Raw genomic sequence first — 144,179 nt, 5'->3', positions numbered from 1 at the left:
ATTATCCCTTTCTGTGCATGTATTGCAAAGATTGATCTAGTTTATTAAATAAGTAAATGAAACTTATTTTTTGCAAAGTTCTTTTTAAAGTTATTTGACCAAAATCATTCCATTTCTTTATCCCTTAGGGCGGGTCACCCTTATAGGAAAATCTCATGGTTATTTTTTACTTGGCTGCTAGTTACTGCCAAATGTTTTATATACAGTTATATTTCTGTGTTTACAATGCAACCCAAATAATCATTGCATACAAATCATAATTAGGTATCTTAAATGTATTTGCACTGAGCTGATTGTTCCATTAATCTTTCACCCCTTCCAAAGATTTAATAAACATCCTTCTGCTTGCAGTCTAAATATAGAATTAGAGGTTTTCCTACCAGTAATTCCTCTTAATACCTCTTTTGTACAAGCGGTTCCTTATCAAGAAGCCTGCCTCTCTTTTACAAACCCAAAATGCTGTTTAGCAAACAACACCCAGTAGATAAACAGTGCATTCCTCCTACTCAGCTTGTAGGAAATGATGCTAGTGAAGGTTTTCGGCTTCATTTCATTACTGGCACTCTTCCCTTGGGTTTTGTTTGATTCACAGGCAGCCCATCTCTCTCCAAGTCACACTTCCAGCCCTGTGAAGTGCCACCTGATCAGCTCAGGTCCATGCAGAATGCCCATGCAAGCTCTTGGCACAACGCACCAGAGACTACTGTCACTTTCTCTGACTTACAGGCTTGGAAAGAAAGCGGGTGATAGCACAGGTGATTTTTGTGCCTGGAGCAGGAACCCATGAGATCTCTGTACAGCTCACCAGGACTGCTACTTTTCAACATTAAACTATTGAGCTTCTGTCATGGAAAATAATATTCAAGCTTTGGGATGAAAGAGATGAACTGTCATGCTGTGGACCCTTCCGATCACGATCAAAGGGAGGGCCCCCTTAACATGAAAGCAACCAGCCAAATTGGCTCCGTTGTGTTTCACAGGTTCCACTTCTCTGCCAAAAAGAAAGTGTTGACTTGAAAATAGATTCCTTAGGAAGGAGCACAGAGAAGCATATTGGAACTTTTTATAAATCATCACATTAAACAGAGTGGCTTAACTTCTTCAAGCAAGTCTTAAGAGCTGCCTCTGTTTCTTAAACATTTTTCAACATGATATTCTTCAGCTGTGATCAATTACAATTCCCATCCTCTCCAGCCAATGTGGACCATGCTGGTTGGAAATATTTGGGGTTGAGGTCTGATATATTTGGAAACTACCAAGTCAAGCAAGATTGATCTAAAGGTCTATTTATCCTTAATCAGCTGAAAGAGATTCTGTTTCCTTTTGAATACCTGGTTCTTCCAAACCATCCTTCACCTGTTGCTTCTTTTTATTTATTTATTTTTATTTATTTTAATTCCATTTATATCCCACCCTTCTCCGAAGACTCAGGGTGGCTTACAAGCTTAGCAGTAGCCTTCATTCTATGTATATGCCTGCTTATTAGGGCTTTCACACACACACACCCCAAGCGGCATTATTACAAAGTCAGCTTAATTGCCCCCAATAATCTGGGTCCTCATTTTACCTACCTCGGAAGGATGGAAGGCTGAGTCAACCTTGAGCCTGGTGGGATACGAACCTGCACTAATTGCAGGCAGCTGGTGTTACTTAAGGAGGCATTAGCCCACTGCTCCACCAAGGCTCTATCAATTTCTCATCAGTTATGTGTGTTTTGTGATTCAGTTGTACAAAAGCCTAATGAGGTTTACAATTTCATCTTTTTGCTTAATGAAAGCACAGGGCTGAAATAAAGTTAAGTGGAAGGGTGACAATCTTCAAATGAATACCGTGGTAAAACATAGGTTTCTTTTAAGCTTTAGACGGGAGGTGGAATGAAATTTAGTACCAAACAATTGAGCAAGTTCCATATACATCTCAAGGCCCCTGCTTCCTAAACTTTTTGTTTGCTAAGCCATGTTTTTCAAACTTGGGAACTTTAAGATGTGCAGACTTCAACTCCCAGAATTCTCCTGGTTGGAGAATTCTTTTCATACTTCTGTTTTCTTTTTAAATTTATTTATTTATTTATTTATTTGATTTGTATACCGCCCTTCTCCCTAAGGACTCAGGGCAGTGAACAGTGACATAAATATCAAATGCACAAATACAGATATTGAAAACATTAATGTAGAAGATAAGTTACCTTAAAACAATAATTACAACAGAACCCGTCAGACCAGACCGGATTGCTCAAACAGATAGGTTTTTAGGTCGCGTCGGAAGGAGCGAAGGTCGGGAGCCATCCGGAGCTCAACCGGTAAACGGTTCCATAGGTCAGGCGCGCCCACAGAGAACGCCCTCCCTCTGGGAGCCACCAGACGGCATTCTCCGAACGGCGGGACCCTTAGGAGGCCCTCTCTGTGGGAGCGCACTGGACGGAGGGAAGTTGACGCTGGCCTAAATAAAGCCTAACTTGCCTAAAACATTTTTCTTATAGCCATTCAATGAATACACCTTAATGCATATTATTTGGAGTCATTGTTCTGAATTGTGGATGAGAGTTGGAAGGCTTGGCATCATTTTCAAATGATAATCTGACAATTGGCAGTATTGGTTCCAATCTACTGTATATTCACCAGACGTGTTTTCCCCTTGCAGTCAAAATTGCCATGCTCTGCTTGTTATTGTTGCTTGTTAGAGGAAACAAACCCAATGCTTTCTCTTTTTTTTGTTTATCACATTTCTATAGCCACCCAACTCACATGGTGTACCTAATAAAACAATCAAAATACATTAAGAACAACCAATTTAAATTAATAAAATGACAAGATTAAAAAACCAAATGCTGGAAAAGCATACAAAGGAATGTATTCAATTAATTATCATATAGCCATATAGCAGGATTCACTTTAACATGGGATCATCAACTTTGTTGACAAACCATCTTTTAAGGGATTTCCAGATGGCCAACAGGGTTGGGGCCAGTTCACCCTGGGATGAATGATGTTTCATAGGCCAGGACCAGGGCAGAAAAGGCTTTCCTCATTGGTCTTGCCCAACAAAATTTGCTGGCCAATTGGGACTTGCAACATGCCTTTCCTTCCAGGCCTGAGATGTAACATAGATGTAACTGAGGAGAGGCAAGCCCTCAAATAACCTTTGCTTGAGGGTTATGCAAATCAATCAAAATCCAGATCTGTCCTTCTGTGGTAATTTTCTGTATATCATTCTGTTTTCTCAAAGTTTGTGTGATTTAAGACAAAGCCCTGAAAATCCACATTCATGATTTTTCACAATGTTTCCACATATTTCTTGGACACTATATATTTTATTAAGATATAGAGTTTGTATACAGATGTCCCTGATGTATACATTTTTAATACAACAATCCCTAAGGGAACTAAGCTGAGTGAGTGAGTGAGTGAGTGAGTGAGTGAGTGAGTGAGTGAGTGGCTTACATACAGGGGCTTATATATGCTACTCTAGTCCAACAAGACTCTGAGAAGTTTCCATTCCATTCTTATAGTTGAAGGGTTAAAATACCAAAATGAAAAACAACCCATCATACCACAGTACAAAATAATAACAACAAAAGTTACCCAGAAAAATGCTAAGATTGCTCAGAACAAAAACATCCAAGGATAGCCCAGAATGGGCTTCCCATTGATATGCAATTCCCTCCTAAGGCTGTTTATAAAAGCCAGGTTTTCATTGTGGTCTTAAAATGCAAAATGGTGGGATTAGACTGATCTTGGGGAGCAGGTTATTGCAAAAACAGGGGGGCTACAACAGATGACAGTCCCTAAGAGATGAGGTCAAGAATGAGCTTACCTTGGTCAATTTCACTTGACAGTGAGAACAGACCCAGATATCCAGCTGGTGGTGGGATTCAAACATGTGAACAACTGGTTCTCTGTGTGGTGGATGCCGCTTCTGGAAGTCCATTCTGGGTCTGGGCAACAAAAAATTAGCTAACAGTTCTGCCAAAGTGGTGCCAAAGTGGTGTGAACCGGCTGAATCCCACCACTGTATCCAGCCCCGGTGCCTTTTGCAATAAATGAAAGGATTTTCAATCATGTCTCCTATTGTGTAAGCAAAAGTCTTCTCATATGTATCCTACCATGTTCCCGGGCTATAGTCCTATTCCTTGAAAAGTTTTTCTTTAGAATGGGAGAGTTCTGATGGGAAATCAAAAGATAGAGAGATCAAACCGTAGAAATATGGGGAATTTCTTCATGCTCTCCACACTTCTGATTAATACCATTGGACACAGCCTAATGATCTTAATTCTTTTATAAGGTTGATTAAGCTTCAAGCCTTGAAGTATCTGTGGTGTTGCTGTTGGTTTGCAATCATATTCTGTACTGATGAAAACCAAGGGCATAATTTATTCTTTTGTGCAGCTGATCGACAATTCCTATAAAATTCAATAAAGCCCTTTAAATTTTGCTCCTGCCATGTGGCCTTTGGCTACATAAAAGTAGTAAGAAACATATTTTATGGTGCCTTGAAAACAACCCATTTGTTTTCTGCATGCAAGCTATTTAAATTGCTTGCTCTGATTTTCAATAAGTCTTAAGGAACAGTAACCTATACTGGTAAAGGGCACTTTTATCCTTTATGCATGGTTAAGGTTTTTTTTTTAGTGTTTTCACATAAGCTTCATTTGTTAGAATATGAATTGCAGTGTGGTGTTTCAGAAACTCTCCTTCTAAATGTATGGTGAAATTAATGTCCTAATGCTAATAGCATCAAGAGTTCATTTTATTCTTCTGGAATAAGGAACATGCACATGAAGTCCTGGGAGTCATATTTACCCCATAGAATACACATATTTAAATGTTTAGTTACTTGTAGTGATTCATAGACGTTTAGACCGGAATCTATTCTTAACATCAATTAGAAAAGAACAAAAATGGTGAAAAATAATTATTCTCATGTAAATCCTAATTAACAAATTCTTGTGTTCCTTAATACATTGTCCCTAACAACAACTGCCCCATTCAGGCATTATCTAAAACAAAACACTACTTAGCACATGATTTATCTTTTTTTTTATTAAAGAGTTTTACAAAAACAAAATTTTACAATATATCCCCAAATCCCTCCCGCCCCAAACCCACCCACTTCCCCCCCCCCACTTCCCAGAGCTAAATACAGGATTATAGTTACAATAATCATATTCTAAATAAAAATTATGCATAATATACAATTAACCAAATTCATAATGTGCTTTAACTCCCCTTTAACATAACTACAAACAAAGTACCAATAACAATATCCCACTAAAATCTACTCATAAGCTAAATGGAACTTTTTAGTCCCATATTTGTTCTGAATATAATCTATCCATCTCCTCCAAACTGAAATATATCTTTCCTGTGAATGATCTTTCAAATAAGCAGAAATCTTAGACATTTCTGCAAGATTCGAAACTTTATACACCCATTCTTCTATAGTGGGCAAACTATCCTTCTTCCAATATTGTCCCACCAGTAACCGTGCTGCTGTTATCATGTTCAACATCAAGTTGTAGTTTCTTTAACATCACAATCTACAACAATACCCAATAAAAACAATTGCGGAGAAAACTTTATCTTCCTCTTAAAAATCTTTTGAATGTTCCACCAAATTTTGATCCAAAAAGCTTTTATATTTCTACAAGTCCACCACATGTGAAAATAGGTAGCTTCTAAACTACCACATCTCCAACATTTAGATTTATCTGATTAAGCAACGGCTACCCCTTGCATTACTCTTTGCCACTCCTCGATAAGCAGAGTCTGTCGATGTCACTGTGTAACTTGAAGGCATAATTCATTGCCATTATTTTTCTGGTGTTTCCTGGGCTTTTGGTTCTGCTTAAGTCCAGTCCATGATTCCAGCAGTGTGGCTAATGACTGGAATTTGCCCAAGTGTTAATTGCCTAGATGGTATTTCTTCCACTGAATTTGGACTTTGGGATCTTCATCATTCTGGTGATGTATTACGCTTCTAACCTTCTTTATTATTATTATTATTATTATTATTATTATTATTATTATTATTATTATTATTATTTCTGGTTCTGAACTCATATTCTGACTAATCCATGTGCTGTATAATATATGCAGAGGTTTCTTCTGACCATAGATTGTTGATGCATGAACACTATGAACAACAGAGTTGGAAGGGACCTTGGAGGTCTTCTAGTCCAACCCCCTGCTCCAGCAGGAAAGTCTATACCATTGTAGTCAAATGGTTGTCCAACCTCTTCTAAATAACCTCCAGTGTAGGAGCACCCAAAACCTCTGGAGGATAGACTGTTCTAACCGTCAAGGAATTTTTCCTTAGTTTTAGGTTAGTTGTCTCCTTGATTAGTTTCCATCCATTGCTTCTTGTCCTGATTTCAGGTGCTTTGGTTGACCCCCTCTTCTTTGTGGCAGTCCCTTAGATATTGGAACACTGTTATCATGTCACCCCTAGTCCTTTTCATTAAACTACAAATACCCAATTCCTGCAACCATGTTATAGCCTACAGTTCCCTGAAGTATTTGCTTATTCACCATGAATGTCTGAAGCAGGAAATGTTCTCACTTATTTGCGTTGTCCGAGTCCTGCACCAGGGGCATCATAATGGAAGGCATGGCCAGATGATGAAGCCCCACCCCCTTTTTATGTGTGTCTCATGCATCACATGTATATATATAAAAGGAGTGGAACTTTGATTGTAGTTGTAACATTGTCTGCTGCTTGGATAAAGTTTCACATATACAAATCCAAGAGAATCTGTATATGAACTTTGGATCACCTGATCCTTTTCCTCCAAAGATTAGCTTGAAAAAATATAAGACTTGGGATTTGGAAAAAACAGAGTGGTTGATATTGAGGAGTAATTTTAAACCTATCCATAAATTAACAGTTGTAAGTTAAGGGCCACCTTTATTTGATTGATTGTCCTTTCCATCACTTGGAGGATAAGCAAGTTATGGTATTAGTATTAACGTTTCTTGGAATTAAGTCAATTTCTCATGCATTGATATAGGAAAGAATACCTGATCACTTAAAAGGAGGTGGGGTTTTACTACAATAATTAAAAGCACTTGCAAATGATTTTGTAGCATTTTGCTACAAAATAAATTTAAAAAAAACATTCAAGCCTCAGTATTTACGTACTTCTACATTAGCAATATATTTAACCTTTATCTTCCATAAAATATTTTCAAATAAGCAATCCTGAGACTTTGTGACATTTGAAACAAGGAATAAAACTATAGAAGGTATAGAGAAAAATGATACAAATCACTGTGGCTGATTTCCCTGACATCAGTGAGAAAGTATCTATTAGAGACCTTGTAGTTAAGACAGCTGGAATATAAGTCAGGCATAAGAGTTAGTGCTGAGAAGCATGAGCTAATTAAGAAAATTGGTTGCATAGCAATCAAATATGCTTCTAAACATTTGGGGCAGGAAGAGAGCATGTAACCAAAATTCATTTTCAGCACTAATCACAGTCTAAGCTGTAATTAACTTAATAGAAAACTAGCTGCTGAGATCTGTCAGTTTGACCATAAAGTGCTGCCTGGTGTGCTGTATGGTAATATTTTCTGTAATATTTCTGTAATGTAACTGTAAGAAATGTAAGCTGAATCTATCCTTTTCCAGGGCATACAAGCAGTGTTCCTCAAGCAGCACATGGCTAATAATCATATTGTCAGGAAATCATACCTAGTGTGATTCAGTTCCACAGAGAGGGCCTCCTCAGGGTGCCGCCGATCAAAGAATGCCGATTGGTGACCCCCAGGGGGAGAGCATTCTCTGTGGGCGCGCCAGACCTCTGGAACCGCTTACCGGTTGAGCTCCGGACGGCCCCCGACCTTCGCTCCTTCCGGTGCGATCTTAAAACATTCTTTTTCGAACAAGCTGGCCTGGTCTGACGGGATGGGGTTGGGTTTTTAAAATTAGTTTTTAACTTAATATGTATTGATTTTATGGGCATGATGTTTAATGGTTTTTTAATGGTTTTTTAATTTTTGTATTTGATTTTTATTGTGTATTGCCCTGTTCACCGCCCTGAGTCCTTCGGGAGAAGGGCGGTATAGAAATCAAATTATTAAATTATTAAATTAAATCTTTAGAACATATGCAATGTTTGGTTTTCTGGGAATCATAGTTTTAAATGTGTATGTTTCTGTATTGGAACAAGATTACATGGCTGCATTTAGTCAACTGCAGCAAATCCATAAAGAAAATTATTTTCCTTGTGGATGCTGTTGTTATTAAGCTCCAAAATTAAGGGGTGGGTGTGTTAGGGTTATTTGCCAGATGAGCTGTCTACTTTTACTTGCATCTTTCTATAAGATGCTCATAGCAGTGCAGCTTTCTCTCCATCTGGAGATTTTATTTGGATAACTCCATGCCCATGCAGCAATATGCTTTGAAAATGTGAATCTACATTTTAAGTCCTTTGGGCAGGAGAGAAGACCATTTCTTGCTTTTCAAGTAAGGCAGGGATGTCAAACTGTCGGCCCGCTGGCCGGATGCATCATACCAAAACCACACCCACCCCATTGCCGGCAATGGAAAAAAAGTCATGATATGTCACGACAAGTCATGTCACGTTGTGAGTTTTGACACCCCTGATGTAAGGGCACAAATCCAGCTAGATTCACACTTTCAATGCATCTTCCTTTCTTTGCATGGATGGGGAGAAGGGCACACAAAAATCAGCAATGAGTGGTAACCAGTTTACCTAATCTTACAATTTAAAAAGTTTATCTAAGCTTAAAATTAAAATATTCAAGCTATAGACTAGATTTCACACTGCCTGGTATATAATGTCTGATACATGCTATGTGAGAGAATAAAATGATCATCCATTTAAAAATCTAATTCCAGGCTATTTTGTATTGACAGAAGGGTGTTTTTTTCCATATACAGTATGTTAGCTACCAGCACACAAGATGCAAAAGTAATGATTTACGGGAATAAGCATAAATGATTTTAAAATTAGATTGTGAAGGAAAGGGGAAAAAATAGATATTGGTGCCATATCCTAGAGTTTGGTCCATCCCAGTTGGCTACTTGGAAGTGGAGAAGGAGTCACCAAACAGCAAAGTGCATCATATACTGTACATGCAGATGATCACAAATGTAGTTCCTGATATCCTAATTAGAAGGACTAAGAAGCGGGTACTTTCATTGGCCCAAGACTCTGAAAGCCACCACCTCACAGACTAGAGAATCTCAACTCAACCTGATTATCTCCAAATGTGTTAAAGAATCAGAATTCGTCATTGACTGAAAAATTGGGGAACTGAAATTTCAATACATTTAGAGAGACTCTAGTTGGGGTATAGCAGTACAGATGAAGCTGGATTCAAACCTGATGTGGAATAAAGCAATTATATCTGCACTTTGCTAAATACAGTTATATTCTTTGCTGCAGGGAGAAGCTAGTAAAATAATGCAATCTAGTGATCATTCTCTTATTCCTATGGTACTGATTAAACTCAGTTGAAATAGTAACACAATTTCAGAACATTTATTGGTTTACAAAAGCATCACACATTTATTCCGTATTAATCAGGATAAATCTTGCTTCACTGACATCTACTTTTCTATGAGAACGAAATGGATGATTTCAGGCACATGATTTCCCAGCAGATTCTAAAATGGAGTTCTGAAATAGGTCAACATTCCTATTTGTGTGAAATAGGTCTCTGTGTTGACTGTAAGTGTGTTATTTTATGGGTTTTGTTGTCTGGGGAAATATGGAGTAATTATGAAACTAAAGAAAGCAACATAAAATTATTGAAAATTCCCTCTTCTATAAAGCTTATTTGATCAAGCCTGTCATAACACTAAGTATGCAGATTTATGATTGATTACAATGTGAAAGAAGGTTTAAAATTAAACTGAAGCTTGGTATACACAGACACATAAGCAAAATCAGAATTTGAAATTCTTCATTGACCCTAAAATGACCCAAATAAAAAACAAAACCTCCTCAAATAAAATTAGGAAATGATATGGAAGTAAATTCATTTGCCCTATCTCCAATAAAATAAGTAGGTAATTGTAATACCTTTAAGGATTTTTGTGATTCCTTGCCAGCTAGTGGATACAGCAGCTGAGTCTGAGGAATCAGATGAGGAGGAGGGGCTGGAGTGACATTAGAGTCAAAGGAAGGCTCTGAGGAGCTCCAAGACTTACAGTTGGATGAGGAGCCTGGCCCCTCTACTCATGCTCAGGCTGACACACAGCTGTGCTGGGAGCCTGAGTTGGACAGTGATGAAGAATAGTTGGGACAAATCCAGGATGTACAAAAGTGCAGGCAAGAGAAGCAAGTAGGACAGAGGAATGCAATGGGGCGGCTCCAAAGGCAAAGGCACTAGGAAGCCACGCCTTGGCTGAATTATAAAAGGGAAGGTGTGGGAGGTGCTGGTTGCCAAAGGCAACCGTTCGTGTTGAGGATCGAGTTTCTGTGGACTGTGTTTGTTTGCCTTGGACATTGACTCAGGTCTGTGAGAATAAAAGGGGTTGGTGTTTTTTTCCTTCTGGTTCCTGCCTGTTTCTTGGAAGAGGGGTTTCTCTTTGCAAGCATAACAAAGACTCACGTAGGCTGGGACAAAACAAGGATTTTAATGTTTGCTGGGACAAATACCCCAATATTAAAGATTAAATTTCTATCAGAATAAACCATTGGATTAGAGCTAAAGGAGGTAAGCAACTCACTGGGCACCCAAAGCAAGGAACTTCTACCCACCTGGCATTGTCACTGCATCTTGATGCAACTCTGTACAGTACAATTAGAGGTATGTTTGCCTTGATTTTCCTGCATAGATAATCAGAGTAAATCAAAGTCTTGCAGAAGCCTCCCTCCCAGCCTCTGGGCTCCAGGAAGCCATTTCTTTCCTCACACCTACAGACAGAAATAGAAATACTACACCAGGTCCTATAACCAAGAACCAGTTTGGTCTAGAACAGGGGTAGGCAACCTTGGCTCTTTTATGACTCGTGGACTTAAATTCCCAGAATTCCTGAGCCAGCATGGTTAGCTCAGGAATTCTGGGAGTTGAAGTCCACAAATCATAAAGAGCCAAAGTTGCCTACCCCTGGTCTAGAAGTTAAGGCACGAGGCCAGTGGTGGGATTCAAATATGTGAACAAGCGATTCTCTGTGTGGATGCTGCTTCCAGAAGTCCATTCTGGGCCTGGGCAACAAAAAATTAGCTACCGGTTCTACCGAACTGGTGCGAACTGGCTGAATCCCCCCACTACACCAGGCTAATGAAGAATATGTATTCTAGTCCCACCTTAGGCATGAACCCAGCTGGATAATTTTGGGCTAGTCCCTCTGTCTCAGCCCTGAGAAGCAAACAACAGCAAACCACTTCTGAAATCTTGCCAAGAAAACTGCAGGGACTGGTCCAAGTAGTGGCCAAGTATTAAAAACTGATTTGAAAAGCATACCAAAAAAGTCCATAAATTGGGTTACAGTTGTTGTGGGAAATGCCTAGCTACAAAAACCACAGTGTTGTGTCATCATCACAATTTTCAGTGGGAATTTATATGCAAAAGGGATGATGATTTGGTGAGCACTCACCTTGTCACTTCGTATCAGGAGCTTTTGTAACTCAGAGGGCTGGACTGACCAAATGTTAATTTTTGCCCTCTCCTATTGATCAACTGATTTTCCTAATTGTTCTTAGAGGTCTAAGTTCCACCAGTAGGTCTAAAGGTCATCACTCAGCCAGTTTCAAAAAGCCTGTGTGAATTGCCAAAAAAAAAAATCTAAACTCATCATTGCAAAAAGCTGATAGAGAAAGCCATACATGGTTCTAGGATCAAGCAAAGGATGTCCACATCTAGTAGAAACCAAAATTTGTCTCATTCAAATTTCAGGCCAAACTATAATTGGAATCACAAAGTGCATTAAATCAGGGTTTGGTTGGGAGTGATGGTTGATGCCTTTGAGTCTGTGTTGGCTTTTTGGAAGTAGTTGGAAATTGCCCTCTTCTTAGGGTTGAAAGGGAATGACTGGCCCAAGATTACCCAGCTAGCTTTCTGTCTAAGGAGGGACTAGAACTTTGAGCCTAAGGAAAAACTAGAACTCCCAGTTTTTAGCTCAGTGTCTTAACCACTGTACCAAATGTGCTCCTCCTAGCCATACATTTAGCCATGGCTTATTGAATAAACCATAATTTGCTGGATTCATCCAGTGTACTGAGCCCCAGGTGTCACAGATCTTTTCAAATGGGGGGGGAATCTCAAATTATTTACTGTTGCAGATATAATATAAACTCAAAGATTAGCTAAGATTTAATTTAAATTACTTTTTCTTTTACAATGTGGTCAGAAGATATCACCTCAGGTAATCTGACACATCCTATTTTCCTTCCTTGTGCTAATCCATAACTCATAGTTTGCAACAACTATGATTTAGTGTAATGTAAATCAAAACAGAGGAGAAACCCAAATAGAGGAGAGAGGTGGTTTATACAATCACTGAGACTTGCACACAGCTGAACAGAGAGCATCAGCAAAATCAAAACATAGCAATCCATGTGGTATCTTAATAGTTATTTAATGAACGTAATGGTCACCTCAATCACCAAGGCATGGCTAGCAAGCACATGAAAAAGTGAAGACTGAAAAAACAGAAATACAATATGACAAAGCAGAAACATGTTAGGACACTTCAGGGAACCACAATATTTAAAACAGCATCCAGTGGATAACAATGAGATCATTCTGTTCCAAGGGTGTTGAAAAAGCCAAGACCATCACAGTCACCTGAGTTGGAGTTATACAGATTTCAGCAGAATGCTCTTCGATAGTGCAGGCATGGCCACAGAGAAGGCAGAGGATGTAAGGTATGAATCTGATCTATGTGTTGTGCCTAAATTAAACACAGGTACTGTTATGTATTGGGCTCAGTTGTAACACCACGTGGTAAGCTGGAGCAGCTAACGGCTCACCAGCAACCCAGACTCCAGGTCTCCAGTGCTGCTATTGGCTGTCCCTAGGTGGCAATGGGCTGCTTTAAACCTATTGGCTGCAGCTTAGGGGCCAGGCTATAAATTGTTGCAAGCTGCAAGCCCAATTCTCAGTTCAGATCCTGCAAGCAATAAACCATGAGTTTTGCTGAACTCACTTGCCTCGTCTCCTTTCCTGCCTGAAGAACTCACTACACAACAGAGACAATAAATCATAGTGTGTGAGAAGAAGCAGAGGATACAGAAGCACAGGTTTGTTTGCATAATTTCTCATAATAGCTTGATACTAGACTTGTATTCTTGCTGTTTCTCTATTTTAATTTGTCGTCTGCAGTGTTTTTTCCAACTTAATATAATTCCCTATTTTATCTGTCTAATCATTTCCTTAGCATCTTGCCCAGCCTTAAAACTAATTATTCCTAGAATCTTTTGTATATATGCATATCTCCCCAAACACTTAATTTGCAAGCTATTCCAAGAATACAGGGTAAACACAAGAAAAATCTACAAATCAATAAAAATGGGTAAACTCACTAAATTATTCATTTCAAATTGGACATGCTCAGTTCTATTAAAACATTACTCAATTGTATTATTGCTGATTCAGAATCCATTTCATTTCCTTAGTACAAAGAGTTTATTTGTACTATTAATAAAAAATTGCCACCGGGATTTTTGCTGCAGTAATAACTCTATATATTTTCTTTCCCAACTTATTCAGAAAAACCCACTTGGAGTGAGCCATTCTTCCAAGGAGAAATATTTTAGTTGTCTATAACCTGAAGTAGCATATGAGCATCTTTTTAAAAAAAATCATTTGTTTAAAAATTGCAACATGTATTTGTCTAAAGATAAGGTGATATTTGAAAACTATAAAGAAAGAAATGACAATATGTTAAGTCCTTGATAAATGACTAGTTGCTTAATGACCATTTCATATTACAATGGACCCCTCTCCCAAGTTAGTTATGATGTGCCCTTTACGTTATGACACTGCGCACGCGCACACACACACACACACACACACACACACACACACGTCATGTAATTGCATTTCAGGTGTTTAGCAACTGGTTCACATTTACAACCAGTTGCAAATCCCACAGTCACATGATCCCATTCTGTGAATTTTTGTCCATTTGGGAGAATGGATTCAGTTAACGGCCATATGGTTCTCTTAAACCATATTATTCGCTTAACAACTTCAGTGACTCGCTTAACAACTGTTGTAAAACAATCATAAAATCGAATCAGATTTTATGGTAACTCACTGACGGTAATGACTTATGATGGAGATTGTGGTCCTTAACTATTGTTTTATTTTTCTAATAGAGGGAATGGTGGCCATCAAGGCTGCAGACGGCAAATCTTAAAATATGGAACTTCAATTAAAAACTTGACTTCAGAAGAAAACCATGTAGGTAAAATTCCTAATTTCATGTAAAAATTCTTCCCTTCCCTTCTCTTCCCTTCCCCTCCCCTTCCCTCTCCTCTCCTCTCCTTCCCCCCCCTCTCTCTCTCTCTCCCCCCATCCCCATGTGTGTATTTACATACCTTATAGATATTTGGAACTGGTGACTGGGTAATTAATGATCCATAACATATATAAACCTTTAGCACAAATCTCAAGTTACAACATCAGATATTTCCTCTCTTTTTCCCTTAATATGTACTATCTCATATTGAATTAATATAATTCTTATTGTTATCAACTAAGTAAAACCTTCTTTGTTACATTTATCAATAATTTTGAACTTATACATATCTTAATTGTGTTTACATTCAATCTTATATACATCAATATCCTGTTGTAGCTTTTCCCCCAGCTTTGATTTCCCCTCAATACTCAACTTAACATTTGGTATATTAGAATTTCTAAACTTTAGGTGACTAGAGTTTCCCTTATCTCAACTTCTACATTTTCCCCTTTTTATAACAAAATCTAATATTCTAAATGTACATCTTATCTATTTGCATATAATCTTATTCTATTTTCTAAAGCAAAATTTTCCTCACCACATTAAACCAAAAATCTATTAATCTTACTACACATCTTACCTATTCAGTTATAATATTACTTTATTTTTTTAAAAAAAATATTGATATTTGACCATCTTCAACCCTCTAATCAATAGTATAAAATCCCCCCTAATAAATCAAAACACTAGTTTCTTTCAGCCTTACTCTGGCTTTTTTCCTTTGCCAACCAACCATCCATGTCAGTACTTTTAATTCGTCAAACAGTTCTCCCTCTATTATTGTGTGTATTATTTGAGTTAAGGAAAACCATTTACCGGTAATTACATTTTTTTGGAAGAACTACCCCCATTATATTTCTTTGATCGCCTCCCCATTATTCCAGCTTCCCACAGTAGTCCTGACAAGTTTATCTTTCATTCAGTCTATTCTTCCTTTTCCTGAAGTTTCTTCTGATTTATGAAAAAAAATCTTTTCTATTCTCTTTTAATTTCCCCATTGGCTGGATCTGTTGGTCAATTGGGTCCTCTGTCTTAATATTTAGTTGCTCCATTTCTCCTGTTCCTTTCTGCATTGTTGGGTCTTTGGTTGTAGTCAAAATCAGGGTTTGTATGTCTAAGGTGGCATCTTGTTCCTTTGTGTTGTCTCTTATTTTGTTACATGCTGAAAGAATGGTTTCATGCATTGATTTCAACATAGAAAGGATTTTTTCCTGATCTTCATCCATATTCTCTTGATAATATATTAAGTTAAGGGCTTTAAAATCAAATGTTAAAAATAGTTTTTCTAGCTAGATGTGTGACATCTATTTCACATGTTGCAGATAGTCTTATAGTGGAAATTGTTTGGCAGGTAAGAATTTATAGTCCAAAGTATTCCATCATCTTGTGTAATAACAAAGACTTCTCATGTAAAGAAGAAAGAAAACAATTTCCCACATATAACTCTGAAAGTCAATAAAGGTTTATCTTCATAGTTCAAACAGGCCAGATAAACCACCTTGCAGTTCCTTCTTTACAGCTGTTTCTCACAGGGGTATCTGTCAAGGTCAAGAGAGTTTTTTCTAAGTTATGTGCTTCAAGCCAAGTCTCTTTTAGTCAATAACAAGTTGTAGTACCATGCTTTGCCACAAGATGTCACCGATGCCATTTAAAACTTTTTAAGCCCCAAGTTTCGATAATAGTTTTTCAAGGTTTATTTCTTTTCTTTTTAAATATAAGTCAATATCTCCAGTAAGAATAGGAAAACTTTTAGTTCCCAAATTTCAAAGGTACATGCATCCAATTAAATTAGAATTGTTCTTATAATTGCTCTTTTCCCCTGGGTAGTCAGTCGCCACTCTTCTTCCCTCTGTCCTCACAGGGGGAGAAATACTTTGGGCAGCTTTTGCAGGAAAAATATTTAAAGTCTTAAAGAGAAGATCATATCTCACCCAGTTTCATCCGTGTTGCTTTAAAGGTGCTTGGTTGTAGTTTTGACTTTGGCTTTCAGCAGCTTAATGATGAGCCATATTGCTATGGCTGGTCTTTTCCCTGCCAGTTTGGAGAGTTGCCCTGGATCAAGCGGCAGGGCTGCCACCCTTCCACAATTGAGTGGGGGTCCTCTCCTTGCTCGTCACCCCTACAGGGCGACTTTTGACCTTTCCAGGGTCCTCCAGCGGGATAAAACCAGATTCTGAAGACAGAGCTCACCTCCATGTGCCTGCCAGTGCTGCAATGGCAAACAGGAAGCCTATGTACTATTTTCTGAGTATGATTTACACTGCATGTAGAAGAAACAAAGAGGAGAGCAAAGAGAATATGAAGGATGATCATCTGCAAGTCTTCTCCAGGTACAATTTAGAAGTCTAGAAAAATCAAATTTCTAAGGCCCTCTTCACTTACTCAAAGCAATATATGCAGTAACAAAGAATTACTTACCACTTCATTGCTTACAACTGTTATAATGAGAGAGAGAGAGAGAGAGAGAAGGAACATAAATCACTCATGCAACAATCAATAGACATATGGTATAATCAAATGTCAATCAATACTTTCCCACTGGTTAAAAATAAATACATTTGAATCCTTTCCTATTTGCATAAGGGGTACAAAAATTGGAAATTAAAAGGTTTCTAAAATATCAATGGTTAGATTTAACCCTATACACACACTAAACTGAGAATATGACTGTTTAAATTAATTGTAGCTCATGTATAACTAACATTTACTGTTAGTTATATGTGAGTTACAATTAATTTAAATAGTCATATTCTCAGTTCAGTGTGCGTAGGATTGTGGCCTTTATATTATACTCATTTAAGGTTTAAATGAATCTACTCTGATTCCAGACCTAATACAAACCTACTTAGAACACTGAGTTTATTGGAAGTGTTGAAAGAAAAATCATCAGGTCCAGTCCAAGCTGGGAATAAAATCATGGAGACTGCTTAGGAAAGAAGGTTCTGTTTACTGAAGATCAGAACCAACAGCATGTGGTTCTGGGACAGCTGACAAAATGGAGTTGGGGTAGGTGGGCTTTTATACCTTCTTTGGGCTTTGTATTTGAGGTACTTCCTCTTCCTGTGGCTTTGTATTTGGGGTTCTTCCTGCTCCTGTGCAATGTACTTTGACCTGAACTTGAATGTGCCCTTTTGGCATTATAATGGTGGTAGATTAATCCTATTATGTCCTAAAAGTCATATTCCTGTCCTGGAATCTTTGTTTTTGTAATCCCATCAGCTCAAACCTTTTCTGGGGCTGTGGCTGAAGACATTTTGCTTATGAATAGGTGGCTCCAAATCTGTATTTCTAAAACCTGGCCTCTGCCTGTGGGAAGGAGACGGGGGGCTGGTTTTTGCCTAAGATTTTTCTGTTATTTCCTTTGGGGAAATATAATATTCTGCCTTTTTTAATATTCCCTAAATATTTCCTTCTTTAGGAGGGTGAATGCTGACTTTCTACAGAAGAGATCCCTAAATAAAGCATAAAAAGAAAAAAAGAAAACAGGCGTTTGAATCAAAGCAAATTCAAATTTGTTTGAATCAAATTTACTTTTTTGTCAAGTCGAGTTATCACACCTTTAACAGTATCTGTATGTAGGCAAGCTGTACTTCCTCTGGTGTACCAAGATCAGAAAAAGCAAAAATTGACAACCAAATGGGCCAGGGTTTTTTAAATATATGTTTTAGAAATTTTCTTAGCAAATTGAAGGCTGGAATGAAAGCAGGTGCCCCCAGGGAGACAATTTGCTTCCTTTTCACAGTTAAAATGCACATTGTGTGTTTAGCTGCTTTGGGAGGAGTGGTTTAAAATTTTTCTGGGAATAGAAGAGGTTTGCTTCACAAAGGCAATTTTTTCCTTTCTAGTTTCAAAATCTCTTCTAAAAGACGGAAAAATAGCTCCAACTTTTGTTGTGACGCTAAGCTGAATGTTTAAGGGGCTGGCCTATGGGCCTTCAGCTCTTAAATACCGTCTATCCCAGAAGTAGACAGAGAACTGCCTATGTGAAGAAGCTTATCCAGTCTAAAATAAATATTTTGCAGTGTCTATATAACAAGGGTAAAGTCTGAAGAGATGTCTCACAACGCACTAAGTTGGATTTGTTTTAAAATTGATATTTTTTTCTTAGCTTAGTCTTTTATGCAAACCCAAATTCTCTAGTTAGTTTCCTTTTAAAGAAAGAATTAACAAAGAAGATTAGTTCAGTAGCTAACTAGGTTAAGCATTCTGGGTGAATTGCAGCCCTTCTAGTAATAATTCTATGACTTATTTTCTTATTTCTACAGCTAGTCCTTGGCTAATGACTGTAAAGGAGCCTGGCCATTATAGTCGAAGGTTGTGCTGGTCATAAAACAGATCATCATATGACTGGATCTGATTATTTTACAACCTTACAACCTTTTTTGTGGTGGCTGTTAAGCAAACCCATTTTTCACTATGGGGCGGTTTTGAAAACCAGAAGCAAATGCTGGTTTTCGACAAAAACGTCATGTGACTGCAGAATGCTGCAAACAACTGTAAACGTGGGCTGATTGCCAAGCCCCCAAAATGTGGTCACATGACTGGGGTGGCCAATGGCAACTTTGAAACCAGGTTGTAAATACCTTTTGGGTGGTCTGTCATAACTGAATGGTTGCTGAGCGACTGTTTGTAACTTGAGAATTACCTGTACCTGTATTATTTTTAGGATGCATGCAAATATATCCAATTTGAGTTCAAGAAGTACGGTGATACAAAGGATACCCAGACTTTTTAAGATTAAATTTTGTAAAATGGGAAGTGAGAAGAAACTCTATGTGTAGCTGTACATTATTCTATACATTGAAATTATCTATGTAGCTTACATAATAAGCAGGCATATACATAGAATGAAGGCTACTGCTAAGCTTGTAAGCCGCCCTGAGTCTTCGGAGAAGGGCGGGATATAAATGGAATTAAAATTAAAATAATAATATATTGTTTTAATGTAGTCAAATTCCTCCTTAGAATAAAGCAGTTTAGAAAATGGACTATTTTTTCTCCTAAAGTCAGATTCAACTCTCCTGTAAAAAAAATGAAATGGTGAAATAAACCAATTGAAAATAAACCTCTTGGTAACTCGAATATAATAAAGTTACAATCATATTGCAATATATTACCAATATATTAAAATATATTGCAATCTACTTGATCCTATCATGTCAAGCATTTGAATTATTGCAACCGAAATATCAGGTTTCATGGACTCCACTCCCCTTATGCCACTAGCATTTCCAGCTACATATGAAATACCATACACACTTAGAAAACTAAACTAGGTAACCTCCATAACAAGATCATGTATCCACCATGGATGTTGAGGCATCATATACCAACATTCCTTACAAGCACGAACTTCAGGCCATTAAGAACTTCAAACAGCATTCCTTACCACTAGACGGGGGGGAACCTTGGCTCTTTTATGACTTGTGGACTTCAACTCCCAGAATTCCTGAGCCAGGCTGGCTCAGGAATTCTGGAAGTTGAAGTCCACAAGCCATAAAAGAGCCAAGGGTGCCCACCCCTGCACTAAACAATTCCTCATTTCACCTGTGAGAATAATATGTACCTGCAAATCAGTGACACAGCCATGGACATAACCACGGCTCCTCAATGTGCCAAACATGCTCCTTTATTTCAAATTTATTGATACTTTTCTTCAACTGGACCCATAAAATTCCATCATGAATTCAATTTTCATCTACCATCAACTCAGCCTAGGCTTTTGTATAGAACAAAACTTTTAGATTTGCAAGATTGAGGTTATCCCTTTAAGATTTAGTCTGAAAATATTGCCTCCCTCCTCTCTTTTTATTCTCTAGAAAACTAAGGAGCATTGCTTCAGAAACACTTCCCATGACCTTTCTCCTTCTATGGACTGAGATATCATTTATGTAACAATTGTCCAGTCTGTAACTCTTCCTCCTCTCTGATGGTCATTCCCACAGAGGCTTACACAAGCTACAGTCCATAATGGACAATGACACTGCAGTTTCTTAGGCACTGGATAGCAAGGCCATGTTTAGAAACAGACAACTACTCAATCTGAAATAGACTTTCACAAGCAACATGAAGCAACCAGGTAATGACACCAACTTGGGAATCGGACCCAAGTGTCAAGGAATTTATGATTTTTCTCAACAGGTAGCCTGAATCTGCATAACTAACCCATCTTCCCCTCCCTTTCCCCCTCATCTTTTCCTCCCATAGGACCAGGGCCTCTGACTGAGTAAAATCTTAATTCTGTGGAGAATTTCTCTCAACTTTCCTCAAACGGCACCTGTATTGAATATTCAAAAATAGAAATACTCAGGTTTGGACATCACCCAGGTGAGGGAAAATAGTTAAAGATGTTTTCGGGTGAATACAGTAACATTTTCATTGCAAGTCTTTCCCAGTAGCACCAGAATGGAAAGTAGGATAGGAATGGAAAGGATGAGGATAGAGCATATATTCCCATTTGGCCACCCTGATTCAAACATGGCAGATGATACACAGCTAAATAAGAATCTTCATTGCACACTAGTGTAAACCTACTCTAAGTAGTCGATGTGCTTTGGGAGTGCTGTTTACTCTGATACACATTAAGCAATATTTCCTATGACTTAATGGACCCCACCTTGCATTTCCCCCACTTGGTGCTATGTAGAAACGAATACATTTGTCAGAAACTCTGCTGGTCTTGCACACCCTGCCCTTTACTGAAGGGTTGGAGTGGACCAAGAATTGTTATGATAAGAAATGTGTTATTGGTTGAGGCTGCTATGATAAAGAATGGGGTCCTTATCATTCAGCACACATCGGCACTGAAGAAAAAGCAGTTGCGGGCAAAGTAGCAACAGTCTACTTATTAGCAATTTATTTTGACTCATCGTTCAGCACAAATACCTTTTTTATTTTGCCGGCATTAGGCTCACTCTCTCCTTTTCTTCCTCAGCCTGATAACTTTTGTTCTGTTTTTATGGAGCTATTTTCTCTCTCACACTCTTTTGCCATTTTTCTCTTATTCATTAAAAGAGGTGTGTGTGTGTGTGTGTGTGTGTGTGTGTCTGTGGGTTCGTGTTCGCGCATGCGCATGTATGCACGCACGTCCACGCACACACACATACACGTGTGTCAGCATAAATTTTAGTTGTATGCAAGTATCATGCTGAATTAATTATAGTGTTTGTAGCTGGAAGCTCTTTCATTGGGACAGCTCTGAGTGGGGTTGCGGGCAGGAAAGGGCCTTGACAAAGGAATGGAATAGCTAAAGATACTGCTTCATTTCAGATCTATAATATTGGCTATTCTGCCCTCCCCCACAGTTCTTGCTTTTCCCTCCTTTTTCCTCTCCCCTCCATTTTGGGTTTTTTTTTTGTTTCTTTATTTAGATTTTCAATACAACATTATAATTAAGTACGAACCAGACAGGCTAACCAATGAAACACAGTAGGGCTGACTTTAAATTAGATCAGAACCATTGAAGTGATGAATAACTTTCTGGCCTGTTCTTTTTGTCTTTAAATCTCAGGGAAAAACTGATGATTTCTACTATTACTTTATCCTCCCCAAAGCCCTATAAATAGATTAGTATAAGAGATAGATCTGGACAGAAGGCAAAGATTCCAATGGAAATCAATTTTATTCAAGAGAGAAAAGTTCTATTAATTTGTATCCTACCTTTATTATTTTTACAAATAACGCAAGGTGGTGAACATATCCAATCCACTTTCTCCTCCTATTTTCCCCATAACCCTATAAGGTGGTGTTATGTGCTCCTGGCCACTTTCCTTCGCAACCAGAGTAAAACTTGCCTGCCCAATAATCAGCCAAGACATAGTGAAGGCCTTCTTTAATTTATTGCAATAAGCAAGACAAATCCATCAAGGCTTGGTTCTCTCCAAAGTTCATCATTTGAAATCTGCATCTTTAGACATCCCCTACACTGGTGGCCCATTCCTCCTTGTTCCCCATTGGCTGAGGTACTATGAGGTTACATTCTCTCTGACCACGTGCACTATAATTAGCAGATATATGCAAGGTGTGCCACTTAATGTTTAATATCTTATTAAGCATGCTCAGTTGCCTTACTGTACATGCAAGTTCTTGTGGCTATGCTATAGGTTCTTGGAACTGCAGGTATTTTCCTATTATTCTAACTGTTTACTTCTGCAGTTAAGCTAGCTATTTCCTCTTACAGTTTGGTACTTTCTGAAGACCCTTCACCCACATTCTCTATCAGTGGGTTGGGCTGAGAGTGAATGACTGGCCCAAAGTCAACCAGCTGGTTTTTGTGGCTATGGTGGAACTTGAACTCACAGTCTCCCATTTTCTAGCCTAGTGCCATATATTACCAAACTGACTCTTATGTTTATTCCATGTGAATTCACTCCTCTACCACAAGCCATGCCTAATCATCTACCTGTTTTATTGATTGCACAGCTTCTCAATGGATTTGGTCCAATCAGGTTCATGTCTTCTGTAGTGTAGTTGTATACACATAGAACCCTTTCATGTGGAAGCTGGATGTGTATGTAACAAGGGTAGTGACCTTCACAGGTGCCAGCAACAAGGAAGGAGCTAATACATATGACCTCATTAGGATTTTATTTCACATGTTTTTTCCAGGGTTCTATTGTTATATTATGCAGATATCAACCCAGCATTGGACTTCAATTCTCTGGGGCTTGGTTGTTTTCTTGCAGAGTTTTCATTACCCAACTAGGTAACATCATCAGGGCTAGAAGGGACTGGGATGTGCTCTCTGTTTATGTTGAGTGGCTTGCCCTGACAGTGTTAGTGGGAGTATTGTTCTGAAATGAAAATTCCAGCCCCTTCTTTTTATTTAGGTCACTGTACCACCACCATAATTCCCACAAAATGAGGGCGCAAATGAGGGCAGGGTTTTTTTAACGGAGAGGGGAACACTGTGCTCTTATTACAATGTGAAAACACTGAGAGACATTATGTTATATACTGGGTTCTGTGCTTGATTGAAGAGACGAGGCGAGTGAGTTCAGCAAGAATCATTCTTTATTTGCTTACAGGAACTGAACTGAGAAACAGGGCTGCGTATGCAGCTATTTATACCCTGGCTTCTAGGTGGTGGCCAATAGGTTTAAAGCAACCTATTGCCGCCCTAGAAGTAGCCAATGGCGGTGCTGGAGATGGGTTGTCTGAGGAGTTGGGAGCTGTTAGCCAGCTTCCCTGCTTAAACAACCTTCCAGCAATTAACCCCAGCTGATACTCTTTAGTAATGCAAAACCCAATGCATTACACATTATGATGTGGTAGTAAAGGGGTTGGACTAGGATCAGGATGATCCAGATCTGTCCTCAAATACAGAGGTTCATTGTGGGTCAATCACCCTCTCAAACCATAGGATTTTTGTTGTGGAGAAAATAGGAAGGAGGAGCCTTATGCTCCCGTATGGAGCATCTAATCAACCAATAAACTCACTCCCCAAAATGGGTCTAAATCAGCCCTGCGTCTTCCACCAGCTTTCCAAGCATATTATGCGCAGGATTCTGCCCTTTTGTGCTTGTGTCCAAACATTAGATGCAAGCACCTAAGTCATGAAATCACAATGCACATTTTGTAAGTTGCCTGCTTTTCATTCCCCATATCAACACCAGTGGATGTACCTGGATAGAGGTAGTCTGGCAGCAATAATTCACGCTACATAACGGTGAAGGGATAGTTAAGATTTTTCTATTTTCTATTGTAATTCTGTGTTATTGTGCATTGCTAAACAGACACAAAATACACTCAGAAGTACTAGTTCTAACTTGGGGTTACATTAACAGAATCTTGAAAATCTGAAAATACATCTCTAACCCCCCACCCCCACTTAGCTTTAGAATCCATATCTCTCTCTCCCCCACCTGTTTAACTTCACAAATATCTGAGATATTTGCCATAACCCCATAGCTACTGTGAGATAAGTTGCCTCTTACTGACTTGTGTAGTTTGCAGCTGTTTCTCCTATCTCCCAAGGCCATTCCCACACACCATTACATTCAAAACTAAGTCCATCAGTGCTCTTAAACTAAATTAATAACATAATAAGGGCAAACAAACACTGTACATCTGCAATCCTATACACCAGAGATATACAGCTCATAACCAACAGACTCACCGCAGGGTTATTTTTTGCAAAGCCCAGAACCTAGAATATTGCTGATTAAATTTTTAGCGTTACAATTTTTCCTGGTGAGGGGAGGTGAAAATAGGCTACAATTACTACATCAATTTATTTATTCCACCTTCATTAGTTTTAGAAATAACTCAATGCGGTGAACTTACTTAATACTCCTTCCGCTTCCTATTTTTCTCACAATAATAACCCTCTTGTGAGATGAATTGGGGCCCAAAGTCCCCCAGCTAGTTTCCATGCCTTAGAACAGGACTAAAAAACTCCCAATACTTTTGTTAATGGTTTGATTCATCCTCATTCCTCCCCCTCACCCTTCAACACACATTGACCACAAAGCCAAGGAGAAAGAAAAGAAACCCCTAATATTTGAGAGCAAGATCCTTTTCATCAATGGAACTTACTCCTAAGCAAAAATAACTAGAATTCATAGTAATGGTCTAGTTACTCTCCTGTATATTACCTCTAAGTCATACCTGCATGGAAACATTTTTTTCCCTACTTCGTATCCATTTTACAAGAAATGCATAGTGTAGTACGTTACTGGAATACCTAACAGTGATAAGCCAAAAGAGGTTTTTCTTCCTCGTCTAAAGATTCTCAAGTGTATTATACTGAAAGATTAAATCTCATCCCGGAAGAATAGGATGGCTAGAATTTTTATTGCCAGCACGGCTAATCAAAATCCCCACTCGCAATCAGCATTTATGGTACTCCATTTAATCACAAACTTGCTGGTCTAGTTATTTTTAGTCCAGAGGTGAAAGCTTTTTATACCTTGTCCATAAGAAAAGAGGACAGCATTTTTTTTTTGCCCAAGCAGAAACATACCCATTTTAATGGTTTTGGAATATTTTTATAAATTAGGAATAGTAAATGAAATTTGAGCTTATTAAATTGCGTTCTGTCAACGTACACCTGTGTGTTAAAAATACTGAATGTGGAATATGGATACCTTTTTTTTCCTTTTGTCACATGAATGTATAGACATGTGCATATAGGGACTTAAACACAAATAAATAAAAAGGAATTAAACCACTGCAGTTGCTACGATCAATAGTAGCTATTTGAAATACCTGCAAACCTTGAATAGTAGCCTCTATTCATTTTTGCTGAGGTTTTGCATTTTTACCTTATTTTATCATCTGCAACCTACACTTTCATAAAGCAAAAACAAGAGGGGACTTTCACAGAGCTCATTCACGTCTACCATCCTTATAGATATAAAAGCTGCACAGGAGCGGTAATTGAATATTGAGCTTTATTTTCAGTTATTATAATAAAAAAACACATTGTGTCTATATTTTAATTTCAAGTTCCACGAGGGAAGTAGCAAAAGACATTTCAGTTAAAGAGCAAGATTCACAGCAATGTGATAAAAGCCTGGATTAAATTGTGATCAAGGAAAAAAAGCTTTGCATAATTAAAAACGGAGAAGTATTTTTTTCTGGTTGCCTGTCACAGAGCTCTCCTGACCTTTGGGGACATAAGCATGGAAAAGCAGGTTTTTTCATAAGTACTATCAAGTACACGGGTTATCATAGCAACAATTAGTTCCCTGGGCATAATTTTCCAACCTTTTTTTTTAAAAGAAAAGAATAGCCCTTTTCAAAAAGTTTCACCCATGTCATGTGGAACATTTCTATTCAGAAGTGCAGCAACATAGGATAAGTACATTAACAGAGTGGCGTTGTTTCACTTTGCTTTCTTATTTAAAATATGTTAACATTACTGGACTTTTAAACAATAGTTTATCACCATGGCTCACTCAAGCTTTTGATAGTCTTTTGTATTTATTTATTTATTATTTATTTATTAATTTAATTTGTATACCGCCCTTCTCCCGAAGGACTCAGGGCGGTGAACAGGGCAATACATAATAAAAAACAAGATACAAAAATTAAAAAGTAATTAAACAACAATGCCCGTAATAAATTAATACAATTAAAAAGTTAAGATCAATTTATAAAACCTGACCCCATCCCATCAGGCCAGGCCAGCTTGTTCAAAGAGGTAGGTTTTAAGATCGCGCTGGAAGGAGCGGAGATTAGGCGCCATCCGGAGCTCGACCGGAAGATGGTTCCATAAATCCGGCGCGCCCACAGAGAACGCCCTCCCCCTGGGGGCCACCAGTCGGCATTCTTTGACCGGTGGCACCCTGAGGAGGCCCTCTCTGTGGGAGTGTACTGGGCGGAGGGAAGTTGAAAAGAATGTGAAGCAAATGGTTGGTATCCGCTTTGGGTAATGGTAGATCCTATTTTTTTTGCATGCTTTGTTATGTAAAAAATACCCTACATGAGACAATTATATGAACAAGATCAGGTTGGGCTGTAGTTTTTCACTCTGTTGGACTACTATTGTAGCTGTTGCCTGGAATTCTTTGACTTAGGGAAGTATTCAGGAATTACTTGGTTTCCTGTAAGGTCCTACCTCAACTTGTCCCTCAGGAAAGTACAACTTTGGAAACAGGCATTGTTTCAAAGATCTTTTACTGAGAGAAAGTGACTGCAGAAAAAAAAGGCAGAATCTGAAGTTCCCTGTGAAAGTGTTAAGCTAAAAGCACCGTTTCTTCAGCCTCTCCCCCAATGCCCCAGTCCAACAGGAGCCAATCCATTGGTGTGAAGATGGTGAAAGAACTTCGAGCCGAAAAGGTGATAACTGGCTGTTTCTCTGGTGCCTCGTTCTTGCCAACTGGCAGGACTTAAAACAGATGGCCCTGAAGGTTTTCGCCCCTCCCTAATTGCCATGTAGATACATCAAAGAGAAACAATGCAGGAGCATCCTCAATCCACAATAGCGCATGCCCCCCTCCTTTTGCTAATGGCAGTGTCCTGATAGAGACCTTACAGTTCCTTTGGGAGTAAAGTGTCACAGCCTACACTTTTGTCCAGTATTTTAACACCTCATTCTGCAATCTATGCTAGTGTATAGAACCAATGTGTTCATATATGACATGAGGGGAATGACACTTCCATTTTGGCTTTTTTAAATGGCATCCCTGGGACAATTTGTCGCAACCTGATGTCTTCCACCCTAGCTGGAGATCCTGAGTCACACTTCCAACATATCTGAAGAATGCATGGCTCCAGATGTGTCAAGACTAAAGCTCTTAGAAATCCAAATGTAAAATTCCAAATCCCAAATCATAAAATATCAGTTATTTTAAAAATCTAGAAAAATAAATGGTTGTTCTACAACCAGCCAAGGATATAAAGGCAGCCTTGCCCCAAACCACACTCCCTTCTAGCACTGATGATATTAATGTCAACGCTGCTAACATCGAATGTTATTGCTTGACAGGAGATGAAGAAGTAGCCATTTCATATGTTAAACTTGTGTATTGCTTTAAGAGATTCAGTTTAAAGTTGGGAGGGGGGAAGAGGAAGATTGTACCTTCAAGGCCATCTCTCTAACTAAAGAAGATAAGACCTTGGTGGGTTTTCTAACGGAAGGGAAACTGATTCTTTAAATTAATTGGAGAATATGATTAATGACAAAATTAGAAAGGTGGAGAATTGTGTTTTAATCTATTGTGCAAGGGGTGGAGATTTCAGATTCCAGCTTCCTTCGAGCAAGCATTTGCCGGTGTATTAGGCTAATAAAGGACTTTTAAGGTAAACAATGCCTCAGAGTCACTTGAAAAGCCCATAGTCGGAAACTTGACAGTTACTTAGTTTGGTAATGAAACACCTGCAAGAGAACAGCCAAGTTGAGAGAGCAACAAGGACCCCACAGTTTAACCCTGTTCTCGTTTAGTTATGTCTGGTCTACTCTAAGGGAGCAGCAAGTTGTCAAGGATTGCTTTTAGAAGACTGGAAGCTGAGTTGCTAGGAAGAATAAAACAGGAAAGCGCTGTCACAACCACGGGTTTACAAGAGCTCGCCACAGGAAAACTCGCTGCAGGACAGGAGTTACACTAATATCAAAGAAATAGTGGAATAGAATCATTAAAGGAAGGATGCCGAAGAAGGGACAAAATGAAATGCAAATGACAAAAATTAAAATAATGTTTTAAATTATTTTAAATAATTAAATTGAATTGTTGAATAGTCCCGCAGTGAGTTGTCCCATGGCAAGTTGCCCATGGCAAGTTGTCCCGTGGCGAGTTGATTGTCACGAGTTGTCCCATTCTGCACAGCCACAACCTCAGCAACTTAAAAAAAGAGAGAGAGAAAGAGAATCTGAAAATAAATTAACTATGATCTCCAATAATCTGATGTCATGGAAATATAGAGATCCATAGGGCTTTCAAACTGGTATAAAATCTTTTGTGGAAGTTGCCCCAGTATGGTAATGACTATATAGTATCCGTATATTCTCTACTGTAATTACATTAAAAATATAATTAAAATGATGAGCTCCCTATAATTGAAACTTCAACTAAAGAAAGCAGGATGAAAAATATAGAAGAAACTCTCCAGAGATCTGTAGGCAGCTTGGGTGTTGTTGTTTTTTAACCAAGATTCCTGGAGTCATACGAGTTTCATGATTATATGGATAAATTCAGATTTAAGTTTGATATTTAATATAAGAATGTGCAAATTCTTGAATCAAGAATAACAACCTGGATATAATGCATTGGTACACATGGACAGTTTGAATACCTAATCTAATCTGGCCCTTAGGATAAACCCCAAACAGCTGCAAAAATGCCAGTTTAAATTCAATTAATATGAAATATACTCTAGCTGGTGGCAGGAGATGGAAAAGAGAAAGCTTTGCCTGTAGAAAGACACTGATTCAGAGCAAAACTGTACAGTATTTTAAATATATCCCTTGCAGCTGTGCTCCTGCTTTTGGTTTACAGGCGTGTGCACACAAGGGGGCCAGCTCCTGACTGAGACAATCATACATGAGTAGGAGGTCTTAAACCAATTCCAAGAACTTGCTTTGAAAAATTCTTTCACTTCAGCACATTCTTAGTTTAATCCAAAGTGCCAAAGGAGAGTTGTTGCTTTTGAAAAAGAAAAAAAAAAGAATCGCATGGGAGGGGATTGTTAAAAAAAAAACCTTGGTAAGGAGTTTATCCATTGGTCTCAATTTGGATCCAACATCCCACTTATGCATGAACCACAGAAGAGCAATTGCATGCCATGCATTTACTTTCCTATGAAGTTCAGCCCAGAAGAGTTGTTATTTGTAATAACAATGAATAAAAATAGGCAGTTGCTTTATGCAGTCAAAGTAGATAACCTTGGGCTACATGCACATTTTCCTAAGAGTTCCTGATAGGGAATTTATAATATTCACCCTTCTAGTATACAGTATATGATAGCTTTTTTTTAAAGGCTGTTTTATAATGTTGCATGGGTGACTTTGATCTATAGTAGGGGGGAAACGACATAAGAAAAAAAATAACAATGTCTTGAACTGTTTAGAGAAGGAATAGATGAGATGGGGGAGATGGGGTAATACAATACAATTTAAAATATCTGAGCTGACATTAATATTTACAGTATTCCCTATGCAACTTATGTTGGCATGTTATCTGACATTGGATGATGGGAGATGTATTTCAACATCCTTATAAGTATCCATTTGGGAGACACTGTGCTTCCTCATTACTCTCTCCTCTCCTAATGGTTGATTATTTGCTTTTATCTGTCTTACACAGATTTCAACAGACGCTTGCTCACGTGTAGGGCAAAAATGAAGTGTGCTGTGCTACTGCCTTCCCTCTGGGACTGTCGACTTGAGATGTGTTAAAAATGGAGTGGATGGTGAGTTGCTATTAAATCACACAAGCACCTGTAAACTCAGTGCCCTCGTATTTCTACAAGAGGGGTGACCATTGTCATTCCTTAATGAGGTGGAACTCCAGAAACAAACCCATAAATAATACAAAAATCAAGGGCACTGAATTTGCAAAAGGCTTTACAAATTTAGTCACCCTAAGAGTAATGGTGAGAAGAGGAACTTTGCTGATAAAGTCAGGAGGAGAAGGATGAGGCTTAGGGTAAGGTCCGCAGGTATAAAAGAAGCCAACTCTGTAAAAGAAGTTCAAACCAAGAAGAAAGGCATTTCTAAATAAAGCTAAAAAAAAACTGCCTGGATTGGGTCAACATTTAGACAAAATGTCAGATTTTAAGAATCTTTCTAGTGTCTTGGAGAGAAGGCTGACCTTTCATGAGCAGATCTGGAGACAGTGACATGGACACACCAAAAGGCAAGTCTGATCACTTACAGTGTATTTCCGAAAGAGCAGTTCTTCATCTTACATTGGAATTGAAAGGTGGAATTTCAGAAACATGAGATGAGGAATATTTGAAATTGTCAAAGCGGAAATGAAGCACACAGTCGGGTCCAAAACCAAGAATGACATGTAACAATTCTTCCAAGCTGAGTTTTTTATTGTTTCACAGTTGTAGACAAAATCATGCCAGATTGCGCACTCTACTATTTGCATCTACAATATACTCTGGGAACTATTAGGGAGGAGGGTGTTTTCATCCTCTTTCTCTCACACACAATATCTGGACTAATATCTCTCACTCCTCTGGAATGCACTCCTGGGAACGCATCTCCTCTACTTTTCATCTCACACACACAACTATAATCCAGATATTTTAGAAATAATTGAGGTTAGGTAGATTGAAAGGGAACATTTTAAATCAGATTATTGTGAGAATATTATCTAAAGTATGAAGCCATATGTAGAAATGGAATAATAATTTTATTCAAAAAGGACACTGTATGATAAGATCATAACCATGGTATCTTGCTGCGGCGTCTCAGGGGATTGGGAGTGGGAGGCACGGTTCTTCGGTGGTTCTCCTCCTATCTCCTGGGACGTTCGCAGTCGGTGTTGGCAGGGGGGCAGAGATCGACCCCGAGGTCTCTCGCTTGTGGAGTTCCTCAGGGGTCGGTTCTCTCGCCTCTCCTGTTCAACATCTACATGAAACCGCTGGGTGAGATCATTCGTGGTTTTGGAGTTGGGTATCATCAATATGCCGATGATACCCAACTTTTCTTTTCGACCCCAAACCACCCCAGTGATGCCCTCGCTGTGATGTCCCGTTGCCTGGAGGCGGTTCGGGTCTGGATGGGGAGGAACAGACTTCAGCTCAACCCTGACAAGACTGAGTGGCTGTGCATTCCAGCATCCCGGGACATTCAAAATGTTCCACCTCTTTCTATGGGGGGTGAGCTCTTACCCCCCGTGGATAGGGCTCGCAACTTGGGAGTCCTCCTAGATTCACGGCTTACCCTAGAAGATCATGTAGTGGCCGTGACTAGGGGGGCTTTTGCCCAGGTTCGCCTGGTGCGCCAGTTGCGGCCCTATCTGGACCGGGATGCCCTGTGCACGGTCACTCATGCGCTCGTGACCTCTCGCCTTGACTACTGTAATGCTCTCTACATGGGGCTTCCCTTGAAGACCACTCGGAGGCTCCAACTGGTACAGAATGCGGCCGCGAGAGTTGTCTTGGGAGTTTCCCGGTACTCCCATGTTACACCTTTGCTCCGCGAGCTGCATTGGTTACCAGTTGTCTTCCGGGTGAGGTTCAAGGTCTTAGTTATGATCTTTAAGTCCCTACATGGCATGGGTCCGGGGTACCTCGGGGACCACCTGCTGCCGGCTTCAACTCCCCTCCGCCCTGTGCGTTCCCACAGAGAGGGCCTCCTCAGGGTGCCTCCGGTCAGGGAATGCCGACTGGCGGCCCCCAGGGGGAGAGCCTTCTCTGTGGGTGCCCCGGCTTTGTGGAACCAACTGCCGGTGGAGCTCCGGACGGCATCGGACCTCCGAACTTTCCGTCGTGGTCTGAAGACCCATTTGTTTGAATTGGCCGGTCTGGCCTGATGGGGGAGTTGGGTTTTAAATTGTCTTTTTAGATTGTATTATTGTTTTTAATTGGGCACTGATTTAATCTTTGTTTTAACTTTTGTATAGTATTGTATTTTTATTTATATGCCCTGTGAACCGCCCTGAGTCCCCAGGGAGAAGGGCGGTATATAAATTAAATAAAACATAAACATAAACATAAACATAACCTGTTAGAACTAGTAAATATCTAGTGGAAATCACTATTGCGTGTGTGTGTTTGTGTGTGTGCTTTCAATTCTATTATAGCATGGTATCGCTGCATCAATTATCCACACTTTCTTCTTTTCAACCACAGTTATGTCTGGTGTTGTGTATGTAAATAGTTACTAACAAGGGAATTAGCAGATTGCAGTATAGCAGGGTTTTGAGCTGGAGATTCAGCTGCAATCATTGGTTGCAATAACCTAGGAGCGGGAAAATAGGCTCCATTGATTGGTTACAGTTCAAACACTACCCCTATAAAAGGTTGCAACATTTGACAGTTGACAGTTGACTTTGTGTATTCAATAAACTCGTTCATTGTTAAACCACTCTGAGTCCTCGTCTATCAGAACTAAACAATTGGCGACGAGGGTGGGATAGACAGAAGACCAGAGAATTGGCGGAATCGTCGCGCAAAGGCGGCAAAGTCAGAACGAGTCACAGTCAACCGAGCGGCCGCGGCAGAATAAGAAAAAATTCTCTGAATGGCGCAAATTGGGTCATTGAAGGAATTCGACCCAAACTTTCCCGAGGATTGGGAAGAATACATAGGACAAGTCGAAGGGTTCCTGTTAGTGAACGGAATCACAGACGACCGTAAAAAAGCGGCAGCATTAATGACGATTTGCGGCACACCGGTCTACCGAATCGCTGTCGGACTGTGTCAACCGCAACCGGTCTCAAGCGTGCCTTACGCCGACCACCTAGCCAAACTAAAGGTCCACTTTACACCTAGGAGGTCCGAACTCTTCTGGCGGCGCATCTTTGAGAAGAGGAACCAGAGACCGGGAGAATCCATACAAAAATTTGTCGCTGCCGTCAGAGAAGCCGCAGTACGATGTAAATACGATAATTTAGAAATAAGAATTCGGGACCGAGTAGTACTGGGCTTGCGTGACGAGCAGCGTCAAAACAGAATAATCGCCAAACCCACCGGCGATCTGCAGGAAGTGATCGACGAACTTCTAACGTACGAGTCCACCGGGTATCGCGACCCCCCCCCGCAGCAGCATGGCAGCGGCGTCCGAGATCAACCAAGAGGGCTATGTGGACTGCGGGGAGGCGGACCAGCAGTGGGAAGAAGATATTGCTGAAATCTCCAGGCGATTCGGAAAATCGGCGCCAAGACAACCCAGAAGTGAAGGGCCTGAACCTGCCCGCCGTCAACAACCCACAACTCCGCAAAGACAAGCGACGGGGACACAACGACCATGGCGGGACACCGCAACCAGACCGCGCGACACGGACAACCAGAACCGGTGCGGCAGCTGCGGAGGCAACCATCCCCGCGCCTCTTGCCGATTCCGGACCGCAAAGTGCAGGGCGTGCGGCAAGACCGGCCACATCCAGGCTATCTGTAGGAGCCGTGCTCGCGACAACCGCCTTCACGAAGTCGATGTGTGGCCCGAGGGTAAGGTAACCCCTTATTTCAGTGGCAAGGAGACCCCTAAAACCTGGGTTAAAATTCCAAATCTAGGGGAGGTGGCGCGTGTCAACCGGAGGAGACAGGGAAAAGGTTACAATTTTCCAGGAGGAAAATTAAAAATCACAGTCCATCTGCAAGGGGTCCCTTGCAGAATGGAAATAGACTCAGGGGCTTCAGTGTCAATAATTTCCACTGAAACCCTTGAGAGGATTGAACAAATAAGTGGAAGGAGAATTCCACTTAGTTCAACAAATATTCAATTAACTGACTTCCAAAAAAGCCCCATAAAAATAAAAGGAAAGACCAGCCTTAGCGTTAAATTTAAGGGATTTAAGGGGGTCTTAGAATTAATAGTTACGGAGGGACATAGGACTAGCTTAATCGGGCTTAACTGGTTCCCTGCCCTGGGCATTTGGATTGGGGGGATAAATTCAGTAATTAAAAATAAGACCCTCGAATCAGTCTGCAATGAATTTGCAGACGTATTCGATGGTTCTCTGGGTAAGTACAAAGGGCCCCCAATTAAATTTAACCTAGACCCCTCTGTAAAACCAATCAGGCTTAAGGCCCGAAGGGTACCTTTCGCCCTAAAGGAAAAAATCGAGGCCGAGCTCGACAGGCTTGTAGGCCAAGGTGTATTAGAACCTGTTGAGGGTGGTTTGTGGGAAACGCCGATTGTCACACCCCTCAAACCCAACGGGGATGTGAGAATCTGCGCTGACTACAAAGCCACCCTGAACATTGGAATGAAAAAGCATGCTTACCCGGTCCCGACGGTGAAGCAGGTCCTCGCCACGATCCAGCACGGCGCCATGTTTGCCAAGCTAGACTTGGCGCATGCGTACTTACAGTTGACTGTTTCTAAAGAGGCTGCAGAGGCACAGACAATTGTTACCCACAAGGGGGCGTTCCGAGTCCACAGACTGCAATTTGGTATTGCAGCAGCTCCAGGCATCTTCCAAGAAGTGATGGAGAGGACCTTAAAGGGCATACCTGGAGTATGCCCTTACTTTGATGATGTCCTGATAGCTGGAAAAGATGAGGAAATGTTAGTAGAGCGGCTGGAACAGGTACTGGGTAGATTTAGGAGGGCTGGATTGAAACTAAAAAAGGAAAAATGTAGCATAGGGGTTAAATCCACTGATTTTTTGGGGTTTAGGATTGACAAAAACGGAATCCACCCTACCCCTGACAAAATTAAAGCAATTAAATGGGCCCCAGAACCAAGGAACAAGGCGGAACTACAGGCCTTCCTTGGCCTGGTAAACTTTTACCACACGTTTGTGCCCCACAAGGCTGCCATTGCAGAACCCCTCCACAGACTCTTAGATAAGAAGACTCCTTGGCAATGGCTGAACAAACACAGAGTAAGTTTCCAAACTTTAAAGGACATTCTTTCCAGTAAATCAACTGTAACCCACTTTATAGAAAACAAACCGATTTACCTGGCGTGCGATGCTTCGCCCTATGGTGTAGGGGCTGTAATCAGCCACTTAGACAACCATGGAATACAAAGACCAATTGCATATTATTCCCGTACACTAACCAAGGCAGAGCGGAATTATGCTCAGATAGACAGGGAGGCATTAGCAATAGTGGCAGGAGTAAAAAAGTTCCACGACTACCTTTATGGTAGGAACTTTACCATACTGACTGACCACAAGCCCCTGTTGGGACTGTTTACCACGGATAAACAGACTCCCCAAATAATGTCGCCTAGAATGCTGAGGTGGTCCATTTTCCTCTCAGCATACTCATTCTCCCTCCAATACAGACCGGGCAAGGACATGGGACACGTTGACGCCCTTAGCAGATTGCCCCTAAACATAACAGAGGAAGACCCTGCACCTGTGGGACAAATAATGTCCCTACAGGATATTCCTGATTGGCCCCTAACTGCTAAAGACATAGCTGAGGCAACAAATAAGGACCACACTTTAAAGAGAGTAATGGCCTGGGTCCTGAGTGGGTGGCCAAACGCCAACCCAGACGAAAAATACATTCCCTATTTTAGAAGGAAAGATGAACTGTCAGTTCATTTGGGATGCTTACTCTGGGGAAATCGTGTGGTTATTCCAGGAATCCACAAATCAGCTATTTTACTAGAATTACATGAAGGACACCCTGGAATAGTACGGATGAAGGCGTTGGCTAGGAGTCACTTGTGGTGGCCAGGACTGGACAATGACATTGAGGAATGTGTTGCCAATTGCCATCTGTGCCAACGCTCTAGGCCTGAACAACAACACATCCGTACGCATAAGTGGGAGTTAGCTAGGAATCCGTGGTCCAGGATTCATATTGACTACGCTGGACCTTTCCAAGGGTTAACATTTCTGGTAGTGGTTGACAGCTTCTCTAGATGGCTAGAGGTAGTGCCAGTCAGTTCAGCAACTTCTGGTAGAACCATACAGGCATTAAGGGGCCTCTTTGCCACTCATGGGTTGCCGGATCTAATCGTGTCTGACAATGGGCCACAATTCACATCTGTTGAATTTCAGGATTTCCTCAAGGCCAACTCGATTAAGCACAAGACTTCAGCACCCTTCCACCCATCCACCAACGGCTTGGCTGAACGGAATGTGAGGACCACGAAGGACGCCTTAAAAAGAATCATTCGGGGCGACTGGCATCAGAGACTGGCCGAGTTCTTGTTGGCCCAACATACGACCCCATGTTCTGCTACAGGAAAAAGTCCAGCTGAAATGAGGTGGGGAAGGAGACTAACCACCAAATTGGACAGATTACACCCTGACAGACTTCTACCAAGCGCTGAACTGGACATTCCTAACAGAACATTTAAAGTGGGGGATTTGATCTGGGCCAGAAACTACGCCCAAGGGGACAAATGGATTCCAGGGGTGGTGACTGAAATTTTAGGTCCCCTGTCGTACACTATTGAGGGGGAGGGGAATAGGATCTGTAAAAGACACACAGATCAGCTGAGGAAGAGATCCAGTGGATGTTTGCCAGTAGAGGGGGACCAAAGCATATTTGGGGGAAACAGTACATCCAGGTTCATTGATAACAACATGCCAGAGAGTGCGGTAGAGGAATGGCAAAACATCTCATCCCCTGGTACCCAACAACAACAACAACAATTTAGTCAAATCGACTGGGAGGTACCCCTGCGAAGTAGGCCAGTGACCACTGATTATCAAACACAAAATAATGCACAAAACAGCAACAGGGAAACATCAGAGTCCAGTAACCCAGAGCCTAGGTCCAACAGAGACAAGCAGTCAATCAGGAAAAGGGGTCCCTAGCAGCCAGAGTAATAGATACCCTTCTAGAATACATAGGCCACCAAAATATTTAAAGGATTTTGTAAAGAAATAACAACAACTGGGGGGTAAGGGGTGTTGTGTATGTAAATAGTTACTAACAAGGGAATTAGCAGATTGCAGTATAGCAGGGTTTTGAGCGGGAGATTCAGCTGCAATCATTGGTTGCAATAACCTAGGAGCGGGAAAATAGGCTCCATTGATTGGTTACAGTTCAAACACTACCCCTATGAAAGGTTGCAACAGTTGACAGTTGACTTTGTGTATTCAATAAACTCGTTCATTGTTAAACCACTCTGAGTCCTCGTCTATCAGAACTAAACATCTGGTGTGTTAGGATCCAAGCAGATCGCACAAATTTCTCATACAAGCAAAGATTAGCTTCAACTCTTTCAAAAAAACCCCCCACCAATGGAACCATAAATGGAAAAAAGAAATGACACAGGTTTCAAGAGAGGAACAGGAAATCCGGTAAGTAGCATAAGATAGTTAATGTGCAATCCAGAAAAATACAAAAAGTTTTATTTACGGTTGCTTACTGACAGAGCTGATTGTGTAGATCAGGGGTCTTCAAACTTGGCCCTTTTATGACTTGTGGACTTCAACTCCCAAAGCTGGCTGAGGAATTCTGGGAGTTGAAGTCCACAAGTCATAAAATGGCCAAGTTTGAAGACCCCTGGTGTAGATCATGTCAGAGTGTGAAATATATTAAGGCTCATGATTACACCAGAACACCTGATTACACTTCGAAAGAATCTTACAGTGAACAGTGTAAGAAATGAAACTGGAGAAGCAGAGCAGTTGAGAGTAGGAATGTGAATGAATGTCATGGTGTCTTATATTTTTATAGTAGATACACTGAAAGTGTGGCAGGGCTGGAAGAGATATAGCTGAAGTCAAACAGGAGGACCGACTACTCATGATATGAGATAAGCAGAGGATGACTTCATTCTTTTAGCTGAAAGAAAAGCGAAAAAGCTTCTTATAAAAATAAACATTTGCAACCAAGTCTGAATATGGTCAGTCTGCGTAAGCAGGGATAGAAAATACAGAAATTAATTAAGCAGAGGAAGAAGGTTGCAGTAAAGGGCTAGAGTCCTTGTGAGAAGAAATAAGAGTGAACAGATCTGAGGACAGAGAAAGTGGAGCCGATAAGAAGGAACGCTTGTCCTTTTTGAGTCTTTATTCGCTCCAGGCTTCACTTTAGAGTAGGTGCATGGATGGTGTGGTGGTTAATTCCTTGCCTTAGTCAGATCATCCTCTGACTCAAACCTCTGCAGAGTGGGAGGACTTATTAAGCCTAATGAATCCAAATGGATTTCAGTAGGTGCTTGGAGATTTCTCTAGCAATCTGGAAGACAATTCTCCCAAGTGCCTTGTTCTGTGATGGAACACAAAAGCGGAGAACTAGTTGAGTTCACCAACTCTGGTCTCCTGGCGATTTAGGCTGTTCACTCTGAAGGATGAGGCAAAAGTCTTTTCTGTTCAATTGATTGATTTACTGTTTTAAGAAGCATAATTTACAATCAAGAGATATTTTAGAAGAAAAAAAAATTGTTTCCAGAGAGTTGAAACTTTCCTTTTTAAGTTCTAGGGAATTTGTCCAACTTTGCCCTAGCAACTGTTTCTAATTAGCCAATAAGAGTCCATCCACCTCCCAAAGTCCATAAGAAATGACAAGATAAGCTACTCCTTTTTTATGACAAGATTTTCCCTTCCCTACCCTCCTTTTGTTCTCAACTGGAGATCGTGATGTTTGAAGATTTATTCCTCTCTTCTGGAATTCCTTGTCAGTGATCTTTGCAATCACCCTACCCTTGTCCCTTATCCCTTGTCCCCAACTCTTTCAGGTCCCTTCCCTTAGCAATTATTTAGTAATAAGCCCAGTGGGATTCGCCTGGGGCTTTTTCCCCCCTCCCCTCATATTTTTTATCAACATACTCCTAGCTACTGGTAGCTCTGGCTGATTTTTGTTTTTGTTTTAGTGAGGTGGTGGTTATGACAGTTACTTTTTAAGATGGACGCTAGACTGGCATTTGTTGTTGACTTTCCCCATTGTGTTCAGCTTCTCAGTCATGGCTGGCTCAGGAATTCTGGGAGTTGAAGTCCACGAGTCATAAAAGAGGCAAGGTTGCCTACCCCTGAATCTCTCTGGAACTTAGTCTTTAGTAAGCCTTATTTTAAAGCCTTTTTCCTTCAGTATTCTTCCAGAATACTGTGCCAGAAGTCATCGGTTGTACAGCCCTATGTTGCTATTGTACTTTCAGCAGCCTTCCAATTAGCAGATTTTAGTGAGGCATTTTTGAGCCGAGACACAAAAATATTCCCCCAGGCTCTAAAACATGAAGGTTAGCACGAAGGGAAGAGGAGGGAAGAATAATGGCTGCTTCTGAATGCTGTACGCTGTTGGCAGACTGGGTATTGTCATGTCATAAAACAAACGGGTTATGATTATTTACTTGATGAAGAGATTATCTTCCGTTTCTGCATCTTTATCCTAGTGAGCCACTGCTTTTGTAAGAAATCACGCAGAAAGAGAGTGTGTCCCACAGAAATTTCATTCTCTCTTCTCATGAAGAAGAAGACCATGCTGATAATACATTTTCTGGAGCTGTAGGCAAGTTGGATGCCTGGCATCTTTCCCAGGACAGACTCAACCATACATCTCCTGTTGCATTACTCTTCTGTGCATCTTGAAGGTGATCCGTATCTATAATTTATGACTGGGGCTTTTTTATTCCTTCCTTGTCATTCCCTGCTTTCACTCAGTCTCATCTCTTCGAGGTAGTCCAAATTTGAAAACAAAACCCAGAGTTCTAATGTGACTTTTGTTGTAAGGTTACAACCAGGGCTTTTTTTCTCATACAATGCTCAGAACAGAGTCCGGCACCTTTTTTGAATGGAATCTTGTAGTGTAGGCAAGGCGGGTTGTATGACATGTGTGAGTTCCAGCACCTTTTTCTTTTACAAAAAAAGCACTGGTTACAACAACAGAATCTTGCAAATCTGAAAGCCCTTCTTCCCCTCCCTTGCCTTTACTTTCTAGAGAACTAGGAAGAGTTCCATTCCTTCCCTCGGCTAAGATACCTTTATCTGATCATTATCTAAACACTGATGATTGTTTGGTTCTGATAGACGAGGACTCAGAGTGGTTTAACAATGAACGAGTTTATTGAATACACAAAAGTCAACTGGCAACTGCCAAATGTTGCAACCTTTTATAGAGGTAGCGTTTGAACTGTAACCAATCAATGGAGTCTATTTTCCCGCTGCTAGTGATTGCATCCAATGATTGCACCTGAATCTCCCGCTCAAAACCCTGCTGTATTGCAATCTGTTAATTCTCTTGTTAGTAACTATTTACATACACAACACCCCTTACCCCCCAGTTGTTGTTATTTCTGTACAAAATCCTTTAAATATTTTGGTGGCCTATGTATTCTAGAAGGGTATCTATTACTCTGGCTGCTAGGGACCCCTCTTCCTGATTGACTGCTTGGCTGATTGTCTCTGTTGGACCTGGGCTCTTGGTTACCAGACTCTGATGTTTCCCTGTTGCTGTTTTGTGTATTGGTTTGTGTTTGAAAATCAGCGGTCACTGGCCTACTTCGCAGGGGTACTTCCCAGTCAATTTGACTAAATGGTTGTTGTTGGGTACCAGGGGATGAGTTTTGTTGCCTTTCCTCTACCTCACTCTCTGGCGTGTTGTTATCACTGACCCTGGATGTACTGTTTCCCACAAACATACTGTTGTGACTCAGGGCCAGCCTGTGGGTCCGACAGCCGGGTCCGATGTATCGGAGGACTCAGATGAGGGGGAGGAGGGAGACGAACCGGCTGATGATGGTTTGGAGGCTTTGCAGAGTCCTCAGCCGGGGACCTCTTCTCAGCTGCGTGAGCCCGAGAGTGCGGAGGATGATGACCCACAGCTGGCCCTGTTCAAGGACGCCCGACGCAGGAGGCAGTCGAGCAGGAACAAACAAAGAAAGGCTATGGGACTCCTCGGGAGGAGGCACAGGGAGACCACGCCCTGAGCTCTCTATAAAAGGAGTGTTTGGGGAGGGGCTGGTTGCTGAAAGCAACTTTTCCGCTTGAGAAGACAAGCTCTAGTGTTTTTGTTAACTGCGTAATTAAATCTTGGCAGATGCCTTTTAGCCTTGGACGCTCTCCAGTCTCTTCTTTTGAATAGGGGTTTGCTAGAAGAGGGCTGGTTCAGAACACATACTTTGGTCCCCATCTTTTGGCAAGCATCCACTAGATCTCTTCCTCAGCTGATCTATGTGTCTTTTAAGTATCCTATTCCCTTCCCCCTCAATAGTGTACGACAGGGGACCTAAAATTTCAGTAACCACCCCTGGAATCCATTTGTCCCCTTGGGCATAGTTCCTGGCCCAGATTAAATCCCCCACTTTAAATGTTCTATTTGGAATGTCCAATTCAGCACTTGGTAGAAGTCTGTCAGGGTGTAATCTGTCCAATTTGGTGGTTAGTCTCCTTCCCCACCTCATTTCAGCTGGACTTTTGCCTGTAGCAGAACATGGGGTCGTATGTTGGGCCAGCAGGAATTCGGCCAGTCTTTGATGCCAGTCGCCCCGAATGATTCTTTTTAAGGCGTCTTTCGTGGTCCTCACATTTCGTTCAGCCAAGCCGTTGGTGGATGGGTGGAAGGGTGCTGATGTCTTGTGTTTAATCGAGTTGGCCTTGAGGAAATCCTGAAATTCAATAGATGTGAATTGTGGCCCATTATCAGACACGATTACATCCGGTAACCCATGAGTGGCAAAGAGGCCCCTTAATACCTGTATTGTTCTTCCTGAAGTTACTGAACTGACTGGTACTACCTCTAGCCATCTAGAGAAGCTGTCAACCACTACCAGAAATGTTAACCCTTGGAAAGGTCCAGCAAAGTCAATATGAATCCTGGACCAAGGATTTCTAGCTAACTCCCACTTATGCGTACGGATGTGTTGTTGTTCTGGCCTAGAACGTTGGCACAAATGGCAATTGGCAACACATTCCTCAATGTCGTTGTCCAGTCCTGGCCACCACAAGTGACTCCTAGCCAACGCCTTCATCCGTACTATTCCTGGGTGTCCTTCATGTAATTCTACTAAAATAGCTGATCTGTGGATTCCAGGAATAACCACACGATTTCCCCACAGTAAGCATCCCAAATGAACTGACAGTTCATCTTTTCTTCTAAAATAGGGAATGTATTTTTCATCCGGGTTGGCGTTTGGCCACCCGCTCAGGACCCAGGCCATTATTCTCTTTAAAGTGTGGTCATTATTTGTTGCCACAGCTATGTCTTTAGCCGTTAGAGGCCAATCCGGAATTTCCTGTAGGGACATTATTTGTCCCACAGGGGCAGGGTCTTCCTCCGTGATGTTTAAGGGCAGTCTGCTAAGGGCGTCAGCATGTCCCATGTCCTTGCCCGGTCTGTATTGGAGGGAAAATGAGTATGCTGAGAGGAAGATGGACCACCTCAGCATTCTGGGCGACATGATTTGGGGAGTCTGTTTATCCGTGGTAAACAGTCCCAACAGGGGTTTGTGGTCAGTCAGTATGGTAAAGTTCCTACCATAAAGGTAGTCATGGAACTTTTTTACTCCTGCCACAATTGCTAATGCCTCCCTGTCTATCTGAGCATAATTCCGCTCTGCCCTGGTTAGTGTCCGGGAATAATATGCAATTGGATTTTGTATTCCTTGGTTGTCTAAGTGGCTGATCACAGCCCCTACACCATAGGGCGAAGCATCGCACGCTAGGTAAATCGGTTTATTTTCTATGAAGTGGGTTACAGTTGATTGGCTGGAAAGAATGTCCTTTAAAGTTTGGAAACTAACTCTATGTTTGTTCAGCCACTGCCAAGGAGTCTTCTTATCTAAGAGTCTGTGGAGGGGTTCTGCAATGGCAGCCTTGTGTGGCACAAACGTGTGGTAGAAGTTTACCAAGCCAAGGAAGGCCTGTAGTTCAGCCTTGTTCCTTGGTTCAGGGGCCCATTTAATTGCTTTAATTTTGTCAGGGGTAGGGTGGATTCCATTTTTGTCAATCCTGAACCCCAAAAAAATCAGTGGACTTAACCCCAATGCTACATTTTTCCTTTTTTAGTTTCAATCCAGCCCTCCTAAATCTGCCCAATACCTGTTCCAGCCGCTCTACTAACATTTCCTCATTTTTCCCAGCTATCAAGACATCATCAAAGTAAGGGCATACTCCAGGTATGCCCTTTAAGGTCCTCTCCATCACTTCTTAAAAGATGCCTGGAGCTGCTGCAATACCGAATTGCAGTCTGTGGACTCGGAACACCCCCTTGTGGGTAACAATCATCTGTGCTTCTGCAGCCTCTTCAGAAACAGTCAATTGTAAGTACGCATGCGCCAAGTCTAGCTTGGCAAACATGGCGCCGTCCTGGATCGTGGCGAGGACCTGCTTCACCGTCGGGACCGGGTAAGCGTGTTTTTTCATTCCAATGTTCAGGGTGGCCTTGTAGTCCGCGCAGATTCTCACATCCCCATTGGGTTTGAGGGGTGTGACAATCGGCGTTTCCCACAAACCACCCTCAACAGGTTCTAATACCCCTTGGCCTACAAGCCTGTCGAGCTCGGCCTCGATTTTTTCCTTTAGGGCGAAAGGTACCCTTCGGGCCTTAAGCCTGATCGGTTTTACTGAGGGGTCTAAATTAAATTTAATTGGGGGCCCTTTGTATCTACCCAGAGATCCATCGAATACATCTGCAAATTCATTGCAGACTGATTCGAGGGTCTTATTTTTAATTACTGAATTTATCCCCCCAATCCAAATGCCCAGGGCAGGGAACCAGTTAAGGCCAATTAGACTAGTTCTATGTCCCTCAGTAACTATTAATTCTAAGACCCCCTTAAATCCCTTAAATTTAACGCTAAGGCTAATCTTCCCTTTTATTTTTATGGGACTTTTTTGGAAGTCAGTTAATTGAATGCTTGTTGAACTAAGTGGAATTTTTCTTCCACTTATTTGTTCAATCCTCTCAAGGGTTTCACTGGAAATTATTGACACGGAAGCACCTGAGTCTATCTCCATTCTGCAAGGAACCCCTTGCAGATGGACTATAATTTTTAATTTTCCTTCTGGAAAATTGCAACCTTTCCCAATTCTCCTGCGGTTGACACGCGCCACCTCCCCTAGATTTGGAATTTTAACCCGGGGTTTAGGGGTCTCCTTGCCACTGAAATAAGGGGTTACCTTACCCTCGGGCCACACATCGACTTCGTGAAGGCGGTTGTCGCGAGCACGGCTCCTACAGATGGCCTGGATGTGGCCGGTCTTTCCGCATGCCCTGCACTTTGCGGTACGGAATCGGCACGAGGCGCGAGGATGGTTGCCTCCGCAGCTGCCGCACCGGTTCTGGTTGTCGTTGTCGCGCGGTCTGGTTGCGGTGTCCCGCCATGGTCGTTGTGTCCCCGTCGCTTGTCCTTGCGGAGTTGCGGGTTGTTGGCGGCGGTTAGGTTCAGGCCCTTCACTTCTGGGTGGTCTTGGCGCCGATTTTCCGAATCGCCTAAAGACTTCGGCAATATCTTCTACCCACTGCTGGTCCGCCTCCCCGCAGTCCACATAGCCCTCTTGGTTGATCTCGGACGACGCTGCCATGCTGTTGCGGGGGGGGGTCGCGATACCCGGTGGATTCGTACGTTAAAAGTTCATCGATCACTTCCTGCAGATCGCCAGTGGGTTTGGCGATTATTCTGTTTTGTAGCTGCTCGTCGCGCAAGCCCAGTACTACTCGGTCCCGAATTCTTATTTCTAAATTGTCGTATTTACATCGTACTGCGGCTTCCCTGACGACAGCGACAAATTTTTGTATGGCTTCTCCCGGTCTCTGGTTTCTCTTCTCAAAGATGCGCCGCCAGAAGAGTTCGGATCTCCTAGGTGTAAAGTGAACCTTTAGTTTGGCTAGGAGGTCAGCATACGGCACGCTTGAGACCGGTTGCGGTTGACACAGTCCGACAGCGATCCGATAGACCAGTGTGCCGCAAATCGTCAATAGAGCCGCCGCCTTTTTCCGGTCGTCTGTGATTCCGTTCACTAACAGGAACCCTTCGACTTGTCCGATGTATTCTTCCCAATCCTCGGGGAAGTTTGGGTCGAATTCCTTCAGTGACCCAATTTGCGCCATTCGGAGAATTTTTCTTATTCTGCCGCGGCCGCTCGGTTGACTGTGACACGTTCTGAATTTGCCGCCTTTGCGCGACAATTCTGCCAATTCTCTGGTCTTCTGTCTATCCCACCTTCGTCGCCAATTGTTTGGTTCTGATAGACGAGGACTCAGAGTGGTTTAACAATGAACGAGTTTATTGAATACACAAATGTCAACTGGCAACTGCCAAATGTTGCAACCTTTTATAGAGGTAGCGTTTGAACTGTAACCAATCAATGTTGTCTATTTTCCCGCTGCTAGTGATTGCATCCAATGATTGCACCTGAATCTCCCGCTCAAAACCCTGCTGTATTGCAATCTGTTAATTCTCTTGTTAGTAACTATTTACATACACAACAATGATAGTCCCTCCTTCTCCCTCCCAAGTCTCACCATACCTTTTTCATGATTCATTATACCTTTCAACTAACCCCTTGCTTTGCTCTTCAACATGCTTCCCATCCATTTCCCCCTCTCTGCGCTTTCCTTTCTTCTCTCTCCTCCAATAGTTCAATATTTCAATATTCAGTCTCAATATTTACATTCTCCATCATGCTTCCCTTTGATCCCTCCCCCTACTAATCTTCTCCAAGTGGTAGCACCCAGTTATACTGCGCTTGATCTTTAAGCCAAGCAGATTTGGGAATACTTCATTGTTGGATGATAAATTTACTAAAGATAGGGATTCTACTGGGAAAAAATGTTTTAAGTAGCAGTGCTAGGGCAAGGTAAAAGCAATCTGCTTCCATGTTGATGCTAAGAAAAATACATGGATGGTCTATGACAGGGGTGTCAAACTCAATTTCATTGAGGGCCGCATCAGCATTGCGGTTGCCCTCAAGGGGCCGGGTAGGTATGGCCAGGGTGGGCGTGGCCTACTGGGTGGGCGTGGCTAGAGTGCATATGGCCTACTGGGTGGGCGTGGCCAGCTCTACATCGTTCGCATCAAGGGTGCCTATGAGGGCCTGGGCAGGAGTGGGACAGATCTGAGGGTCTCTGGCAGAAGGAGGGTCTCTGGGCCAGGGCCAAGGCAGTGGGGGCCGTTCCCTCACTGTTTCCAGGATGGCTTCGCGGGCCACATGAAACCACTTCGTGGGCCGGATCCGGCCCCCGGGCCTTGTGTTTGACATGTCTGGTCTATGAAGTCACCAGGACAGGGGTAGGCAACCTTGGCTCTTTTATGACTCGTGGACTTCAACTCCCAGAATTCCTGTGACAGCTATGCTGGCTCAGGAATTCTGGGGGTTGAAGTCCACGAGTCATAAAAGAGCCAAAGTTGCCTACCCCTGCACCAGGAGGTGAGCTAGACTCGAAGGAGATGCCTTCTATGCTTTCCAATATCCTTTACTTTCTTTTATGTACTGCCTCTGCTCTCTCCCATTTTAACTGCCCCTTTATCTCACTGTCCACCCAGTTGTGCCTTTCCTGGATTCTTTCTTCACCCTACTCCCACAGTATGTGTATTTGAATCTTCCTGCATAACTTATTTGCTGTTTGATTGTCCATCTATACGAGGAAATCTTTCTTTGTGTTATAGTGTTTTAATGTATATGTATATCTCTCATAATAAAGTGAGGTTTTCACAAGTTATAACAGATGGTGACTTTCATACCTTAACAAGGAATTAACATCTGTAGGTTTCCTGTATTCGTATCTCATATTCCGGTTATTAGGCTGACCTCAATATCTAAGTAATCACTGAGTTGGTATTATAAAGCATTGCTGATTGAGCTTTCCTGTAGAGCATTAATAAAATCTCCAAACTAGATAAATAAATCCAAATTGCCCTGCCAAATGATAAAGATACCATCTAAATAGCATTTGGGTAATGTAATTCTTCTGCTTTCAAGATTCATTTTTGTTCTCAATGACCCATGTAACAAATCGGCCAGCTCCAGAACAAATTTGCAGCATACAGCTACCCCTGATACTTCTAATAAAGTAGATTTTGAAATAATGATATCAACATCTTTTAAATGCTACTTTTAAGTAAGAACAAATCCGTTCGGTGGGGGATGCTGACTGCCAATCGCAGTCATAATGTCTAAAGCTTCTGTCTCAGAAATGCCGCTATTAGAGACCTGTTTGGACCTATCTTGAATCCATTAAATTTTTAAAGATTTTGTAAAAAAAAAAAGGAAATCTTTCACATAAGATGATATATTTGAAACGAAACGTTTAAGAAAGAATTAGCATTTTCAGTTAGTTTGGAAATAGATTCGTAACCAGAAACAAAAAAGTGTTATTAGGGTCAGGAAGGCCTAGCTATTTGAGAGACCATTTTTTGTCCATAATGTCCACCCATCCTAAGTACCCTGATGGAGTTGACTTGGTGTGGGTCCCATTTATTAAGCAATGCCATCTAGCAGGAGCCAGGAAGTTGTTGTATTTGTACATTAGAACCACACCCACTCCTCTAGAAATCCAGGTGACTTCACCTTGCCCATGCAGCTTTTCCCTCATGCCTCAGGTTAAGGGGATCTAGGACAGGGGTCTTCAAACTTGGCCTTCTTATGACTTGTGGACTTCAACTCCCAGAATTCCTCAGCCAGGCACATGGTAAAAGGGCCAAGTGTAAAGACCCCTGATCAAGGGCAACTCGCCATGGCAACTTGCCATGGCCAATTTACCATGGCCAACTTGCCGGGGGACAATTGTTTCATTCAGTTACTTTTATTACTGGTGAACATGTTTATGTCCAAATTATTATAACTCTTGTATTTCTGGATTGATTTCCTTTATTTTATTATTATTGGCCATGGTTCTGTTGAAATTAATTCAACTTTTGTATTTGATGAATTGTCCTGTGGTGAGTTGTCCTGTGGCAAGTTGGCTGCAGCAAGTGGTCCATTCCAAGGTTAAGATGGATGGACAGGGTCCTTTATGTTTAAGGGGAAGGGCGAATATGGAAGGATGACTTTGTTCCCTTGCACAGTTGCTGTCTGATAGATGTTTGTTGTTTTTAGTGGCATTTTTGTTTTATCTTCGCAAAACCACTCACAGTAATTGGACTTGGATGGCCAGAAATTAAGATACATACATAAATAAATATTTCTGTGACATTTAGGTAGTAACGGCAGATATAGTGCTTTGCACTTTAATCCAGGTAAATATTACAGGTACATAAAATCCCATGTGCAGACTTCATTTAAAAGAGTGCACACATCTCTTATCACGACATTTCTGCAAGGATAAAAACTGGGGTGATAGTATTCTTCCGCCATTCCCTCTCTCCCAGTGTACACAATAGCTTAGGGCCTTCCCTGCTCCCATTATCAGCTTCACAGCAGACAGGTGATTGTCTAAGCTAAACTACCTGTGTTGTTATTAAAATTGTGCAGGTAGAAATCCAGCAGGCCCACAATCAGTTCCTGCAGATAAAGCTGCTAGATTTCTGGCTGGATGCCTCACAAGTGGGTGAAATCCTTTACCAGGATCATAGCAAACCAGCTGTGAGGCAGATTGTTTCAGATTTGGTTAAGATACGAGAATTGATCAATTGTGAGCACTGGTGCCCATCTCTCCATTGCAAGTATATTCATGAGATGTGTTTCTGTCATGTCCTAAGTCGTATATCTTTCTGGGCAGTTTCTGAAGGGTAATATGTTGTGCATGTCTTTTATATTCCATTTCATTCAGTCATTCACGTTCAGAATTCCCATCCATCTTCCCAACCATAGCATGAGCTGTTGAAATGCTACATTACAATTCCTTTTGTTTAAAAATGTGTTAAACGTGTTAAAACGTCTAAAGGCATTTTTCAATGGAAACAGCTCCCATGTCTCCATCAGAGCCAAGTAGAAGTGGCCAGTTCAAGCAGAGAACAAGGATTGACATCCAAATAAAACTCTTTTGAACTGAAGAATTGATTTTGCACATGCCTATATATTCCACATGCTACATTTTTGTGCATTCTGTCTCCATATACTCTTGCATTTCCTCAAGCTATTTCACAAAGGAGGAACAGCTAAAGGCAGTTTAGTGAAATGGCGGGCAAAAACAAGAACAGAACTGTGCAGGTTTCCGCCTCAGCAAATGGAATAAACTGGGAATGTGTTCCAGCCTTTCCTCAGATTTAAATAACGTGGTACAAATTAGTCAAATTACGTATCTTAATTACCTCACCCATGAAAGAATGGCAGGGTCACGTCCCTCAATGGTTTTTGTAAATGGTGACTGCATATAAACAGACTTTTTAGTGTTTAGTCATTTACATTCACTGTAACCTGAATTACTGTATATTGGTATGCATCAAGCAAAAATCCATTAGGTGTAAGCTGGAAGAAGTGATTATGAAATATGAATGGGCTGGGGAACTGCTGAATTTCTCTGAGCATGGTAGTTATGGTAAGTGGAATTTGAGGAACCATTATGTAAATGCATTAAGCAAAATTTCCTAAGAAGCATCTCAAGTGATTGGAGAACTTTTCCTCTCCATGCCCTTGTCTAATGCAAAGTGTGGGTGCAAATCCATCGAAGCATAAGATTCAGCAAACATTTTCTACTTTCATTGCACAGTATTCTTGATCTTGATTTTCCAGTTACTTGGATTTTTGAAGCGGGGATGGAAACAATGTAATAATAATGAAAAAAATCACAAAATATAAAAGCCCTGCAAATAGAATGACCGGGCAAAATAAAACAAAGGTAGTCACCCTGGGTACAATTCCAAAACATCTGGAGCACCACTTGAATACCATTGGCATTGACAAATTCACCATCAGTCAATTGCAAAAGGTAGCTTTATTTGGAATTGTTTATATCCTGCAGCGATACCTTTAACACTATCGGAACATTTCCCTATCCCAGGTCCTTGGGACAACTTGATGGGTGGATAAAAATGCCAAATATAGTTTAAACATCTGGATGACTGCACGACCAGCCATAATAATAATGTTTGCCCTGTGAGTAATATTGTTGTCATTGTTATATCATGCAAAATTCATTGCTGGTACAAACTGAAAACTAACAGGAAAGTGGCCTTGAAGGATTCTTTTCAAACATGTTCTTTGCAAAAATATGAATCATCATTGGATTTGCAGTTGATAGTTTCATTGTGTCTCTATCCTTTAATATAATTTGTTAGAACAGTTTTTTGAGGCAGGCTTAGATGGTGATTCAACATGCTGTATGGAATCCATAATTATAAATCTGCCAGAGAATATGTATGAGGATATTAATATGGATATGCACCCGATTGGTATTCCCTTATGTCATGTCATTATTTCCTATTTCAAAGACAGATATTGGAGGGAAGCATCAAAGCTGACTTTTGAATACTTTATGTAGCAATAGATTTCTTAAATTCTCACTGGATTTCTCAAAAGCATCAAAATTCTTTAATGAGACCAGCAATAATGGAGAACATTTCCTAAAATATGGGTCTATATTATTACTTATCCCCTTTAATTTTATGTACAGGTCACCCTTCAGAAGAGAATCATGGTGGTATATCTCAAAAGAAACAAACCACCATAGTGCATACAATCACATATGAAGCAACAAGAAAGCAGACAAAGTCGAATATTTATATGCTATTAAAACCCTCATATCTAAATCTTCAGTACTAAACCCTCATTATTTGTAACCTTCAGTTGGGCAAAATAGCACATCACAGGGCACCAGATTTTGAATCAACATACTCCAATGGGCTAATTTACAGAATACATCCAAAATCCAGAACGCATGACTCCCACAGGATTAAAGTTTGGCAAAGTTGTTGTTGCTTCAGTGCTGCCATGCTGCCACTTTGCTGTGATCACATGACTGACATTTCCAATGTTCCCGGTCAGCTTTTTAAAAGAAAATTAATAGGAAAGCCAATAGGAATTCAGAAATTGATCCCACCCCCGCTGATTCCTTGCTCACTTGTGATCATTCTGTCCCTCTGCTTAGGTAAAGAAATGTCTCTGAAACAATGACCTAATGGGCCATGTTATTTTTGTCTGGTTCAAAATAAAAATGAAAATTCAGCAAAATAAATGAAAGCGGTGTATTGTGAATTTATGTTACATAATAGAAATCTGAAGTAGAAATGGACTCAAGCTGATTTCTGGTTTGAGCTAATGTAGAGGACACTCCTCTATAAGTAGGATTCTGTAATAGAAACGTGAGGTTTCATAATAAAATTATTTAATTCATGTGATAAAAAGATCTGAAGGAAAACATGTTACAGCAAGTGAAGCATTAAGGCAGTTGTGTTGTAGAAAAAAGTCCCTAGATTCTCTTCTGTTTGACAGCTCTTGTGAAGTAATTTCTACAATGTGTTTCTACTGGAGATATGGAAAGTATTCTAAATCATAATCTATCTGCATGGTTTAAAACAGCATCAACATCCAACAGATATTCAGGGTATGTGGTGGCATTCCATGTCTTCTGCAATAGGCAGCTATAGAAAAAGATGAAGGGCAAATGTTGGCAAACATTTATGAGTTGGTAGTCTGTTATTCACACTTCATATTCAGCATCTAGTAGTGTCTAAAGTAGCATGGATATTATTGTAGTTATGGTCCATAAATCCTGCTTAATTCACTGGTTAATTCATGAGCTAAACCTAGACTTTCCTAAAGAAGCCTCCAGATGTATGAGAGATGCAGGTTCCAGACCTCAGGCTAAGACTTATTATGGATAAATAATAAATTAACTTCCCATTTATTACTATTTTTCATTATACTGATGTTTTGAACTGCATTCACCATCCAGAGTCATTCGAGTAAAATGAATTAAATAAATAATCACCATTGACAGTTGTAGGCTTGATAAATTTACAAGACATGAACTTAGGGAACTCTTAACTAGACTTGTTCAGCAGCCAAATATAAGATAACATTGTACGAATAGTGGGTAGGAAACAACTTGGTGAACCATGATCAGGTATTAGAAATAAATGTATCTTTCATAAACAAGAATGATCAGAAATTGTTGCTGAAAAAGTAAATAGAAGGGGCATAATAAATTAGGCAATTCCCACTGAAATGTTGTGGTTGATAAATGGAAGATGACCAAAGCAATTCTACTGAAGTGGGGAGAAATGGCACTCTCTTGGTTTGCTTTGGTCCAAATAAGAAAAAAAATTTCCCCTACTTCCTTGGCATAAATGTGAAATAAAATTCCAGAGTTGGCACAGTTCTTCTACCTTGGTAGTCTTACATTTCAGAACCCAGGTGTCTGCCTTCATCTCTATTTAGGCAACACATAGTTAGTGATAAATCCACAGGACAGTGATGGAGTATTCTATCAGATGCTCTGAAATATGAGTCTCCCTCCCTCCATTTCTACTAAAATTTATCAGCCATCAGAGACCAGACAGCAGCCTTCAAGCTTCAACCTAAACTTAATGGGGCATCAGAGACTGAAAAGCTTTAGTTTATTACTGAAATGTAAGAAGAGCATCCACCAACTAAAACAAGCACCTTGTTTTATTATTTGAACATTTAAAACCTACTTGTCCCCTTAAGCTTTTAAGTGTCATAACAATGTTTATCATTTCATTGCTGGTCTCTTGAATTTGACTGGCATTCAGTTTAGTTTCTACCTCTGATCTGAAGGTTCTCTTGGTATAGCTTCATCATTTTCTCTTCTGCTGCCTATATTGCTTGTATTTATTTGTTTTGAAATTTTTAAGCAAGCTTGTAAAGATTTATTAAGAAAGAAAAACTGCAATATTTATCGTCATGGGTATCTGTTGCAGAGGTTGTGTTGAATAACACTGATGCAGTACCATGGTAACCCTACCTTCAGATATTTGTGTCCTGACATCTGAATAACTCCATTTTTTGTGTCACGATGCATGTTAGCATTTGCTTTCTCCACTACCCTCTTATGGGTGTCCATGTTAGTCACAATAGGTAAAGAAAAGGATTCTAAAACTAAAGCTTTTCAAAAGGCGCTTGATGATGATTCAACAAGTTCATCTCCACTATTGAGAAGCAATTTAAGAATTCTGCCATGTAATCTACTAAAAAACCTAGGGGGAGATTCCATAATGTGGACTGTAACAATTCAGGGAGCAATCAGTCATGTAAAAACAAAATAGTGAGAAAGCAAAGTGGAAAATGCACAAAACAAAGGACCTTCCAAACCAGTCCAGGCACCTTGTAACCCAAACTAACCGCATCCTGTATCTCATCTATGGTAGCCCACTAGATAGCCAACAAGAATTTATCAAATTGCAGCATCTTATATTGATTACACGGTTTTTACAATTCATTGAATCTCTTGACAGTCTGTTCTGCAGAAAGAAATGACAAGGTAGCTTGAAAAAAACCTATTTTATTTTCTTTAAAAATACAGTACACAGCAGTGTGTTTCTTTCCCACCCTGTTACTGCTGGTTCACAAAGGTAACATGATAAATTTAACCCCAATACTAGGCTGTTATAAATCCTGAGAGTGACTCAGTTACATGCTGATTTACATAAGACAATATGCTGAAAAAGAATAATCTTTCTTTTAACATAAAAGAGTCTCTTCCTGAACTTATGAATCAGATATAAAATTTGCAGAATTACTGTGCTGCAATGACCAGCCAAGGATTTCCCCGAAATCCTCATGGCGAATAATTTTAATTAAAGTGGATTCTAAATTGCTATACTATACCAAGAAGTGGAAACATACTAAGTGTAATGAGCACATACGATATGGTGTGATTTACCAAACATATTTGATACTTTGTGTTTTTCAAACTCGGTAACTTTTAACATGTGGACTTCACCTCCCAGAATTCCCCAGCCAACATGTTGGCTAGGGAATTCTGGAAGTTGCAGTTCGTATATCATAAAGTTGGCGTGTTTGAGAAACACTGCTTTAATAGGTGGTGATGGTAGTAATACTCCTGCACTTTTATAGTTAAAGGACTTGATTCTTTCATTTGTATAAGCACTTTGTAAATGTGTTTGTTTTATTTAAATTATCCAGTTTTACAGAATCTCTGGGAAACATCCATATATCAGCTGCATATGCTTATAATAGTACTTGGTATCACACATCTAGAAGTGTGGCATTTTTAATATCCCTAAAAAACAAGAATTTAAGCCACCTCAGTTGTGCATTTGCATTTCCTGATGGCAGTATGTGGCAAAGGTGTATTTTGAGCCAAATGACATGGTCAGCAAAATCATGGATCTAAACATCTAGCAGAACCAGGCTTCCTTCATTTCAGATTGCAGGCAGGAAATCACTTTAATGAGTAAGAAATAAAGGAATTGTAGCTATGTTAGTTGACTAGGTGGAAAAAAATCAGTCTTAATGCAGTTATTACCAAATTTATAGAAAGACAAACTTTAAAGTCAAGGGTCCTATGCCTATCAGAAATATTGTAGCAACTGCTTTTTGTGACTTTTGTTTCTTATATTCAGAGAGATTTTAATTTGCAAAAAAAATTGCAGACAATATTTGTACCAATCTGTATTCTGTGGTATCAGTACCAGGAAAATGCTGCACCATACAATTCTCCTAACACTGTAGACTGTTTTTTTTAAATTGCTCATGGTATTGTTTAACTGATTGTGTTCTATTGAAAAAAAAAGAAATTGGAATAGTAAATTATCACAGATTGCTATACGGGTATTCATCTATTTTTAAATTGGCAATTGTACTACATAGAATTCATCTTTTTGTCTAGGGTAACGCACTCTATGGGTAAAACATGGGTAGCTTTGCATCAAACACTCTGCAACCTTTTGTTACTTTTGACTATCTACATTTGTACTTTCACGGTATAGTTAGCATTTCAATGATCATCAAAAAGCAGGTTTGTCTCTCTGTTGGGTTTGGTTGTATGCAGATTCAAAATAATTAATAGAAAGAAATCAGCCTGATCCAACTAAAGCACAGCATTTTAAGTAGTATTGTTTTAAGTGAAAGAAAATCAGGTTAGTGTCTAACTTTTTAGTAAAATAGGTATTTTAAAATATTTCATTTATGCTGGAACTCATCCAAAAGTAAGTATTTTGAAAATGTATAGGTGATGCTGTGCATCTCCCCCCCAATCTTAGATTGCTAAGGTGAGTTAGGTATTAATATTTGCTTTTTAATAAGACTGGTGACACACTGTAAAAGTGTGTTGAATTTTATAATCACTTGAGTCTTAAAAAAACATGGAAGAACATATATACAGTTATGCATTAGACTTATTTCTCTCTCTCTCTCTCTCTCTTAATTCTCTTGTCTGATGCTTTCCTGGCTTATTCAAAAAGATTACCTGAGATACAGAATAAATATTTGGAAGGATGGTAATACTTTGGTTCAACTTGATACTATTTTGAAGACCGTTTTTTTAAAAAAAAAACAACCTTTAAAAGAGTCTCATTACCTACAGAACCCAAACTGAAGAAATTATAAAACATTAAATTTCCTGCCTTTCAAGATGTAAAACAGCCCAGCTTTATTTTTCCTACTGTTTAAAAGATCATGTGGAAATCACTTTATATGGGAGCCCATATCTCATTTTCAAGAAAGGCATAAGCAATTTTTGGCCATTATATACAATGAAGCTAGATTTGGCTAGAGAATTTTCCATGTATTAGTAGAAGAGGTGAGTTTGGGATAGGACAGGGGTCAGCAACCTGAAACAGTGAAAGAGCCACTCGGAACCGGTTCCCTCACAAAAGGAAAAACTGGGAGCCGCAAAAAATGTGTGTACATGTGCGCATGCGCAGAACAGGGTTTGACTGAATAGTGGAGCCAAGGCGAGATATGCACCTACCCTGCATATTTGAATTGATTGGTTGAACTTTTTTAGTCCCACTTTTTTTTTTGGACTGCACATGGCAGAGGACTGGGAGCCGCAAGAGATGGCTGAAAGAGCCGCATGCAGCTCCGGGGCCGCGGGTTGCAGACCTGTGGGATAGGATCTCACCATGATAAAATTCAATTTTGATTCATGTCAATCAAGGAGGAAACTAATGTTTTAGGACACCTTTTTACAACTATTATACTAAAAGTGATAACTGCACCATGACTAGATTTAAGGTGGATCACAGCAATGGAAGTTTTTTGAGTGGGGGTGGGGGATAGGAAGTGGAAGAAATGAAATGGAAGCTGACGTATAAAGAGACAGCGTTGAAATGCTGAGAATTTAGACTATTAAAATGTGAACTGCTCCTCAAAAATCACACATTGTAACTTATTCTTGTCCCTAAATGTACCTAATAGAGAGTAGAGACTATAGAAATATCCTGGGTAACAAAGAAATATTGCAGAGTTCTACTTCATCTACTTGTCAAAGAGGAAGCCTTGGTTACAAGATAGCAATGTCTGTCATTTGTTTTACCAGACATCCTTCTCTGTGAATCTTTATTCTCTGAGGTTTAAAAAAACAATGGGAGTGTGGGGAATGATTGCTGCTTCAGCACTAAGCAGGAGTGGAAAGTGGCATCAATTTGAAATAAAAGCATGTAAGGTCCTCTGCCCCCACTGGGAACAAAGAATATTCTAATTATTGCTCCCAATATGTAAAGGACAGAATTAAAGGCTTTGAAACTACTTTTATGCGTGTGTTTTCTAAGTCCCTTTAACCTTTAGCTATTATCCATGAATAGCAGTGGTATGTTATGAATGAATAGGTATATGAATATGCTGGCAACAGGTTTGGAGTTATAAACTTTCAGTTAGTGTTTGACAATAAAAGAATAATCTACCCCAATGTCTACATGTTCTCATTTCTAATCCTAACAACAGGGTACATTGAAGACATTGAAAAACTACAAAATCAACTATTCAACCACATGAAGTCAGGAAAATATCGAAATAAATAATTTGTTTTAAAATAACTATAGAATACTTGTTAAGAGTATAAATGGTATTTTTTTCTTCAAAAACAGAAGCACCAGTCTTAAGAAATGTGGTATGAGAAATATATAATAGGAAGTGCCAGTGGCATCTGAGTTCTGGATAAGATTCTTTTAGAAAAGTGTACACTGAAATCAGTTTAAATGGGAGTGTCATGCTGAATTTTAAAAGACCAGATCTCCTCGGTATACAGTCTAATACTTACATGACTGTGTTAGGAAATAAATATGCCAGAACAAGGGGAATGGTATGTTTTTATGACATGCTGAGGTTCACTTTTCCCCACCCAGTCCCTACATGGTACAATGGTTTTGATTGGAGTTGTAAAATATTCTTAACCCAGGCATATTCTTCATAGGTTGCTGTAAATGTTAATGCTGTAAGATCAGATTCTAAGACCAAATCAGTTTTTCTTTAATATTGAAATTGTTTCAGTCATTACGAGTGAACTGTGAAAAGAGATGACGTCCAATGCAGGGAGTAGGCATCCCTTTCTCCATCATGTGACTTCTGCAAAGGCTGTGATGTGGTTCTACAAGGGTGAAAAGAACAAAGCATGGACGTCATTCAACTATAAAGATGAGAGGTGCATTTTCCCACCCTACCACAGAAGATCCCACAGTTTAGACTTCAGTAGCACTTCAGAGATTCACCTCTACATATCTCAAGAAAATCTAAAATGCTTCACAAAATATTCCACATACATTAATTAAATCACCAGTCTTAAGTGACTAAGTGCTTCATACACTTAAAACTGAAGCCAAATTTTACAATTATTTTATAAGTAACTACAATATAAATTTTAAGAACAAACATGGCAAAATCTGGTGAATCAGATTAATACTATTTTAATTCTGCATTTGTTTTTTTTTTAAAAAAAGTTTCATAACTCTTGAAAGTGGTGTAACATGAAACAGGAGAAACTTAAAGGAAAATTGTATTTACTATTCAGCAGAATGCAGACATGCCCTCTTTCATTAATTAAAATTTCTTCTTTATTCAGTCTATACTCTCCACTGTTTCATTCAGCAGGATGCATCTATATATTTCTTGTGTAAACATGTTCGTATGAAAATACATGCATGTATACAAAGCATTTTAAAGAGGTAGTAGGTCATTCTTTGTTAAAAAAAAATAAAAAATGGTGCCTGCAACTTCATAATTTTTACACGTGTTGCATGTTTTAAAAGAGTGGGGCTTCAATTTTGGCTGTTTAAATTTTTGGGGAGGTCAGACACCTCTAACCCTCAGCCATATGCCTTCAACCACTCTTCCGTGCTTGAAACCCTAAGTCTCAGTCTAAAAAGAACTGTTTTGTAGAGACTCCTGTCGGGAATATTGAGGACAACTATTGATCTAGGCTTGAAAACGCATCTAACAATGTCTGTGTCCTTAGGATTCCATTCATATCTAGTAATCTTAACTGCATAATCCTAAAGTTCCTTAAAGGTGTCTGCTGAAGGTTCCTGAACCTGTAAGACAATAAAAATCAGCATATTGAGATGTTGATTTCTCTTGTTTTAATTAGAGTTGATCGTGACCATACTACCCAAATGATTGATCAGGCAGTATAAACATTTTTGTGGTCGTACACTTGACTTTTTGACATATTAAGCAGTGCAAACAGACATGAGCCTAAAGTAATGAAGCCACTGGAGTGGATGGATGGGATTTTCAGCCTTCAGAAGCCCAGAGATTGGGTTGACACCCTTATTTTTAAACACATGTTTTACATCTGTGGCCAGCTTGTCCCGATTTCTTTTTTAACGAGTGAAAAACTGCGCCTGCATCTTTACTTCTTGGTAGTAAATTCCGTGGTGCGTTTTTGTGTGGTGACCACAGAATTACATCTGCTGAAAAACACAAGGCCCCACTTTTGCCTCAAATACGCGCCTTTAAAAAATGGCGGAAGAAAGTGCTACACAAAGCACTCAAAGGGGACATTGCAGCAAATATGTTAAGCGGAGCAAGCTCTTTCTCCTTAGAGACTCAGTGCAGCTCCTTCAAGAGCTTTCCCATATATTTACTGTATACATGCGTGCGCAGAGGTATTCTGCTTCAGAAGGAAGTTCTGGGTGCAGACAACCTGGGAAAATCCCAGAAAGAGCTTTTCTTCTGCAGAATGTTAAGTGTCTCCACTTTGAAACAAAAGTGCTTTTTTTGTAACGGTGTGTTTCATTGAAGCACCCTTTCAAATGCTTTGCATTGATCTACTGGGAGATACAAGGAATCTGTTTTTAAGTCAGCCATTCCTCATTCCAGAACTGCAAAAAGATGTGTCTGTATAGGGCACAGGGTAAAGCTTTTTGGAGTTCTCTTGAGTATGAAACCTTCAACAACACCTTTTGATCTAGCAGTCAGAGCAGACACACTGAAACCCATGCCAAAAAAAAAAAACCTAGGTTATATTATCAAATTCCTCAGTGAATGTTTGTTGGCACAAGCGTTCACTATTAATTCACCACAATCTTGTGTTTAGTTTTGTGAACTGCAATGCACAAGTTTATATTTTTGGAACAGCAGAGGTTGTTACTAGCAAGAAAAACATGCACAGCATGGCAATAGTTATTTCCAACCAATATATCACTGGAGATGATCCTGTGATCCACTGGTATAAAGAGCAAACTGCAAGAGCAAAAACTATAAAATATTACCATTAAAATAACAAAATATATTAAAACTGAACCTTAAGTGCTGGTTTCCATTTTAAAAAATAGAAACCATACTTAGCAATATGCCAAATAATGATTCTTGCTATTGGAAATAGCATTCCACTCACGTCAAGTACATTTTGACAACATTAGTAATTTATAATATAAATCTTCAGTAATGCACAACTTACTAATCATTTTGAGTATGAACAAGCATACAGAACACAGCATACAATTTACCTGGTACTCCTAATCATGTTCCAGTCTGTGCATTTCATTAAATGCAGGATTAAACTGCATTTGATCATACGTGTCATCTCAGTTTTTAAAATATTTTTCTCCCGACTCTGCAGGAGATACAGAGTAGCATAGAATAAAAATGCCGTTTCACAAACTTCTGTTTCTCAGACAGACCCTTGCCTGCACTGAAGGTTCAGATATGTCCCTTGTAAGACGGCGTTTAAACACAACCAGTGCGCTTGTTTGCACACGTAACTTTATTGCCTTATATGAAGATGTTCAAACTGGTCCATTCCTGTTATCCAGGAGAAGAGCCTAAAGAGCTTGGCTTTAAAAGAGTGTTCTTGCAAAGGTTCTTCTTGACCACGATTTGCACCTGGGTTCTGTAACATGTACAATAATTGCATCACTTGAATCATGTTTGGACAGCTTTCGTTTTTCTTCATCTTTCCAGCAGGCAACATAGAACGAGGAGGGCTTTGTTTTTAGTTTTAACTTAAATAAAAAGGTGTATATATAGGCTACTCTCTGAGGGTCAGTACTGAAGGAGGACAGACGTATTCGAAAAGAGGAGCAGTTCAAGAGCTATGTACAATCAATACAGTTATCCTCTACTTAGCGTGTAAATATTTAGATTTTTTTTTTTGCTTGTAGGAAATAACAATGCAAACTGAATTTCACCTTTAAAAAGTGTTGGTAGAATTATTTTTCACTCATGCATATGCACCAAGATTAATGTATTTGAGAATTACATGTTTCACCGGTATAACGCATTTTAATTTGCAAACAGATCTGATATGACCGATAGCACTCAAGGGTTCAAAAAGTCCATATGGACTTTTCCTTTCGCCATGCTGCCAGCCCCACATTATCTTTTCCATATATGCATATAAATCATCATCATCATCATTCCATTCAATGAATCCATTCACTGCAGGATGAAAGCTTTTTCACTGAAGGTTATATAGACTATAATCTTTATTTCTCAGCATATCTCTGGATTACAAAAAAATCCCAAACCACTGGTATGCTTTAGTTAAGGCTGAAAGCCAGCTCGGTGTACTGGTTAAGGCATTAGGGTAGAAGAAACTGGGAGACTCTGAGTTCTAGTCCTCCCTTAGGCACAAAGGCCCTAGACCTTAGGATAGTTACACTCCCCCAGCTCTAGGAAGGAGGCAATAGCAAGCTACTTCTGAAAAATTTTGCCAAGTAAACTGCAAGGACTTATCAAGGCATTCTTAAGGAAGCATTCTGTGACTAGACGGCACAAAAAAGGGGGGGGAGGGGGCATGGAGACTGAAAAATCGTGATTGGTCCAAATATACCCAGCTGACTTTGTGCCTAAGGAAGGACTAAAACTCTCCATCTCCTGTTTTCTAGCCCGGTGCCTTTAACCATTAAACCAAAGTGGCTCTCATTTAATCACCCACAAAATTTAAAAGGTTTGTGAGTATAGTCCACAAAGTCAGGAAAAAAATGCTAATGTTAAAGAGAGTGTCTGTGGAGAGATGAACCAATAGATTTCTGACAAAATTAGCCTTACTACACTGTGCTATAAAAAAGATTGGTGCCCCTATGTTACACTTCATGTCAATGAGCTGTTCTATGATTTGATTTCTGAAAAGCGAGATTAATAAACTTAATTCCGTCAGTTCATACATGCGTATAATAAACACTTTAGGGAAGGTTTTGCTAGCTGAGTCATTATTTTTATCTGTTTAAAGTTGCTATTTCGACACCACTGTCTTATTGTCCTTAAGTCAACTAAGGCAGAATATAAATGGGTATTAAAAAAACAATAAAAAGGTAACCAAGTTAATACACTGGTTTTACATCGGTTATAAATCAAGCAATGTACAATTAAGTACAGGTGGTTCTTTTACTGACCACTCCTTCAGTGACTGTTCAAGCTGATGATAGCAGTGAACAAGTGGTCGTTACAACAGGTCCTCAAAGTTCCAGCCATCCGTATCCTGAGGTCACATGTTCATGATTCGTGACCTTCCCTTCCCACTGAAGTCAGAAATCACAATCCTGTAAGGTGCTCAATCATTCATTCAATTTCTATAGCTGCCCGTCTCAAGTCAATGGCTCCGGGCAGCTTACAATTTAAAAAAAAACCCACACACGCATATTACAATTAAAAATACTAAAAACATTTTAAAATAATAACAGCAGGGGGGAAAAAATCAAAAACATCCAGGGGGAGGGCCTTCTCTGTTGGGGCACCTGCTCGGTGGAATCCACTTCCCCGGGTGCTCCGGATGGCCCCAGACCTTCGGTCCTTTCGCCGTGACCTTAAGACATATCTTTTCCAACAGGCCGACCTGGACTGATGACAATGGGGTTTTTAATTATGATTTTAAATGTTTTTATTGGTTTTAGTGGGACTTTGACACAATTTAATTCTTTTTTAATATTTGTATTCATTTGTATTTTATTGTTAGCCGCCCTGAGTCCTTCGGGAGATAGGGCGGCATACAAGTCTCATTATAAATAAATAAATAAATATACATAGGAGCAAGGTACTTGGCCAATCTCTGAAGGGAGGATCGTCCATGGAGCAAGGGCACTGCAGGAAAAGCTCATTTTCTGGTCCCTCTCAGCTGACACTTTTTGGCTGATGGGTTCTGCAGCATTCCCATTATTCTGCTCAGTTAGGTAGAGACTCTTGGAAAAAAGGTGATCTCTCAGGTACCCTGATCCAAAGCCATGAGGGCTTTAAAGGTAACCACCAGAAGTTTGAACTGTATCCAGAAACACACGAGTAACCAATGCAGCTCACACAGAAGTGGTACAAGAGCCTTGGTGGAGCAGTGGGCTAATGCCTCCTTAAGTAACACCAGCTGCCTGCAATTAGTGCAGGTTCGAGTCCCACCAGGCTCAAGGTTGACTCAGCCTTCCATCCTTCCGAGGTAGGTAAAATGAGGACCCAGATTGTTGGGGGCAATTAAGCTGACTTTGTAATAATGCCACTTGGGGTGTGTGTGAAAGCCCTAATAAGCAGGCATATACATAGAATGAAGGCTACTGCTAAGCTTGTAAGCCGCCCTGAGTCTTCAGAGAAGGGCGGGATATAAATGGAATTAAAAATATAAAAATAAAATAAAAATATTACATGTGCGGTGTATCTGGCACCATTTACTACAAGCACCGCTGCATTCTGAACCAGTTGAAGTTTCCAAATGACCTGCAAGGGCAATCTCATTTAGACTCCTAAACCAAGGGTTACAAGGGCATGAGTTATTGTGAGCAGGGCCTCCCGGTCCAGTTATGGGCAAAACTGGCGTACCACCCAAAGGTGTGTAAAGGCTCTCCTAGTCACAATTGCCACCTGCTCTTTCAGCAGGAGGAACCTTAGCCTGCATAGCACACGTCTGGGGGCAGTGCAACCCCCTCCAGAATCAAAGATGGAAGAACTATAAGGAGATGAGCAGGCTGAGCCCGAGGGAGGGGTCAAACATGTCATAAGTCCCTGTGTGCCCACAACATATCTAAGTCCAGCCCACCTTAAATGCCTTTCTTATTTCCGCTTATTTCCCTTAAAGGCCAGTTGTTGAGATTCTTGCAGAAAGCTTAACCTTGCAATAAATCGTTATACTCATTTGAACTGCCTGAATCTCCTGATTTCCCTGGTGCTTGACAAGAACCCTGTCTCTAGGAGGTTGAGAAAAACCAAGTTTGAATCCACTTTCATCCATAGAAGCTCACTGATTACTTTGATCCAATGCCTATCTCTCAGCCTAACCTACACTAAGGATTGTTATAGGGAAAATTTGGAGGAGTCAATGTTACATGTACCACTATTGAGATCCTAGGAGAAATGTGAGATAGCAACCTAAAGAAGTAATAATAAAAATAATAGCAACAACAGAATTGGATTGACCTGGATTCTGGATAAAGTGTCTGATGTAATGATGCCTACGTAGGGAAAGCAGACTATGAATTGGTTCCTCTTATTCATGCATTTTTTAAACAATGAACATTTAGCTGCCCTGCAATGTTAATTTGGGCAAACAAAATCCTTTATTTTGACATCTCATAGGAAGCTAACAGAACGGATTATACAAAAAGATACACCCATCAACCAGATGCTTGCTTGAGCAAATGAGATGGTGAAACAGGTTGATTTCTGAGATGAAACTGAATAGAATAAAGACTTTAACAACATTTCACACTCTGCTGTAATTACCATAGTTTTTAGGTAAACCAGACTGAGGGGGTTACCTTAAGGAGAAAAGAAAATCAAGAAATATCTCTAACATCCCAGCCCTATGCCACTGATTTACCCATTTCCCACCTTATTTATTATTTATTATTATTATTACTGCTAAGCTTGTAAGCCGCCCTGAGTGTTCGGAGAAGGGCGGGATATAAATGGAATTAAAATAAATAAATAAATAAAATTTACTTAGTTAAGTGGTGAACATACCTAATATCTTTCTTCCTCTTATTTTCCCTGCAGCAACAACCTTGTGAGGTGGGTTGGGCTGAGAGAGAGTGACTGGCCCAAAGTCACCCAGCCAGTTTTTCATAGCTAAGATGGGATTAGAACATATATACCCTCTTGGTTTCTAGGCCGGCGCCTTAACCACTAGACTGAACAAGCTCAATATACACACAAGCAATCTCAGGCATTCATGCAAGATGTCCACATCCTACTGTGTAACAACCACTCAAGTCTGTCAAATGGCAAGGGACATTTGGGGTAAAAAACAAAAACAAAAAAACCCCAAAGTGCATATTAGTGTCCAAAGCAATCATTAATTTTATGCAAATAGCCTCCTGCAAACACTGCTCAAACAGAAGCCTTCAAGATAAAAACGCACAGCTAGGATGTTTTAGGGCACACCTCAGTATATTTAATGTAAATTTAAGGATAAAGGGAAACAAGTTAAAGAAACAGTCTTTATGTCCAGTTTGTGATAAAATAACATCAATTTACTTATCAGTCCTTTCCACCTAGGTTCCATGTCATTTGAACAATTAGACGCATATAAAAAGTACATTTGTATATGCAGTCTTTTGTACAGCCACAAAATCATCACTGGGCAACTAATGTATCCCCTTGAACTGAAAAGTTTGGACACACTAAAAATTTTTAATTGGCATTAAATTAATTAACTGAAGAGAATGTTTCCGTGCCGACGTCATGATGTTGTGAGAGAAAGAAGGCCGCCTCTTCTGACAAACTGTTTTAACAGCACAATACAAATTTAGCCTTTTTTCTTTATACTGCATTTTCCTCATGGCCTCCTACAATCCTTGAGAAGATACAAAAGCGTTCCTAGTCTCCAGATCACCATAGTTTATGATGTGGACTTAAAAATTCATTTCTCTTACAAAAAGTTAGCAAGGCAACCATTCTACCTCAGATTCACCAGAAAAGTTATCAATTCACCACAGACCTTACCTTTACTACAGAATGTTCTACCTGAGGGATGCTGATCATAGACATCTGTCCCAGATTGTCCAAGTGTGACTGTTCATGTTGTGGTTGTCTACCTCTAAAATTATTAACCACACATACCACCTAGAAAGAGAAAAAAGTTCTTAAGATACTATGAAGCCATTATGATATCTGGGTCTTGACAGAAATACCAGTATAATTAAACTATACAGTTTCCAAAATATATTCATCCCTCCAAAAGTTGTAATTTAATACGCTGTAACTTTAGGTAATTATAAAGCCAGTATAGTGGAAGTGGAATTCGCCATGTTATTCCTGGTGCTTAAAACAAAGTTTTCAAATACTTAGGTGATATTTCCAAACTAATATAATTGCAGAGGATGCAGTTTGATAGAATGTGACCTTAAAAACTGAACATCATTAAATTAAAATAGAAACGTGTCAGTGGAAGAACTGATACTGATGATGCTGGAATTCTGGATTCTCAGGCCTGAGAAAGTCATTTTATAAACAAGGGACTGATAATCCTGGAAAGAAACAACTCATTGAATATAGAATCAAAATTGCAAGAGAAAGATTCCATGTTCACATGGAAATGATAATGACAGTAATAAAAAGAGCTCTTTAAAAATTACTCTCTGAATAGAACAGTCTAATAGTTAAAAAGCTCATAGATGGAATAACGCAATACCATACGATTACTTTAGCTGGGTAAGACGTAATAAATAGCCCATATTCTGATGGATTAATAAAATGGTGGGTCCTACATAACAGTCAGACATGTAACAGGTAGAAAAATGTGAAGCTTATACATACCAAAAACACAGCTATTGAAATACCGACTAGAAATCCTGCTATCACATCTGACCAGTGATTTCGATACTCTGCTACTCTGTTGATACCAGCGAGAAACGCCATACACATTATGCTCAAGCAAAGGACTGGTTTTGCCAGCCTGGTCCCTCTAGCCTTTATTGTGTGGGTGATGTACATCTAGGAATAAAAAAATAAAAACAAAAATAAATGCAACACAATACCCATCAGTTTTCATCTAGTTATTGAGGAATTTGAATAATTGTCCCCACTTTGGAGCAGTAATGATTTTAAAAAAAATCATATAAATTAACATTTATGCCAGGAATCCAAATAAGCTATTGATTAATTTACTGGATTTCTATCCTGCTTTTGGACTGAAATCAATTGCAACCTTGAAAATTATGCTTTTTTGGCCCCACCCCCACCCCCCTGGTTGAGACCGGTGATAAATAATCGTTCAGAAACGGACACAATCCATGATGAGTGAAAACCAGATACAGGTAATTCTCAACTTACAAACACAATTCAGCCCAACAATTTCTGCTGATAAGCAAAAAAAAGTTGTTAACTGGGTTTTGCCCCATTTTATAACCTTTTTTGCCACAGTTGTTAAGTGAATCCCTCTAATTATTAAGTTATTAACCTAATTCAGGGGTAGGCAACCTTGGCTCTTTTATGACTTGTGGACAACTCCCAGAATTCCTGAGCCACTGCTGACTCAGGAATTCTGGGAGTTGAAGTCCACGACTCATAAAAGAGCCAAGGTTGCCTACCCCTGCACTATACCATCCCGGTTTCCACCAGGGGTCAGTAGCAAATATAGCCAAAGCCTTCTCAATTCTATGTCCTGATTTAAAATCTGACTGGAAAGAGTCTAGATCACGGGTGTCAAAGTCAATCATGTCACGCTATGTATCATGACATATCTCGATGTTTTTTACCTTTGTGGAGCCAGGATGGGCGTGGCCTGCACATGATGTATCCAGCCCATGGGCTGCCAGTTTGACACCCCTGCTACAGATGGTTTGTCATCTCCAGAGCCCTCTGTTGCTGCAGCCTGGCCACCTTCTCAACAATGTTGAGAAGCACATTAATTTGTGCTTCTTAGATTGTAAACTGCCCTGAGTCTTCGGAGAAGGGCAGGATATAAATGGGATTAAAAAAAATGTTCCCTCCAAAAAGGGAACGGTTAGAAACTTGATGAAAATGGCCAGGCCTGTCAAATCTAGCAGTCTCCAATTTTAATAAGGTAGAGAATCTATGGACTAATTGTGAACCTTATCTGTCCCCTTTCCTGCATGTAACTTGGTAACAGTAAACAAAATATCAGTCATTTCTGACATAGCCAGCCAGTATGCCACAAATACAATCCAAACCAGTTGTTAAGTGAATCCCTCTAGTTGTTAAGTTATTAACCTAGTTCAGGGGTAGGCAACCTTGGCTCTTTTATGACTCGTGGACTTCAACTCCCAGAATTCCTGAGCCAGCAGCTGTCTCAGGAATTCTGGGAGTTGAAGTCCACGAGTCATAAAAGAGCCAAGGTAGCCTACCCCTGAACTAGTTGTTAAGTGAATCTGGCTTCCCTGTTGACTTTGCTTGTCAGAATGTTACAAAAGATGGTCACGTGACCTTGGGACACTGCAACCCTCATAAACATATGCTGGTTGCCAGGCGACCAAATTTTGATAATGTGACAACAGGGATGCTTCAACAGTTGCTAAGTTTGAAAAACAGTACTGAGTCACTTTTTCCAGTGCTTTTTTTTTTAAAAAAAAACTTTTTTAAGTCACTAAATGAATGGTTATAACTCAAGGACCACCTGTATGGTTATCACATTCCTCATTTGTGTTAGACTCCTCCCACTTCCCACAATGCATTTGGTGGCACAGTTGTCAGTGCATAGAGATTTAGAATTATGGCTATCTGGGCTCATTTATGTACTTGGCCGAAATAATACCACACAAACAGATAATTCTCCTGAATAATTTGACTGCATAAACTTAACAAGGAATTCTGCAAATAACAAGAAAAACTAATCCTGCTTTTGTATCTAATACCTTTGAGGCACATTTATCAATAGTGGAGAGGCAAGGTACTTTTTTACTTGCGTTTTCATGTACATTCGGTGCAATTAACATTAGGCAACCATGTTGTGTGCAGACAAGTGCGATTGAAATTGTTCAGTTAAATAAAAATATTTATGCTAGCTAAATATCTCGCAAGACATAGTCTAGCTAGCAATCTTGTCAGAGTTTATGGCCATCATCCAACACTGCTGCACTTTAAAGTGAAAGGAATAGATTGAATGCTCAGAATTCCATTAAACTAGAACTTAACTCTTTTCTTTATTGTTTGGCAAAATGTGTTCACTGTAGGCAAGAATTAAAAATAAATAGCAAAGTACTATGAGGTACATGTTGGTGGTTTGCTGTTTCCAGTAACCAGATGGAACATAGGTACAAAATTTGTTCTTTCTTGATTTTGATGATTTTTTAAATACCCAGATACTGGCTTAATTCTAATAAAAATCCAGTGAAAGACACTGTTGTTCCAGTTTTATATGTGATAAAATGAAAACAAGCTACAGATGCATTGCAGATGTTTTTAGTAACAATATTTATATCACACTTAAAACCTAACATGGAACAGAAATAAAGGAATATACACAAAGTAGACATATTTTTTTAAAAAAACTTAGGCAACTATATTTAAGGGAACAATGGAATACCAAATAGATAACCACCTCATAATTAAAAGAATAAACTTGATATGCCAAAACTACTAACAGCGTATACTAGTTAAAGCAGGTAAATGATGGAACTGCACCATTAGAAAAAAAATAAAGCAAGCATACTGAAAAGGAAGCTGCTTAGAAAGCAAAACAGTAGTTAAAAAACAAGTTTCTCCTCAACTATCAAGATCACGCGAGGTATTAGTACCGCTTTATAAAGCCCTAGTGAGACCACACCCCTTAATACTGCAGCCAATTTTGGTCACCATATCACAAAAAAGATGCTGAGAGTTTGGAAAAAATTCAGAGAAGAGCAACTAAGATTGTCAAAGGCCTGGAGACTAAAACATACGAAGAACAGTTATGGGACTTGGGTTTGGCTAGTCTAAAAAAAAGAAGAAATAGGGGAGACATGATAGCAGTATTCCAGTATTTGAGGGGCTACCACAAAGAAGAGGGCATCAAACTATTCTCCAAAGCACCAGAGGGCAGGACAAAAAACAATGGTTGGAAACTGAACAAAGAGAGAAGCAACCTGGAATTAAGGAGAAACTTCCTGACAGTGAGGACAATCAACCAGTGGAACAGAAATCGTGGGCGCTCCGTCACTGAAGATTTTTAAGAAGAGGCTAGACAGTCACTTGTCTAAGATGGTATAGGTTCTCCTGCTTAAGTGGGGGGCTGGACTAGAAGACCTCCAAGATCCCTTCCAGCTCTATTCTATTCAAACTATTCAAATTCAGACCATCCATACCTGGGTTATTCAAGCCAAAGGCCTGTGGATTATATTATTCTTCCACTCAGGATAAAAAGGTGCTGTAAGACTAGTTTGGTTGAAGAGGTAATCCTTCCTCTACTAAGTGGCCGATATGCCTTGCTGAAGTTATGTGCAGCAAACTGGAAATGCTCTAATCCAAATGGACGGGAACATTCAAGCCAATGTAGGGAGAGAAAGTATAGCAAAATCAATAAAAGGTGATATCCATTTCTGCCCTCCAGAAATGGTTGCCCACCAGTTTTGCCAAGGGGATAAGAGAAATGACCTGATCTGTTAAGAACTGCAATCTGAATCAAGGTTTTCCAGCGGCATGATTGACATCACTCTTAACACACTCCTGAAATTACAGCTACAGTACTTGCTAGTAAGCCAGATAGCAAGCTTGACATAGCAATAGAGGCACATTAATGTTCATTTCAGACCTCTTTCTTTCTTCCCGGTTTGCTCGAGAAAAGGTGATGTACATACTTATACCCAGTCTTAGAGCAATTTATTATTGCTTCCTATGCAAAGTACTCACAGCTAAAATGGAAACTTCCTTAATATTTTTATCTTTATTGCAAGGCTCTTTAAACATACAGTATTCACGAGAAAAAGAAGGAGGAGGAGACAGGTAATGGTAACTAATGTTTAATTTCCAGGCCCTTATAGGGGCAGGACACCTAATCATTCTGCTTATAACATTTCTGCTTAAAAAGGAGGGGGGAGAAAGAGCGAAAAATTAGGTGTATCTTTTCTGAAAGTGCTGAAGCTTACCACCTGCTTGTGAAATAAAGCTTTTTATGAACAGCAAGCTATCAAAAATAAGTCTGCCTAAAATTGCCGGAATAAATCAGTGGTTAAAAAAAGACTGCATCCTAAATCACACCCTTCCATCTTCCTCCCCTCATTTGGAAGGCAATGTGATTTTCACTTCACAGCTCCTTTCATCTCTTCTGTTCAAATTGCAGCAGACATTCCCTTTCTGCCAGGTTAGGTTAGAATACAGGTGAGTTAAGAATGTGGTTCTCATCTCCCTGAACAGCTAGTCTACCAATAAACTCTCAAACCACATGGATTGCTCAAGGTCTGAATTTAAGACTACTCCAGACTTTAAGTAATGTTCACCATGGTATCTTGTAGCAAAGTAAACAAGCATGAAAATAAATTTTGATTTTAAACGTTCTCTGTATAAAGTTGACACCCCTTGGCTAATACATGTTCCCTATTGCTCAGGAATTGTTTTGTCCACGCCTTAAAATATTGCGGGAACAAATAAATGTGGATTAGTTACTCAATGAACTCTCCAGTAGAAGTAATAGAGGAGTTAATTGCCAGCCAATACAAAAAAAAAAAAAAAGCAACAGCCTGTGAAAATGCTTTTCTAGCTGCTGACTTATCCACAGTTGTCTGATGCTCTTTACACTTACAAAGGCTTATTATCTCACTACTAAATTCTACTCTAGGGCTTGCTACAGAGCAGCGTGCAGTAGATTGGACTGCAATCTGCAGAAAACAACCTGCAAAGATTTGCCTATCTACAGTCAAACTACTTTTCAGCTTTGTCACAATTAAAAAAATCTATTTCTATGCATCTAATAAACCAGGGGTCTCCAGCCCCTGGTCCACAGATTGGCCATGGCATGCCAGCAACTGGTCTGCACAAACAAGGAAAGCCCCATCTGTGGGATGCAGGCAGCACACGAAACCATGCACCCTTCGGTCCGTGGAAAAACCTTTCTCCATGGAACCGGTCCCTGGTGCCCAAAAGGTTGGGGACCTCTGTAATAAACAATTCATCGACTCTATGTCCACTCTAATATAGTCACCTCTCAAAAGTCTGTGTGTTTCTTATCTAATACTTCTTATCTAATTTACGATTGCAGTTGATTTCTATATGCTTGTTCTAAGCACAGTTCATCTGTCATCTATGTGACCACAGTTAAAAAACTGTGCAAATCTTCCTCTCTCTTTCTTTCCCTTCTGTTCAATCAATTCTTGGAGACTGCTTGGTTTTTAGTCCCTGCAGTTTTCTTGGCAAGGTATTTCAGAAGTGGTTTGCTATTGCCTTGTTCCTAGGGCTGAGAGAAAATGGCTGGCCCAAAGTCACCCAGCTGGCTTGTGTCTCCTAGCCTGATGCCTTAAAACTACAGTAAATTGGCTTTATTTTTACATTTTATCAAATAATTTGTTATGATTGTTGTAATCCAAGTAAATTTTTGTCAATATCCAGTACCTCCCTCCATCAGTTATGCTAAACTGCAACGGTCAAGATTTCTAGTTTGGCAGCAACTTTTTGCCATTCTGGATTAGATGGGCCAAATTTCTTTTTTCAGAAAAAAAGACAATTATGGTTAAGCATCCTCTCAGTTTATAGGTTTTTTAGATAGAAGAATAATTCGTTTTGCTTATTGTGGCACAGCAACTAGTAATTGTTTTTCTATCAAAAGAGGTAAATTTAGGTTAGTTATGAGATGCATTGATTCTGTCTAAAATTGCCAGACTAAAGCATTGGTTAAATGATAAACTGAACAAAACACTGGAGCAGGGGTCCCCAACCCCTGGTCCGTGGACCGGTACCGGGCCGCAGCATGCCAGCAACCAGTCCACACAAACAAGCAAAGCCCATTCTCGAGATGCAGGCAGCACACAAAACCACGCATCCTCCGGTCTGCGAAAAAACCTCTCTCCACGGAACTGGTCCCTGGTGTCCAAAAGGTTGGGGACCTCTTTACTGGAGCAGGAAGATGTCCAAAGACTTCAGCTAGTTAACTGGGCTCCATTATAAGCGACTTCTTTCCATTTTGTTTAGATTTTTTTCTCTCCCAGTTCTGGGGTGTATCAACAGATTTACTCTCAGGGTTTGGGGTGGTTTTTGGTTTGCTCACATGACAAAGAAAGATGCTTTGGTTATTTTCCCTTTTAAATACGTCTTTAAATCATGAGGTTCATGTAGGAGGAGGAGGAGTGGCAGAACCTGGGATCAGAGTTACCTTACGAAGCCACAAGCAGATCATATCCAATCCCCCCCACCTTTGAATTCCATTAACCCTTATCTAACTCCAAGCAGCTGCCAACTGTTAGTTGAGAAGATTCCTGTGTGTAGGCATTTAGTAATAAATCAGTTTAATTGGACCATGCACAGACCAGTTTTTTCATGCCTGATAGTTCACCAGCTATACTGATAACTCCCAGAAAAACAAATGCATCCCACCCTATTTTCACAGAAAGACCAATCCGTTGTATTTTTGTGTGCCTGTTTTTATATACAAATTTCCCAAAGAGACAAACCGTTGAAAACACTTTTGTTGTCAACTCTCCCTCCAAATGCACGAAGATTTAAACAGATCAAAACTAAATTCTCTGTGATCTTTTCATGGACACCTGGTTCATCACTTTAGAAAAGATGCTGGTCTTTTTTGAATTTGATTCTGATCCACAGCCTACAAGGCTGGAAAAATTGATTAAAAAAAATAGTAATGTGATACCATGAATTTTTAGAAGGAAAGCATCACAGAGTAACACTTCTTAGAAGTGTACGTTAAACCTAAAAAAATTGACCCTAATCATAACACAGTATTTTAAACAAGGAGCGATTTAAAACTAAAAGTAAAGGTAAGGATAAAATGAGGGCTTTTAAAAAGGCACTCAAAATATGACTGGGTCCAGGGAAGATCAGAAAGCACCACTTTTTTGCTGTCAAGCACTTTTAACTGTCAAGACACTTCTCAGATGCCAGATCCAACTTTAATTTGCGCTTTCAGATCAGTTTTTGACACCTGGCAACTGCCTCAATAAGTTCCTGCAGTTTTCTTGGCAAGGTTTTTTTAGAAGTGATTTGCTATCGCCTCCTTCCCAAGGCTGAGAGGAACGACTATCCCAGGGGTAGGCAGCTTTGGCTCTTTCATGATTCGTGGACTTCAACTCCCAGAATTCCTGAGCCACCATGGCTCAGCTTGGAAACCTCTCCCTTTTCCCTCAGCATGGCTGGCTCAGGAATTCTGGGAGTTGAAGTCCACGAGTCATAAAAGAGCCAAGGTTGCCTACCCCTGGACTATCCCAAGGTCACTAGCTGGTTTTGTGTCCAAGGAAGGACTAGAACTCATGGTCACCCAGTTTCTAGCTGGGTCCCTTCAACACTACAACCCAACTTTATATTTGTGTAAGAAAGGGCCATGCACCTAACAGCCCCAGCTCCAGCTGCCAAATCTCAGCACTCAACACAAATCCCTGATACTTTTTTTTCATGTTTTTGAGAGACGGCCAACTGACTGTTGTATATATAAATAGAGAATATCTCTCAAGGGAGGAAAGGAGATTAAAGGCGTGAAAAGTAAAGAAATGTGTCAGCTTTTTGGTTTTGTAAAATTTATTAAATCCTTGGGAAAGCTTACTAATATATAGGTTAATGTTGCTCTTAATTAAAATTGATTAGAAAAGGAGTAAAAATAAAATTGAAAACTTTTGGATTAACCTTCTACTTTAGCACATGCTGCAGGAAATTGCAGCTGCCATTTTTTTTAGCTGGTGTTGGATCTTCATATGCGTCGAGTCGTATGCATATCAAATATCAAGATGTACCCATATTAAAGGTTTTTAAAGAGACTGGACAGCCACTTGTCTGAAATGGTATAGGGTCCCCATGCTTGAGCAAGGAATTAGACTAAGAAGTCCTCCGAGATCCTTTCCAGTTCTCTTCTGAATTGGATTGAGTTTGATGTAGGAACGTAGAATTGTATTGGTGTAGTATATGTGCAAATCCTAACAGTTTGTCCCTTTGTAATCAAGAGATGGAAATTTGGTCGATGTTCCGATTTTCTAAGTGCCATCCTACATTTTCCGGTGTAGCACCAAGTGTGCAGATAACCACTTGGACCAGTTTATGGCCAGTTTATGCCATAATCTTTCAATTTCAATTTTCAGATGTTGATACTTCTGGATCTTCTACAATTCTTTGTCTTCTACCATCTCCTGGTATTGCTACATCAATTATCCACACTTTCTTCTTTACAACCAGTTATATCTGCTGTGTTGGGATCCAAGACTTTATCAGTCTATATTCAGAAATCCCAACATATTTGAATCTGCACATTTTCAACTACTTTTTCAACTATATTTTCCCACCAATTTTTCATTACTGACACATTATGTCAGGGGTCTTCAGACTTGGCCCTTTTATAACTTGTGGACTTCAACTCCCAGAATTCCTCAGCCAGGGTGCCTGGCTGAGAAATTCTGGGAGTTGAAGTCCACAAGTCATAAAAGGGCCAAATATGAAGACCCCTGTATTATGTAATGTGCCTTTGAATGATTGTTTACTCCTGATGACTGCCTGGACAAGTCCCTGTAGTTTTCCTGAATGACAGGTCCAAGGTTACCCAGCTGGTTTCATTCATAAGGTGGGACCAGAACTCACAGTCTCCTTGTTTCTGGCCTGACGCCTTCACCAGTACACCAAACTGGCTCTTGGCTGTGGTCTATAGGGTAGAATATCTATGTCTCTCTATATGGATGAAGGAATGGCTTCCTGGAGCCCAGATTAGATAGGAAGGCAAAATCAAAGCAAGCTTATCTCTAACTGTACACAGCTGAACCAAGATACAGTGTCAATGCCACTGTTAGAAATGTCATGCATTGGATGTCCAGAGGGTGGTTTCTCTTCTTTAGCTCTAATCTTTTCTGCAGTGGCTTATTCTGATGAGAATTTAACTTCAATATTTGGGCTGTTTGTCAGAACATATATTAAAATACTAAGAGATATTATAATTATGTAGTTATTTTATATAGGATAAATGAATCTACTTCCATATCCATACAAGTAATATTTTGGGTAGATTTTGATTTCTCACTGTCAAGCACAGCAACTATTTCCAGTTGACAATTCTCAGCTGCCAAATCCAGCTTAATTTGTGCTTGTGAGTCAGTGCTTTACTCCTAGCAACTGCCAAGACTGCTCCTTGCAGTTTTCTTGGCAAGGGGTTTCAGAAATGGTTTGCCACTGTCTCCTTCCAAGGGCTGAGAGTGGCAGGCCTAAGGTCATATAGCTGGCTTCATGTTCCAGGTTTCTAGCTTTAACTGCTACGCCAAACTGGGTCTCAAGAAAAACATTATTAAAATAAATAATATTTCTATATTATGATTAGAGTATTACATTAGAACTATAAAACCCAGGTTCTAATCCCTAATGAATAACTTTTTAAAAAAAAGATTGCTAATGGTCTTGGTGACTATTTGTCTCTCACCTAATCTACAAGGTTGTTTTGAGAAAAGAGGGAGATATCAATGTTTTTGAACCATTGAGAAGGAAGGAAGGAAGGAAGGAAGGAAGGAAGGAAGGAAGGAAGGAAGGAAGGAAGGAAGGAAGGAAGGAAGGAAGGAAGGAAGGAATCTAGCCAATAAAACATGTTTACAACATTATAAATATATAAAAACTAATCTGAATTAATTTTCATATACAAATATTGATGTATCAAATAATCTTAATGGATTTGTAATACAGCCACACTTTCTAATTCCATAGTCATGTGCTCATGACTTAAATGATTGATTGGTCTTTTATTTATTCATAGATTCATGAGAGGGAGATGTTTAACTTTTGCATTATTTATTTATTGTTTATACCCAGTGTTACAGATGTTTTTATAAGTAAGATATTTACAGGAATGCAAAATGTAGCTCAAACAATTGTGTAACTGTAATTAACCAGGTTACCATCTCCTCCGCCTCCTCCTTAGAAAAAACAAAGTTCTCTAACAAAAAAACAGGAATTGACATAAAGAATAACTGAGCATTTAAAATTGCACAAATGCAATAGAATAAGGTTGCCTGCATTGCAGCTTGTTACAAAGAAGCTTGTACAAGTATTAAAAAATGCCAAAACTATATATCAAATCAACAAAGAAAAAAAAAAGCCAAACAGTGCATCACCAGAATGAAAGAACAAGTTGAAAAATAAGATCAGGCATGTTAATATCAGATGCAAGTAAGTTGTTGTTGTTGTTAGTTGTGAAGTCGTGTCCGACCCATCGCGACCCTATGGACAACGTTCCTCCAGGCCTTCCTGTCCTCTACCATCTTCTGGAGTCCATCTAAGCTCACGCCTACTGCTTCAGTGACTCCATCCAGCCACCTCATTCTCTGTCGTCTCCTTCTCTTGCCCTCAATCTTTCCCAGCATTAGGCTCTTCTCCAGTGAGTCCTTCCTTCTCATTAGGTGGCCAAAGTATTTGAGTTTTAGCTTCAGGATCTGGCCTTCTAAAGAACAGTCAGGGTTGATCTCCTCTAGGACTGACCGGTTTGATCGCCTTGCAGTCCAAGGGACTTGCAGGAGTCTTCTCCAGCACCATAGTTCAAAGGCCTCAATTCTTTGGCGCTCAGCCTTTCTTATGGTCCAACTTTCACTGCCATACATTGCAACTGGGAAGACCATAGCCTTGACTATATGCACTTTTGTTGACAGGGTGATGTCTCTGCTTTTCAGTGTGCTGTCTAGATTTGACATTGCTTTCCTCCCCACTGATTGATTCAAAATTGGGAAAGGAGTCCCGCAAGGCTGTATACTGTCGCCCTGCCTATTTAACTTATATGCAGAGCTAGATGAATCAAAAGTTGGAATTAAGATTGCCGGGAGAAATATCAACAACCTAAGATATGCAGATGATACCACTCTAATGGCAGAAAGTGAGGAGGAACTAAAAAGCCTCTTGTTGCGAGTGAAGAAGGATAGTGCAAAAGTTGGGTTGAAACTTATCATAAGAAAACCAAGATCATGGCATCCGACCCTCTCAATTCCTGGCAAACAGATGGGGAAGAAATGGAGGTAGTGACAGATTTTATTTTTCTGGGCTCCAAAATCACTGCAGATGGGGACAGTAGCCAAGAAATTAAAAGACGCTTGCTCCTCGGGAGGAAAGCCATGGCAAATCTAGACAGCACACTAAAAAGCAGAGACATCACCCTGTCAACAAAAGTACGTATAGTCAAGGCTATGGTCTTCCCAGTTGCAATGTATGGCAGTGAAAGTTGGACCATAAGAAAGGCTGAGTGCCAAAGAATTGAGGCCTTTGAACTATGGTGCTGGAGAAGACTTCTGCCCTCTCAATTCCTGGCAAACAGATGGGGAAGAAATGGAAGTATTTTGCTGACTATGTGACCAACCATAATAAATCAAGTTTCAGAATAGAAGCAAAGCCACTAGAAATAGACCAGGTTATGCCTCTTCAGGCTCATGCCCCATCTACTTTACTTCTCTTGTGAGTCTGCAGGGAATTTGGGAGCAAGACTTTTAGGTATCCCTCTGACAGCCTTGCAAAATAGAGCGGAAGCCCAGCCAGAATTCCACTTGATTGTAAAGTTAACAAAATCTTGCAAGTCTGAAAATACATTTCTCCCTCTGTTCCTTTTACAGCCCAAAAAAAAACTAGGGAGGGTCCCCTCTGAGCTGACTGACACATCCGCATTCCTATTGTGGGCTAAGTTGTCTTTTATTCGACCATCTCCTTGGCTGCATTTCTTCTCCCTTTCTCCCAGGGTTATAGCCACATGTCATTACGCTCTCTGGACCTCTTGCTTGGTGTGTCTGTCCTCATAGCCTTGGTGGAGCAGTGGGCTAATGCCTCCTTAAGTAACACCAGCTGCCTGCAATTAGTGCAGGTTCAAGTCCCACCAGGCTCAAGGTTGACTCAGCCTTCCATCCTTCCGATGTAGGTAAAATGAGGACCCAGATTGTTGGGGGCAATAAGCTGACTTTGTAATAATGCCGCTTAGGGGGTGTGTGAAAGCCCTAACAAGCAGGCATATACATAGAATGAAGGCTACTGCTAAGCTTGTAAGCTGCCCTGAGTCTTCGGAGAAGGGCGGGATATAAATGGAAATAAAATAAAATAAAAATAAATAAAATAATAATGTTACCAGATCTGGGCTACAAAACGAAAATAGGTATTTGATCATTTCTTGATCGCTCTTTCTTCTTTCAATATTTTTTTTCCTTTTGCCACAGGTGTGAACTGATCACTTCCTGAGAGTCTTCACTTCCTTCCTCTTATCCATTTAAGCTTTCCATTTAATTCACCCACTTTTCTTGCTGCAGAAACAATTGTAAAGTATGCAATGGATTTGCGTGTAAAAGGGTAGGTGGGTGGGAAGGATGCTTGTTATGTGGATCTTATTGGACAACTAGAACATCTGCAAAACCTCAAATTACCAAACTGCATTGTCAGGATAAGATCATTCAAATTTAAGAGAGTGTGATTGGGATGAAAATCTTGATAAGAGACATTAGGGGGTGGGGGGGAATTCAAAGGCTGATCTAAGTCAGATTTGATGAAGGCAAAATTCATATAGCAATAGCATTTATATACCGCTCCATGGAGCTTTACACGCTCTCTGGGCAGTTTATAAGGTAGAAGCATTATCTGCATATTGCCTCCAGCAATCTGGCTCTTCATTTTACCAACAGTGGAAGGATAGAAGGCTGAGTCAATCTTGAGCCCTGTCAGGATCAAGCTGAAGGCTGTGGGCAGAGTTTGTCTGCAATACTGTACTTTAACCACTGTGCCACTGTATTTTGTCAGTATTAACTTAGTGGGGGAAAAAGAGATTTAGAGTGTTATTTAGAGAAGTAACCAAAATGTGAACAACAGTTCCATCTTTTCTAAGAAGTACTTGGTTAAAACAGGTTAAAATATCCTTTAGTACAGGCATGTCAAACTCATGACATCACATGACATCATGCGACGTATCGCAACTTTTTCCCCATTGCCGGGAATGGGGAGGGCGCGGTTTCGTCGTGATGCATCTGGCCCATGGGCCGGCAGTTTGACATCCCTGCTTTAGTATGTAGCCTCCAGATATCTTGGCCTATAGCTGCCGAGAATCTCAGCAAACCTGGCCACTATATTGGATTGACTAAAGAAAACTGAGGTTATCAGGTGAGGAAGGCTAATGAGAAATAATAATAAAGTTTCATAAATAGGCAACACCTAAGCTGTTGGGAAAGGCTGATTAGCAGGCAAAAAATGTCAGAGTTACCATAGCAGCAGCCACCCACATTAAGAAGTCACAAAAAAGGGGAGAATCTATTATTAATAAAAACAATATGCTAAGATATTTTAAAACTTTAAGAGTTAGAACAGATGCCAGAAACAGTTAAGAAGGACAAAGGCACTCAAGCTATTTCAGACATCTTAGGCTGGAAGTGCCCGGATAGCTTCTTTTTGAGATCTACATAGGAGACCGCTTCGATTGGTGCTGGCACGAAAAGGTTCTCAGCTAAATCAAAGGTCGTTGGGCCGCACACACAGAGTAGCGTTGCGGCCTTCAGTCCTTCTTCCACTATCTGATTGGCTCTGAGATAGTTTTCTACTTGCGATAAATATGAAGGCTATTCCTCCGGGTGTTTCACATCGAATTCTCACAGTTTTCCGACTTTCGGCATTCTTCTTGCTTGTTCCTGCGTTCTTCAGGATCCTGCTTCCAGGCTTAGGGAATGAGTCCACTGAGCAAGAGGTCGCTAGCGTAGCTTGCTAGCCTACTTTGAAAGGGGGGGGAATGCCTCTTCCCTCCGGCGTGCGCTGCCTTTCCCTCGTAGACTTCAGCTCTTTAGTCAGTGAAGCAGGATCCCACCTTTGTCGCCACTGTTAAATAGCGGTTCTTTGACGCAGGAATGAAGACACGAACAGAGTACAAATAACTCATAGTTTATTTCGTGCTGTGACCGTACTGAGGGAAATGGCTGCAACCAGCCGCAATATATAGTCTAGCCCCTAGGTGGCAGCCAATAGGTTTGAATCAACCATTGCCGCCTGGGGATAGCCAATTGCAGCACAGGAGACTTGTAGTCTGGGTTGCTGGAGAGCCGTTAGCTGCTCCAGCAACCCACATGGTATTCCCTCAAAAAGCCCAGTACATAACAACACCTCTCTTCATTTGAAACTGATATAGCTTTGTGGCAAATACAGACAAAAGCCTGGGCAGGGAAGAGAAAAAGGTATGTATTTATTGTCACTGCATTTTTTCTGTTTTGTCAGCTCAGCACGTCTCACTCTGTTTTTCTGCCAGCTGTATTGTACTCTTATCATTGTAACCGAGATGATTGTCACATGTCCAGCCATGTTTTGGTTTCATGTCTGGATCTACTATGATGTGCACATGTCCAGCCACAAAACGTTTACTTCTCTCCTCTCTTTGTGCTGTCTGGTGAGATAGACATGTAGTCATGAGTCTTTCTTTGCTTTTATAAGTTTCTTTAATTAAAAGTTTTATAGTAGAATATATGCTTCGGGGTTTATTTTTACCTGATGCTCATCATGCATCAAATGAACCACGGTTCATCACCCTCTGATAGGGAGTTTTTTATTTTCTCCCTGACATTTATTTTCACCACTATCACACTCATCGTCCAAAGGGCTTCTGGGTGACTCGCCCATAACAGCTGAGAGATTACCTAGAGTGAAAAAGTTTCTGGCCAAATTTTAAGCCTCAGCAGGAGTCCACTGCCAGGTCTCCCAAGCTCATCCAAGAAACAGTTCCTTTTATGCAGTTCTGGATTCTAGCAAATTTCAAGTTCTCTTAAAAGGTTAGGAGACAAGGCACACCATACCTGCTTCAACTCACATCAATCAAGTTTCCTATTCTCTCCACAGTGTTCCTGGCAGCCTAGGAAAAATTATGACCATGTCATTCTTCTCTCCCTACACGTGAAGGACTATCAGCTAGCCTCATCCAGCTTCCTATAATTTAAACAGACCATTTTTTGTAAGTTGCAGCACTTTTTTACTAGAACAGCATTCCACTGGAGATCCAGAAGACCGCAAACCTTCTTTGCTTTTCGTAGGGCACTGAAAACCTGGCTTTTTGCCCAGGCATTTGAGTGAGGAAGTTAACCAACTCTGATAGCTAGTACGATTTTGTTTGTTGATCTTGGGCAATTGTTTTAACCAATGTTTAATTTTGTATGCTACCTATTCTTACTATGAGAGATGATCAGCCATGTAAATAGTTTTAATAAAATAAATATGTATCTTTATCTAGCTTTCTAGTAGTCCCACAAAGCCAAATACACATTTTTTTTAAAAAATCACATGAATTAAATAACTATTTCATCATTCCAGTCTTCCTAAACATTAGAAAATATATGACCACAAAAATAATGTAAAAAAAATGCCTGCCACTTTATCCTGTCTCCACCTTTGTAAAATTTGGAACAATTAATTTATAAGAGGGGGTAATATTACGAAAGAACGTATGACAAAGTTGCTTTATTAGATCTGACTCATCTTCCATTTTTATGTTTACCTGATGTCACAAAAGGGGAAATATTTTCACTATAACATTCTTCCTTAAGAACTGCCAAGGGTAAGGAAAATGAGTTGACAGGATAAAAGCCTTTGTAGCATAGTAAGACTTTAGTTCTATGGGCAGCACTGTACAGAAATTAATGCTGTTTATTTAATGACTGCACTGCTCGATATTCTCTTCAATGAAGTAAAAACACTTGGGGGGACAGGAGCTCTTGATGTTCAGGAAGCTATTAAAGACATGGCTATTCTCCCAAGACTTTGTGACAGGGTGATGCATTTTTCTTTCTTTATACATTTGGGTTGCTCAAGGTTTCTTCTCTGTTTTTTTGTACTTTTCTTTCCTTTCCCTTTTCAACTGTAAGCTGCCCGGAGTCACTAATAGTCAGGCAGACGTGACATGCCAGTAACCTTATCTACATCAGGAGCAGATAGATTTTATTGGACTATAACTCTTACTACCTCTCACCACTGTCACTGCAAGGGCTGATAGGAGTGTATTTCACCCAGCCCTGATTTATATCAAGATGACAGTTTAATTCGGATAAGGTGGAAACACTTAAAGGTAGATATTTGCTGATCTGAGTAAAGAGCTATATAGGTATAAAATAAAGGAACTTAGAAATCTTTCTGGATTCAAAAGTACGGTGTGGAAGCAAAACTTTGTTCCATCCATTTTGGATAATGCATCATGTTGAAATTCATAACCAAGAAACAAATCTATTCCCAATTATATATGTATTATTCGCATGCTAATAGCATCAGAGAGTTTCCACAGTTGGAAACTGTGGATTCCTTGCTACTCTCTGAGCTTGGTTGTTTTCTTGCAGAGGTTTCCTTACAACAGACATGTCAAACACAAGGCCTGGGGCCAGATGCGGCCCGTGAAGTGGTTTCATGTGGCCCACGAAGCCATCCTGGAAACAGTAAGGGAACAGCCCCTGCTGCCTTGGCCCTTGCCCAGGCCGGCTGGGAGCCAATGTACAATTTCGTGGTAGCCATCTATGCTGAAACACATTCAGTCTTAGCTCCACAAGGTTGTCTGGAAACAGCAAGGGACCATATATATATGTTTTTGTAGATTCTCGCGGGTGTCTGTATGTGTAGATCTAGAGTCTCGGGTTTCTTCCCGCGTTCCTTTCATCTTCAGAAAGTTGTGGCGACGTTTCGACGAAATCCCATCCGTCATCATCAGGCCGGAGTGTTCCTCCTGCTGCTTTCAGGAGCAATGCGTGGTCTGTCTGTTCCTTTCCTTCCAACTGCCGGTGGGGCTGTGTTCTGAGGCGTGGCTGTCTTCTGATTGGGTGGATGCGTGGTTGTCTTCTGATTGGTTGGAGGCGTGGCTGTCTTCTGGTTGGGTGGGGTGTGTTCTGAATGGTCTCTGTTTCTGCCATCACCCAAACAGAAGAACGCACACACGAACCTGACTGACCCATACCAGAGATACATAGCAGGTCCTCGAACTCGGAGCCAAACCAAAGCTCTGGCGGCCACTACACAGCCCACTCCTCAGGACACCAAATCACAACACTCAGGATATTACAACACAACAAAAAACCCCACCCATTCAGAACACACCCCACCCAACCAGAAGACAGCCACGCCTCCAACCAATCAGAAGACAACCACGCATCCACCCAATCAGAAGACAGCCACGCCTCAGAACACAGCCCCACCGGCAGTTGGAAGGAAAGGAACAGACAGACCACGCATTGCTCCTGAAAGCAGCAGGAGGAACACTCCGGCCTGATGATGACGGATGGGATTTCGTCGAAACGTCGCCACAACTTTCTGAAGATGAAAGGAACGTGGGAAGAAACCCGAGACTCTAGATCTACATATATATATATATATATATATATATATATATATATATATATATATATATATATATACACACACACACACACACACACACACACACACACACACACACACACATATGTATATGTATATGTATATGTATATGTATATGTATATGTATATATATGGATTACATTTACATAGCTTTCAGTACAGCTCTCTTCTCTAGATTAAGAACAACTGAGCAGGAAGAATCTAGTTGTGTAAAACAAAAGTAGAATTGTAATAATCTACTACAGAGATTTCAATTTATTTGGGCTAAGGAAGCAATACACTTCTGAAAGTACCTCTTAAAAGACAATTTGTTAGTCATGTATCTATAGTTTGGGGTTGAGTTGCAACACTAACTGGCATGAGAGGTATAATTACACACATTTTTAACCATCTACTAAGGATGCTATATTTGGTGTAGTAATTAAGGCATCAGGCTAAAAAATGGGAGACTGTTGAATTCTAGTCCTGCCTTAGGCAGAAAGCCTTGGATCATGATGAACTAAGTGAAGTGGTAAATCATGACATGGCTACATCACAATGTACAATAAATGGACTTCCAACTTCACAATGTGTTGCAAATTAAGATGGTTTTGTGATGCAAGTAGGGATGAATATTATCCATTGTTTATGGATACAGGATAGTTATTTTTTTCATATTATAAATATCTCTGTATCAGAGATCCCAAATAATTCTGGTTGCACTATTGATAAGTATAAAAAGAATTCTAAGACCCAACTATTCTTTCTTTGTTAAAATATTAGAAATTATCTTTAATTTTAATGGGGCATTAGCTGTTGATTTTATTTTATTTCTTGTCTGGAATTATCAAGTCAAAATAGTTTTGTTTTTATTCTCCCTCTCAAAGGGGAAAAAACATTTTATATCTAGATATGAAAAAGCATATGAGGCTTCCGGTTCCGAATTTTCGGTGCTCCCAGAGACGCGAGGGAATCACTCCTCGTGTCGCCTGGATTTCTTCATCGGGGGCCCCTATCAAGGGGTCAAAAGTTACCCTAGAGGGGCGATGAGCAGGGGAGAGGTCTCTCCAGTCAGCGGTAGAAGGGCGGCGGCCCTCCCGTCGACTTGGAGCTACTCTTTGAACCAAAGAAGAAAGGATTGGCCAGTCCCATGGCCCATCATTTAGCCGTTTCGTGCCGAAGCCAAAAGCACAACAAAGGACTTGAAAGCACTTGAAAACTGGGTGAGAATTGCCTTCTTGTTTTCCTAATTGTCTACTTTCCCTGCCAAAAGCGTCTCAAATTTGCTTCCCCCTGAGAGGAGAGTGGGAAGGGATTTCTTTTCCCCACCCTCCTTAAGAGCGGCCTCTGTCTACATTGGGAGAGAAAAGAAAACGCCTTGTATTAAATTATACTGATTTATTGGACTTACTGCCTTTCTACTTTTGGCCCAAAGTTCCTATATTTACAGAAATGGACTATGTCTGAAAAGGTTTTGAAGTACTCTGGGGATATCTAGTGAATACTATTGGCAAACAAGCTTGCTTATATTTTGGACTAACCTTGGCATTAAGATAAAAACCTGGAACAGCTGGAGTTGAATTTGGCTTAGACTTTGTTTGAAAAATAGCCTCCACCAAGGACTATTTATCATTATTACAAAATGGAGAAGGATCAGCCACAAACCTCGCTTGACTATAACCTTATACTTGAAACAATCTACAGCAGGCATGTCAAACTCGCGACGTCACGTGACGTTGCCTGACGTATTGGAACTTTTTCCCACTGCCGAAAATGGGATGGGCGCGGTTTCTGTGATGCTCCGGCCCGCGGGCCAGCAGTTTGACACCTCTGATCTACAGAGTCACTGAGTTGTATATCTCCAGATTTAATAATTTACATGCCAACCTTAAGTCACAAATTGAAACCCAGACTGCAACTAAAGAATTTACACTTCAGAATATAATAAAATTGGAAGATATTACTATTGAGACAGAGGAATATAAGCACCAACTGTCCAAAGAACCGACAACTTTAAAAGTACAAGGAACTATCACTATGGCAAATAACCTTAAGGACCAACAACATACTATGGGAAAACTTAATGTGCAAGATAGTGATGTTAACATAGAGGACGTGGAAGATCAACAAAGACAGTTTCCTGAAAGCCTGGATAGCCAAGCATTAATTACAAAATTGGATAAGACTCTCTATTTAAAGCAGATGAACCCAGACAGAAGAGGAATCCAGACCGAACTGAAGATAAAAGTTTTTAGAGCAAATACAGAGACTAGAACTAACAGGGCAACAACATAATGATTACAAATGGTTTGGTTTTTGTGGCCCACTGATGGCTAGATGGCCTCCTTCAATTCAAATAATATGTATTGGAGCGAAGGGAGACCTATCTGGCAATTCAAAGGACTTGGTCTGGAAACCTGACTGGCAAAAAAAAAAAAAAAAGCCAGAGTTAGATTTAAAAAAGTGAGTTCTTAGAGAACCATTAGTTATCCTTTTAGCAATCAGTGAACTATCAGGACCTAAAATAGAAAATGTTTATGAGATAGAACTAGAATGTGTTTATGTATCTATTAGGCTTATTTTAGACATTATAATTTGTGCACTGACATAATGGAAATTTGGTTTATAGATCCCACGTTTGATGTTAAAAGATGCTTGATTATTCTATTTAAGAATTAAGAATTAGCTAAAATTTAAAACAGAATCTGGTTGTGTATAAATAGTTGTAGATAAACATAGGCTGTGGTCCTGTCAGTAACATGTGATGTATTAGGATGTGAAACAATGTTTATTAGGTAGAACATAGCTACTCAGCCACTGTGTACATGTTAGATGCTATAGTTTTTGCTGTAATGAAATAAGGAAAATTTGGGTTGTGAATATTATTTGGGATGTTAAAGGCTAAATTTGAATAATATAATATAAATTAAAATTAGGTAAACTTTAATAACAGGACATAGATATATCTCAATGAAATTGAATTGACAAATTTTTCAACTGACCATGCTATTTCTAGAAATTTATTAGTTTAAACTGGTTGTATGAAATGTTCAGGGAAATTGAGAAGGATGTTTTGATAATGTAACCTGAATTATGTACTGAAAACTCTGTTACTGAATCTCTGATTACCCAGTCATCATGATGCTTTCTAAATTTGTAGATTTTAACTGAAAAACCAATAAAACTTGTTTTTTTTTAAAAAAAAAGCATACGGATCATTCTAAATGTATTTCATGTTAACGTCACAGTTACTATGGTATTCCTTCCATTACATGGTCTGCATATTATTTCTTTAAAAGGAATTCAAAACTCTACAAAATCTACATGTGTTGTCATGTGTAATTTTCATTTCCCTATATAACTTTTTCTAATAAATGTGTTTTAACTCTACAAAATCCACATCTGTTGTCACGTATAAGTTTCATTTCCCTGTATAACTTTCTCTAATAAATGTGTTTTAATGTATCTTTTAATATATGGTGTTTATATGAATCTTTGAACAGAGAGCCATAAAAGCTAGCACATGCTCTTTATTGCTTTTCAATCATGTTTTGATTGCTTATACCATGTAAATCCCAAAGTTGCCATTGCTTTTATATTCTCTCTCTCTCTCTCTCTCTCTCTCTCTCTGTGTGTGTGTGTGTGTGTGTGTGTGTAGATATTGTTATATGCATCTAATTTAACATAAAGATCTCTTTCTCTCTCTCTCTCTGGAATTGTTATGTTAATTAAGTCAGATGTATGATTTTTCAACTTACAAACCTAAATGAAGCATGCGTTAAACTAATGACATGTAATCATGTTGCTCTGGATATCTAAAACACCCCCCTGATGTCAACATCAATGTGGTCAAGTCAGCCTGCCAAGGCTGTTTTTCACTCATGCAGAAGAATTAGATGACAACTGGGACTCCACATAAAACCACATCAGCAAAAAAAAGAGGAAAAGATGTTGCCTCTTTTTTTTCTGCTAGCCAAGCGTGAGTATTAATGGAAGAAAATGCTCTCTGACAGAATAAAACATTTCCCTGCTTATTTTGCAACAAATACATATTCTTATCTCTCTTTATGTATTTTGGTCAATTATTTAAATTCGTATGAAAAGGTAATTAAAAAAATGAAGCCTGGTGCAATGGTAAGTAATTTAAGCAAGCTTTTTGCATGTTGTTATAATAGATTTAATTACGTGTGATCCAGCATACTATACCAAATCCCACTCTATAAATATATGAGCATTTTCTGCCTGCCTCTGGTACACAAACCACAGACTTAAAATAACAGATACCTGCTATAGGCAACTTATGCTCTAGAACAGGAACAGCTGCATATGTCAAAACTATATGTTGTTGTTGTTAGCTGCGAAGTCGTGTCCGACCCATCGCGACCCTATGGACAACGTTCCTCCAGGCCTTCCTGTCCTCTACCATCTTCTAGAGTCCATTTAAGCTCACGCCTACTGCTTCAGTGACTCCATCCAGCCACCTCATTCTCTGTCGTCTCCTTCTTCTATTGCCCTCGATCTTTCTTTCCCAGCATTAGGCTCTTCTCCAGTGAGTCCTTCCTTCTCATTAGGTGGCCAAAGTATTTGAGTTTTAGCTTCAGGATCTGGCCTTCTAAAGAGCAGTCATGGTTGATCTCCTCTAGGACTGACCGGATTGATCGCCTTGCAGTCCAAGGGACTTGCAGGAGTCTTCTCCAGCACCATAGTTCAAAGCCCTCAATTCTTTGGCACTCAGCCTTTCTTATGGTCCAACTTTTACTGCCATACATTGCAACTGGGAAGACCATAGCCTTGACTATATGCACTTTTGTTGACAGGGTGATGTCTCTGCTTTTTAGTGTGCTGTCTAGATTTGCCATGGCTTTCCTCCCCAGGAGCAAGTGTCTTTTAATTTCTTGGCTACAGTCCCCATCTGCTGTGATCTTGGAGCCCAGGAAAATAAAATCTGTCACTACCTCCATTTCTTCCCCATCTATTTGCCAGGAATTGAGAGAGCCAGATACCATGATCTTGGTTTTCTTAATGTTTAGTTTCAACCCAGGTTTTGCACTCTCCTTCTTCACTCGCAACAAGAGGCTCTTTAGTTCCTCTTCACTTTCTGCCATTGGACAGTACCAAAAGGCAAAACTATATAGAACAGGGCTTTTCAACCTTTTCATCCATTGTACCACTTTTAGGATATGGCAACATCCGAGTACCACCAGTCGCCTAGCAAGGTGTCAAAAACTTGATGACCAAAAAAAAAAGAAAAAAAAAAGAAAAAAGTTATGAAGTACAGGTAGTTAGTCCTCAACTTACAACAGTTCGCTTAGTGACTGTTCGAAGTTACAATGGCACTGAAAAAAGTGCCCCTCAAGCCACAGCCCTGCGGCGCTCTTCCTCCTGTCTGAGGTTTTCATTGTTGTGAGCCTTTCTGTTGAGGATTGGCAGTGAGGGTGGGGTGGGGGGGTGTTTGGTTTTTATTCCCCCTGTCTGCTGGGTGGTTGCATCAGATTTTGGTCACTTCACATAACCCTGGGACACTGTGACCGTCATATTGCTAAGCACATTGATTTGTGCTTTAAATTGTAAGCCGCCCTGAGTCTTCGGAGAAGGGCGGGATATAAATGGGATTAAAAAAACAATGAATCAGTTGCCAAGCATCTGAATGTAAATCACAAGACCCTGAAGATGCTGCAACATTCCAGCTGATGGGCGCTTCTTCTGGGCTCAGCAGAAGCGCCGGGATCAGCGCCGAGCTGCAGCTGGAGCCTGGCGCTTCTGCTGAGCCCTGACAGCCCTGCAGCTCCAGCCGTCTCTCGCTCAGGCTTGTACGGTGCGGCCATTCCCCTCCCCCGCTACCACTTTTCTAGGATGGTCGCATACCACCTGCCAGGTGCCAATGTACCACAGGTGTTACCCGTACCACCGGTTGAAAAGCCTTATAGAACTGCAGCCTTCCTTTCAACCTTGAGAATGCCCAGAAGGAGGCATCTTCTCCTATTTCCAAGATTGCAAAGAAATCTTCCTGAACTCATACTACATTGCCAATTTAGCCAGCACAGTGGTAAAACAACAACAGTTCTTTACTCCTTTAGAAGAGGGGGGGGAATTAAAAGGTATCCTTACCCACAATGCAACTGCAAGGATAAAGTCAAAAGAAAACGTTTTCTATCTTGTTTAATCAACTGAACGGCCTGATTGCCAAACCACCAAGTCCCGCCATTGACAATAATTTGCTTAGATACCAGTGCCAGCTAAAGTCATAAACCGCAACTGTTAAAAGTAATAAGTAAACAAGTGGCTTAATTAAAGAGGGGTAATCTACCTTTTTGTAGAAATGTAAGAACAAAAGGAAGAACAATGGCAGTTTAAAACCGTAAGGAGATACGCTAACACATTCAACTGAACTTTCAGCATTTTGTATAGACACACATTATACACATAGCCGTTCATCACACTCACTTTGTCAGCTCAGTGTTCAGCTGATGGACAGGCTGCCTTCTATTTCAGTGGAGGAGCTTCCCTCCCCAACACAACAATATGCAGTCAGGCAGCTTACCATGAAGCTGTGATGATTGCACTGCTATCTGCAACAGGACACAGGGCCAACCATAAAGGGCCACACATAAGCCATCCACCAGATATTAGAAAGACTCAGTGTCACGGGCAAGCAACCAAATCCAGACGTGCAGAGTACGAGCTAACCATTTTATTGTATTCTACTTATAATACAGGAATCTCCCCCTGACTATTTGCCTTCTCTTAGAAACAGATAGATAAGGTTCTACAGAGCTTAGCAGCCCTGGATCTCTTGTGGCTGTGCAACAATTCCAGGCTAATTCCCTGCTTGAGTCATCCTTCTTGCCCGACTGGCCATTTGCCAGCACACAAGGTACCAAGATTTATTTTAAGAAAGGAGAAATATTCACAGGGGATTCTCCCTTCTCTAAATATCAAGCAGAGGGCTGGATATCAAAATGCCCTCTAGCTATGCTTCTTATCTTGATAACATTGATGTTATTTCTGTAGCAATGCTGTGCAACCCTCTGGAAGGATAACATAAGAACAGTTATGCAAAGCTTTGAAGCCACCTCTGGAAGCTCCTTCCCAGAGCAAAAAGAAACTGTTGCATTGCTTCTGAAGGCACCCCTTTTATCTGCCTAATGTATGGGACAGAGGAAACGGTCAGGGAGAAACAAAGCATCCTGAGTACGAAGAACATCACCTTGGGGTCCCAGCAGGGTGAGTGCCACTGCCTCAATCCGGCCTCAAGCAACAGCATAGCTTCTGTGCCTTGCTGAGCCCAACATCGCCTCCCCAATGTGAAGTGCCCCACTGAGACCAACAAAGGCCGTATCATTTGAAGCTGAAACAGCAGGCAGTGCAATCAAAAAGCAGCGTTTAGCCCTTTGATACACTTGAGAAGTGGAACGGTATTGCCCTCATTCTTTCTTCCAAAGAGCACACATTGGAAATTTAAGATTTTAAAATAGAAAATTTTTTTAAATGAACATTTGGCTCTTAGATATATGACGTTACCTAACCTAAGAATCTACTGAACGTTAATCCTGAAAGAGCCATGCATGAACTCAAAAGTAAGGTCAAAGATTCTGTGGATGGCATAAAGAAGCCAAGGTGCAAATCCTGGAGGAGAGAAATGGCCACAATGTCAATCACATCACATCACCATCTGGAACATCTGTAGGCGTAAACCAAAAGTCAACATGCCTGATATCCCTGTAATGATATAGGCCAGAGGTCCCCAACCTTTTGGGCACCAGGGACTGGTTCCGTGGAGATGTTTTACTGTGGACTGGAGGGGTCATGGTTTTGTGTGCTGCCTGCATCCTGCAGATGGGGCTTTGCTTGTTTGTGCGGACTGGTTGCTGGCATGCCGCGGCCCGGTATCGGTTCACGGACCAGGGGTTGGGAACCCCTGATATGGCCATTCCTTCACATAAGTGACTTATATTATTATCTGATTATTATTGCAGCTGTCAAGCAAGAATGAAAGCAGGTTTTACACTGCTGCAGTGGTGACTGGGCAAAGGCTGTGGGGACATCTACAAGTTGGAGTCATCTGAGGAGAAGGCCAACAACATGAACACAATTGCCTGATTTACTTACAGTGATGTATGTTGCTGCATATATACTCAGAGCTGCTTCTTTGGAAGGAAAAGTTTTTCGGGCTTTCATGATAAGATCAGGATTTCCAGAGCAAGCCTCTGCAGCACTGATAAATTCTGTAAACTGCTGACATCCCAGAGCTGTGTAATTGGGGTTGCAAAGTGCAAGGAAATGAGGTGCTAGATTCCCAGTTACTACTTGTCCAGCATTTACAAATATGTCTGTTGCAAAAAGTCCAAATGCATAAATGCCTAAAGAAAGGGAAGGAAAAGAAATAATTGATTTGTTATTACAATGGTGCAAGAAAATGAATAATCTGATTAATAATATTAATAAAAATGTTTTGCATATAAGCTTGGTGAAAGGGCCACGGCTAAGAGAAAATGAAAACAGCATAGAACTTTGTCCTGTCTTTGAACATATCAGTGTAGACATGCTAATTTATAGTCTTGATTTATCTTTAGGTGTGTTATGTTTGTAACAGATAGAATCATTGCTCCTCTCTCTTGGTGTGCCAATGAATATTGGGAGTGTGTATGTGTTTCTTTACTGCTAAATTTTTGATCCTATGAAATGTCTGTACCCTACTCCTCCTGGGTCACAAAGGACTTTATAGATGGTAACTAGTTCTCTGAACTACATCTAGAACCCTACTGGTAGTAAATTCAACTCATGATAATGAAATGTTCTGTTGGCATGCTGTGGTATGCATACTCATAATTAATTCCCTTAGCAGCTGCATTCTGGGTCAATTGCTGCTTCTATGTGTCCTGGTCCAGATATGGGTGCAACTGGTGTGCTGGATGAATTTGTAACTTTTATTGCTACATATCTTCTAAGCAGGAGCTGTGAGTTCGAAGAGGTCCACAAATTGTGCACCAGTCCTAAAGGGGGAAGCGTAATCTCAACCCATGGAGCTCTTTATTCCTCTTCCCAGATTCGTATGATCCAAGTTCCCGTAACTACTCAAACTTGCACCTGTACTTCCTTATCCACTCCTGCACAGCTTCTAAGTACTGGGGCAAGTCCTTGACAGAAGATCTGGTTGGACTGAGATCGAGATGTCATCGATGTATTGGTGAGAGCTGACGCCAAACTGCTTAATTACCTCACCTAGCAGCCTTATGCAAATGTCAAATGGGGTGGAGGTGAAAGCACATATTTTATTTATTTATTTATTCTATTAGATTTATATACCGCCCCTCTCCAAGGACTCGGGGCGGTGTACAGGGTAATTAAAACGCTAACAACACACAAGGTATAAAAAATTAAAATAAGATTAAATCAATAGCCCTAAGTAATAAATACATTCTAAAATTTAAAAATTTTAAAATTTAAACTCTAAAATCCAATCCCTCAGTCCAGGCCGGCCTGTTCAAACAACCAAGTCTTCAGGTCGCGGCGAAATGAGCGAAGGTCGGGAGCCATCCGGAGCTCAACCGGAAGCTGATTCCAGAGGGCAGGCGCACCCACAGAGAATGCTGTCCCCCTGGGGGCCACCAGTCGACATTCCTTGACCGATGGCACCCTGAGGAGGCCCTCTCTGTGGGAGCGCACAGGACGATATGAGAGGTCTCTCGCCTGATTCTTTTTCCCTGTCAACATTGTCTGGATCCAACTACAAAGAAAGAAGAACAGTAGTACTGTGACTCCCACTCATAATTCCCCCAAATGGTCCAGAAGGATAATATTTAGAAACCACTTAGTGATTAAGATGAACCAGGATGATTGCACTATACCAGGGGTAGGCAACCTTGGCTCTTTTATGACTCGTGGACTTCAATTGTCAGAATTCGTGAGCCAGTGCTGGCTCAGGAATTCTTGGAGTTGAAGTCCACGACTCATAAAAGAGCCAAGGTTGCCTACCCCTGCACTATACCATCCCGGTTTCCACCAGGGGTCAGTAGCAAATATAGCCAAAGCCTTCTCAATTCTATGTCCTGATTTGAAATCTGACTGGAAAGAGTCTAGATCACGGGTGTCATACTCGATCATGTCACACGATGTATCATGACGTATCTCAATGTTTTTTGCTTTTGCGGAGCCAGGATGGGCGTGGCCTGCACATGACGTATCAGGCCCATGGGCCGCCAGTTTGACACCCCTGCTACAGATGCTCTGTCATCTCTAGAGCCCTCTGTTGCTGCAGCCTGGCCACCTTCTCAACAATGTTCCCCCCAAAAGGGAACGGTTAGAGACTGAATGAAAATGGCCAGGCCTGTCAAATCTAACAGTCTCTAATTTTAATAAGGTAGAGAATCTATTGCTAATTGTGAACCTTATCTGTTCCCTTACCTGCATGTAACCTGGCAACAGTAAACAAAATATCAGTCATTTCTGACATAGCCAGCCAGTATGCCACAAATGCAATCCAAACCCTCTTTTACTTCAACAGTGATCATGCCATTCTATGTAAGCTGGGATCCCTACTCTACAGACCACCTTGCTAATCCACACGTTGTTGCTTGCATCTCAGCAATACAGAAGTATAGTAGATGCAATGAACTGATACAAACTGAGAATGTTGGTTTTTCAATGGCATCATTTGGGGCTACAACCTTATAAACACTCAAGAGCAGAGTTCATTATTAAAGGAGTGATGAGAATTAAGATTATAGTTTTATATGGGAACCTCAAGAACCCACAGACAACTCAACTGATCAGGAGGTTTACATAACTGGATTACATATCCTAGTGCGTGAAAATTAGAAAATAACACCCAATATTCTTACCAAGGAACCTGACAGTCCTGCGCACCAGTGGGTTTATATAGCAACAGTCTCCAGTTAATATTGTTTTTTCTTGGTTTTCAAAATCCTGTGTGGCCATCTGTAAGCAAAACACTGCAGTTTCCCCAACAATAATCTGGAAACAATAAGAAGAGGAAGCATTAGATTCCATAAATACAAAACAACACTACACTAAAGATACATTTAAATCCATTCAGACAAACTCTAGTAATGAGATGTTGTTGTTGTTAGCTGCGAAGTCGTGTCCGACCCATCGCGACCCTATGGACAACGTTCCTCCAGACCTTCCTGTCCTCTACCATCTTCTGGAGTCCATTTAAGCTCACGCCTACTGCTGCAGTGACTCCATCCAGCTACCTCATTCTCTGTCATCCCCTTCTTCTCTTGCCCTCAATCTTTCCCAGCATTAGGCTCTTCTCCAGTGAGTCCTTCCTTCTCATTAGGTGGCCAAAGTATTTGAGTTTCAACTTCAGGATCTGGCCTTCTAAAGAGCAGTCAGGGTTGATCTCCTCTAGGATTGACCGGTTTGATCACCTTGCAGTCCAAGGGACTCGCAGGAGTCTTCTCCAGCACCAGAGTTCAAAGGCCTCAATTCTTTGGCGCTCAGCCTTTTTTATGGTCCAGCTTTCACTGCCATACATTGCAACTGGGAAGACCATAGCCTTGACTATACGCACTTTTGTTGACAGGGTGATGTCTCTGCTTTTTAGTGTGCTGTCTAGATTTGCCATGGCTTTCCTCCTGAGGAGCAAGCGTCTTTTAATTTCTTGGCTACAGTCCCCATCTGCAGTGATCTTGGAGCCCAGGAAAATAATGAGGTACTGGTTTATAAATTACTTCCTGGGCCTTCTTTCTCAAATGGAGTTTTATGGAATCCTAGTATTTCATGATAGATTCTGACTGGGAAAAAAAGTTTGAACTTTGCACATTGCATAATGCCAGTACTGGGAGTGATGGAAATTTTTATGTACCATCACTCGCCTGCTGGCTTACTGCTTTGCTGTTGTAAAAACTGTAACAAGGGTTTTGTAGGTTAGAAATGAAATGTATAGATAATCCTTACTTAGTGACTGCAAGGTTCAATGAGCATTTAAAATTATGACTGTGCTTTAAAAAAAGTAACTTTACAACCAATGGCTACATTTACAACCTTTGCTGCATCCCTCACTCACACAATTGCCTTTATGGTCAATATGGGTTCCCCTATGCCTGACTTGTCATTTTTCTTTTTCTGTGCCCTCTTGCAGAGTGGAGAAATTGGAGAGAAAGGGATTATAAGAAAGTAAGCAGGCGCGCAATGGGGAATACACATTGGAAGGAATACGGTGACATCAGCAGCCCCCCCCATGTTGATAAGAGCCAAATGCACTATGCAAACAGCCTGATGTATTCCCCATTGTGTGCTTGTTTACTGTCATGTAATCCTATCCTCTCCAATTAATGTAAACACAAAGATTAATTCCCTTCTTGCTAATTATCTCAGCACAGGGATAGTCATTCCAAAGGGCATGAGAGTGGGAAAAAGGAAAGCACAGTCACAGTCATGTGATTCCCCACTTAGCAATGGTTTCAATTAGTGACAGAGTTGATCTTAGTTATGACTGCTAAATGAGGACTCCAGTTGATCAGTGATCCTCAGAAGATGAAGAGGACCAAAAGAAGAAAATTGGGAGTAAAAATATGCAATGGTTCAATTCCACTGAGGTGTTTTAGAACATGGTGGTGCAGATTAGCAGCTGCACCTTTCCCTTGGATCACTCAGCTGTTGCAGGAAGGCTTCTGCTGCAGCTAACTGAGTGTAGAAAAAGATGCAGCTGCTTCAGTAAGTCACTGCTGGATCTGTTTTCATGCTTGTGTATATTCTGGAGCAGGGGTGTCAAACTGCCAGCCCGCGGGCCAAATGCATCATGCCGAAACCACACCCACCCCATTGCCGGCAATGGAAAAAAAAAGTCGCAATACATCGTGACAAGTCACGTGACGTTGCAAGTTTGACACCCCTGTTCTGGAGCATCTCTTTTGAGTCAAATGTGAAGCACTGCAATGACCCAATGGGTCTATCTAGAGTGCAGAGAAGGCATCAGACCCCACCACCCACAACTTTAAGCATTGTGGCTAAAAACACGGTCTCATTGTCCAGTCCACCTTGGACAACAAGCCACCTTGCACTTTCCTTATGAAACAACCTACCTTGAACTTTTCTTTGAACTCTTTAGTAGCCGGCTCTTGATTATCTAGTCTTGCTGTGAACCATCCTTGAATCCTTGCCCCTGCCTTGTCCCATGAACTTCCCCTTGAACTCACACTATATTTACACTTATGCCCATGCCTGCTGGGTTTAGGAGTCTCAAACTGTTAAATGACCAACTCCAGCTGGGATGGGGGAGAAGGTTCACTAAATACTGCTGATATTTCTTGTTTTCAGTAAGGAGGAGCAACAACAGGAAAGCAAATATAGCCTAAAAAGTTCTAGGGCAGGGGTAGGCAACCTCGGCTCTTTTATGACTCGTGGACTTCAACTCCCAGAATTCCTGAGTCAGCTGACTCAGGAATTCTGGGAGTTGAAGTCCACGAGTCATAAAAGAGCCGAGGTTGCCTACCGCTGTTCTAGGGGGAGGGGAAATCAAAAATTTTATATAAAAAGGTAAAGGTTCCCCCGCACATGCGTGCTAGTCGTTTCCAACTCTAGGGGCCGGTGCTCATCTCCGTTTCAAAGCCGAAGAGCCAGCGCTTGTCCGAGGACGTCTCCGTGGTCATGTGGCCGGCATGACTAGATGCCAAAGGTGCATGGAACGCTGTTACCTTCCCACCGTAGTGGTCCCTAGTTTTCTACTTGCATTTTTACGTGCTTTCAAACTGCTAGGTTGGCAGAAGCTGGGACGAGTAACAGGCGCTCACTGTTACGCGGCACTCAGGATTCGACCCGCCAAACTGCTGACCTTATGATCGACAAGCTCAGCGTCCTAACCCACTGAGCCACCGCGTCCCTTAAAATTTTATATAAGGGCATATAAAGAAAACAAAGGTATCCTACATAAGCTATAGGGGGGGGGAATCAAGAATTTTATATGAGGGCAATACCATTATTACATACAAGCTTCGAGTTCTCCAAGAACTCCAAAGTTCTTCAGGAGGGAAGATGGTAAACAAAGCTAGTAAAACAAAATAGTAAATACATGGGCAGAGAGAGGAAAAAAGCAACCACCACCGAAACCATCAAGTCTTCATTTAATTATGCTCTTAAAAATTAATGTGGAAAAATATCGTTAGGTTCCACTTGTTGGTGAGATCATTTTTGAATGTCCCCCAGCATCTATCCCTGTTTTAAAGTGAGGAGGATAAGAAAAGAACTACATGGGAATAGAGAAAAGAATGTGGGTTGAACTGTCTTGGCTAATGGCACTTCACAAATGTCATGGCAAACTGGAGATGTCGGCACAGAGTACAATTAATGAGAGCATCATTCACCACGGATCTGTTACAGAAGATGATATCAAGGTTGACTCTGCCTTCCATCCTTCCAAGGTCGGTAAAATGAGGACCTAGATTGGTGGGGGCAATAGGCTGACTCTAAACCGCTTAGAGAGGGCTGTAAAGCACTGTGAAGCGGTATATAAGTCTTACTGCTATTGCTATCATTGGCAAAACCCTATATCGGGGCCCACCATATCCACTGCACCATTATCACTGAGAGAAGTAATTGTAGCTGGTATTGTAACTAGTGCTAGAAAACTACTGGAATAAAAGAATAACGTTCCCCTATTTTTGAAACCATAATAACTAATCTGTTTCATAGAACTTTATTCATCACATGCCAATGTAATTATGTTTTAGACCACCAGACATTTGTAGAGAAATTTGAGAACTGCAGTTAGATGTAGTTTAAGATTTTTTTATAGCATGTTAGCATAATGGGAATAATGCAACATTGAGCAGGATGAAAATAGAAGAATGTGGCAATAAAACTTAATAGAGTAATGCAGGCAAATGAATAAAAGCAATAAAATATGCACCACACTGTATTTAAAAGCGAAAGGTTCTTTTTTTAAAAAAAGACAACAACTAGCAGCTTAAAGAGATTTAGAAAGGAAATTACCGGTATTCTAAAGATACAGACAGTGGCGGTAAAAGTATTTTTCAACCAGATGCCCTCTGGATAGATTGGCAGCAGTGATGGAAATATACAAGTCATAATCCAACAGATTCAGAAGGAATCTGTTTCAGGAATGTTGGGTTTCTGGGTTGCATGTAGCCCACTGAGCAGTTTTATGTGGCCCGCTGATTTTTTTTTTCAAGTAATAAATTCACCACCACTCCAAAAGACATGCTACCTGATGCCCCCAAGCTTCGTAACTATCACCAGGCTCCAGTGCTGCCTTTTCTCCACTAGTCAAAGAACAGCTGATCACCATTTTGTTTTTTCAGCCTGTGACGATTTTTAATTTATCAATATGACCCCTTTGCCTCTGTGCATGCTTAGTCTAGAGCAGACATGTCAAAAACAAGGCCCGGGGGCCAGATCCGGCCCGCGAAGTGGTTTCATGCGGCCCGCGAAGCCACCCTAGAAACAGTGAGGGAACGGCCCCCACTGCCTTGGCCCTGGCCCAGAGACCCTCCTTCTGCCAGAGACCCTCAGATCTGTCCCACTCCTGCCCAGGCCCCCATAGGCACCCTTGATGCGAACGATGTAGAATTGGCCACGTCCACCCAGTAGGCCATACGCACTCTAGCCACGCCCACCCAGGCCATACCCACCCGCCCCCCTGAGGGCAACCGCAATGCTGATGCGGCCCTCAATAAAATTGAGTTTGACACCCCTGGTCTAGAGGACTGCATATTTATAGAGGCCTTTATATTGCTTTTATATTCAAAGCACGCATACAACACAGGGTTCTCAAAAATCTAAACAGTTCTTTTTAAATGAAAGAACAAACAAGATCTGTATTTTTCCTTCACTTTTCAGGTTTGAAAAAATTGGTTGATTTGTTTTTAAAAATTTCTGAATTAGATTCAGGTCACTTCTGCCTGTGCATGCATGCATGCATGCATGACTCCTTTGCTTCGCCAGCTGTTCCAACAGAAGCCCTCCCTGTGTTTACACATGATGTGCAGAGAACCGGAGAAAACTTTTGAGGCAGCTGTGCCAAGCTCAGCTGCCTTGGCATTCAGAGGAAAAGCCATTTATTCAAGCCTGCATGCTTTGAAAAAGACTAATAGATCATCACATATGTAAAACATCTTTACATTTATTGCACGGTACTATAAACTGCCCAGAAAGGACTTTGAACCTTGAGGCAATTATATACTTCTAAAGAAGCCAAGCTATTTAAAACAAGTACACGTATATATACACACAGAAATAAAAATAAAGAAATGGGGTGATACATGTTTCATTGACAGCAGTTTTTTTTTTAAAATATTCTAATTCAGAATCCCAGTTATTGCCAGGAAAAATATATAGCAATAAATCCTCTGAATTCCTGACTAGTACAGACTGTCTAACCCCAATAATTTGAAAGAAGTACATCTGAAACTCTTTTATGACAATAGGATTCAAACAAAGTACATAAGTGGAACTTGACCTAGAAGGAAAAATAAACAGAATGATTTGACAGTAACAAGTTGTTTGCAAGTCCTGGGTTTTCATCAAGAACAACTGAAGTGTTATTTAAGTGATATTTTGACTGAACCTTTCACATTACTATATAGTTTAGAGGTAAACGTGTCCTCCATCAATACCACTCTGGTAAACAACATCTTCAATACCGACTGGTAAACAACAAGCCCACCATCCAAATTCCCACAGCCTCCAGACACTGAGAAAGCACAAATGGCACTACTTGATCAGTCAGGGGCAGAGAAGTATATTGATGATACCTCATCCTGTGGCAGCAGACAATCTCACCAGTAGTTCCATGCAGATGTTAAAGCAGAGTGGGGATAGAGTGGGGATAGAGTAGAATCTCAGAGAAGAGACTTGATTCTCAAGCATTCTCCCTCAACAACATCAGCTGGAACCAATCTTGCAAGAAGAAGAACTGCAATACTGTATCTTCCTGCATATCCATAAGTTGATCAAAAAGGATACTATGATGAAAGAATCGAAATTTGTTGAGAGATGAAGGAGGGTCAGATGGTTGGACCACCACCCTGATCCTATCAGAGATCGTCCACAAGTGCAATCAATGCCCTTTTAGAACTTTAGCTGGGCATCCTGACGGAAAAGTGTCTAGCTCAAGGGTCAGCAACCTTAAACACTCAAAGAGCCACTTGGACCCGTTTCCCAGAGGGGGGGAAAAACACCGGGAGCCGCAAAACTCTCTCTCGCGCACACACGTGAGGGGGGGATCTTGATTGAAGAGTTTAATTAAAGAGCAATAGAGGCTGCTGTGCGTGAGTTCTCTCTCTCTCTCCCCCTCCCTCCCTCTCTCTTCTCTCCCTCCCTCTTTCTCTCCCTCTCTCCGATCTTCTGCTCACCTGGCAAGCTCGCTTCATGCTGCTCTCAGACAAACTGACAACACATTCTTATTGGGCTGGCTCTCCTGCCCTGCTTTCTGCTGCTTCCTGCTTCCTGTGGAGACACAGCAAAGGCAGGAACCCCACTCAATAAGCTTGTCAGCTTCTCGGAGAACAGCGTGAGTTACACACACACACACAGAGAGAGAGAGAGAGAGAGAAAGAGAGAGACAGAGACAGAGAGAGAGAGACAGGAAGCGCAAGTGCCTCTCTCTGTGTCTGTCTCTCTCTCTGCAAATGTCAGAGGACAACTGGGAGCTGTAGGAGAAGGCTGAGAGCCGCATGCGGCTCCAGAGCTGTGGGTTGCCAACCTGTGGTCTAGGTAATGTGGATGATTAACTGTAACATAAAAGTTCCTTTTTATGAACATGTTTTTTCTATAACTAGATAATGAGAAAGGAGGACCAGATCTACCATACTTGTCCCTATCATCCTTTGTTCAGACATGGAACCTTTACAAATAAATTGAAGACCTAAACTGAGTATTTATGTAAACAGCATCGCTGTCATTAAACAGGTCAAAGCAGAGTTATGCATCAGCACTAATTTTCAAGAATCAAAAAGAGGCAAATAAAAAAAGTATTTCTAGTTCATATTAACGCATTTAAATTATAAATCTTACATTTGCCTTACTCTGATTTCAAACATTTAACAGAATTCACACAGAAATGAAATAACCCAATTTGCCAGATGATGCTCATGTCCATCTTGTTAGTGTTCCATCTGCAGAAATCAAACATTCTATCTTTATTTCTCTTTTCCCCCTTCCCTCTACCTATTCTGCAACCACCCATTTTATTATTCTTTCTACACAAAAGGCTGCAACATCCCCTTGCTTTTGAATTTTCTGGAATGCATCTTGATAATTTTATTTGGTTTGGGTGAGCATCTGCAATTATAGGGCTATTTAAAAGCTGTTTTCCTGCCTAGCAGAATTATTGATGTTTTACGAAAAACATCAAAAATGGACTTATAGTTCCGATTGTTCAAAATATGGGAAAATTCAGGATCAAGAAGAAACATCCTACCTTTGATGAAGACAGAAAAAAGATATTTTTAAAAGGCAGAAGAAGTGAATTCAGTGGTTCTGGGAATGGTTCCAATGTTACCAAAAATGTAGAAACTTCACTAAATTATTATTATCTAGCTCCACACAATAGTCCCTCCTTTACTATTAATAGCTGAGCTTCTGAAGTATCTTGACATAGGCTGAACATCAACTCAACACTAGTGTTTGACACCGCATACATTTAGATCCTTTCCACAGTAGCATCATTTTTACTTCCTTCTTCTCAGAAACAACTTCAATCCATCACTGCCACTGAAATGTCTGGTCACTCATTTCTTGCTGCGCTTACTGCAAAGTCACAATGGGGCTTCTGCAGAGATTGTGGTACTACTGACATTATTTTTGCTGCGCACCAACTTCAGGAGAAGGGTCAGGAGCAGAACCCTGAATGCTACGCAACCTTTGTTGATCTCACAAAAGCCTTTGTTACTGTCAGCCGACAAAGCCTATGGAGCATCATGTCAATGTTCGGTTGCCCTACCCAATTAATTCAGATGGTATGCCAGCCAGCTTTGCTGGCAGAGCAGTTCTGGGAGTTGAAGTCCACAAGTCTTAAAGTTGCGAAGGTTGAGGACCCCTGCCATAGTGGACACAGTGCTGGATGGTGGAAAAATCCTTTAAGGCAGTTATATCCAATTCGTGGCCTGCAGACCACATGCAGCCCTGGACAGCTAGCAGTTCAACCCCACAAGATAAGTCATAAACTGTTAACACTATTTATACATATATACTGAGTGTGTGTTTGTGTACATATTAACTATATTATAAACTTTATATGTGACCAAAGACAAATACTCTTCACTCAATGTGGCCCAGGCAAGCCAAAAGGTTGGACATTCCTGCTCTAAGACATTCTCAGTCACCAACAGAGTTAAACAGGGTTGTGTGCTTGTACCCACCATATTGAACATGGTTTATTGCCATGTTGAATGATGCCTTTCATGACAGTGATGTTGGAATAAGCCTCAAGTACAGAGTGGATGGGAAGTTATTCAACCTGAAGAGACCTAATGCTATTATCAAAGTGAAAGAAACTGTTCTGAGAGATTTCCTCTTTGCCGGTGACCGTGTCCTGAATGCTGGCTCCCAACCAGAGAAGTAAATCAGTGTAGACAAATTCTCTACAGTTTGTGACAATTTTGGACTCGGCATCGGTATCAAAAGACTGAGGTCATGCACCATCCTAGTCCTCATACACCATACACAGAACCTCAAATCATGATTAAAGAACAGAAACTACAGGAAGTGGACCAGTTCAATTATTTTGGCAGCACCCTCTCTTGACTATTGACCACAGATACAGAAGTCCACTGCAGAATAGCAAAGACAATTTCTACTTTTGGTAGACTTATTGTGTGGAACATCAAGGATTACTGCAGCAGCAAAATCAAAGGGTATGGAGCTGTGATACTCACTACCCTTCTGTATACCTGTGAAATATGGTCTGTGTATCAAAGGAGGCAAGACACAAGTCATGACTTGTCTTCACAGAATATTAGGCATCCAATGATTACGTAAAATATTAAAAAATGAAGTTTTCTCTATAGCAAGTCTATCAGCAATCCATACATTGCTAATGAGAGCACAGACCCATTGGGCAAGTAATGCCATCCTTGTGCTGGATGACTGCGTACTCAAGGAAATCTTTTTGGGGCCATCTGCAAGACCAACTGCGCAGCACAAGACCCACCTTGGCTTCTTCTCCTGTCCCCTGCAGTGCACTCATTTACATTTCATTTCTAATTTTGACTTGACTTCAGGAACAACCAAAAGGCCAGATAAGGTCCAGGGGCCATGAAATGTCCAGGTCTGCGATAAGACAAGTAAGTGTAACTTGGTCCCATGGCATGTAGGACTGTACAGATCATAACATCTTGAACTGAATCTACAAGCATACTGGCAACCAATGCTGTTAGTGGAACAAAGGTGTCACGTGTATCGAACGACAGGCATATGTGATTGCCTGCACTGCTGCATTTTGCACCAGCTGAAGTTTCTGGACACTCTTCAAGGACAGCTTCATGTATAGTGTGTTACAATAGGAAATCTGAGGTGATTAGGGCATGAGCGGCTAAGAGCAGAAGGAATGCCTTATAGCAGGGGTCTTCAAACTTGGCCCTTTTATGACTCATGGACTTCAACTCCCAGAATTCCTCAGCCAGCATGCCTGGCTGAGGAATTCTGGGAGTTGAAGTCCATGAGTCATAAAAGGGCAGAGTTTGAAGACCCATGCCTTATAGGAATATCCTGAAGACTTGATCTCTGGATAAACTAAGAGGAATAAAGAAAAAATTGCCCCTTCTGGTTACTCCTGCCACCTCAAAGAAATCCACTCTAAATGCTGACAGGTGTTGATTGGAAGAAAAACCCATCATAGCATATATACCATTCTTGCAAATGAGAATTAGCTTTTCTGTAAAACAATGGAACTGATTTGTGAGTTGAGAACAATAGGAAGTTAGCAAAGTAACAAAGCAACTATCCATGGCCATTCCAACTGCATTATGCTGAATGTTCCCTTGAGGCCATTTCTGTGGCACTTCCTTGTTCATCCTTCCTTGCTGCTTTCAACAAATACAGAAAACCTTGCTTAATTTCCTTGTAAGCAATTTAACTATTTATATTACCGATTAGAATACATAACAAGACTGAAAGTAGAATTTGTTTCAGCCAGACTGAAACTGGGAACTGTTCCATTTTGGGGTAAAGCACATTAGACTAAGGGCAGAAAACGCATAATCTCCTATGCTTCTATCAGCATTTGAACACTAAGATTTGTTCATTTCCCCACCTTTAGAAAAACACTGCACACTAATCCACCTACTTGTGTTAGTTCTTGCTTCTCCGGCTTGCAGTTTGACACCTTAATTTTCAGACCCATTTTCCTCACCAAACTAGCATTTGCTGAAAATCATTCAGATTCTCAGCCAACTACTTGGCAGTCAACTAGAAGGGTATTATTATCCATCTCTATCTAGCTTCCTGCTTGTGGTTGATCCATTTTCAACATTTTGCTTTCCTCAGAGTTTCACACACACTTTATTGCCATGATATTCCATTCTTATTATAACCAGTAAACAACCTTCAGCTCTGTATTTCTGCACAAACTTCCATAATTCGAGTCTGTTCATTTAGTTATATGCCTTCTATAAATCAAGCACACAATGAATTTTCTCACATTCAGACACGGTTGGGCTAAACTGAATTACTCCTTAGTTGGAAATAACATGAGCATTAGATTTTTCATGGCTTGTATAATAATAATAATAATAATAATAATAATAATAATAATAATAATAATAATAATTATTATTATTATTATTATTATTATTATTATTATTATTATTATTATTATTATTATTATTATTATTATTTTATTTGTATACTGCCCTTCTCCCGAAGGACTCAGGGCGGTGAACAGGGCAAACATATAAAAGTACAGAAATACAAAAACTAAAAAAGAATTAAACAAGATGCCCAAGTTACAACAGTAGATTAAAGTACATTTAAAATAGCAATAAAACCTAAACCCATCCCCCATCAGGCCAGGCCGGCTTGTTCGAACAAATAAGTCTTCAGATCGCGTTGGAAGGAGCGAAGGTCGGGCGCTATCTGGAGCTCAACTGGCAAATGATTCCATAAATCCGGGGCGCCCACAGAGAAGGACCTCCCCCTGGGGGCCACCAGACGACACCAGAAATATGATTATGCTGATCATATTTCTCCATCAACCAATTCCTGCTTTTATCCTGAAATCTCCACATCCCATCAAAATCTAAATACATTTTGGGACACAGAACATTATTGGATAGAGGGAAAGCAAGGTGAGAAGCCTACTTGTGCATCACTGAATGTTTCTCCAAGGAAAAAAATAATAATAATTTTGTGATTTATTTTTGCTTATATACAATATGAACAAGATTTTCAACTTTTTATTGAAATATTTGGATATTAAGATCATTTGGGCCTGGGCGGGGGGGGGAAGCAAAGAATCTTTAACAAAAAGAAATGACACAGATATATTTCACGAGGTCAAAATATAAATATTATGCAATTCACAGGCAGCTAATATGCAGACAGTAAAAACTATTTATTTTAAAAAGATGCCACCTCACAGGTACTATATCATTTTGGGCCAATAACTAGTTTCTGTCTCTGTGCAAATCTAGTATGCTCTTGCTATTTAAAATCTTCTTTGGTACTGGAGAAAGGCGATCATTTCATATTCCCTTCATTACTTAGTCCTATAAATTTATTTCTAGACTCTAGAACTTGATGTGTTGCAACAGTGAGCATAAAAACTTACAGAATGTAAAGCCAAATAAATCTATTACAACAATTCACAAAGTATCTGGTAACACAAATGTAACTTGCATTAGTTAGATATCATCATACTCATAAAACTGCACATTTCCACTGCATTATTAAAATACGGCTACTGTATTATATGATGCCTGCCATTATCTAACATTCATATGTAGAAGATGATGCATAATGTATTGGATGGATGGCATAAAATTGCACAAAAATTTCCTTCAAGGTATCCTCAATTTAATTAATCTCCTTCTTATAGAAAGCTCTCGTACTGTTTGTTGTAGTCAAAAATAAATGAATTAATACAGAACAAAGAGTCTGCTAATTGCACAGCACCACAAATCACATTGTAACTGCATTTCAAATTTCTAACAAAATCCCCACTCGTTTCATCAGTAATTTCTCAACAGCAATCAATTTTTTTAAAAAAGGAAAATGAAATTTTTAAGGTTTAGTGATGATGGAAAAAATATAAGTGCTACTTAACAATGCTTTGATGCTTATTTTTGTGACATTAAAACAAGTTGTAATAAATTAGCATAATTGTAAAACCAAGTTTACAGCTGCTCTATTAAAATTAATATGAAGCACACTAGTCATTCTGTTACCTCCTTGATCTACTTCTAGGAATGACTCTGACAAATAATATCATAGATTTATTACTGTTTCATTTGTCAGATAAGATTTCTAGCAAATTAATCAAATAGATTTTGTGAAAATACAATTACTACTTTTAATGCAAGTTCTTTTTAAGGGCTGAGAATCACAAAGTTTACCTTTGTGATTACATAAAAATACATCATTTGCTGTATTTACTGATTTAAAACTCATACACAACGGCCCTCATTTTATATAAACAATAACTGATTCAGTGCAGCCCAATTATATCAGACTTGGATTACATTGTGCATAGTAGACCAAATTCCACTGTGATATATAACCATTGTAGAAAGCCATACATAACTCAAATGATATAAAATAATGCAAATGGTGTGATTTGCATAGCCTGCCTGATAATCTAAACATGCCAATTAAGTAAATCTCTGCAACGCCGTATTTAATGATTCATTGGTTAAAGAGAGGCTTTCCTGTTAATGCAAACAGTCCTAATGGCTTAATACAGTATGCTATATTGTCTTGTATAAGTTATTTCATGATTAATGCTACTTCAATACTTCTAAGCCTTATAGGAAAAGAGAAAATAGTTGATAACATTTAAAAAAGAATCCTCCAAATTTTAATTTTCCATTTGAAAAACTGTTTGGTTGACATTTCAGAAAGAAAAGATTCCTGAATTCAGGAATTCCCTTCTCAATTTTTCTCATCCTTCTTTCAAACTTCCATTTACATCTAATCCACAGCGTAAATTATATTTAGCAATAAAACAGAGCTGAACAGTGAGTAGAAAATGTTGCAGAGTATGGCTTCTCCAACTCAAGAGATTCAGAGTACCTCTTCTAGAGCAGACATGTCAAACTCGCGACATCATGTGACATTGCACAACGTATCCGAGCTTTTTCGCCATTGCCGGCAATGGGGTGGGCGTGGTTTCCTGGTGACACATCCAGCCTGCGGGCCGGCAGTTTGACACCCCTGCTCTGGAGCTTCAGTCTATCACAGGGGTCTTCAAACTTGGCCCTTTTATGACTTGTCGACTTCAACTCCCAGAATTCCTCACCCAGGCACACTGATTGAGGAATTTTGGGAGTTGAAATCCACAAGTCATAAAAGGGCCAAGTTTGAATACCCCTGGTCTATCGCATCAGGCAGTCTAATCTAGAGCACTCCTACAACCATGCCTTCAAATTCAAATAGGGAGTAAACATCACACAATACTATGTTTGCAGTCATCATTTTTTTTAAACATGTCCAAGTTAAAAGTTGTTATTCCCCACTAGGATAATTTAGTCAGCCCTAATAATTCTTATCTTATTGGCATTATATAAATCTTACTCTTCTTAGCAGGTGTACAATGTCTTTTTGTTTATAAATAATAAAATAAGTATTTGGTGACCACAAACATGAGCTCCTAGTAGCTGTTCAGCCGTAGTTCCAGTCCAACAAGATGCCTACATACTGATTCCATCTTTTCTTTAGACTTCATGTTGTATTGCGGAGTGATTCAACTGCATTGTTATTAATAAGAATAGAAGTCCCAGTTTATTGCCCACAGCATTATGATGTGTAAACATATGGTTCTGTTCAGAATAGGACATCTTGAATATTGCATTTTAAGAGTTGTCATTGACTTATTTAGTTATGGGGATGACACCAAACAGTGGAATCAACTCAGTATGCCCAGAAGGAATTGCTGGACATTTTTATACTTCTTTCATTGCACAAGCATAGTCTATGATTAGAAACAAAAAATGCCCATCAACCATGTTTCACTGTGAACAGCCTGGAACATCCATCAGCTCTCCTTAAACAGGCTAAACTATCATTACATCCTGCTAAGCTGAATGCCAAGACAAACAGATGGAAACTCATTACTTTTTTCCCTTGACATATGCTTACCCATCATTTCACTGCATAAAAATAATGCACATGTGGTTCTCTGTTTTCAAGGAACAGAGTCCTTTGTATTTCATCTATAAAAAGACATTTCCTTGGTTACATCATGTGGCCCATTCAGAAACGTAACCATGGAACACCACAGCTACTGCACAGAGCAGGTGTATGACAACTCGCCACAGCCAACTCACTGCGGCCAACTCAACACAGCCGACTTGCCATGGCCAACTTGCCATGGGGCCACTCTCCATGGCCAACTCACCATGGGATAACTCGCTGCAGGACAAAAGTTACACTAGTATCAAAGAAATGGTAGAATAGAATCATTAAAGAAAGGATGCAAAAGGGGTGACAGAAGGAAATGTGAATGTCAAAAATTAAAACATTTTTTTAATTTATTTTAAATAATTAATGACTCCAGAAGATGTTAGAAGACAGGAAGGCCTGGAGGAACGTTTTCCATGGGGTTGCAATGGGTCGGACACGACTTCACAGCTAACAAAAAAAAAAAATTAAACTGAATTGTTAAATTATCCTGCAGCGACCTGTCCTGCGTTGAGTTGACCATGGCAAGTTGTCCCACAGCGAGTTGGCTGTGATGAATTGGCTGTGGTGTGTTGTCTCATTCCAGCATAAGAGCAGCTAGAATCCACAAACTTTCAGTTCCCTGTGAAAGGTTTTGCCTTAGGTTTTATTAGAGCTGGTCTTGTTTTCCTCTGAAAATAGTGTGAAACCCTGATATTCGTAAGTATGTTTTTATGAAGACCACATATACATTTCCACGGTTTTTATTATCACCAATCTCCCAAAAGATTCCCAGGAGACTCTTCACTGTTTCATTATGTGTATAGATTGTCACTTCTATGGAGAGCCTCATTCATATTATTTATGAATAAGAATTTCCGAAGCACAAGGATCACTAACTGGCTTTATTGCTCAGTCTTCAAGTCTTTATTAGGCCAGTTAAAGGAGGAGGGTCAAACTTCAGATTATTGCTGAGCCTCAATTTCATACCTATTAGAATCCAAACAATGAAAGCAATGGTCTTTGGGTGATAGTAACCGATTGTTTCCAGACTTCTCTCTAAAGCTTTTCGGTTTAATGTCTACTTTAAGTTCTAGCTTATGTGAACTACAATCCTTTCTTCTGACTTTTCCATTGTTGAGTACATTGATAAAATATGTTTTAAATATGCCTAGCTAATTCTGGTTGATTGAGGTCCCAAAGGGTTTGTGTTAAATTTGTAATTCCAGTCATGCATCTTTCTTCACAGCAATTCATTGGCTCTGTTGCAGCATTCTATAGAATTCTATTTCTTTGTCTACCGGAGCAATTTATAATATGAATTTGAATGAAAAATATTTTTGAATTAGTGAATTCCTAATATAAATATGGCACCACAGAGAATGGCGTTGTGAGAATCATACATTTCACAGATCTGGTCATTGGGAAGCATTTCACTAGCTAATCTAAAGGTCAATATATTGCTAATATAATGGAGAAAATAATCTGCTGACATCAATGACATTTAAGGGATATTCAGAGCTTCTCTAGATATTTATAAGACTATGTGCTCAGAGTATGTTGTAGATCTGATATGGACTATACATCTTATTAATTTTATTTATCTGCCAATCTGTGAGATAGTTTGATTGGGAGCTGCCCAGAGTTTGGTATAAGATTTATTTATTTATCTTTTAAATAAATAAACAGAGACTTTGCTGTGGCTATCAGCTGTACCATTCGATATAGTGTGACTCAATAGTTAAATTTTAAAAAATGCAAACAAAAATATTCTCTTTGTATAAGAGAATAATAGATTTGAATCCAACTGATGTAATTCCATATGCCACTTTTTTGTTCTTTTTGTTGTGTGAAAAACATCCAATGATGCGTGTGTGTGTGTGTGTGTGTATGTATATACCGTATATACTTGAGTATAAGCCGACTCGAGTATAAGCCGAGACCCCCAATTTCACCCCCAAAAACTGGAAAAAGTTATTGACTCGAGTATAAGCCGATCCGCCGTTCTGCAAGCCTCTGCCGCCAGCAGAGGCTCGATCCGCCATTTTGCAAGCCTGAATACACAGGAATACCCTGTGTAGCCGCGGCTCGTTGGCAGGTCTCCGTTCCTCCTGCCGACCTTTGGGGAGGTTTGGGCGCCTCCCCAAACCTCCCCAAACCTCGGCAGGTCTCCGTTCCTCCTGCCGACCTTTGGGGAGGTTTGGGCGCCTCCCCAAACGTCCCCAAACCTCGGCAGGTCTCCGTTCCTCCGCGCAGACCTGCCGACCTTTGGGGAGGTTTGGGCGCCTCCCCAAACCTCCCCAAACCTCGGCAGGTCTCCGTTCCTGTTTGGGGAGGTTTGGGCGCCTCCCCAAACGTCCCCAAACCTCGGCAGGTCTCCGTTCCTCCGCGCAGACCTGCCGACCTTTGGGGAGGTTTGGGCGCCTCCCCAAACGTCCCCAAACCTCGGCAGGTCTCCGTTCCTGTTTGGGGAGGTTTGGGCGCCTCCCCAAACCTCCCCAAACCTCGGCAGGTCTCCGTTCCTGTTTGGGGAGGTTTGGGCGCCTCCCCAAACCTCCCCAAGCCTCGGCAGGTCTCCGTTCCTCCGCGCAGACCTGCCGACCTTTGGGGAGGTTTGGGCGCCTCCCCAAACGTCCCCAAACCTCGGCAGGTCTCCGTTCCTGTTTGGGGAGGTTTGGGCGCCTCCCCAAACGTCCCCAAACCTCGGCAGGTCTCCGTTCCTCCGCGCAGACCTGCCGACCTTTGGGGAGGTTTGGGCGCCTCCCCAAACGTCCCCAAACCTCGGCAGGTCTCCGTTCCTGTTTGGGGAGGTTTGGGCGCCTCCCCAAACCTCCCCAAACCTCGGCAGGTCTCCGTTCCTGTTTGGGGAGGTTTGGGCGCCTCCCCAAACCTCCCCAAGCCTCGGCAGGTCTCCGTTCCTCCGCGCAGACCTGCCGACCTTTGGGGAGGTTTGGGCGCCTCCCCAAACGTCCCCAAACCTCGGCAGGTCTCCGTTCCTGTTTGGGGAGGTTTGGGCGCCTCCCCAAACGTCCCCAAACCTCGGCAGGTCTCCGTTCCTCCGCGCAGACCTGCCGACCTTTGGGGAGGTTTGGGCGCCTCCCCAAACGTCCCCAAACCTCGGCAGGTCTCCGTTCCTGTTTGGGGAGGTTTGGGCGCCTCCCCAAACCTCCCCAAACCTCGGCAGGTCTCCGTTCCTCCGCGCAGACCTGCCGACCTTTGGGGAGGTTTGGGCGCCTCCCCAAACCTCCCCAAACCTCGGCAGGTCTCCGTTCCTGTTTGGGGAGGTTTGGGCGCCTCCCCAAACCTCCCCAAACCTCGGCAGGTCTCCGTTCCTCCGCGCAGACCTGCCGACCTTTGGGGAGGTTTGGGCGCCTCCCCAAACGTCCCCAAACCTCGGCAGGTCTCCGTTCCTGTTTGGGGAGCTTTGGGCGCCTCCCCAAACGTCCCCAAACCTCGGCAGGTCTCCGTTCCTCCGCGCAGACCTGCCGACCTTTGGGGAGGTTTGGGCGCCTCCCCAAACGTCCCCAAACCTCGGCAGGTCTCCGTTCCTGTTTGGGGAGGTTTGGGCGCCTCCCCAAACCTCCCCAAACCTCGGCAGGTCTCCGTTCCTCCGCGCAGACCTGCCGACCTTTGGGGAGGTTTGGGCGCCTCCCCAAACGTCCCCAAACCTCGGCAGGTCTCCGTTCCTGTTTGGGGAGGTTTGGGCGCCTCCCCAAACCTCCCCAAACCTCCCCAAACCTCGGCAGGTCTCCGTTCCTCCGCGCAGACCTGCCGAGGTTTGGGGAGGTTTGGGGAGGCGCCCAAACCTCCCCAAAGGTCGGCAGGAAGAACGGAGACCTGCCGAGGTTTGGGGAGGTTTGGGGAGGCGCCCAAACCTCCCCAAACCTCGGCAGGTCTGCGCGGAGGAACGGAGACCTGCCGAGGTTTGGGGAGGTTTGGGGAGGCGCCCAAACCTCCCCAAACAGGAACGGAGACCTGCCGAGGTTTGGGGACGTTTGGGGAGGCGCCCAAACCTCCCCAAAGGTCGGCAGGTCTGCGCGGAGGAACGGAGACCTGCCGAGGTTTGGGGAGGCGCCCAAACCTCCCCAAACAGGAACGGAGACCTGCCGAGGTTTGGGGACGTTTGGGGAGGCGCCCAAACCTCCCCAAAGGTCGGCAGGTCTGCACGGAGGAACGGAGACCTGCCGAGGTTTGGGGAGGTTTGGGGAGGCGCCCAAACCTCCCCAAACAGGAACGGAGACCTGCCGAGGTTTGGGGACGTTTGGGGAGGCGCCCAAACCTCCCCAAAGGTCGGCAGGTCTGCGCGGAGGAACGGAGACCTGCCGAGGTTTGGGGACGTTTGGGGAGGCGCCCAAACCTCCCCAAACAGGAACGGAGACCTGCCGAGGTTTGGGGAGGTTTGGGGAGGCGCCCAAACCTCCCCAAACAGGAACGGAGACCTGGGGAGGTTTGGGGAGGCGCCCAAACCTTCCCAAACGTCGGCAGGTCTGCGCGGAGGAACGGAGACCTGCCGAGGTTTGGGGAGGCGCCCAAACCTCCCCAAAGGTCGGCAGGAGGAACGGAGACCTGCCGAGGTTTGGGGAGGTTTGGGGAGGCGCCCAAACCTCCCCAAAGGTCGGCAGGAGGAACGGAGACCTGCCGAGGTTTGGGGAGGTTTGGGGAGGCGCCCAAACCTCCCCAAAGGTCGGCAGGAGGAACGGAGACCTGCCGAGGTTTGGGGAGGTTTGGGGAGGCGCCCAAACCTCCCCAAACGTCGGCAGGTCTGCGCGGAGGAACGGAGACCTGCCGAGGTTTGGGGAGACGCCCAAACCTCCCCAAACGTCGGCAAGTCTCCGTTCCTCCGCGCCCTGCCTGCCTGCTTCTTTCCGCTGCGGAAAGAAGCAGGCAGGCAAGGCGCGGAGTTTGGGGAGGTGCGCGCGCACCTCCCCAAACCTCCCCAAACTTCGGCAGGTCTCGGACGGCGGTGGCTTGGGAGAGGTGCGGGCGATCCCGGAAGCACCAAAGCCTGGGCCGCGCACAAGTCCTCGGTAAGTTTTTTTTGTTGACTGGAGTATAAGCCGAAGTGGAATTTTTCAGCCCAAAAAGTGGGCTGAAAAATTCGGCTTATACTCAAGTATATACGGTATCTTCTTGTAGGCTGAAATGGTTAAGACTAACTTGCAATACTAGATTATATAACATCTGTATAAGATCTTAAAGTATCAACATTTCTCTTAATTTGTTTTTTTAGGAACCCAAAATACCAAAACTGGAAAATACAAGTGTGACAAAGATATTCAGCAGTTGGGCCACAAAAATAAAATGTTTAGCAAGCTGGCTGGCAAAGACCAAAAGAGACTATGTTCTTCCAGGAGAGTGGAGAATATATGGTCATTCCCAAATATCATCACAGACTCCATGAACAACTCAATATTAAAATAATGAAAAATACAATCCATTGATCTTGCTTGTTGAAAGCTGATTTGGAAGCTCCCAAATGGCAATCACATGTCTGCGGATCACTGCAACAGTGAGAAATTCAAGGGCTGGTTGTAAAGTTGCTTTTTCAACGCCATCTTAACTTCAGACAGTTGCTAAGCAAGGAAATCATTAACCAAGAACAACTGTAGTTTATACAGATTAAGCTCTGCCAACACTTGACTACATACGCAGGGCAGAACCAAGCCAAACCAATGGACACAATTTCACTCTCCTTTCATAGATAAGTCAGAAATTGATCATTAGAGCAGGGAAAATAACTGTATAGAACTTTCACCATGTTGATTCTGTGTATTATTTTATCAATAAAAAAAATATTAATTTTGCTAGGAAGAAAGGAGATCACAAGGCTTATGGGTTATACTTTGCTATTATTAAAAATAACTAAATTTAAGAATGAATTTCAAATAGACACTAAAAATTAAAAATAAAACTCTGGTGAGACTGACAGATTTAAGAATATTTGGTGGCAGACATCTTATTTATTTCTGTAACCAGAAAAAAAAATCTTCACTTTTTAGTTTATTAAAAAGGTTGTCCAAGCAGTTTACCAGCAAACAAAACAAAACTATGATAACCAGTAATTTGCAATTAATCCAAAGCAGATGCAGAAGCCAAGACAACACCAGCTTAACTTCTAATTTCATTCCGTCATATCCAGTTAATCAAGACAAAGGCAAGAAGTGAATGCAGAATTGCAGTGAAATCTGAATTGAAAACAACTGCTACCAATTCACTTTCCCCATCAGCTTATTCCCTTCCCTAAAGCAGGGGTCCCTAACCCCCAATCTACAGACTGCTACTAGTCCGTGGCCCACTGGAAACCAGGCTGTGCAAGCAGCGGGTACGTGTGCAAAGCTCCATTTATGCATGTGCGGGATTAGGTTGCGCGTGCAAAACGATCCCCTCCTCCCCTGCCGTTACCACCCACTTCCACTGCCAGTCCACGGAGCCGGAAAGGTTGAGGACCGCTGCCCTAAAGGGGTAAATTAAATTGTACATAGATAAGCATTCCAACTGGATGTTGTCTTATCTTGATAAACTGTAGAAATTGCCCTGTTTGGAGCAAACATTGATCATGGACAATATGGTCTTGACACATGTAGGAATTGAGTGATACTGCTAGATTTCAGAATTAAATGTTTGTTTTAGAAAATATTAACTATTGATTTATGGAGCAACAAGCACAAAATTTCATTCTAAACTACCAAAAGACAATAGAATTGGGTGAGTCGTGTCATATTAAACGACAAGCTGTCCAGCAAGCTCTCAAAATTGCTCGTAATGGAGAAAAAACCCCCAGAAAGGAATGACTAGCAAATTCATGATGCAAGCTTTATCACATGTGGCCATGCATCCAGAAATGAGCAGGTTTTATTGTTACTTCAGATTATAAACAGAATTCCTGATGGTAATAAATTTACAATAAAATGAATTCTGAAACATATATTGTGTGCAACTGAATGATGAATTTTCTTCAGTTACCTATGCCTTACAAGTTTTGAATTCTGCAAAGAATGCATTGTATTACCTGCCATGAAAGCAGGTTAAAACACTATACTGTAACTCAGGGATAATATATAATCATGTGCTGCATACAAAAGATTTCCAGATTTCTAATTGTAAAATCCAAGACAGCTACTGCTATTCCTGAAGTATAAACTAAGGATACAGGTTGGGATCTTGAGACATGTTAAGATAAAATATACTTTGTTCATTTGTTGTTCAGTATGTCATGTAAAGACAATTAGTAGAGACTGTAACAGTAAATCTGCTAAACACAATTTTCTATATGCGCATCTTGGTAAGATTTATTGATTGACATTCAATTTATATAGCCACTCATCTTGCAATTACCACCTCAGAGTGGCCCGGGAAAGATTAAAAACCAACAGAACAAGAACAAATAATAACAGACAACAATATCACAACGATACACAGCTTGAAAAGGGAGGGGGCAAAACATCAACTTGAATCACTTTGTCAAGAATGAAACTTTGGCACGTACGTGCCTCTTCATTTAAACTTGCCATTAGAGTAAGGGGGGCAGGTGTTGCTTTAGAATGGGTTAGATGGAGAAACAAAATCTCTACCATTCCACTGAAGACCGTGAGAGCCTGGAGCTTTCCAAGGACACTGCAGCAGGTGTGGAGAGGAAGCAGACGGTTCCCATAACAAAGCGAAATCGTTTACATGGATTACATGAGAAATTCTGTCCAATCTTCTTAAAAGGTAAGTGGATTCAGAAACATGAGCAGTTGGAATTCATTTCCCAGATTTCAAAACAGAGAATGAATGTTTAGTTTTCTGCAAAAGATCAATCATTTCCCATCCTAAGTATGAGCTGTATTTATTAGTTAATTATTTCAGTAATTAGACTGGGCTACCGTTATTAACTTTATCAATCCATTCTCTCTTTTTGGGGGGGGTGGAGTTCATCTTATGCCTATTCAATTAACACAGCTGCTATTTTGAATCATGCTACGGTAGGCAATGCAGGAAGAAATCAATTTCAATTCAAAGAGCTAGTTTGGACTGATAAAGCATTATGTGGCCTGGTTCCTGGATACTTGCCAAACCACTTACATCTTGATCTATCTAAGCGGGTTCTGCGTAGAAAAACTGCTTGTGGTACCCCACTTCTGTTATTGAGTAGTGGGTTCTGGAACGCAGGAAAGACGCCAGGCAGAGGAGTACAGCATGCAGCTCTTTATTGGTGGTCAAACGGTCCTGGGGAATAGGGGTTACCTGTCCCCTTTTATACCTGGCCAGGTGTGTTCCCAGCCAATCAATTTAAACCTGGTTTTCCTGCCAAAAACTGACCCATACCACAGCAGTAGGCACACCGCCACCTGGTGGCATCGGGGGAGCTGCCCCTTGATATTGTTATTTAAACCCATACATAACATCTGTGAAGAGAACTAAGATCATAAATTTTGTTTTGTATCATGGCGATTACATTACAGAATAGCCTCCCTCTAGATCTAGATCAGGGGTGTCCAACCTTGGCAATTTTAAGACTTTGGGGCTTCAACTCCTAGAATTCCCCAGCCACCTTGGCTGGGGAATTCTGGGAGTTGAAGACTACAGGTGGCTCACCCCTGATCGAGATACAGGTAGTCCTCAACTTACGACCACGATTGAGCCCAAAGTTTCTGTGGCTGAGCGAGACATTTGTTAAGTGAATTTTGCCCCATTTTACCACTTTTCTTGCCCCAGTTCTTGAGTGAATCACTGCAGCTGTTAAGTCGGTAACGTGGTTGTTAAGTGAATCTGCCTTCCCCTTTGACTTTGCTTGTCAGAAGTTAGCAAAAGGGGATTGCATGACCCCAGGACACCGCAACTGTCATAAATATGAGTCAGTTGCCAAATGTATGGATTTTGATCATGTGGCCATGGGAGATGCTGAATGTTATGTGTGAAAAACGATCTAAGTCACTTTTTTCAGTGCCACTATAACTTTGAAATGTCACTAAATGAACTGTTGTAAGTCGAGAAATGACTGACATTAGGCTGATCTCCTCTGTGACAGCCTGTGATAGCTTTTAAGAATCAAAAGGAGGGATCTGACTATCTGCTGCATCTGCTTCCATGAGTCTTCAACTATCATTAGGCATTAGGATTATTGTCTTGTTTTTCTTGAGTAGTACATTTTACTTTTGATGTTACTGTGCAACATTTATGGTCATTTTTGTTACCGTAATATGCAGAGAACCCAGAAGATTCAGTAGGGTTCAAAACAAATGAAGCAATAAAACAAATTCCACATGTTTAAAGAATCATGATGAGGTTCAGCGGTGAGTTAGAACACTTCCCTCTGCAAGACCACACCTGGAATACTGCAACCAATTTTGGTCACCATACTACAAAAAGATGTTGAGACTTTGGAAAAAGTTCAGAGAAGAGCAACTAAAATGATCAAAGGCCTGGAGGCTAAAACACATGAAGAACAGCTGCAGGACTTGGGTTTGGCTAGTCTAAAGAAAAGAAGATAAAGAGCGACATGATAGCAGTATTCCAGTATTTGATGGGCTGCCACAAAGAAGAGGGCATCAAACGATTCTCCAAAGCACCAGAGGGCAGGACAGGAAACAATGATCAAAGAGAGAAGCAACCTGGAATTAAGCAGAAACATCCTAACAGTGAGGACAGTTAACCAGTGGAACAGCTTGTCTCCAGAAATCGTGGGTGCTCCATCACTGGAGGTTTTTAAGTAGAGACTAGTGTCAATGCTACTAACATCGGATGTTCTTGCTTTGACAACATATGGAGATGCAGCCATTTTCCTTCTTATGTTTTACTCTTAGAATTAGAGTTAGAATTAGATGATACTGGGGGGGGGCGAGGAATGTGCATGGGATTTAGTTAGACATAACAATATTGTAACAGTGTGAGAAACAAGTTTTTTTGGAATAAGAGATGATAAGAAATGGCGGGTTGGAGAACTGGAGGGAAAGTCTGCATTTCAAACTAATTGGAGACTGTGATTTATGACTGTTTATTAGAGGAGGGAATTGTGCTTGATACTATGTGCTCAGAGGAGGGGAATTCAGATTTTGGCTTTGCCTATGTATGTGCCGATGCTATGCTACTCGAATAAAGATTCTTTAAGGTAAACAATGCCTCAAAGTTCTTTGAAGACTTTCATCTGTTGGAACCATAACAACTAGACAGTCACTTATCTGAAATGGTATAGGTTTTCCTGCTTGAGCAGGGGGCTGGACTAGAAGACCTCCAAGGTCCCTTCCAGCTCTATTCTATTCTAAACATCTTCTTTACAAAAACAGTCCCAATATGAAAGTCAGAACTAACCTTTGGTAGCATTTGCTAACATTCCCCTCTCTGCCCATCATGTTAATAAAAGTGTCTGCAATATCAAATGCTTTGCATCAATTAAGCCTGAACACAACTCAAATAAGATGATGAGCAAAATGGTACTACTAGCATTGCAATTTTGTCCATGCAGATTCAGTCTACTGAATCAATTCTTAAACAGCTGAGTATTCAAGACCATTTTACAGGAAACCAACAAGAAAAATGACAGTGTTGATCAACAGAAGACATCCAAAAGAGTGTCTCTAAAATGTTAGAATCTGGCACTGTTTGTACTTTTTAATAAACTTTTACTTGCAGAGAGGCTGGCTTACTGTGGCTTAAGCTCTCATAAGTTGTTACTTGGAAGAAATTAGGTTACAACAATATGATTTCAGCTAAAATCAGGAAAATATCTCATTCACAGTTTCACTCCCCTATATGCAATCATGCAGCCAGTTTACTTATGTGCATGAGGTATGTCTGCATGAGAAGGAAATTCTTTACACACAACTCAATTCTCTTCACACTGGTTTGCCAATTTAAGAAAACCAGATGGCCGTTTATGCAGAAACCTGATGGCATGCAGAAGCGGTTCCTTCGACGGGAGAATGGAGTTGCAGGCTCCAACAAAATAATGAGACAAGAAGATTTAAGGATCTGTGCTTTCTCTCTTCTCATTTCATTTAAGATAAGGATACCAGCATGCTATGAGGGTAGAAAATCTGTTTTTCCCATAGGGACATGCACATCATTCTACCAGAAATGATGGCAGAGAAAGTATACCTAACTCATAATTCATTTCTCTTTTCTGGATGGTATAAAGGAGAACATAGTCTCTAAAATGTGTTAATCAATACAATCATTCAGCAATTGGTACATAAATGAAAGCATAATAACTCATCAGCTCACACACATCTATACATTTAAACATCCCACAGCAAAAATACATCTGTTTCACTCAATTGTTTACACTGAGACTTTTAACGTCACTTTTATGTGGCAGTTATCAATAAAAACGCTTTCCGTTGTTAGAATATTTTTACTTGATCTAATATTTCCAAGGCAATGTGGAATGTATATATTTTTCTTCAGCAGAAATGCTTCATCGTTAAAAGTGTTAGAATAGCATTCAGTTGTTCCAAAAAAAAGTTTTTTTTAATCCTGATTCTTTGGCGATTCAAACTCTGAATTGGGGATAATGCTGCAGGAATATTTAGGGGAGACTGGGATTCCCAGTAACATGTGTATGCAAAGACCAATTTGGTGTCACAGGATGAGATCTGTGAACCAGGCATTTTGTGTGGGATACTTGATGGAACTTTTGCAGGCCTACCAAGGAATTCATTTTTATTTTCTGTAGACTGTTTATCAGGGGTCTTCAAACGTGGCCCTTTTATGACTTGTGGACTTCAACTCTCAGTATTCCTCAGCCAGGCACACTGGCTGAGGAATTCTGGGAGTTGAAGTCCACAAGTCATAAAAGGGCCACGTTTGAAGACCCCTGCTGTATATATACTAGACCAGGGGCAGGGAACCTTGGCTCTTTTATGACTTGTGGACTTCAGTACCCAGAATTCCTGAACCAGACATACTGACTCAGGAATTCTGGGAGTTGAAGTCCACAAGTCATAAAAGAGCCAAGGTTCCCTACCCCTATACTAGACATTCCCAGTTATAATCAAAAGCATCTACAGCTTCTATTATTTTATGTTCAGATGGCAGGAGAAATTTGGTTCTTTAGAGAAGTTCCCTGTTTCTTATTTGTCCATTTAAAACCATCTGGGAAGGCCAGGATTTCTCAGGGGACACTTTTACAATGGGAGAAAGAATAGAGAAAGAATAAGAAATATTGAGCAGATGCACTGATTCATAAGTAAAATCTGCGAGGTCAAGAGACAAATGCATCCAGTTTGCAAATCCAAATTGCTCATATTACTGGCACCTAGACATGCTGATTTTTGATGATTATTATTATTATTATTATTATTATTATTATTATTATTATTATTATTATTATTATTATTATTATTATTATTATTTTGGTAAGAAATTCTCTGCCTCCTAAAGTATACCTGTTTAACAGACAGTAGTTATGTCTCAGGATTTCAGCCTGGTGGTATCTGGCAATCAATACGTTTTCTCCATTATGGTAGATTAGGAATAAAATTATATTGTTGTGTTTAGTTGAATCTGCAGAAGTTACCTACTGTCTCCTTTTAGAAATACAAATTTCTTTGGCAGACAATCTCTCTCCTTCTCCTCTTCCCTTGTGTTGCTTACATAAACAAATCTCTTATTAAATTCATTAGGGGACAAAAGTATTTTTTTCTTTCAAAGGTGCCTGAAGCAACTGAAACCAAAAGAGGGGTCTATGACAATTGGCCACAGCCAACACAACACGGTCAACTTGTCACAGCCAATTTGCCGCGGGACAAAAGTTACACCAATATCAAAGAAACAGTGGAATAGAATCTTTCAAGAAAGTATGAAAAAGGAGGAACAGAATGAAATGTGAACGACAAAAATTGAAATATTTTTTATTTATTTTAAAAAATTAAATTGAATTGTTAAATTGTCCCACAGCGAGTTGTCCTCTGGCGAGTTGTCTATTGCGAGTTGGATGCTAACTAACACTGGTTGTTAATTAAATTCTAGCTTTCAAAACACTTCTTTCTTTGATGTAAAAACCATTTAGTTATAATAATCATTTATAGCAAATTCATTCACTTCAGTAGAATAAAGCTGAATTGAACTAAATCTTCACAGAAGACCTCTCTGATTTATGTATTTGGAGGACCACACTGAATCTCAGTACAATTACTAATATATGGCTAACCTCCCATCTTCTTTACAGGGATGTAGATTGATCAACTAAAAATTGTGTTGCATTATGGATACAATAATGATGTATGATATGAAATCTTCTCATTGTATGGACCCTGACTATGTACTTCTAGAGTAGCTAGAACAGACATGTCAAACACAAGGCCCGGGGGCCAGATCCGGCCCGCAAAGTGGTTTCATGCGGCCCACAAAGCCATCCTGGAAACAGTGAGGGAACGGCCCCCACTGCCTTGGCCCTGGCCCAGAGACCCTCCTCCTACCAGAGACCCCCAGATCTGTCCCACTCCTGCCCAGGCCCCCAAAGGCACCCTTCATGTGAACGATGTAGAGCTGGCCATGCCCACCCAGTAGGCCATACACACTTTAGCCACGCCCACCCAGTAGGCCACACCCACCCGGCCCCCTGAGGGCAACCGCAATGCTGATGTGGCCCTCAATGAAATTGAGTTTGACACCCCTGAGCTAGAACATGGCTTTTCTGGATCCACAAGAATTTGATGGAAGTTTTATAAGAGACTAAGGACAAAAAAATAAAGAAAAGAAAATTTATTTATTTATTTATTTATTTATTTTATTAAATTTTTATACCGCCCTTCTCCCAAAGGACTCAGGGCGGTGTACAGGGCAATAAAATGCAACATACAAAAGTTTAAAAGAAAATTAAATTAATTGGCCCTAACAATAAATAGTTAAAATAAACTCAAACCCTTAGTCCAGGCCGGCCTGTTCAAACAACCAAGTCTTCAGATCACGGCGGAAAGAGCGAATTCACTCGAGGAGAGCTATTCACGGCAATTTTTCCAAGATGCAATGGAAAAAAACATGGCCTCTTGTTCCATGAAGTAATGCTAGATCTGCCATTTTGCAGATCTTCGGGTTCTTGGAAAAAATTTCTAATAAATTCTACTGGTTGAAAACCTTTGAAAATCCCTAGTATGGGACACCCTTCCCCCAGAAATTTAGAGTTACGATTATCATAATTTTCAGAGAGAAATGTTACTATGTATTATGATAAGAATTATGGAAGTTGTAGGAATACACAAGGTTAGGGAAGACTGGCTCATACAACTCATCCTTGTACTGACTTCTAACCCCAAAGAATATAATGTTTCTGTTGGAAAATTACATCTTATATATATATATATACCAGACAAGGAAGGCATGAAAAATGGGATATAAAAAGCAACAAAACAGCTGTCTGTATAAATTATGGTGCCCATTTGGCCTGCTTAATGGTTGACATTTTAAAAATACATTCCTGAAAATACTGTCCAAATGAAAATTGACATGGCTTGAAAACAGCACATTACATTGCATAAAAATAATGGCTTGCTGGCAGAAATTTGTATCTTCCATAATACATTCATCTGAAAGTGTGTTAACACCTCCACTGAGATATTGTGTGAACTTGAACAACTATCAAAGATTCTGCCTGATCACAGGCATCCATTCCTAACTACAACGATGCCAAAATGATGAGCGTTCATCATGACATTATATTGCAAACTCTATCCCTCATACTTGCATCACAATAATATTGTACACATGCATGTAAGAGGTGGAACTGGTATCACAATGGTGTAATGGACATTTTGTCATTTGTTCCCTTTGCCTGCTCTCACAGACCCCTATGCCTAGTGTATTTGGATCATTGTTTCACACAAGGAAATCATCCTAACAAAATAGAATACTGTACTTTATTATCCCTTGAAGACCACTCGGAAGCTCCAACTGGTACAGAATGCGGCCGCGAGAGCTGTCTTGGGAGTTTCCCGGTACTCCCATGTTACACCTTTGCTCCGCGAGCTGCATTGGTTACCAGTTGTCTTCCGGGTGAGGTTCAAGGTCTTAGTGATGGTTTTTAAGTCCTTACATGGCATGGGTCCGGAATACCTCGGGGACCACCTGCTGCTGGCGTCGACTCCCCTCCGCCCCGTGCGTTCCCACAGAGAGGGCCTCCTCAGGGTGCCTCCGGTCAGAGAATGCCGGCTGGTGGCCCCCAGGGGGAGGGCCTTCTCTGTGGGCGCCCCGGCTCTGTGGAATCAACTGCCGGTTGAGCTCCGGATGGCACCGGATCTCCGCTCCTTCCGGCGCGGGTTAAAGACCCATTTATTCGAACAAGCTGGGCTGGCCTGATGGGGAGTCAACTTAGGGTTTTAATACTTGTATATTCTTACTGTTTTATTTTGGGCAATAATTTAATTCATTTTTAACTTTTGTACTTTTGTATTTTTATTATATGCCCTGTTCACCGCCCTGAGTCCTTTGGGAGAAGGGCGGTATAAAAATTTAATAAACTTAAACTTAAACTTAAATGGGATAGACACACAGGCAATTTGTCTCTGGTGCATAAGCTCTCAGTGTATACGCAAAGCAACAGAGTAATAATAAACATAATAACAAAGGATAATAATGATACCTTAAGAGAAGAACAGAATGACAGAGTTGGAAGGGACCTTGGAGGTCTTCTAGTCCAACCCCCTTCTCAAGCAGGAAACCCTATACCATTTCAGACAAATGGTTGTCCAACCTTCACCTCAAACCTTCCACCTTTCCAGAGTCATAGGCTGGAAGGGACCTTGGAGGTCTTCTAGTCCAACCCAATACTCAAGCAGGAGATCCTCTACCACAGGGGTGCCAAACTGCCGGCCCATGGGCCAGACACATCATTTGGAAGCCATGCCCACCCCACTGCCGGCAATGGCAAAATCGTCCCGATATGTTGCGCGATGTCACATGACATCACAAGTTTGACATGTCTGCTCTACCATATCAATAGAGAAGGTAGTAGAACAGATGAGAAGCATAAAAGTAATCCTAAGATCATTTTTTATTTCATGAAACAGAAAACATTTATTTTTAATATTATATTATGTACATCGATGGGACTTCTGGGGTCAATGAGTTTTTCAAGCTACATAAAGATTGCAATGTAACTGTCACTGCATTTACAGCTTTTCTAACATGTAACATAAGGCCCACTTGTTTGTTCGGTAGCCTTATTAGACTTATTCCTTCCTATTTAGCTGATTTTTATATCAGCTGTACAAGAAAAAGCAAATACCCAGAGTTTTTACAGTGTAAACAAAGTATGAAACTTGCATGAGAACCACATGAGAATGTATTGCTTCTGCCCTTTTGTGAAAACAGTTAACCTTTAGAATTGCAATTTGCACAAGATGGAACCAGCCCGGGAAAGTAATTTCTTCATATTCCTCAGATGCCAAGCAAGCAGATTCTTCCCCTTCTCCCTTGTAAATACAAGCCAACCCTTATGTACTCCAGCACTAATTACAGTGAAAGTTTTAACTATAATTCCTTCATTACACATAATATAGCATGGCATTGGCTTGCTTTTAGCACAATATGATGGGTAAACCAGGCTTCTACAATTTATTAACTATGGTTTACAGTTCACTAGTAAGTATGAATCAGGTTCTTGCTCAGCAAATCATGATTAAAATAAAACATGGCTCACAGCTATATGTGAACTCAAGCATCAATTTGAGAATGCGGCTTGAAAAGGATTTGCAGTCTGTGGGTCCAAGAAATATCATTTATAATTGTGATGGTGTAAGTATACTTATTGTGTTTAACACTGCAAAGAGAATGGAGGGGAAAAAATAACTGAAAAAGAAAAGGGAAGGGGGGGATTCACAACCCGGAAACTAGATTGTGATTTCCAAAACCATATTTCTACTGCTTCCAACAGATTATCGGAGCAACACACTATCTACTTAATAAACTCTACTCCAAGAGGCATTAACTGGCTACATCTAACCTTACGCTTAAGAATATGAATTTACATTTTCCAGTATCATCTTAGATACTCTAAGCATATCCTGTAACAAGAAAATTATTATTCCCTAACCATCCTGACACAGATTATTGTTATTATTTCTGTGTCTTTTCTTTCTTTCCAGGTAAAGAACGAAGAAGTGAGTGGCGCTCTCTGAGTTTGGTTGTTTTCTTGCAGACATTTCATTAGCCAACTAGATAACATAATCAGGGCTAGTCATGAAGAAGTACATGCAGTAGCAGGGTGGGAGAAGCGAGAAAGTTAAATTTTACTGTCTTGGCTGGGAGAACAAAAAATTCTATGATGGATTTCCCAGTTGTAAGGACCACAATGCTCTATTTGTCTAATAATGGTGTGTGTGTGTTTTTTCCTAGCCTAGATTTTGGCTTAGGGAAATGTGCTACAGTAGCAATAAAATCACAAACAGTAATGGAATTGAAATGTGGAATGGCCAAACCATCGGGAAAATGCAGGCAAAGCAGATAATAAGACCTGGCAATGGCTAATAGCATGGAAAATTGAAGAAAGAGACAGAGGGGCTAATTCTGGCTACATAAGACCAAGCCTTAAGAAAAAAGGCACACAAAGACACAATTGAGAAGACAGCAAATGCTGCCTCTGCAAATAAGCTGATGAAACCTAGATAGCTGCTGCAAGAATATCCCATAGACTGACTACGAAGAACAGCATGACCAAGTTGCAACAATGGTACATTGGAATAGATACAACAAATACCATTTGTCTGCAGGCAAGAACTGATGGGACCACAAAATAGACAAAGCAATGGACAACGACAAGGTTAAACTGCTCTGGGACATGCACCTGCTACACAACACACCAGATTTAATAATGGCCAATAAGAAAGACAAAAAAGTTTGGATAGTGGGTATGGCAGTACCCGGAAACAGCAGAATATAATCTCTCTTTGTTGATGTTTCTGAAAATATAGTAAGTTATATAATACTGGTCTAGAGGACCAGAAACACAGGAGAAAAATTCATAACATAATGAAAGAATTCATTAGTATAAATTCTGAAACTGAAGCAAATATATTCCACCCCCTTCTACAATTTCTATATTAAGGAAAAGCACCACTCAAGAGGGATGGTAATGCTTATAAAAACTTTATTTTTATTTCCAAGCCGTATTTTTAAAATGATTCCAATAAGTCAATAAGGCATCTGAAGAAAAGGACCACATAGATAATGCTAATATAATAAAGCCAAGACAACAGCACTGATATTTATGAGAAATAAAATCTCACTTTATGATCTTTATGTTATCGACATATCTTTGAAAGCCACACTGTTCATATTAGTCAAATAATTATCGAAACCCTGAAGGCTACAACACAGGTCTAGAAGTCCTAAACAACCTGAAAACATCACAGAGCTGAAACGCTGATCTATAAAATCTCAGTTTTACAAGAATCTGTCCAGGCCAAAAAAACAACAACACCCCTGTATATACTCAGTTAATGCAGCTTGTAATCAACTGTTCATTATCTCAACAGAAAACAATGATTGCTTCAAATAAAACATAATCACAACTGCGTTAAGGAGTGTTGATGGAATGTGAAATACAGTACGAGGGTGTAGATTTTGGCAGCTAAATAATACAGAAATACAACTTAACCCAAGCAGTTCTGGTATTGTCTGCCGTCTGAAAGAAAAACCTTCCCTGAGCATCAAATGTGTCACCCAGGTTCCACTCTATCAACCTTCCTTAAAAAGGTAACTTCTGAGTATGCTAGACCAGAGGTCCCCAACCCACGGCCCACGGCCCACTACCGGGCCTTGAACCTTTTGGAACCGGGCCGCAGAAGTGTAAGTGAGTGCTTGCGCAAGCAGGGGCGTACTCACGCACGCTCCCTTTGCTACAGCGGCAGGTGCAAGTGCCTGCCACGTGTGCAAATAGGAGTTGCGTGTGCGGCACATGTACTTGCCTGCCACTCATGCGGAGCCATTCCCTCTCCCCCGCAAAGCCAGAGAGGTTGGGGAACTCTGTGCTAGACAACAATGCCCATAATTTCCAGCCTGCCAGAGCCAAACGGAAAGATGTTGCTTAGGAAATATGAAAACAACTGGAAGATGATATCAGCTTGGGGAAATAATTCACTAGGGAAAGCCAAAGTATCTATAAAATACAAATACAACAAATCATTTACCGGTATTTCCTCTTCTGGTGTTCAGGTTCAGTTGCTGCTATTTTACCTGCAAATGCTAGGCAGCTCCATCTAGGATTTCATAAACAAGCTAAGATTTAAAATGTAGTCAATGTTGTGAGTACAAGTAGCCTTTGACTTATGACCCCCAAATTAGAACCAGAACTTCTGTCGCTTAGGAAGACGGTTACATTTTTACAACCTTTTTTTTGCCATGGTTGTTAAGCAAATCGTAGTCATGAAGCAAATCTGGCTTTCCCTATTGCAGGGGTAGGCAACCTCGGCTCTTTTATGACTCAGGGACTTCAACTCCCAGAATTTCTGAGTCAGCTATGCTGACTCAGGAATTCTGGGAGTTGAAGTCCCTGAGTCATAAAAGAGCCGAGGTTGCCTACCCCTGCCCTATTGGCTCGGCATGTCGGAAGCCAGCTGGCAAGGTTGCAAATGGCGATCACAGGATCCTGTGACACTGCAACCATTGTAAATTCATGCTGATTACCAAGCATACAAATTTTGATCACATGAGCATGTGGGTGCCGCAACGGTCATTAAATACAAGAACCACTTGTAAATCGCCTTTTTCAGTGCTGCTGTAACTTCAAAACAATTGCTAAAAGAATGGTTGTAAGTTGAGGACTATCCATATAGAGTGCTCTAGAGTTCAGGATTCGGGCCAACCAGCCAGTTATGCAATCTTTCAATGTATACCTTTCTATTTTCCACTCATCTCCACCACATCCCTACGTGGGCACTTAATAAGTCATCAATACCCACATGTCCCTGGTTATTCCAACGATCGTTGTATTTCTCAGCTTCTCTTTCCTTCAACCTACTCCCATCTCACTCAAATTTTGTGCTTGCAATTCTCATGCTCCTATAAAACTTGTGATTTCCTCCAGCTTCTCAACATCTCCCCGATGTACCTGCAGGCGTTCTTGTAACAGCACTCGCCCCTCAACTTAAAGAGAACGAGGGGACATCTGTGATCAAAACTTTCCATCTCTTTCACTTAGTTTAATTTCTTTTCAAAACAGCTGCACGTAAGAGAGAGATTGCCGCAGAGGAGAGAGAAGGTTAATTTTTCATCCATAATTGATGGATGCGGCTTCCAAATTGCAGTTTATTCCACTAAAAAGAACTACCAGCATATGTGTGTTTTATGTTGAGGCCAACAGCACAGCATGGAGAGAAATAAAAACAGAGAAAACCATTCCAGGTTAATTGGCAGCAAGCTATCTCAGGGAGTTATTTCTTTGCAGAATAATAGAGATGGAAGGGGACTTGGAGGTCTTCTAGTCCAACCCACTGCTCAAGCAGGAGACCCTACACCATTCCAGACAAGTGACTGTCCAGTCTCTTCTTAAAAGCCTCCAGTGATGGAGCATCCACAAGCCATTCCATTGGTTCCACTGTTCTAAGGAAATTTCTCCTTAGTTCTAGGTTGCTTCTCTCCTTGATTACTTTCCACCCATTGCTTGTTTTGCCTTCTGACGCACTGAAAAATAGGTTGACCCCCCTTTTTTGTGGCAGCCCCCCAAACATTGGAACCCTGCTATCCTGTCACCCCCTAGTCCTTCTTTTGCTAGACTAGCCATACCCAATTCCTCCAACCTTTCTTCATGTTTTATCCTCCAACCCCCTAATCATCTTTGTTGCTCTTTTCTGCACTTTTTCCAGAGTCTCTACATCTATGGTAACCAAAACTGGATGGAGTATTCTAAGTGTGGTTTCTTCAAATGCAGATATCTAGGTCTCTCAATCAAAATCTCTAAACCGTCTCCAATCAATATTCTCTAACAGGTCCTACTCCACTAAACTATATAAGCTACCCTCACGTGCTGTATTTCGCAGCAACAATGTTGTTTGGAAAATACAATATTTGCAGAAGTTTGGCATGGAGAAGATTTTAATGAAAGTGCTTTTTTTTTCCCTCCTGCACATACTGAACAAAAGCACGATAGTAAATAACTCTGCTTTAGAATTGGTCTATGCCCTTGACTGGAATAGAAACCCTGATGATTTTATCTAAGGGAGATCTCAAGGAAAAAAAGCTCTGCACTCGTTTTAAATTTAGGTGTTGTCATCAAGTGCTACAAACTTTGTGCATGCCAATAGATATACTAATATACTAATTCTTGCAAAGTAACAAATCACACTCTTTGCAATATTTTTACCAAGACCCCATTTAATGCCTTTGTGGCATCAGAGGGCCTAATAATTATTTCTTATATTTTGGCTGCTATTACCATAGCTGCCTTGAGTTTAGTGGAATATAAATTCAGTGAAATACAAATTAACTAAATAAATTTGCCTTTTACAGTAATTAAGATAAAATAATCGCCCATTACATTGGTTCGGTTTTGAAATCTAATGACCATACAAATATAAATATCTTGCCAGATCAAAGTGAAAGATAATCTATCACATTCATCTATGTTGTGTCCATTCAGCTGCCTCTGAGACATTCACATTAGGACTTAGAGGCAGTACACTATCCCAATATGTTTGAAGTCAATATATACTAGAAGAGATAAAAGGATCGTATGTATTAATTAAGGAATGGAGCAAAATCCAAGCAAAAATCCTCCGCCCCGTGCGTTCCCACAGAGAGGGCCTCCTCAGGGTGGCTCCAGTCAGAGAATGTCGGCTGGTGGCCCCCAGGGGGAGGGCCTTCTCTGTGGGCGCTCCGGCTTTGTGGAACCAGCTGCCGGTTGAGCTCCGGATGGCACCGGATCTCCGCTCCTTCCGTCGCGGGTTAAAGACCCATTTATTTGAACAAGCTGGCCTGGCCTGATGGGGAATCACTTAGGGTTTTAATATTTATATATATTTTTATTATTTTTATTGTGGGCAATAATTTAATTCTTTTTTAATTTTTGTATTTTTGTAGTTTTAAGATATGCCCTGTTCACCGCCCTGAGTCCTTCGGGAGAAGGGCGGTATAAAAATTTAATAAATAATAATAATAATAATAAATACACTGTTTCAGATGTCTAACATGACATCAGTCCGTTCTGGTAGAACAGACCAGGAAATCAACTCCACCAGAAGGCTAAAATTAGTTTTATTGAGATTGGCTGCAATAGTAGAATTTTGCAAGTCTGATTGTGCCATACCTCCTCCCCTTATACTCCAATGAATCTGGAAGGTGTCTGTCTGAGCATTTTCCAAATGTTATCACATTTCAGATATTTTTAAAAAACAAAAATGCTTCCACCTCTTTTGCCTAGATACCAGTTCCTGCCTATCTCTGTCAGTCGTATTCTTTACCCTTCAGGGGTGTCAAACTTGCAACGTCACGTGACATGTCACGATGTATCGTGACTTTTTTCCTATTGCTGACAATAGGGTGGGCAGAGTTTCAGCATGACGCATCCAGCCCATGGGCCGGCAGGTTGACACCCTGCTGTACAGATTATGACAGAGATAGGATTGGACTCTAGAGTTCTAAAGAAAGAGGAAGAATACAATCAAGGAAGTAGGAAAGCAAGACTAGGCTAACTGTGGGTGTGGGGGCTTTGGTTCAGTTAGACCAGAGGTCGCCAACCTTTGTAGGTTGGCAGACCGGAGGAAAAGAAAGGGGGAAGCATTCTACATGCCTGCGTGCACACGCAAATGGAGTGGAGCTAGTGCCCACGTGATATTCATTAGCCCTGACCCATTCTTGCGTGGCACAGCGGTGGCCGTTTTAGCACCTTGTAGTGTGGCAGTGGGCCATTTAAGTAACAAAGTGCAGATACAGTAGCTGAAAATAGAATTTTGGTAAATCATGTGCATGCACACGCTCTACTGTTCTTCAGTTCAAGACAAAGGGTGTAGATCTATTTTAAATTAAATGTAAATTTATTTGTATAAATGGACTGGCATTCATTTTCTTCCTCTCTGTCCAGATATTCTTCTGGTGGAATCTTAGAGGTACTTTGAATTTTGTTCTGCTGGAATACAACCAACTCCAAAGGGATATTCTTAGTGGAACTATTTCATTCTGAGCTCCAAATGGATTTTCATTCAGATTTTTAATAACTACACAATATTTTTATTTTTAGATCTGTGCTCTTATATGTTCTTCAGCTGCACATGTATTTATCTCATTTTATTATATTTATGATATATGTGTTTCTGCTACAAACCCTAATGAGAAAGCATATTTCAAACTCCTACTTCTTCAATTGCACCATTAGTCAATTAGTGTATACTATATGACTGCATTATATGCAGAGCAGTTAATATTCTGTATTAACATGCAGTTACATATCGGCAAGTGGCGATTGGTGACTAGTTAACATAACAATGAAGTAGATAAATGGCTGACATTAAAAACAATGGTCATTTATCAAACTCAAACTGGAATGAGGTACTGACTAGTGCCAATCTTACGGCTTATACCAGGGATGTCAAACTCAATTTCATTGAGGGCCGCATCAGCATTGCGGTTGCCCTCAGGGGGCTGGGTGGGTATGGCCAGGGTGGGCGTGGCCTACTGGGTGGGCATGGCTAGAGTGCATATGGCCTACTGGGTGGGCGTGGCCAGCTCTACATCGTTGGCATCAAGGGTGCCTATGGGGGCCTGGGCAGGAGTGGGACAGATCTGAGGGTCTCTGGCAGAAGGAGGGTCTCTGAGCCAGGGCCAAGGCAGTGGGGGCCGTTCCCTCACTGTTTCCAGGAAGACTTCGTGGGCCACATGAAACCATTTCGCAGGACAGATCCGGCCCCCGGGCCTTGTGTTTGACATGTCTGGCTTATACTGTTTAACATTTTTATTTATTATATGGATTATTATTTATTATATGGATGAAGAAAAGGAGGAAACCTTTAGCAAATTTGCAAGTGACACAAGATTGGACTGACTAGCAAATAACCTGGAAGACGAAAATAGAATTCAAAACACTTTGTCATAAGATTATAGATTATTGATTGAATATACAGTAACAGAGTGAAGTTTAATAAAGACAAATGAAAGATTCTTCACTTGGGAAACATAGCTCAAAGGCACAGGTATAAAGGATGTCCAGCTTGGGAATAGTACTTGTGTAAAAGACCTGGAATTGTAACCGTATAAAACTGAACAGGCAACATTAACAGAATTATGCTTTCTCAAGCACAGAAAGAGATTTGATGCAACAAAGGAACACTCAGTTCTATTTCATTCTGAATTGGTCAGAGCATTCATCATTCAAGTATTGTGTCCAGTTCCAGGCACCATACTGTATGAAGGGTTCAGACAAACGGAGAGAGCTTCAGAGAAGTGCAACAAGAAGTATCTAAAGTAGGTTCTACAAAGAGAGACTAAAGAAACTGGAATGTTAAGAAGACTGACATAATACCTCTCTCCAAATACCTGAAATATATCTGATAACTAGTCAAGATGAGCTGGACAGAGTACTGGACAGGAGACAATAGATTTAAGTTAAGGCAGGCAGATTCTGGTTCCATCTTGGAAACAGCTTCTAAGTCTCAGACGAGTTTGACAGTGGAAACAATTACTCAGGGAAGTGGTGGGCAGAGGCTAGACACCTATCTGTCAACGATAGTTTAATTTGGATTCCCAGGCTGAGCAGGAGATTGAACTCCTTCCAACTCTGTCATCTGAATTGCATGTAAAAACTGCACAGACAGAATTCCGCCTTCGGATCAAACAGGCATTCTACCTGTGCTGCTTTAACTAGTATAAATAAGGAACATTCACAACATTTAATCGCTTTCTGCTGTGATCGATCTGGGCTTGCACCAAACTTTCAGCCTAAGGCAGACATGTCAAACACAAGGCCCGGGGGCCGGATCCGGCCCACGAAGTGGTTTCATGTGGCCCGCGAAGCCATCCTGGAAACAGTGAGGGAACGGCCCCCACTGCCTTGGCCCTGGCCCAGAGACCCTCCTTCTGCCAGAGACCCTCAGATCTGTCCCACTCCTGCCCAGGCCCTCATAGGCACCCTTGATGCGAACGATGTAGAGCTGGCCACGCCCACCCAGTAGGCCATATGCACTCTAGCCACGCCCACCCAGTAGGCCACGCCCACCCTGGCCATACCTACCCGGCCCCTTGAGGGCAACCGCAATGCTGATGCGGCCCTCAATGAAATTGAGTTTGACACCCCTGGCCTAAGGCAAAGACAAATTGACATTCCCTCCCCTCGTTCTACTTATGGAAACTAAAGGGTCGAGACAGGCAAGGATGTCATGTAATTGTCAGTCTTTCCCCATGAAAAAAAATAAACCAATAAGGAGAATAGCTAGAAGTTAAAGCCAAAGGACTGCCACTGCTAGCACCTGCTACCTAATGGTGGTGCTTCATGCAGGCTTGATGGCCAACAAACAAAATATAAGATGGAACTCTGTTAGGAAGAGTGGAGGGAGCTTGGTACTTTGGGCAGAGAAACACCAGGAAGAGACTTACTCTTAATCCTCACAGCGTTCTTAATGCAATCCTTTAACCATTTCTATCATTTATTTTCTTCGGGGGAAATATTAAACTTGGGGGGGAGCCTAAACTTTAGACCTGTATTTTGTTGGAGCTAAATTTCAATCATCTCTGCAATGGACAGTTTCAGTAGAACCTGAAAAAAAATCGCAGTGCAGAGCAAGGCAGATAACCTTGGGAGGTGGAAGGGCGGAGGATGGTGTCTTTATCTTTTCCAAAAGACTAGGCGACAAGACAATGACATCAGTGGGTGCCTCTGATTTTATTTTTCTCCTTCCAAGGGAATTTTACTTCTATAGATTAAAGTGTCAACGTCTTTATCCAGATTCCTGCGGAGATATAAATCCCATGAAAATAACACTTTTAAGGTCTGCTTCTGGTCTCTGAACGTGAGTTACCCTTCCAGTGGGAACATCCAAGCAAACTCACTTGCTGCCAGCAAAATTATAGATATCTACTCACAGTTCATAACTCCCTGAGAGAAAGAAGTTTAGCCACTGTGTCTTCTCAAGGAATGAGAATGAAAGATTCTGTATATACAACGGCTGGCTCCGAAAAGAACAAAACTGGATAACTCCCTGTCTGCTTCCTCCCTCCCTCGCTCCCTCCCTCAGAATTTGTAGGGGACCTCTATCTTGCAAATATAAACAAGTCAGTTGGCACAGAAAGAAATACTTTGTGAGAGCATACCTCCAATTAGATAATCTATTGCATTTCAAGCTCCTCTGGAGTGCTGATGATATTAATTATGGAAGCTCTTCCAAAGCAATTTCATTGTATTCATAATCCTCTTCACATTGAACAAAGTGTTTAATATATAATAGCCATAAATAATGTAGCTACCTATTTGCAATGAAACATTTCAAGGGATAAATAAAAAAAGGATTTTAATGGCCATTTTAAAATAATATTGCCAGAGCAGCAGGTTATTAATATTTCACTTGGCCACAAATCTTTATAAAAATTAATATCTTGTATTAATTTTTGCCTGCCAGCAACAGTGTTTGGGATGTAATGGTTTAACTTTGTGAAAAGAACTAATTAATGAGAAAATCTTCTCTGTGCTTCTTTCTTCTCTTCTGTTGCAAACACTCCCTGGGCCTGAGATGCCAGTTCCAGGAGGAACATCTCTATGGTCAAAAAGAACAATCCATATAAAAAGCAGGGGGGGGAACAGACTCAGCTATGAAATAATGAAGAATGTTCAGCTATATGGGAGGCATTTAGCTGTAGCTAAGGCAATGTTTGTCAGCCATTTTGAATCAGAGTAAACACAAAGAGATTGGTGCAAATAATCATGGGTACACAGATTAAAACTATAAGACCTATTCAGCATTCTGTTCCCACAGCGGCCAAGCAAATCCTACAAGAAACCCACAACTAGGACAAGAATACAAGAATACTCTTCCATTCATGTTCCCTAGCAACTAGTACTTACAGACATACCAAAGGTATTCTATAGCCACAATGACTAGATCAGATGAACTTAATGTTGCTCAGAAAATCTGTGTTGGGGATAGTAATCTAGAGACACAAAACAGATATCTTTAATCTTCTCTTAAAGCCATACCTAGAGAAATCACATTTTTTTGACATCTCCTTCCTTCCAGTTGACACTGAGGTGATGCAACCACACCCACAAATCTAGTGTGAATTAGTGAGCACGCAGAGTTGGGATTGGAGGAGATTATGTATTAAAGTCTGGACTGGGGAAGTAAAAAATGACCACTGTAAACATTCTCTGGATTCTATTTTTCCTGAAATGCACATGTTTAAATAATTATGACTCCCCCCCCAAAAAAATAAAGGATTTCTTAAAAATATACTGCTCAAAAAATAAAGGGAACACTTAAACAACACAATGTACTGTATTTAATAGTAGGATGTCTTATTTTCTGTTCCCTTTATTTTTTTGAGCAGTATATATATATATATATATTTCATAGGGAATATAATGCCAAGCTAACAAAATGACATAAAGAAGACTCATCACCCTCTATACAATTCAGTCAATTCTCCAGCCGTGTTCATCAACAATGGCCTTGTCTAGAGAAAGCAAGATTAATTTGATACATATTTTGCAAAGGCAAAGCACATTTGTAAGTTTTTATTTGTTTCTTTAAAGGCCTACATGTGTCAGAAACAAGACATCTTTAAATAAAAACGCTTTCTTTTCCTGACACTGTCCAACATCATAAACTCAAAGGACTAAGTTACAACACAATTTTAAGCTTGTTTATGCAAATTCAGGCCTGGGAATTCAGTGGGTTTATTCAGTGGGTTGTTTTTTTTTTCCAAGCATGAGCATAGAAATTGTATGTATCCATCCTTAAGACATCATAAGACCAAACTGTAATTGGTAAAAATATATTATGTGCCTATGTGCCAATATGGATGTGATAATTTAAAGCAATGAGATGGAGGCATTGGTTTCCTGGTTTTCCAGACATAGATGTATATTATAACAAAAATATTGTAGTGTGAACTGATTTTTATCCCAGAACAGGCTAAAACATTGTGTTCAACTGGAGAAATCATAACATACAATGGGAAGAAAAACTACCAGCTCAGCTTCAAATACTTTATCCTTAGGGCATGTGGCTTTATGGCTTTAAATTAATGTGAAAGGCTCCAGGATGTGATAACCAATGAGATTTCCAGCATAACCCTGGTGGCATTATTTGTCTGACAGAAATTTATAGGACAGTGTGTTTATAAAACTGCACATTCCAAATTATCCCTTTCCATTTTTCTTGCCTTAAATTTATTGCTGGGAAGGAGAATCCCAGTAGCATCATTTTATCAGTGTCTTGCACATCTAAGCGTGTGTGCGCATTTGTGTCTAAATATATCCCACTTTGAATGGTCACACCCTCCCCTTTTTGTTCATGGCTTCAATATGCTGAGGGACTATTAAATGCTTTTGTCTAATGACATTACAACTTGTATCCTGAGCTTTTTCAAGACAGACGCTCCTTGATAAAAAATTTTTCCCCTGGGAAGCCAGCTGGCTGCCATTCAACAGCCAATTCATGTATCTTCTTTTAAAAGATGCCGCAAAACCCCACATCAAAATTTTACCTAAACCTCACCTTCTGGCCATCCCCTTATACCATGCAGGAAAGGCTGAAGCAGTAGTAAGAAAAATGCCTATTCCTGTCTCCTGCTTGACCATCAGAAACAGACAAGCCTGTCATTTTGGCTAGCAGAAATATTTTCATGTGGCAAGATTACACACCACCAGAAACCGCCTGTTCATCTGTGACTAACCTATGCACTGAACAAAATAAAGATGCAATGAAATAATAGCATTTTTTAAAATAATAATAAGAATAATAATCCAGTGCTGTTATCTTCTTTCCAAAACCAATGCTGCCAGCTTCAGGAAAAGGGGGAGGAGGCTGAGGATACTAGCGATCTTTAGAAAATGGCTCTTCCAGCTTGAGGCAAACCCAGGAAGGGATCCCAACCACCACTACCACCACCACCTCTGGCAATTGAGCCGGGGAACTCCAAAGTAAAATGAGATGGACAATCCCGAGATAAGGAAAAGGCAACGAGGCTGATCTCAGCTGGGAAGAAAGTCATGCACATGGGAGATAATACACCATCAAACCAAGGTGTGTGTGTGTGTGTGGGGAATCAGCCCAGGCGTATATGGATGAACCCGGCTGGTTTAAAATCGGGCCAGGACAGATTACACCCACAAAGACATATAGATATATACGGAGGCCTCTTTTTTTCCCCCTATCTTGCCCAACCCGGGTTCGGGATGCCCAGGGCGCCTGGGGGGCAGACTTTAGCAACAAGTTGGAGCAACTTGAAAGGCTTGGAAAGCAGGACTTTCGGAGCGGTCGTGAGAAAGGGGAGAGCGGAGGGAAGAGGAAGGAAGGCCGTCCGAGCTCGCTCGCAAAAGATGCTTACCACCAAGGCTGGCACCCCGGCCGCCAGCGAGTAGAGGAGCACGGGGGGCAGCGCGCTGCTCTCCTCCGGCCCCGGGTAAGGCTTGCGGTAGGCGCTCTCGTAGCAGAAGAAGCCCTGCAGGTTGACCGTGAAGGTGTCGGTGTACTCGAAGTAATAAGCCAGCATCACAGTCCCTGCCATGATCACCATCTGGAAGTAGAGCATTCTGGTAGGAAGAGGAGGAGAGGGCACTGGCATGTACTCCGGCGGCCGCGGCAGCCCCCCTCCCCGGCTGCGCGCTCCGCCCGCTTCCCGGCGGCATCCACCGGGGAAGGGGGCGGCGGCTAGTCCCAGGCGGCGACGACGGCAGCGGCGACGGCAGCTCGAGGAAAAGCAGGAGGAGAACGAGGAGCAGCGGGCGTGCAACCACGTCCCCGGGAAAGGGAGAGGGCCGCCCGCTCGCTGGGACCGGCAGCACGTGGAGCGGGCAGGCGGCGGGCAGACGCGGCCGGCCCCGGAGAGCTGCCTTCGGAATGACAGCGACCACGTGCCCGGCGCTGGCAGCCCTTCCCCCCTCCCCCGAGCCGCTGGAAGGAAGGAGGGACTCGCGCTCCGAAACTCCGCCGGGTTTTAGACGCCGCGATCCCGGCGCAGGGAGCGTGAGAAGAAGGCGGGGAAGGGAAGGCCAGACTCAGCGATTTCCCGCGCGATCCTCGTCAGTGGCACTTTGCGGGGAAAGCGGGGGCTTGCTTGAATGCCGCCGCCGCCGCCGTCTTAGCGCGGCGCCGCCGAGGACGGAGCGGGTGTCTCGGGCTCCATTGCTGCGAAATCGCCTCCCTGGGAGGGGGCAGTCGGACCCTCTCAAGAAATCGTGAAAGAAGGCCCCCAAAAATTATATGAATACTACTAATAATAATAATATTTTTTTTAAAAAAAAAAATCCCGACCGTTCCTGAGATTGGGGAACCCAGCAACTCTTCCAAGGGCAATCCGGCCGGTTTTTCCCTCCCGGGGGTGGCGAGGCTTCGCCGTCGGCTTCTTGCAAAGTTCCTCGGCCCTGGGCGGATTCAGCCCTTCCCACCTTGCAGCCAAAACCTCGTCGCCTATCGGCTCTCCTCGGCCGCGATCCGCAATTCCGCGCTCGATCCCTTGGTTTGAAACGCGGCTGCGGGGGCAGCGCCGATGCCGTTTCTGAAGCTGCGTGGGAGCTGAAGGGATGGGGAGAGAGGTGGGTGGGTGCTTGAAATTTCTCCCTCTCTCTGTCTCTGTCTCTTTCTCTCTCTCCCCCCCCCCCACCCCTCCGCAGTAAGGGATTTTGCTTTCAGTCTTTAAAACACACACACACACACACATACACAGCGGAAGCGGTAACTCCCCCGTGCGTTAATTGGAATGAGCGCGATCTCTCCTCCTCCTGCAACAACTACACGATTGCAAACACTGGTCTTGCTGCTACCCTTGGAGAAGCATGCTTTTCTGCTTGAACCCAGACCTGGGCATAAGCAAAGTGGTTTCCTGAGGAAGAAATGGCTATTCACCCACCCCCAGCCCAGCCCCCAAAAGCCACTGCTTCAACTCCTTAGATCTGCTTTCAAGATGATCCACGGAAAACTGGGGGGGTTTTTTGCAATATGCAAAATTGAGCCTTGGTGGAGCAGTGGGCTAATGACTCCTTAAGTAACACCAGCTGCCTGCAATTAGTGCAGTTTCGCATCCCACCAGGCTCAAGGTTGACTCAGCCTTCCATCCTTCCGAGGTAGGTAAAATGAGGACCCAGATTGTTGGGGGCAATAAGCTGACTTTGTAATAATGCCGCTTGGGGTGTGTGTGAAAGCCCTAATAAGCAGGCATATACATAGAATGAAGGCTACTGCTAAGCTTGTAAGCCGCCCTGAGTCTTTGGAGAAGGGCGGGATAGAAATGGAATAAAAATAAAAATAAAAAATAAAATTAAAACTGCCACAAAGCAATCAAAGTGGGACAACTAGTGCATCAGTGGAACAGAAACATGTTTATGCACAATCTGTATATAATTTACACTTAGCTACAGCATTGTGGTGCCCTGTCCATACAGATAGTCCTCAACTTACAGCCCACAATTGGGACCAGAATTTCTGTTGTAAACGAGATGGTTGTTAAGCGAATCATTCCCAAATTTACATCCTTTTTGCCATGGTTGTTAAGCGAAGCATGCGGTTGTTAAGCAAATCCAGCTTCCCCATTGACCTAGCTTTGTTAGAAGCCGCCGGGAAGGTCAGAAATGGCAATCATATGACCTCAGGACACTGAAACGATTGTTAAATGCCTGCTAGCTACCAAGCACCCAAATTTTGATCACTTGACTATGGGAATGCTACAACAGTTGTAAGTGCGAGGACCAGGTGTAAGCCACTTTTTTTGGTGCCATTGTGACTTTGAACCGTCCGTAACTGAAAGGATGACCTCTACTCAGTTTCTTCCCATGGCAGTGCCTTTATCTCTAGCCCAGGGGTAGGCAACCTTGGTTCTTTTATGACTCGTGGACTTCAACTCCCAGAATTCCTGAGCTAGCTGGCTCAGGAATTCTGGGAGCTGAAGTCCACGAGTCATAAAAGAGCCAAGGTTGCCTACCCCTGCTCTAGGCCATGATATACGGTAACCCAAAGCTGTCATTAGCTATGCCTATATAAAAGTAACATCTCTCTTATTCTAAGATAAATATTAGCTTTAAAGTGTGCAAAATTTTCCCACTCATTGCAGTGGGTGATTGACTGATCTGTAAGTGGTGAAGTGCCAATCAGGTTTGGAATGCTGAGACATTTTTTTTTAAGAAGAGACTGGACAATTATTTGTCTGAAATGGTCTAGTGTTTCCTGCCTGAGCAGGGGGTTGGACTAGAAGACCTCCAAGGTCCCTTGCAACTCTATTATTATTGTTGTTGTTGTTATTATTAGATATCAAATAGCCCTTATTATAGCCACTGTTAATAGCCACCTCTGCAGTTTTTCTTGTCCCAGCCTTTGCTCTCTTTCTCCATTAGCAATTTGTTTACTAAGCTTATTTCACATGGATCGTCTCTCCTGCTCCCACTGATGCGGGATGTCACCTTCTTTCCTAGTTTGCCTGTAAGGAACAGAACCTGTAGCCTAGTCTTTCCACTGGGCAAGAAGGAAAGGTTTTCATACTTCTGCTTGAACTGTATTATTTAGAAGGGATTTCTCTGCCACTTCTAATCCTGAGGAAGGCAGATTGACTAGAGGTAGTCCTCGGTTTATGACCACAGTGGACCCCAAAATTTCTGTTGTTAAATGAGACATTTGCTAAGTGGGTTTTACCCCATGTTACGACTCCTTCTTGCCACAGTTGTTAAGTGAATTGCTGCAGTTGATAAGTTAGTAACCAGATTGCTAAGTGAATCCGGCTTCCCCATTGACTTTGCTTGTCAGAAGGCCACAAAAAGGGATCGTGTGACCTTGGGACACAGCAACCGTCATAAATAGGAACCAGTTGCCAAGCATCTGAATTTTGATCACATGATCATGGGGATGCTGCAGTGGTCGTAACTGTGAAAAATGGTCATCAGTCACATTTTTCAGTGCCGTTGTAACTTTGAACGGTCGGTCACTAAACAAACTGTTGTAAGTCGAGGATTACCTGTAGTTCTATTTACATAAACCTTGAACTACATAGGCTTACCTTCGCACTTGTTAAGTAATGCCTTTCGGAAGGACTACCTCCTCTCAATTATAGTCACTAAACTGGTTTGATATACAGATAGTCCTTGACTTACAACCATTCATTTAGCAACCATTCAGTTACAGTGGCACTATAAGAAGTGACTAACAACCAGTCTGCACACTCACAATGATTACAGCATCCCAGTGTGATCAAAATTCAGATGGCTGGCAACCAACATGTATTTATGACAGTTGGCATGTCCCGGGGTCACGTGGTGGTCATTTGCAACCTTCAAAGCCAAGTTCTGACGAGCAAAGTCAATGGGGGAAGCCACTTTGCTTAATGACCACATGATTCACTGGAGAAGTGTAATGATTCACTTAACAACAGTGGCAAAAGTCACAAAGTTCAGCGTGACTCACTTAACAATCACCTTCCTTAGCAACTAAAATTTTTGTCCCAATTGTAGTTGTTAGTTGAGGATCACCTGTAGTGGAGAGGCCTATGTGCAGTGGGAAATCAAACAAGGCATGTTGACAGTCACAGCTGTGTGATCAAAGCAATAGCAATAGCACTTAGACTTATATACCACTTCACAGTGCTTTTACAGCCCTCTCTAAGCAGTTTCTTCAGCCAGTGAGAATCGAACTGCTGGCAGTCAGCAGAATCAGCCTGCAATACTGCATTCTTACTACTGCGCCATCGCAGCTCAATGGATGCATGTGCAAAGAGGCAGGTGTTCAATCTCACTGCTCTGGCTGCCATCTTGACTATTTTGGCCTTCTCCCCAGGCACTGCCGATGTGGAGTATTCAAAACCGCTATACACATTTCTCTGCTGATTGCAAATAAGACTGAATACCACGAGACTGGTTTAACTAAACCCATCTATCAAATTTGCCATTAAAGTCAGATTATAACTCAGGAATTTTTCCATTCATTTTGTTACTCTCTTACAACCTCCGCCCCCCATGAGATTTCTCAAGTCCATTTTATATAAGAAAAGGAATTGGTTTTATAGTGTCTTCAACAACTGGCAACACTGAGTCAAATTTGGCTGACCTCATAAAAATTAATTGGAACCAGGTCCGGTGACTATTTGGATAATTTAGATCACTATCTGAAAATTCCAGTGCTGTGGATTAGATTCAGGAGTTTAAAAGACATCCTCAATGAAGGTGAGGAGTAGTAAGTAAAACTTTATGGTGATCAAAATCTACTCTGAGCATGTATTCTCCACGAGTAGAACCTGACTCAGCCTTATATTGTTTTCAATCCGTGAGCTATTTAGATGGGAGGGCATCAACTAAAGATTATTATGGAAGATTAATGGAAAATATTTTGTTCAATTGCAGTTACCTAGACAACATTGAATGGAATGGAATGGAATGGAATGGAATGGAATGGAATGGAATGGAATGGAATGGAATGGAATGGAATGGAATGGAAGGAAAGGAAATGGAATGGAATGGAATGGAATAGAATTATTTATTATTTATTTTTATTGTATTAGATTTATATACTGCCCTTTCCCGAAGGACTCAGGGCGGTTTACAGGGTATTTTAAAATCAAACCAATACAAAATACAAAAGTTAAAAAACAATTAAAAAAAGATTAAATTATCCCTAAAAATAAAAACCCCAGTTAAAAATTCTCAGCCTGTGCCAGAGAGCTCAAAGAGCCAGGTCTTCAGGTCCCAGCGGAATGAACGAAGGTCAGGGGCAGTCCTAAGCTCCACGGGCAGCTGGTTCCAGAGGGCAGGCGCACCCACAGAGAAGGCCCTCTCCCTGGGTGTTATCC

The 144,179-nt window shown here is 41.0% G+C and overlaps 1 protein-coding gene across 1 annotated transcript; it reads right to left on the bottom strand.

Moving 5' to 3' along the window:
• Window positions 1–57,768: 57,768 nt before the first annotated feature.
• Window positions 57,769–138,980, bottom strand: PLPPR5 (phospholipid phosphatase related 5; the record flags this gene model as incomplete). Its single annotated transcript, XM_083357625.1, has 6 exons — window positions 57,769–57,801; window positions 65,574–65,693; window positions 66,387–66,563; window positions 92,115–92,365; window positions 94,847–94,979; window positions 138,744–138,980. 6 exons carry the CDS (start codon window positions 138,978–138,980, stop codon window positions 57,769–57,771), a joined length of 951 nt encoding a protein of 316 aa, XP_083213751.1.
• Between the last annotated feature and the right edge of the window lie 5,199 nt (window positions 138,981–144,179).

Source organism: Vipera ursinii, assembly GCF_947247035.1.
Source record: "Vipera ursinii genome assembly, chromosome: 3".
Classification (NCBI taxonomy): Eukaryota; Metazoa; Chordata; class Lepidosauria; order Squamata; family Viperidae; genus Vipera; species Vipera ursinii.
Note: the sequence above shows the minus strand (reverse complement) of the source record. Positions and strands in the feature narration are given on the sequence as shown.